Here is a 120,001-nt window from a genome sequence, read left to right as displayed (position 1 = left end):
CGAAAAGTAACGTGCGTATCAGTGTCTAGTCTTTCACGCATGCTCCGTGGCGACAAACACAAGAGATTTTGCACAGAAACCTTTGGGTACCATATTATAAAATTGGCTAATTTTAACCATTTGGGATTATTTTAACACGAACCGATTACATCACATAGGTCCGTTTTTGCTCTCAGATCCCCCTTGATGGTTACCTGGATTAACCATTAACAAGGACTTGGAAACTATCAGCATGGAGCACGACTGGACATAAGTATAAAAATTCGCATCATTGTTTTTGTTTTAAATAATGGTGGTTAAAGCATGGACGCACCGTGTTCCTCAAAGCGTTGAGAGGAATCATGTTTGTTGAGAATAATTTGGCGGACCGTACCGCCTTCATAGTTCAACAGTACCGGCTATGTCTTTCGTGTATAAGCATGCGAGAAATAGCTACTGCTCACGTGTGGATGTAACTACTTATTGTAAAATAACAGAAACAGCGCTAAAAGCAATGCTGACCACAGAGGGTAACGATAAATTAGCCATGCCATGTTTTTCGGAGAATTATATTCTAGTACTTATCGAATACCCTTTGATCTTTTCATTGTGTCTGCAGCAGCTTCCTGCCGCATGTACACCTGTGAAACAACTGGGTATTTCTCATTGTACTCTGCACTAGACGAAGCATCGAGCAGACCCACTTGGGTATGTGAGGTACTTTGTCAGAACAAAATAAGGGCTCTCTCTCTCGAACTCTGTCAACCGACAGTTTCAAGTTCTCTTACACCTGATCGCAGTAGAACGCTTTGTTGTCGTACTACCTCAAAATTCTGGGGTGAAGCGACGGGCGGGCTGCTGGCATGTATCCTGACGAACAAAAAAGAAAAGCAAGAGGACACATTCCACGTTATGTTCTTAGATCACCTGCTCTTGTCGCCCATCGCACAAAACACCTATACCTGGTACACGGTTGTTCTCAATCTGTTGTACACCTTCTCGAATTTTGTTTATATAGACAGGACCTAGCTTCGCCTATTCGTCATCATTCACTTCGTGGAGATGCGTTCCATTTTTTTTACCTCCTTCCTTTGTTTTCTCTGCGCAAAAACAGCAGCAGCGGTGTGCGTACAACAGAGAGCATAGCGTCACCATATCCTATTTCACGCACGCTGGAGAGAGTGCATGGTTAGCTCTGTGCGTATAGCTCCACGCAGCATTGCTTTCCTTTGCGGCTGACGCTGCGTGCGCATGCGTATACACCGACGCTTGCGCCGATAACATGCGGGGAGCATACGTTGGGCAGTAGGGAGGATTCTGTTTATGCGGCCCACACCCACACGCCACTAATACTGCAGGCCGTCTATAAGGCGGCGGTGAACGGTGCACGTTTTTTTACATACACGTGTCACGGCTAACTCCTTTCCCAATGCCTACTATAGCCGTGAGTTCTTAATTTTCAGGCGGCCCGCCTACAGGACGTGCGTTAGCCAAGAATTGATTAGGAGTGTAGCGCCACGATAAGATGAAGAGCTCCAATTAAAGATGTTATCAAGTTCACCCCGCTATGAAAGAAGCTACTGACAAACGATTCGTTAGCTTATGTACGCACCTTTTTGCGCGTAAAGTATACAAGGGGTGGACGACGGCGCAGTGGAAGAACTCCACTTTCAACAGCATGACAGTAATTGGTGCCGCCGGCTGTAACTATTACTGTCAATGTACTGTCAATGCATGGACCATTCAATTCAAAAATAAATATTTCTTCCAATGCCAGGATTAGCAGGGTTCGCTGCTGCCAATTTATCGTGGGTTCAAGGTGCATTTACTTGTTTCCGAAGTGAACCGACTCTAAAGGGCAAGTGCGTTACGATTTCAAACCACGTACAACGCGAATTACGAAGAATGCGCAGTGACGACGTGCCCTGCGCTTTTATTTAGGGACAGCCTACTCGCCCGAGCATGTACTTTTACCACTATTATCATGTATGCTTAAGTGAACGATTCGGACAGTCACTGAATATACAATGTGAAAACCTTGCAGCATGCAAATTCGACAAGAAGTTTAATATGAGCCTAGTCTGCGCATGCATCGAGCATTTTCATTGCGCTACTTTGTAAAGTACGCGACTAACACAACACTGCGATCTTGTACTGCGTGCGCGATAAAACCGGGCCGATATTAAACTTTTTTTCTAGAAGCTGATTCGCGAAAACTTTCGACCACATGTCTGCTGATAGTGACGCACTAGATCGTTGCGGTCTGCCCAATAAGCAAACGAAAGTTACAAATCCATGGCTCCCATGTGTAGCAACCGATAGTAGGTTTAACCTTTCATAAGAATGCAAGAATTTGCCTTGCTTACACGTGTTGCGTAAGCTTATATACACCTGTTAAATACAATGTGCACTTACCCATACTTTCGTTTTCCGTTTGTTCGCTCGTGCAATTTAGGATGTACGATTACTATCTATATGTATGTATCATATCTTTCTTTTGTATATGGAACTTTTATTTATTCATCTTTTTGGACCCGCAACTAGCCTTTGGCTATGGGTCCAACCAGTTTTGATATTTCTGTATGTTTCACGTCTGCAAATAAAGATTTGAAATTTGAAAATTTGAATTTGAACCACTAGAGCGCGAGAAACAGCGCCCGTATCCTTTTTCACTCCTAATAATGACCTATTTTCCTCGATACCAACCAGCCCCACTTATTGCCTTAACGCATAGATTGCGACATTCAGCGTCACCGTTTGCGCCGTCCGAGTGACCCTGCGCCCGTTTCCCTTGTCGCGTGTGCTGTTTACGATAGCAGGTGACGTAGTGACCCCATAAGCTTGATACACAACACTCCTGTTCCGCTCAATAGCGCGATAAGAAGACCGAACCTAGTAGTAACCGGTCAGATTCGAAGTACTTCATGGATATTCGCGTTTGACGAAGCCGCGTGCCTCAGTGAAAGTTCTGCCAGTACATTTCGCTTTTCATGTGCATTCATTTATTCAATGAAATACTGTAAATAGAGTGGCCGTCAGTGATCACTACAATGACTGAAATGAAAAAGAAGAAACAAAAGAAGGCTTTCGCCTTCGAGTCGCCTCAGGCAAATGCGTGAGGGACCCTGTGAGTTTTCCTTATTACCTGATCATTACGCATCGTTTTACCCACGATGTTGCAGGCACGCCAGGTTAGGGGTTGCCAAAGCTGGGGCTCATCACAAACGTGATCATCTATAAAGTTTTGTTTGCGATGTCAATGAAAAAGATTGAATTAGCTATCGTGTATGTCTGACACCGTGAATACATTTTCTTCGACACCAGGCAGGATGCTGGTCTTATGTACGTCCATTGTCAACAGTCCGTTTGCTGTCCCTGGTTATTTCGGGGCAGATATAAATATCAAATTGGTGGTTTATTAAAAGCCGACTATTGTATTGTAACGCTTGCTTTACAGTGCGTATTGAAACATCTTTCACGCTGAGTGATGCAGAACAGTAAATTTTTTGCACATACGAGGACATTTACTCCACGTCTCATCGCATGGATGTGTTTCTTATTTTGTAGGTTCCTACACGTTTTCGTTTCGATAGACTGGATGAGGTGTTTGTGTCATTTCTAAGGTACGTGCGAGTTTTATCGTTAATTTTCTAGTTTTTATCTCACTGTCCCTACATAGCTCATGTCCTTTGGAACACGAGCTATGTATGGATAGTCCATCAACAGTTTTCTCAGCCTCTATATCAATGATAAAAAAGCAACAAAGTGTAAGAAAATAAACCGCCGCATCTTCCCGATTGAGTAAAACATATTTGACATGACAATAAGGCAAGCCGCTGTAATTTTACGACGCGTACAAACGAAAGCACCGTTGCCGTTATCTTATCTGCGCGCTTGTCGGTCACGGACCTTTTGTCCATTCCCGCGTCTTTCATAAAAAGAAGTGTTACGTTAAGTGCTCTGTGGCCAAGGTATTTATTTCTTGCTGCTCCACTTTGACGGATAACCCGTTGGCTCCCTTCGCGGCGGCACACATTCTGTCGACGGAAGGAAGGGTAGGAGATAACGTTGGTACAGAGTCATGTCAAAGTATGCAGGATCAAAGCAAGCAGTCCACAGCGCACTTTCGACTCTATCGACAGGTAAGCAGGACGTCATTACACATCGTGAATTGACGGTCTTTTTGAATGATAATACATGTCTACGGTATGAAAAATTCATCAACACGGGGTGTGGCTGGAGCTGCACTTTCGACAAGAGGACTTGACTTCTTCAAGGCTGCCAGTGACATTCCGCGTTGTCGAATTTTTCATCCTTTCAAGCTTACATCTTGCTACGAACTTCTGCGGATACATGATTGCGTGATTCTGCTTGTTTTCTTGTGCCAAAAGTGACACCTCTGCTTAGAAGAGAGTTGGAATGTAAATGCTAATGTAAATGGTGCATTGTATGCTTCTCGGCAGAAAAAGCATATAAGCGTGCCATGCTGACCTCAGAAAAAGACGCGCAATGCGCGAAAAACAAGTTCATTTATGATGATGGATCGCACGCTGATGTCGATATCGGTTATTAGCGAAGCGTTCTTGAGCATCTCTGTACCTAAATCACTCATAGAGAAATATATTTGCATATATTATTCTTAAAATTTTCTGCATAATGTGATGCAGTCAATGTCGGCTTCTTTTCTTCTGTGGAGGAACCTTATCGACGTAATTCTCTGCTGCCAACTTGTTCAATTCTTGTCTCCTGCTCTGCTCGTGTACTTGCTAATCTAACCGGTACCATGCAACCATTCTGGTGGGTTTACTGTGGGGCATTTATATACCCGATGCATCACACCACGTGTCATTTACCTACGGAAAACAGTTGCAGAATACACAAGGCAGGCAGCAACCAGTATCCTAACTGTTTGTGGAACAGCTGCAGGAAGCATCGCATCAAAACATTTTGTACGTGCGATAATATGAAGTTTGAAACAAAACTATGAGAGAACATTATGTGCTGTTAAAAAACACGTCGACTCAGCCTCAAGGAGAATTCAACATAAAATTTGACTGCGATATAACTTGTCACATGCATTTGCATGGACACAAACGCATCATCTACAAAATACCAATTGCAAATATAGCCTAGGACCTACTTAAAATCAACTGCACTGTCGATACTGTAGAAATGAACGATAAACTCCTCACATCACGGGCGTCGACCTCACAACAGTTTGAGCATACAAAACGAACAACAGTCTACGCCACGAGTTCGTGCTGGCTCCCTTGCCCACTGCGTTTTGTGTCACTTCAAGTGATCTTTTGGGGCTCAGTGCCGCGTTTTACGGTCAGTGGGTGTTGATTTGCGGTACTAAACATTCACGAACTGTGAGCACAGTACACTAAGTATTATGGTTAAGCAATACTTACATTTCATATTGAATGTGCTTTACACACATTGTACTCGGGGACAACTTTCTGTAGCAATGAAGGGAAAGCTACGGGGGCGGAGCATCTGCACATGTACTGCTACGTGAAGTAGTCCGGTTTGGCGCGCGTCTCGTAACGCCGTGGAAAGTGATGGCTGGATGGCGTGGAAAGGCGCGACTTTTTCAAGCACGCTAAAACGCGAAGTGACAACGTATAAAGTAAAAGAAATACAAATATCTCGCTTGTGTGCGCTGTGTTCCGTCTCAAAAAGCTACATGTAGAAAATGAAGGAGTATTTTATGTATCTCACGCAGAAAATACGGACGCAATTGTGGCACTATATTTATTATCGGTAGGATACGTGCATTGTGGCTCTGTAGCTTTCCCATCATTGCCACAGAAAGTTGTCCCCAAGTAAAGTAAGCATGGTTAGGAAGCATTCCTATATCGTTAGCATGCAAAGGAAACGTTCGCATGCTTGCTACGCGTGCGTACATTTTCCCCCAATGGCCATCGGCCGCCGAAGTGAATTCAGTTTCCGCAGTATTGGACGCACAGAGTGAACCCCACAGAAAGGCAATCCAATTTTCTCACTTCATCTCGAGCATGTCTGAGTGAAGCAAAACCCGCCACACTCCCAACGTGCTGTTCACGGGCACGACATGGTGTGGTCTATAACAGCAGCCCTGGCCTTGCCTTCCTCAGTGCTCACTGAACCATAAATTGTGATCGGGAGCTAATAAAACGTTTACAAAATATTAACGGTAGCGCACTGATACAGACGAGGTCTCTAGGCAGGATAACCAGAATAAGGCGGTACATGGCTGAGTATTTCAACAGAAAAATAATGATACAAACATTTCGGTTAGGTATTCGCTTAATATCGAGGGAGTGGGGGGAGGCTCTGCGGTGGCTCGCTCCTAATCAATGTTTCCAATCTTTAAGGGAATACAGGCCACTTATCCGGCGCTTAGAATACATTGACATCTAGGGGACATAAGCCGCTTCGCGCCGCCGTGTATACGTGCAGCCGATGTGGAGCCATTTACTCGATAACAGTTGCCTTGGCCCGCCACGCTGGTCTAGTGTTTATGGTGCTCGAATGCTGACCCGCAGGTCGCGGGATCGAATCCCGGCCATGACGGCCGCATTTTCGATGAAGGCGAAAATGCTTGAGACCCATGTGCTTAGATTTGGCTGCAGGTTAAAGGGCCCCAGGTGGTCGAAATTTCCGGAGTCCTTCACTACGGCGTTTCTCATAATCATATCGCGGTTTTGGGACCATAAAGCTCAACAATAATAAAAGTTGTCTCCCCTTCGATTGGAAGGACGAAAGACATTAAGCGGTGCATGCCAAGATTGTCATCTGTCTTCAGAAAACTACGCTTTGATTGAGGCAGCGAATGAGAAATAATGGTGAAGGCTAACAACAGAGGATAAACTGTTGCGCACGCACACTGTAGAAGGAAAACCATGAAGTTCCTATGTTCCGCAGGAAAGGCCGTATTGCCGAGCCACCAGTACCACATGGCCAATAAGAGTAATTCAAATCCTGACTACAAGCCAGCACACGTTAGGGGAATAAATGAAAAGAAAGTTTGCATTCAGAAATAGGTCTGCACACGTACACGGAGCTACTAAACTGGCGGAAATTCTTAAGTGTATTTAATACGTTCCCTCACAGATGTAGAAGGAGTACTGCAAAAGTAAAGCGGCTGTATTACTCTCGCCAGAGTTATTTAACTCCGTGGGGGAGTAGTGGAGAGTTAGCCGCGGAACTTACTCTATCCTTTAAGGCAGAGTAATAGAGAACGCGAATTCTGCTGCTCAGGTCGAGTTCCCAATCCACGCAACTCCAGCGCCGACGTAGCTTCAACATGGTCGGGAACTCCCTCCAAAGCAGACGGAGTGCAAAATAGCACGAGCTTCTGGCTGATGCCGCACAGCGATATATAACTGTCTCTTAACCATAACCCTTCGAGCATAGACACCACACTCTAAAAAAAAAGGGTGTCTGTACTGACTACCTTTGGGTGGTAATCGCCTCGCTACACATATGATGACCTTTTGGGGTGTCAAACGACTCCCTTCGTTCTTCAGACCAACGACTCCCTTCTTCACAATTTGGGGTGTCAAACGACTCCCTTCGTTCTTCAGACCAACGACTCCCTTCTTCACAAGCAGAGAGAGTATGTATTACTCCCAACGCAGGAGTCTACGTGACTACCTTTTATTTCCCGCTAGTACCTCTAGGTAGTCAGGGTAACCCCTTTGCCATGGTAACGCTGACCCCCACTGGAGCGTTCCTTTGACTCCGTTGTCCTTAAGGACAGTGGTGTACATGACTCCCCTGGCAAGAGTCAGTGTGACCACTTCGTGGTACTCAATGAGACACTCTGCAACAAATAATGCGTTTATTTTTCTTCTTGGTCGATATTGATGAAACTTGCTGAGTTTAGGTTTACTTATGTGGCGATTTCAAATATGCAATTATCTGGAAGAAAACGCAGTTTTTACACATAAAAATTTCATGTGTCTTGATGAGCAAGCCTTTCCAAACTTGGAGTTACAAAGTAAATCGACATATCGCTATAGTTAGGGGATAAAAACTGTATGCAATAGTTTTAAAGGAGTTTACTGCGCTGTTCTGGCATAATGTTCATGAACCCACTAGCCCACATACGAACTCGCGTTTTAAACCCATTTGAGTTAAAAGTTACGTAATATTGAACTCTCGTGAGCGAATCACCAGCTAGACATACACTTACTGGTCAATGTTCAGCATACTATGACTATTGTTAAGTGGGTTTAGGACATGCATTCTGGTTATGTTGCATGCAGTTCCCATTCCATATTATTGTGATATGCTTACTTTGTAACTCGTGCAGGCCTAACATGGCACATGAAATGTTTGATATACTTAACACGACATATAATAGTAGAAAAATATTTGCATTTTCAAAATCAGCGTACAAATACACATAAACTAAACAAGTTTTATAGAGATTGATCAAGAATTTCAAAAGAACTTCAAATCAGAGCGAACACCATTAGGGTTTGTATCTGACAATCGACGAAAGTTGGTGCCGCTACCTCTTGTTACTCAACAAGGCACTTCCACCGGGCTTACTCAAACAGGAACACTGTGGTGGATGCATGACAGCCGCAACAAGTTTTTGTAGCAACTTTACAGTGCTGCACTCGATTCCTCTGGGGGAAATAAAATACTACTCGAAGTTTATATAGATGAGTCTCAGAACAATTTCCGCTCGCGTAAAACAACAAAAAATGTTGATTCTAGAAGAAAGTAAGCCATGCAACACGGAAACAGAAGAGATGTGGACAGCTCAAACGCTAGCGTTTGGTTTGTCTGTGTCTTCTCTTTCACGTCTGCATGCCTTCATCCTATAAACAAACTGAAATTTCTGCGATTCGTAAAATTATTCTTTGAATCGGTTTTAAACACTTCATGCCATTTCATACATGTTCACATTGTAATGACAACCTACTGTTTTATCAGTAAGCACCTAAACTATAGGCACAACGTCCTGCGAATAATGCGTAGTCCTTAGCCTCGTCACCACAATTGTTAAGCATTTTATATATATATATATATATATATATATATATATATATATATATATATATATATATATATATATGTGTGCGTGTGTGTGTGTGTGTGTGTTTGACATTTTTGAGCGCGCAAAAGAACAGGGACGAAAAACGACGCGGACACAGCGCTGACTTCCAACATATGCTTTATTTTCTACAGTGGTACATATATATATATATAGACAACAAAAAGCAACGCACGCAGGCGCATTGTACAGGAAGGCTTCATGTAAAACCACAAATAAGTATGCATGATAAGCAATCAAACAACCTGATACCGGATTTTTTTCTTCTTTAAGAGATCAAGCGGTCATTCCTGACTACCACTATCGTCTAGTCACCCTGTGGGCCTTGCTTAGAAAGTCTAGTTCTTTTTGGATAGGTCAATTGAAGGTGCACTAATGCACATGTCTCCCAAACTTGCAATCTTCGCCGCTTCAATTATCTCGCGTGTTGTTTGTGCCTGGCTCCTTCCTGTCGCAGTGCACTGCGAATACATGTGATTGCACCCACACTTCCTGCAGTGGAAAGCCACATGTCCCACACCTCCAGTTCGCACGTTATTTGCGTGCTCACGCAGCCTGTCATTGGCACACCGTCCCGTCTGCCCTATGTATTTCTTGCCACAGGACAGCAGTAACTCATAAACGATGTTGTTCTCACATTTAACAAAGCTTTCTTTGTGCTTTTTTTGGCACCTGGGTTTTTCAGAACCACTGTAGGAGGCCTTGCACAGGTTATAAAGCTTGATTGGTGCTGAAAGGACGACTCTTACGTTGGCGTTGTTTCCTATCTTTTTCAGCCTATGTGAGACATCGTGAAGGTACGGTATGACGGCGCATTTCTGCTTGACAGGCTCCGTTTCTGGTGAAGCCTGCTCCTCACCCTCGCGAGCATGTTTGACAGTCTTGAGAAGACCCTCCGCCACAGATGTGACGACATACTGAGGAAACTCCGCCTTTTTCAGGCGGTCAGCTTGCGCCTGGAAACTACACGAACACTTGTGAGGACATGAGCGGCGAAGCGCATTCATTAGGGTTAATTTTGCAATACCCCTTTTAACTAGCTTGGAGTGGGCCGAAGAAAACGGCAGAAGCGGCTTATTGGCCCTAGGCTCGTACGACCAGCAGACCTGGTCTTGCTCGAAGAACATTCGTATGTCAAGAAAACGCAAGGCGTTGTTTTGCGGCATTTCATGCGTGACTGCGAGCGGTTGCAGGAAACGCGTGAACAGATCAAGTACGTTTGAAGAATCATTGCCAAATTCGCCTGGACTTGATTCTAGAAAGACAACGTAGTCGTCTACATATCTAAACACCTTCTTTACATTTGTGCCTGTTAGCTCAGTTTCTAGTTTCTAGTAACAGGCACAAATGTAAAGAAGGTGTTTAGATATGTAGACGACTACGTTGTCTTTCTAGAATCAAGTCCAGGCGAATTTGGCAATGATTCTTCAAACGTACTTGATCTGTTCACGCGTTTCCTGCAACCGCTCGCAGTCACGCATGAAATGCCGCAAAACAACGCCTTGCGTTTTCTTGACATACGAATGTTCTTCGAGCAAGACCAGGTCTGCTGGTCGTACGAGCCTAGGGCCAATAAGCCGCTTCTGCCGTTTTCTTCGGGCCACTCCAAGCTAGTTAAAAGGGGTATTGCAAAATTAACCCTAATGAATGCGCTTCGCCGCTCATGTCCTCACAAGTGTTCGTGTAGTTTCCAGGCGCAAGCTGACCGCCTGAAAAAGGCGGGGTTTCCTCAGTATGTCGTCACATCTGTGGCGGAGGGTCTTCTCAAGACTGTCAAACATGCTCGCGAGGGTGAGGAGCAGGCTTCACCAGAAACGGAGCCTGTCAAGCAGAAATGCGCCGTCATACCGTACCTTCACGATGTCTCACATAGGCTGAAAAAGATAGGAAACAACGCCAACGTAAGAGTCGTCCTTTCAGCACCAAACAAGCTTTATAATCTGTGCAAGGCCTCCTACAGTGGTTCTGAAAAACCCAGGTGCCAAAAAAAGCACAAAGAAAGCTTTGTTAAATGTGAGAACAACATCGTTTATGAGTTACTGCTGTCCTGTGGCAAGAAATACATAGGGCAGACGGGACGGTGTGCCAATGACAGGCTGCGTGAGCACGCAAATAACGTGCGAACTGGAGGTGTGGGACATTTGGCTTTCCACTGCAGGAAGTGTGGGTGCGATCCCATGTATTCGCAGTGCACTGCGACAGGAAGGAGCCAGGCATAAACAACACGTGAGATAACTGAAGCGGCGAAGATTGCAAGTTTGGGAGACATGTGCATTAGTGCACCTTCAATTGACCTATCCAAAAAGAACTAGACTTTCTAAGCAAGGCCCACAGGGTGACTAGACGATAGTGGTAGTCAGGAATGACCGCTTGATCTCTTAAAGAAGAAAAAAATCCGGTATCAGGTTGTTTGATTGCTTATCATGCATACTTATTTGTGGTTTTACATGAAGCCTTTCTGTACAATGCGCCTGCGTGCGTTGCTTTTTGTTGTCTATATATATATATATGTACCACTGTAGAAAATAAAGCATATGTTGGAAGTCAGCGCTGTGTCCGCGTCGTTTTTCGTCCCTGTTCTTTTGCGCGCTCAAAAAGTCAAACATGAATTACCAACTTGCCCATGCCTACGCTCTCTCAATATATATATATGTGTGTGTGTGTGTGTGTGTGTGCGTGCGTGCGTGCGTGCGTGCGTGTGTGTGTGTGTGTGTGTGTGTGTGTGTGTGTGTGTGTGTGTGTGTGTGTGTGTGTGTGTGTGTGTGTGTGTGTGAGTCATTCCATGCCAAGTGTCCCAGACGTGGCGCTCGCACATCACAGAGCTGATAAAATTTGTGCCTTTTTCCTGTGCCACATGGAGTATTGTGGCAAAACACTTTTGGTCGAAAAAAATTTTGACAATCATGGCACCCCCTCGAAATTCGCTTCTATTTATTAAACTGTACCTAATAGAAAAATGTGTATAAAATCTATTTTTGTGTGTTGAGCTACGAAACCGCGCTTGCGCTATCACAGAGGTTCTGTTTAGTTGTCCCATTCATTATTTCCGATTTTTTTTGTGTTTCACTACCAGCTACGTATTTTCAAAAACTACAAAAATCTTGAAAGTTCGTGAATTTTTCTTGAGCTATTTGCAACTCACCCTAACCAATATTAATCATAGCCTGATTTCCAGGAAAGTGTATTTTAGTACAGAAATGATTAGGGGTAAAATAGACTTCAAATCTTTCCGAAAAAATTGTGATATTTGAGAAAATGTACGATTTGTCACATGTTTGACCGTATTTTTCATACTGATGCGGTCAAAGTAAAAATCCTCGTCATGTGGCGTTTGATAGAAGACTTCATCGTTAAGTAACGAAGAAAGTCTAATGAAATCATTGTTTTTGTTTTAAGGAAGAAAATAATTTTTGAATTTGGCCCTCCGATCGCGCAGTGCATTTCATTTTGCTGCCACTTCGCCGCAAAGCACGTGGTCGCCCTTACAGCTGACACTCATCACAGGCAGCGGCCAGATGCGAGATGTATGTCAGCGGCTCGTGAGTGGTCGAAAGTCTTGTCGCGCTGTCAGGGCGACGAGTAATGAATTTGCGCTACAATGAGCATTTGCTAGGCGGGCCCAATGGGAAATATGGACGCCCGAGAGCAGCATGTGGAGTCGTTGGCACAATGTCCTAGAGGGACGTCTGCACAACTAGCATACACATACTGAAAGAAATAATGCACACTGTACACACTTCTTTCTCAGGGTATACATGTTGTACAGACGGCCTCTAGCACATTGTGCCAACGACGCCATAGGCTGCTCTCGGGCGTCCATACTTCCCATTGGGCCCGCCAAGCAAGCTCACATTGTAACGCGAATTCATTACTCGTCGCCCTGACATCAACGTGACAAGACTTTCGACCACTCACGAGCCACTGACATACATCTCGCATCTGGCCGTTGCCTGTGACGAGTGTCAGCTGCAAGGGCTACCACGTGCTTTGCGGCGAAGTGGCAACAAAATGAAATGCACTGCGCGTTCGGAGGGCCAAATTCAAAAATTATTTTCTTTCTTAAAACAAAAAAATGATTTGATAAGACTTTTTTCATTACTTAACAATGAAGTCTTTTATCAAACGCCGCATGACGAGGATTTTTACTTTGAACGCATCAGTATGAAAAATATGGTCAAACATGCAACAAATCGTACATTTTTTTCTAATTTCACAATTTTTTTTCGGAAAGATCTGAAGTCTATTTTACCCCTAAACATTTCTGTACTAAAATACACTTTCCTGGAAATCAGGCTATTATTAATATTGGTTAGGGTGAGTTCCAGATAGCTCAAGAAAAATTCACGAACTTTGAAGATTTTTGTAGTTTTTGAAGCTACGTAGCTGGTAGTGAAACACAAAAATTCGGAAATAATGAATGGGACAACTAAACAGAACCTCTGCGATAGCGCAAGCGCAGTTTAGAAGCTCAACACACAAAAGTAGATTTTATACACATTTTTCTATTAGGTACAGTTTAATAAATAGAAGCGAAATTCGAGGGGGTGCCAGGACCGTCAAAAATTTTTTCGAGCAAGAATGTTTTGTTACAATACTCCATGTGGCACAGGAAAAAGGCACAAATTTTATCAGCAAAAGCTGCGATGTGCGAGCGCCACGTCTGGGACACTTGGCATGGAATGATCCTTAAATATAAGAGCTACAGAAAGATCACGAAGGTCCTGATACTGTAGGAAGGCATTTGACACACGACGTACGTTTTAGCACTATGCTAATGCTAAAACGTACGTCGTGTGTCAAGTACCTTATATATAAGGTATGATATATATAAATATATATATTTAGCGGTGGTATGGAGAGTTCTGTACAGAACTGAAATACAGAAACACCGTCCAGAAATACAGCGAGACACATTACTGTCAGAATGAGTGAGATATGAAAAGCAATAATTTCGCTAACATCGTTCATTACTGTCAAATGCGGCAATATACTAGACCTGGCCTAAACATTAGCATAGCCAGCAGTCAGTTTTTATGAATAGGAATCAATGGCCAGCCATCAAGCACTTCTTTGCGACATCCATTACATATTTTATGTGGCATACAGCGCAAAACATGCAACATGTGTAGTTCTCATGTAGTACAGGATTCTCATGTAGTCATCTGAGATACAGGACCCCAATAGGTGACACAGCTTGCGTGCATGAGCTTGGCAGTGTCGTGTTCCAAGACCATGTCAGGGTCAGGTGGCATTCTGGCGAAAAGGACAGCAGGTTGCACTGATTCGAGACCACTCACGGCCAGACCTTAAGCGTGGCTATTCCGAATTCTTGGACACGTCTTGACTACCTCGAGACGCGAAGTTTCCAGGGAGGCTTCCTGGTCAAATGCAGCTGTAGAGCTTCAATGTGCAGTCTTGAAGCAACCTGAAATAGTCAAGTGCACAAAAATAAACACATGATGACAGACAGGTCGATCACCTTTTAATCTGACAAGGGCAGCGCTCACACACCAGATTCCATGAAGTGTCATGGCAATGAACAAAACCAGGGATACTTATTAACTTTGCTGTACTTTGAGGGTCTGTTACTCCCTTAGCCAGCTGCAACTGTTTCCGCTGCATGACCTCCGTACAATTAGAAGGATGTTTTTTTAGAGAACGCATATTTCTTATCAAAATTGTATAATAGTCACGCTCAAGATGTTTTCGCGCACACACTCTATGTCAAGAAGGAAATAGTTTGCTGCAACTAAAATGGCAATGAAGAGATTAATTAACAAAAACTCATTAATTAACTTTTAATTCCTGACCTGGAGGTAGTTGTTTATATTAGAAGGTTGTATCGCGTGCCAATTTATGGCATACACATTTTTTTTAATCGCAAAAGTTACATGTAATTCGTGATATTCATCCTTGAATTTCAAGGACGAAATCGAAACTGATAGCGCCTGACGTGCAGGAAACATCGCTTCTCTGTTACGTAAGCTCGGAGCTACACGTGAAAAGAAGGTGATGATAGTTTAATGAAGGTGGGCCGAAGCAGAATGTGATCAGGAAAATCTGCAAGCATTCAGAAATACACAAGTAAACAGCTTATTATTTGGGTGCGATGTGTGGTACTTATCTGTAAACATAGTGCCACCTGGATGATGAACTGCGGCGAGCACGAGCCCGCATCGAGCAAAAGCAAACGAAGAAGTCGTTTGGGACAGCGCGCGCTCTCGCTCAGTCTTTGTTGGTTTTGGCGCGGCCATATTATTAGACCTGCGTCAGTCTTTCTGCCAGCGTGGTATTTCTTGCCCGGGGACCTCCTTTTCGCACGTGACAACTGGTGGAGGTGCTGGGTAATCCCAGCCAATGGTCCTAACGCCTCCTGGTAGCCCTGTACCTGCAGTGACAACACCTGTCCACCGGGCCAGCCGAAGAATCCGAGGATTGCCCCCCGAACGTGAACCTCTACCCGAGATGACGTCAACTGCACCACCCGAAAGCGGTATGGAAGGCACTTCAACTGCTAACTACACGCTGCAGAAGCCACGAGTACCGAGGGTGTTCCATGGCTCCGTCTTAGAGGACGTCGAGGACTGGTTGGCTCACTTTGAACGCGTCGCTGATTTCAACGGGTGGACCGACGCCAACAAGCTGAGGAACGTGTACTTCAGCCTCGAGGATGGCGCTCGTACCTGGTACGAGAACCGTGAACCCTTCTCGACGTGGAGTGTGTTTTTGCCGTCAGCTGCTGGCAAGTTACGCTAATCCCGATCGCCGTGAACGAGCGGAGCGGGCCATTCAGTCGCGCATTCAAATGCCGAACGAAAGCGTGATGATGTACGTCGAGGACATGACGAGCCTCTTCCGTCGTGCTGACCCGGCTATGGCAGAAGATAAGAAGCTGCGTCACTTAATGCGAGGAGTTAAGGAGCAGCTCTTCGCTGGACTCGTCCGAAGTCCCCCGAAGACTGTGGCGGAGTTTTTAACCGAAGCCACGACCATGGAAAAGATGCTGCAGCAGCGGTCAGCTGTGTACGACCGCCAGATCAATGTCGCTTCACCGATGGGCCAGATTGGAGCTGCCGGCAGTAACATCAATATCGAAGCTCTCTGCGACCTCATCAGATCAGTGGTACGCGACGAGCTACAAAGGATTCACTGCCCGCCTCAACCTCCTGCTGCAGGATCCATCTCCAGCCTCATAAGGAGCGAAGTTCATCAGGCTCTGCAAGTCCCGCTTTCCAGCGATGTTACCTCGCCCGAGGTTACCTCGACCCGGACGGAGTCCCGACGTCCATCGTACGCCGAGGCTGTGAGCCGGTACATTCCTACCCCACCGCGCTTTGTACACCCTACGCCGCACGATACACTTCCGTCAGTGCAACCGATCCAGCATTTCGAGAATCGGCAGCCGCTCCCTAGGAAATCGGACGTATGGCGCACACCGTACAGGCGGCCGCTGTGCTATCACTGTGGTGAAGCCGGACATGTATACCGCGAATGCCCATATCGCCGCCTTGGACTTCGGGGTTTCGCCGTCGACTCGCCAAGGCCAAGATTTGGTGAAAGACCGAGAGCGATCGAGGAATACCTGTCCCAGCAGCGCATGCCACTGCCGTTGCGGCGGCAGTCGCGATCACCGTCTCCAAGACGATCTTCTCCAGATTTCCGGAACTACCCAGTGGCGGCGCCAGCGCGTTCGCCAAGCCCTAGACGGGAAAACTAAGGCAGCGACCTTCGGGGGCGAGGCCGCTGACAATCGACGTGAGCAAGGCCTCCCATCGACGCAAGTACGGACCAGCAGCAATTCGACGGCGACAGCACCTGAACTCGAAAGCCGACTCTCCTTAGACATACCTGTCGTGCTCGACGGCCGCCACGACGCTAGTGCTTTAGTAGACACCGGGGCTGACTATTCCATCATGAGCAGAAAACTTGCGACGCATCTGAAGAAAGTTGCGACGCCGTGGTACGGACGACAAATCCGTACAGCCGGCGGACACGTAATCACCCCTCTCGGGATGTGCACGACCAGAGTCGGCATTCGTGGACGTACTTTCCTCTGCAGTTGCCTTATACTTCCTGAATGCTCCCAAGACCTCATCTTAGGCGTCGACTTTCTACGGGAATACGGTGCAATTATTGACCTTCGAGAGCGCACCGTCACATTCTCGACAGAAAGAGCAGCAGAGAAACCCGATGACCGTCATATCAGCACGTTTCGCGTTTCTGCCGACAGCATCACGTTGCCCCCGCGTTCAAGCGTCCTGGTTGATGTCGTGTGTGACGAACTACGTAACGGTGAGGCAGTCGCCGAAGGCATCTTGGCACTTTTGTTTAGCATAGGTATCTGCGCTGCCCGCAGCCTCGTCACGCTTCGCGACAGCCGTGCGACACTGCTTGTGACGAATTTTAGTAATGAGCAGCGGCACCTTTTTCCTCGCACTGCCATCGCTTTCGCCTACCCCATAGAAGGCGTCGCTGAATGTTTTACGGCTACATCAATGCAGAGTGGGCTCCAATCGACATCGACAGATGCCTCTTCAGCGCTCGGAAGGGTGGACATAAATTCGAGCCTCTCGGAGCAAGAACGAACGGCACTGCATGAATTGCTGCTTAAATTTCAAGGGTGCTTCGCTTCGTCCTCGAAGGTGCGTCAAACGCCCATTACGAAGCACAGGATTATTACGCACACCGATGCCTCGCCCATTAAACAACAGCCCTACCGAGTTTCGGCCAAAGAGCGTGACGCGATAAATGAGCAAGTCAAAGAGATGCTCCAAGATGATGTTATACAGCCATCCAATAGTCCGTGGTCATCGCCAGTCGTTCTAGTAAAGAAAAAAGACGGAACATTGCGTTTTTGCGTTGACTACAGGAAGCTAAATTGCGTGACTAAAAAAGACGTGTATCCTTTGCCGCGCATCGATGATTCATTGGACAGACTGCGACGGGCCAAGTATTTTTCTTCCATAGACCTGAAAAGCGGATACTGGCAGATTGAGGTTGACGAACGTGACCGCGAAAAAACTGCTTTTGTTACACCGGATGGCCTGTATGAATTCAAGGTGCTCCCCTTCGGCCTGTGTTCCGCGCCAGCGACATTCCAAAGAATGATGGACACTGTTCTCACCGGTCTAAAGTGGCACACTTGCCTTGTTTATCTTGATGATGTCGTCGTCTTTTCGGTCACCTTTGAACAACACCTGATGCGTCTGCAGGCTGTTCTGGAAGCGCTCCGCTCTGCAAACCTCACGCTGAAGCCAGAAAAATGCCACTTCGGTTACAAAGAACTCAAATTTCTGGGCCATGTTGTGAGCGCAGACGGCGTTCGACCTGACCCCGACAAGACCACCGCCGTTGCCTCTTTTCCTGTTCCCCGTGACAAGAAAGCAGTACGTCGCTTCCTCGGCCTCTGCGCCTACTATCGCCGCTTCATCGCAATTTTTCTAAGATTGCCGAACCTCTGACTCGCCTCACACGTGAAGATGTACCATTCACCTGGAATGAAGAACAGGACACGGCTTTCATCAATCTACGGGAACGTTTGCAGGCACCACCAGTCCTTGCTCACTTCGACGAGGATGCTGCCACAGAAGTTCATACCGACGCGAGCAATATAGGTCTTGGCGCCGTTCTTGTCCAACACCAAGAAGGCACTGAGCGAGTAATAGCTTACGCCTGCCGTACCCTCTCTCGCGCCGAGACGAACTATTCTACCTCAGAGAAGGAGTGCCTCGCAGTAGTATGGGCAACCATGAAATTCAGGCCTTACCTGTACGGTCGTCACTTCAAGGTGGTGACCGACCATCATTCATTGTGCTGGTTAGCCAATTTACGAGACCCGTCTGGGCGGTTGGCACGATGGAGCCTTCGCTTGCAAGAGTTTGACCTTACCATCGTCTATAAATCAGGCCGCAAGCACGAAGATGCTGATTCGTTGTCCCGTGCACCTACTGAAGGTTGTGATCCCGACACTGAGGACGACAGCGGCTTCCTCGGAGTTCTCACTGCAAGTGACTTGATCGCACGACAACACGAGGACGCCGAGATTCGCGCAATCATCGACAATCTAGAAGGACGCAACACTCCCGTACCACGACACCTTTCTCGCAATCTCGTGTCATTCTGTCTGCGCAGTGGTGTCTTGTACAAGAAAAACCTGAACGGCAACGGGAAAGCCTACCTGTTAGTCGTCCCTTCTGACATGCGAGACGACATTCTTCTTGCCTGCCATGACGAGCCCACATCCGGCCACTTAGGTTCTTCACGAACCCTCGCCAGAGTTAAACAGGCGTACTACTGGCCCAAACTTGCTGCATACGTGAAGCGCTACGTAAAAAGCTGCGGTGAGTGCCAACGCCGCAAATCTCCGTCACTGAAGCCTGCAGGCCTGCTGCAACCCATCACACCACCTAGGGCGCCGTTCGATCGAATAGGAATGGATTTACTGGGGCCATTTCCGCTGTCATCTGCCGGTAACAAGTGGATCGTCGTGGCGACAGTTTACCTAACGAGATACGCCGAGACAAGGGCCCTACAACGAGCTACGGCTTCGGATGTTGCCCAGTTTTTCATCGACCAGATCGTTCTTCGGCATGGCGCCCCGTCGTGCGTGATCACTGATAGAGGAACAGCTTTCACGGCCCAGCTTATTGATGACGTTTTCAAACTCAGCTACACGAACCACCGCAAGACGACGGCGTATCATCCGCAGACTAACGGCTTGACGGAACGACTGAACAAAACCATCGCCGACATGTTATCCATGTATGTGGACGTTCAGCACAAGACGTGGGATCAGGTCCTGCCGTACGTAACATTTGCGTACAACACTGCCATCCAGGAAACAACACGATTCACGCCGTTCCGTCTCGTCTACGGGCGTGAGGTACAAACCATGCTGGACGCTATGCTGCCACACGACTACGACGCTTCGCTTACACCTGAAGCTGAGCAGCTTACTCAATACGCCGAAGAAGCTCGCCAGTTGGCACGACTCCACATCACGCAACAGCAAACTGCAGATGCCTGCCGCTATAATCTTCGCCATCGACACGTCGAATACCACCCAGGAGATCAAGTTTGGGTATGGACTCCGGTTCGCCGCCAAGGGTTGTCCGAAAAGCTCCTGAGTCGCTACTTTGGACCGTACAAAGTGGTGCGTCGCATGAGTGATGTGAATTATGAGGTTGTCCCAGGTGGAACCATGTCACCCCAACGTCGAAAGCACTACCCAGAGATTGTTCACGTTCTACGACTCAAGCCGTACTTCACGCGTTAGTGCGACTGTGCCTCGGCCTTCTCATTTTTTTTTTACGAAGTGCCCACACTGTGCCCGTTTGGTCTTTTCTGCTTATGCATGTCCGCTTGCACGAGCATCGGGGCGATGCTTTTTTTTTCAGTGGGGGAATAATGCCACCTGGATGATGAACTGCGGCGAGCACGAGCCCGCATCGAGCAAAAGCAAACGAAGAAGTCGTTTGGGACAGCGCGCGCTCTCGCTCAGTCTTTGTTGGTTTTGGCGCGGCCATATTATTAGACCTGCGTCAGTCTTTCTGCCAGCGTGGTATTTCTTGCCCGGGGACCTCCTTTTCGCACGTGACAATAGAAAGAAAAGGTTGATATTACTGCCGTTTCGGATGCGCGCATCTCGAAAGAAACAAATGAGCACCAAACGCCACATGCAAAGGTAAGGCGATTCGCTGACGCAAGTTAGATGACTTGCCAGTTTTCACGAAAAGGTACGACCACGACGCGCCTTCATTCAAATTTCGTCACTCCCTTGTCGCGGGCAGCTCCGGTCTGACGTAACAGAAAAACAGCGTTTTCTGTGTGCCGGACACGATCAGTTTTGATTTAGCCCTTAAAATTTCACAATAAATATCTCGAGTTACGTAAAACTTTCATGATTTCTGAAAAATGGGTGTACCATAAAGCGGCACGCACTACAAATTTCTAATATAAACAACTGCCCTCAAGTCAATATATAAAAAATTAGTTGACGGGTTTTTGTTAATTAGTCCCGTCAACGCATTTTTTTTGCGGCAGATTATTTCCGCCTCGAACTAGAGTACTACTGGAGCGTGACTGTCATAGAGTTTTTTTATAAAAGATATGTACTGTCTGAAAAAAAATCACCCTGTATAGCATGGCAGCAGTATTTTAATAATAATAATAATTGTTGGGGTTTGACGTGCCAAAACCACGATAAGATTATGAGAGACGCCGTAGTGGAGGGCTTCGGAAGTTTCGACTACCTGGAGTTCTTTAACGTGCACCTAAATCTAAGCACACGGGTCTAAACCATTTTCGCCTCCATCGAAAATGCGGCCGCGGCGGCCAGGATTCGATCCCGCAACCTGCGGGTCAGCAGTAGAGCACCATAACCACAAGACTAGCAGTATTTTAACGAAGACCTGTAGGTCGCGGGATCGAGTCCCGGCCTCGGCGGCTGCATTTTCGTTGGAGGCGAAAATGTTTGAGGCCCATGTACTTAGATTTAGCTGCACGTTAAAGAACCCCAGGTAGTCGAAATTTCCAGAGCCCTCTACTACGGCGTCTCTCAATCATATCGTGGTTTTGGGATGTTAAACGCCAAATGTTATTATTAGTTTAACGAAGAAAATGGCAAAATGTGTATACAGCTACACGAAATATGGCGAATGTACGACAAGACTGGGCTTGCCTTCACTGCCTTCTTTCTGTCGCATCATTGTGAGCGTGCCCTTCTAGTGCCTGGCTTCAGAACAGCTGCACGAAGGTGCAGCTATTCTAAAGGCCTAATGTGCCATTTTTTCTTCAGATCTATATCAACAGGCAAAGGTCCCGTTTTTCCGTTTGTCTGGAAGGACAACCCACCAGCCAGCGTTGACCAGTATAGAGGGTTGGGAGCAAACTCGGGCAAACTGTGCAGCACAAACATCACCTCAAACCTCAAACAATCGAGGTGATGAGAAGCGGTCAAACAAAAAGGAACAGTGCTGAAGTGACTTATATACATATTAAAAACAACAGCTGATTATGGCACGAAATTGGGACAATTAAGGTGCATTGTAAAAGAATGTCAAATGAGGTACCCTGCTGTAAAAAGTGCTAAATATTCATTGCAGACTATGGCGAATAGAATTCAAATAGGATACAGCGAGTGTTTCGAGGTATAATGACGAAGCAATAATTGCTAGAGATTTATGAGCGAAAAGCACAATGCGATTAAGCGGTGCTACATAGTGGGAGATCACGGATTAATTTCAACTACCTGGAGTTCTTCAACGTGCACAAATCAGAGGGCATGGGAGTTTCTGTATCTCGCCCCCTTCTAAATGCAGCTGCCGGGGTCAGGAATAGAACCCGCGTCCTTGGGCTTCGCAGCGTAACGCTTCCAAGTCCATTTTAAAGGATTTTGTCCACTGCCCACAACATCACTGTAGACTGTATCTTTGTGTTGAAAATAATAACGAACTGAACCACGGCTGGTATAACAAAGGCATCCAATATCCACGAAACACAGCGTTTGAGCAGTATGTTTACTGCCATTATTACTAGCCGGTGTTGTGTTTACTATTAGGTACTAGCACCACACCACATTAGACAAAGCAAGTATCACAGGAGGATGAGGTTATGCTCGTATGCAGTTTGTGGACAAAAAAAAAAACTACAACTTTGAAGTGAACTCACATTTACCTTTGTTGCATGATAATTTTTAGCATCATAAGATCAAGTCACCACTGTTTCAATTAAATGAAACCGTGCTACAAAAGCTATTGCATCAAAGTTTTATAGCAGTTAACGCACGCACGCACGCACGCACGCACACACACACACACACACACACACAGACACACACACACACACACAAACAAGCAAACACGGCGAGAAGTTCGAATATGCAGCGAATAAATACGTATTAAACGTGTTTGAACGTCTGGGTAGCAAAGGAAAGAAACACTAAATTCTAGAGTTTCACGAGCCAAAATCATCTGGATATCAGGCATGTTCGGGCCGGGTGCATTAGATTGATTTTGATCAGCTGATCTTACCCTTCAAATATATATCGGTGCAACGTTGCTCTACGTGTCACCACACTCGACTTGCAACCGAGATTTCAACTCGCAATTTCATGTTTTTCTTTTTCTGGCATGTATGGAATAAGGAAACACGATATTGGCGCGCACCACTCCGTTTTACCCGCTACTGGATAGTCCAGTGCGGTTTTCGTCGTTGCCAAGCCATTGAAACACGATAGCAAAATCCGTGCAACTGGAACATCAGAAAGACAAGTGGCAAAGCTACGTGTGAAGCGAATAAAAGAGTTGTAGGCAGAAGCCGGCAGAACTCACCTGAAATCTATAACGACCGTAGGAGCGTCGTCCACAGGCTTCGTCTGTCGGTGCCACTGGGATCCGTCATGCGCTGCCATCTTGCTCAGGCAAGTTCACGACGAAACGAAGCTTACTGCAGGAACTTCTCCGTCCGGAGGCTGCTTTTCCCAAACACTGAGTGACACTGCTTCAGCCAGTCACGGCAAGCGTGAGCCGACGACACGATACTACGCCACGAATGCATAGCACGGAAGAAAAGTCACGCAAAACGATCAGCCAGACACGGCAAGAGCGAGCCGACGATACGATACTACGCCACGAATGCATAGCACGAAGAAAGTCACGCAAAACAATCACTTGCAATCACGCCTGACGACACAGATTATTCTGGCGGACTAAAGAACGACCACAACGAGACGGATCACGAACAATGCCGTCTAACCAGTCTAACGACGCCAGGCCAAAATGGCTGTCTCGTATTGATGGCTTCGGCTTTGGATTAAAGTAGCCTCCACGAACGCCTAAATGGTTTCGGTTTTGTTTTGGTGCTATAGAACATACATCCATGCATAGTTCAAGCTCTATTGAATAATATCAGGGTGGAGGAGGCGAAGCGTGCCCTGTGTGTGTCTGTAAGGGCTGTACGGTGGGAGGAGGCGCAGGTGAACGTGCATCCCCTGCTCTAGGGGCTAGGGAGAGTGCGGTGAGGCCGTGTGTGCGTGCCTAGCTGTGCTCAACGTTTGCTGAGCGATTTGGTGGCCCGCGCGGATTATCGTGAAGATATAGTTTAGCTGTGGCGGGCAGAAATGATGACCACGCGAGCTATAATTCTGGTAGTATTGTCGCTCTTTAGGAGACGCGGTAAAGCGTCGCCTTGATAACCGGTCTGCGCGGTTATCATGCCAGCTTTGCGGCAAATGTTTTTACGGCCGTCGAGTTAGATGTGTTCCCGATCGCCAGTGCGTTCAACACCATGCACGTCCATTTCACTAATAAATGTATGTTTTCTGCCATACATGCTGTCGTAGGAATCTACAAACCTCGCTTGCAAACGTGCGAAGATTCGCAAATTTGTCAGCGCTGCGATTGTTAAACGTTGTCATAACTCTCAATGTTTCGCTTGGGGGCAAGATTTTTTAAGAACCCTGTTTACTTGTAGACGTTTTCGAAGCGCCGTTTCAGCAATATCGTAACTGAAGCCATAACACAACACGTGCGTAATTCCACATTTTACGAATCCATGTTATATATTCTCAACCAAAATTTTTCAGTATACCACAAGCCAAAGCAGCGAACTGTATCTTGGTCGCAGCCAGTGAAGCTTTCTTTTTAAAAAAAGCCCACCCTGTATATGCAGAACCATCACTGACTCCCTTGGAGCAAGGGAGTCATCTATTTCATTCAGGAGCGTCGACCAGAGCATTGTGACTCCCCTTAGAGAAAAAGGTGGTCATCGGCTGCCACAAAGAGAGTCAAGCAGACGTGACTCCCTTTTGACTCTCTTTTTTTTAAGAGTGCACAGATGTCACTTTAATGTGCGAGTTAATATTTTGTGATCGTCAACCATTGGTTTCTGAAACGGTAACAGAGGCAGATTCGAAGCCTCGAACATCGGCAACTGCTAACGCATCGCCAAAACTTAGTTTACGGCACAAACTAATTGCCACAGGAATATGGTAGACACTAAAAATATTATTGCAATAAAATTATAAAAAACCGTGAATAAAATGTGAGGGTGGCAGGAGGAACCGAACCTGCCACGTTCACATTCTCGACCAAGTTCTCTGCCACTGCGCCCCGCTTTTTTTTTTCTTTCGTGGTATTTATTACACTGAGTATTAGAATGCGCAATAATAGCACAAATAAAGCAAACAAAAGTACAATCACATAGCGACAATAAGCGATCAAGCGTTACTGAGGACACACTCGATGGCTAACACAACGTGCAGTAGAACAGTGAGAGTTCTTCATATCGTGTTATGGAGGAAAGGTGGTGAGGCCGAGCACCTCACCACGAGGGGCTACCAACCACTCCGGTCTAAATTCCAGGTCGCCATAAATGTCATTTAGGTGAATAATCATTCGAATGAAGTGTATGCTTGAAGAAATGCTACTCCAACACATCACTCCTACCGTAAAAAGACAAGTCAAGACAGAGCTCACCACACAGCTTCGTCTTTACGGGTCGCATACTCTAGACGCGATCTTCTTTTCCAAATGAAATTCCCGTATTCATAAGACACAAACATCTGCTGACCGCGAATGACATTGAATAACGTGCATTTTCTCGCGCAATCGACGATACACCAGTACATCGGCCGTATCAGTGTACTGATTTACATCTCAATCGATGGGTGCAACTTTATACATAACCGATCGCCAAACACCAAATTGAACGTGCAAGAAAGTATGCCATCATGTTAGTTCAACGAGGCGTACTAAATGACAAGTCTGTGTCAGCTAAGTGCCGGCGAGTGCGCCCGGCGGTTTTCTGTGGCTGCCGGGATTCTTTTGCTGAAAGCGCGTCGCAATGATGCCTATCGCTTCTTATGCAGACACGGCACGCAAGAAAAAATGGTTCATTCAGATTAACCGATACCAAAGGTCTACTGTACATTCATTCTCACACGTCGGAATTGCGTATTTTTAAACCCAGAAGCACCGACAGCATATACACACGGTCTCGTCAGGTACGCTAGACCTACCTTCGCTGGGAGTCGTATGGGTCAAATTGAATGCGACTGATCTCGGCGCAAGTGGTTGTCGAAGGTTGAGGAATGTGCAGTTTAGCGACGAAATCTTTTCACTGTTGCATTAAAGCGCCACAGAGGTAACCAAAAGAGCGAGAATCGCCAGAGATTCGCTCGCAGTGTGTTTATGTTGACCGGCGTTGCCTTTCTGGCGTACAGTACATGAACTGGAATACATAAACGTGAATACATGAACAGGAACAAGAATACATGGACTAGAACAATACATGCCGCGCCTTCCGCCGCACCGCATGTCTGACGCCAGATCCTTTACGCCAGATCCTAACGTCGTAAGGTATTCATCAGCCAGCCTTGGTAAAACATCGTCGCAAGTGTATTTGTAAGCGCGTTGCTACAATTCTCAGACTTCAGTACGAGCGGCAGTACTGCATTGAGCCGATATAATAGTGACCTTAGCTGATATTTAGCAGTTACTCATGAAAACGGCGTTGAGTATTATGCTGTTTTATAGTAAAAGGTCGATGTGCCAGCAGTATCCCAATAGATCATTAGATACTTACTCGTTTTCCGTACATAATTGCTGTTTAAATACTGTTACGTTTGGCCTAAAAATTCATTGAGGCCGACGCTATTGAGCGTACAGCTGTCTACCGGAATGCTGTCTTTCCCCCCCCCCGTATCGGCGCTTAGACGGAGGCAGGAACGGCGATTCTTCCTGGAGGAGCTTTTGCCGGGCGAGCGGACATGTCGCCGTGGACGGATTTCCCAGAAAAAGGACGTCGGAATTCGGAGACCCCTTTTTGGCTTGTTGTTCTCTGCGTGAGATAGCACCGCGGGAGAGTTTCTCACCCAGCCACATCTGCCTTCTACCCTACCGCAGCAGGGAAAATTAACCCGTGCCGGAGGGAGCGGTCTGCGTGTTTTCCGGAATTCGACACACCCGCTTTATCGTGCGTTTTGGTCAGCGTGGGATCGCGCCGTTGAAGACGCTCCCATCAACCCAGGTGGCGCCTTCACCCGAGGCAGCTATCTTTCAACGCTTCTTCCGAGTATTACCGGCAGTGGAAGCGGAGGCCATCGACCCTCCACCCCAACTCCCCTTTGGACTGGAACTCCTCGCCGACCTTCTCACCTACGAGTCTTCGGGGCGTGGCGAGTGTATTGTGTGACTCTTTGCCTCCTTTCGGGAGGCCGGACGCAAGGACGACAGGTCACCGGATTGGCGGGAGACGCTGACACCGGTTTGCCCGTGCTTCTGCAGTGACGGTCTCGGGGCTATAAAAGCCGAAGACTTTTGACGTTATTTCGCTGCTCTCTCTTTTCACTCCAATCTCTTAACCATGTAAATAAATCTACGTTCCTTCTTGAAAAAACGCGCCTCCTCACTGGGAATCATCGGCTATGGGGACGGACGGCGGGAGCCAGCTACCGTAACGAGACCCGCCGAACCCCACTCCTTACAACTGGTTGGCAGTGGTGAGATGGACCTTGCGACATGGTGCTGCGTTTGTGGTGAGTGCTTGGTCTTTGCTATGACTTTCCAGGCTTCATTTTGCGTTTACACTTGAGTAGTGTAGAAGCTGGATTGTATTTTTGTGGGTTAGGTAGATCACCTAGTTATGCGTAACGAGTGAGTTTGAGGGATCACCTAATTATGTGTGAGCAGGACCAAAGCAAAGCGGCAGTCATGGATTTGAGGACGATGCTGAAAGATGAGCTCTTGTTTGTGTGCGAGCATCTCGGCATCAAGGTAGATAATAAAATGGCAAGGACAAATATGTGGAAGCTGATTATTAGGGAATCCAGTGAGGAGGACATTAACGGCGCGTTAATAGCTTTCAAAAGGTTTCAAGAGCGAGAAAAGAGAAGAGAGGAGAGAGAAAAACAAGAGAAAGAAAGAGAAAAACAAGAGAAAGAAAGAGATGAACGCGAGCGAGCCTTAGACGAAGAGATTGAAAGGTTGGAGCGTAAAGTTGAGGCAATGCGGCGAAGTCAGACGTCCGCAGAGGTTGCGCACGAAAGGTGCGAAGAAGTGGCGAGTGCGGTGCACTTCAAAGCCACTGAGAAAGCCGCTTTTTGTGAGGTACCACAAATGAAAGGTACGTGTCTCTACGAGTGCGACATGCGCACGGAGCCTTCTGCGGAGAAAACCGAGAGACAGGTCGCGGATAGTGAAATCGCGCCTGATAAATGTACGCGTTTCTCTGATTGTGCGAAGGCCGAGCAAATAGAAGACGAGACCGCGGCTGGTATCGAGTCTGAAAGGATTCCGAAAGGCATTCCGTGTGGGACCGAGGCTGGTTCCAGCCGCCCTAATAGGGTCATCGAGGAGTTGGAGACTTCCCTCGCACCCCAACACGTGTATGGCCTTCCGGAAGTGGAGGGAGATGAGGACAACGCTAGTCCTAAACGTAGCGGTGACGCGACGCTCCAGAAAGACAGTGCTATCGGAATGGGCCTCTCTAAAAAAGTTCCTTTTGATAGCGGAGGAAATATCCCAGAGTGTGAGAGGGTAGAGAGCCATACTGTCGAGAAGGGCCCAGCTGTAGTTTTTGCAAATGAGAGCACAGATCAATTGGCCCGACAGTGCAACAGAGCGGAGGAGTCGAATGACTTAAGCAAGAGAGAAAGCGGCGCACAAGCACCCATGAGCTGTGAAAATGCCGATGTCGCAACCCAGAGTGAAGTCCACCGTAATCGGGGAAATGTTCGCAAACGTCGCCGCAAAAGAAAAAAGCGGACTCGTGCGGCGCCGCGAAGTGTTGAGACAGGTGGCACAGGGCAGAGCGAAACACAGGACAGGCGAGCGGGCAGTTCAGGGAAACGTCCTTTGAGGCGTACAGTTGGGTGCAAGCGATCGCCGCAGCGCAGAAAGGAAGAGGACAGGTCATCGGGCAGTTCAGGGAAACGTCCTTCGGGGCGCGCAGTAAGGTGCAAGCGGCGAAAAGGGGGAAGCGGGGGAGAACAATGTGCATCTCCACGACGGAGGGTGCCTTCCACAGGTAAAAGTTTGCGGGGACAACCATGTCGAGGTATTCCTAGACACAAGGCAGGAGGAGCAGAGCGCCGAGCGAGAGCAAACAAAAGGAGAGGATTGCCACTCTTTTCCCTGCGTCTCTGGCATCCCCTTCACCTTTGTGAAGGAAACCGTCTGTATTCCCGAATGCGGCGTGACGGCAAAGTTCAGCTTAAAGCGCGCGCTCATTGTAGTCTCTGGCGATCTGAAATGCCGCCAAGACCGCGACCGCCACGAGTACGACTAAAAAGAGGAAGAAAGCTGTAAGCTTGTCGGAGAATGTGAGTTTGTCGAAAGAATTTTTTTGTAAGGTTATTCTAGTTTGATGTAGTGTTGTTTTGTTATCTCCGCGACTGGTTTGTTTAGCTAAGCAGTTTCTTACTTTTGGGTAATTTTAAGCGATGTATGTGTTTCTTTTATTGAGCCTATAAGCATTGTGCGAAATAGTTGTGGGCGCAATATTATGAGTCACTTGTGCGGAAGCAGTGACCCGCACGGAAGTGAGCTGACCGCGTAAGATCGAGTCACGGTAGTCATGTGTGAAAATTGGTACGACCGCTAATTGTGAAGCAGTGGTAGCGTTTGTCGAGCGGAACCGAATTTCACTTGTTTGTTTTTTCATGTATAGCGCGAAGTAATATTCCGTCACCCGTTTTAAGGGAGCAAATGAGCAATTTGGAGGCAGGTTTTAGAATAAAGCCAAGGCGGTTTTTGAAATGATCAGGTTTGGCGCTGAATGTGGCTGTTTTAGTGGACCACTGTCAGGATTGACAAGCATATGGGGCCGGGCATTCAGCACGAATTTAACGCAGATTACGTAAGGTGCTCCCGAGGTGTACGGCATCAAGAGTTATTTCCCTTGCGTGTTGCTTTTCGTGAACATTTAGGTTCTGTTGCGCGTTAAGAGACTTTCAGTTACTAGGGGTGTGGCGTATGGTTAATTGTGTGATTTATTGTTTCAGCGCTCTATGAATGCGATCAGTGTAGAGCTAAAGAGCACAGCAGAGCGCAGTGCGTTCTTTATCAGAGCGGCTCTCAGGGACAAGTAGCATTGACCACACGAGCCTGTTAGTACGCGAAATTTATTCCCTCTGTTTTGTTTACTTTTATTGATGACTTACTGGTCGTGTGATCACGTAAGCTGAGCGTTACGCTTTACCGAACATTAAGGTTAGGGACACATTTCAGACAGTTGTATGACGCAACTGAATCTGTTGTGAAAGTGTTTGTGAGTACGTCAGGGTGTGTCTCAAGTAGGTAATTGCGGCTACGTTTTGAGTTTGTTTTGAGTGAGTGTAGAGAATACGCACAGATATCTTCTGTAGGTTTTAGGCAGCCTTCGTGTGAAAGCTGTGTTGTTGGTTGTTTTTCGTGTAGTTAGATATGAGAAGGTAACGCTACATAGCAGTGCGGATGGTAGGAGCGGACTTGTTTTAAAATCGGTTGTTTCAGGGATCTAGAGCCAGATTATACCTACTTTTGGTGTTGTTTTGCTTGGACGGCCAAAATGATCCACCTTGTAGTCATCTCCTCATCCATGAGTGTTGTAGCTTTGGCGGCACGAAATTCTGCCAAAATTTTAGAGTAGCGGGTTTTTCATTTCTTTGTGTATCTTGAGAAGCCTGGAGAGTTTTTAGCGAGTCCAAGGCGCTTGATCACGGCATGGCATTGTGTTGTGTGGTTCACTTTGCTGCTGTCGATCATTGTGAGGTGGTTTGGGAGTTTGTTGCGAGTTCGCAGTTGCGGTTCCAAGACAGGACGTCGTCCTCGTCACCAGCCTTTCTCTTCGTGCCCAGCGGTTGTGAGCGCTGGCCAGCCGAGATTTTCCGGGCGGCGGAGGAGCTGTTACGTTTGGCCTAAAAATTCATTGAGGCCGACGCCATTGAGCGTACAGCTGTCTACCGGAATGCTGTCTCCCCCCCCCCCCCCGGTATCGGCGCTTAGACGGAGGCAGGAACGCCGATTCTTCCTGGAGGAGCTTTTGCCGGGCGAGCGGACATGTCGCCGTGGACGGATTTCCCAGAAAAAGGACGTCGGAATTCGGAGACCCCTTTTTGGCTTGTTGTTCTCTGCGTGAGATAGCACCGCGGGAGAGTTTCTCACCCAGCCACATCTGCCTTCTACCCTACCGCAGCAGGGAAAATTAACCCGTGCCGGAGGGAGCGGTCTGCGTGTTTTCCGGAATTCGACACACCCGCTTTATCGTGCGTTTTGGTCAGCGTGGGATCGCGCCGTTGAAGACGCTCCCATCAACCCAGGTGGCGCCTTCACCCGAGGCAGCTATCTTTCAACGCTTCTTCCGAGTATTACCGGCAGTGGAAGCGGAGGTCATCGACCCTCCACCCCAACTCCCCTTTGGACTGGAACTCCTCGCCGACCTTCTCACCTACGAGTCTTCGGGGCGTGGCGAGTGTATTGTGTGACTCTTTGCCTCCTTTCGGGAGGCCGGACGCAAGGACGGCAGGTCACCGGATTGGCGGGAGACGCTGACACCGGTTTGCCCGTGCTTCTGCAGTGACGGTCTCGGGGCTATAAAAGCCGAAGACTTTTGACGTTATTTCGCTGCTCTCTCTTTTCACTCCAATCTCTTAACCATGTAAATAAATCTACGTTCCTTCTTGAAAGAATGCGCCTCCTCACTGGGCTATGGGGACGGACGGCGGGAGCCAGCTACCGTAACGAGACCCGCCGAACCCCACTCCTTACAATACGCACAGCAGAGCTGTTGCCACCGGCACTGGAAGGGGGGCAAAACACAATGGATATATATACCGGTTACCGGGTGTATGGTTGTGTGCAGCGCCAGTAGTGCATGTGTTCAGTGTTGCTGTGTTGTGTATGATTGGGTGTGCGGATGTGATTTCGGTGAATGTGTGAGGTAAGCTTCAGGCGTTGCAGCAAGGGTTCACTGTTACATTGTCGAAAACGCGCGAAGCTTATTCTTTTTTCCCTTTTTTAGACGTTAGTCCTAGCAGAAAGAGTGATCGTACTCTTGGAGGGAGTTTATGCACTCTAGCCCAAATAGCATTTTAAAACTCTTTGAGGGAGTAGCGTAATTCCAGCCGAGAGTGTATGTACTCCATTTAAAAAGCGTGACTTTACTCTAGCAAGGGAGCTTGTTCCCTCTCGTTCAACCACAGTAGCAGAATTATGTCGAGAGAGTGTGCCTACTCTGTGCAGGAGAGATTTCCCAGCTCTATTGAAAAAGGAGTGAAATAGGGGACAAGCGTTTACTCTCGCAAAGAGAATTGCTAGCACTCCCTTGCCGCTGTGAGTGTTGTCATAACATAATGAATACAGTAATTAGGAAAAATAAAATTATGAATACTGTTACATGCACAAACTTATCCTAACCTACCGCACCTCCGCCAACTCCCCCGCAGGCGCACTCCACGAAATACTTGTGAACGGCTAGTGTTCATTAATAGTGACTACGTATAGCTAAATGATTGGTATTATGGCTACTGCTTAATGTCAGTTATCCGAAATTAGCCAGCATATGAAAAAGTCAGTTGTCCTTAATTGAGGCGGCAGCGCTGAAAAAATGCGAGAGTCTATTTTGTCTAATATAGGCTGACAAAATGTAAGAACAGCACTGCCTTCATTATGTCGAAATATAACGATACGCTTGAAAATACACAGCCAACTATGTATCTGTATTCTGTGTATCTGTATCTATCTAGCTGGATTTGTCTGAATTATATTATTTTCAGCTCACTCAGTGCCAACAAGTAGGTGGATTGCGCCATGATGCCGCATGGAAGGAGTCTCCGAAATGACCCCCGTTTCGGACTAGATTCCACGCGGAGCTGGATAGTGACAGCCTTCCTGAGCTTCGTCATGGCCATGATGATGGTCGGACAGCAATCAGCGGGAGTGCTCTTCTACGGCATTATCTATACCTTCGATGTCAGCAGGCAGCAGGCGTCGTGGCCAATAGTACTCACCACCACTATGACTGCATTGTCAGGTAATGCTTGACGAGACAAGGTTCTGTAAAACAGAAGCATTTGTAACATTTTTTTTTTGAACACTGGGTGTTGCATATTACGAGAACATCGCAGCAAGACAGGGTGTGTTAATTCCCGTTGTCTAACCAACTAGAATTGGCTGAATGCAGCAGAAAGCGTAAGATGACTTTTGGATCAGTTAATATCAAATAAGTTAATTTTCCTCAACAGCTTATTATCGATATGGTTCTGCAAAAAATATCTGCCGCTTCTAGTGATCGAGCCGAATTAAAACAATAAATCCGCCTGTAAGGTTGTTAAAAATTTTTCTGTTGTTCATAAACAAGGGTTCTGCACGTACAGTAAAGGTTTTCTCGTGTACACAATAAATCACCCCATATGGCTTTTCATTGTGTCGCACAGAAGCCCAGATTAAATCAGTGCTGTTAAAATATTACTGCATTGACATTGAATCCACAGCCATAAGATTCCTTGAAAGCGCTTCCCAACTATAGATGATTCTATATATATAGCAGTAATCCTTCAACAAGCCCTTCATAACTACGATTCGTTAATGTTCGCAACAATTCCAAATTCTCTACGATTGCTGGCTGTGTATATAGTGCGAAATAAAAAGCATACACTTTACACGACGCAAGGAGACAATCAAATGACCCTTCGTTTGTCTTTTTTGTGTTTTGTGTTCTTGTCTCGTCTGTAGTTTGCGATTTTTTATTTTACGCTATAATAAAAACAATACCAAGAGGTTTCCATGGCAACACATCAACCCGTCGAAAGTAACGTACCAACCACTTTGCGTAACTTCCATCTGTAACTTAGAAATACGAACTGGGTTAAAGCTAAATACTGTAAACGTGGTAGTAAACATAAAAAACTGTGCTACTGTACTGCTTCATTCATTCATTCATTAATGTTATGTGGTAACGTGAAACGTCAACCTTAGAACAAATATAGGGCTGCCATGCTGTTGTGTTATCTGTCTGCTGTTTGTACATCGTATCTGTTGCGGCTGGTACGTCACACCAGTGTTATATATATTGGTTGCTCAGCACTGAATAAAGGCTGATTCCTGGTTGTTCAAGCAGTGCCTCAGTTACATCATGTGGCGACGAGTATGTGACGGTACCCAGAAGCGGAGGCTCAGCCAAGCAGTTCAACGGCGGTAGTCACGTGCGAAATGTTGCAACTGCTCTCAGATTACGCCAGCATTCCAGCAAGCATCACGGTTCTTCAACAGACCTTAAGGAAACGCCCCTACACCGCCATTGTGCACCTGAGTAAGCCACGCTCGTCAACCGCAGACTGTTGAGTGCTTTCGCCTTTATAGAATGTCCCACTTGGGGAAGTTAAGCGAGTTTGATCCTAGAACTCAGAACTTTGAGTCATACCTTGAACGCTTTGAACTTTTCATTACTGCGAATGATGTAAAGCAGGAAAACTTTTGCCGGTGTTTTTGACTGCCATTGGTTCAGAAACGTATGAGGTGCTAAAAAGTTGGTTGTTCCGGACACTCCTGCTGACAAAACATTCGACGAGGTGAAACAGCTGCTTAACAGTAATTACAATCCATCGAGTTCAGTGATTGTTGAACGATGTAAATTCAACAGGCGTGTCCAACACAAACAAGAAAGTGTCGAAGACTTTATAGTAGGACTAAAGCGCCTAGCCAGAAAGTGCGACTTCGGCGAATTTTTGAACGATGCTTTGAGAGACAGGTTGGTGGCGGCGGTACGAAATCAGGACAGCCGGCGGGCATTATTTGCCGAGGGAAGTTTGACGTTCGGGAATGCATGCAAAATTGCTTTGGCGCGAGAGTTAGCGGCACGCGACTCCGCCCTAATGAAGCATAGTGATGGCAATATAAATGCCGTGAAAAGTCGGCAAAGAAGGAAAAGGAAAGGCTACGGGACTTCAAGTGAGGCTCGGCCGAACAGTAAATGCGAGCGATGTGGCAAGAACCACTCCTCAGAGAAATGTTGGTACAAAGAGTTCAGGTGCCGCAGATGCGATCAGATAGGACATTTGCAGAGAATGTGTCGAAATGAGCCCAGACAACACAGCCGAACTAACGTTGTAGGACTGGAGGAAGAAACGGAGCAGGAAGTGTGGCACTTCGTAAACATGGCACGGTCTTGTTACGAGGTCAGCATAGAGGTAGAAGGCCCGACCACTGCAGATGCAGATTGACACAGGCGCTGCCGTAACGATAGTGCCAGAAAGCATGTACAAGGCTACTTTCCCACACGTAAGTGCACCCCGTCCCGAGTATCGTTACGCACATACCCGGGAGAACAGCTGCAGCTTAAGGGACAGCGCGAGGTGGTGGTCAACCACAATACCTAGCGAATGACCTTGCCAGTAGCGGTAGTGAAGACGAAGGCAGGCGACTTCCTGTGTTGTTGGGTCGTGATTGGCTCGAACGTCTAAAATTAGACTGGCTCGAAATAGGAAACGTGCGTTGTGAGGATAGGGTGCTCTCGCTCAAAGAGAAATTTCACTCCGTGTTCTCTATGAACTGGGCGAATTACGGGATTTTGAAGCGAAATTTCTCTCCCGGAAGGCTGCACGCCAGTGTTTTGCCGCGCTAGACCGGTCCCTTTCGCAGTACGAGAGCCCCTAGAAAGACAGATAATGAGTATGGTACAGAAGGGTACATTAAAGCAAGTCCCTCGCAGTGATTGGGCCGCTCCCATCGTGACTATTAAGAAAAGCGATGGTACTTACCGAATTTGTGGAGACTACAAGATAACTATCAACCATCATTATCCCTTGCCGAGGCCGGAGGACTTGTACTCGAGCATTGCAAACGGCAATTTTTTTTTGCGTTCTGGATTTATCATCGGCGTATCAACAAGTACCTCTCAGACCGGAATTCAGACCACTGTTGACCATTAACACGAGCTTGGGTCTTTTGCGTTTCAACGACGGCCATACGGGGCGGCGAGCTGACTTTGAGAATTTATTGTAAATTCCAGGCCGTGCGCATCGCTATAATATTTGGCTCGCGTGTTCTCGGGAGCCTCGACTACCGATCGGCAGCGCTTTTTGAGCATGCTCGGAAAAGTGTTGCAGGGCAGCTTTAACGTTCTATGATGTAGGAAAGCTTGTTGTTTCAACGCGTCAGCGTACGGGCTCCGGGCAGTTATCTCCCACGAGACGGTGGCGGGTGAGCGGCCGATCGCATTTGCGTCGCGAACGATGACATCGGCAGAAAAGAACTGCGCTCAGGGTGAACGCGAGGCCCTTGCCTTGATTTTCGGGTTGAGGTAATTCCACCGCTACCTATGGGCTCCGTGCAGACGTAACTGCGCTGCCCGAGCGAAGGCGTCCCTAGCGGCGAGAAGCGCAGATTTGGCGGGATGCTTTCACGCGCTCGCAATATGGTGAACTTGAGGAACTATGCATTTTACGATGACTATACTTTTCGCGCTTGGCCAGTGACCAGAGCGACGGTCCGTCCGTGTTACCAACGCGATCAGTCAGCTGCAGGTGGTGGACGATAGAACAATATAGCATAAGCCATAAAGCATCGCTCCGCGATTGCACCCCTGCTCGCTCCCGCTGTGACGGCGCGAAGTATTTTACAGCGAAAGCTGTTAGGAGATCATTTCACCGGCCGTTTTTTGGTGCCGTAGTTGTCCGCCGCCGCCGGTGTCCGTAACCAGTATCGCTCGAAATAAGAAAAAAAAACTAATTAAGAAAATAATTCCAGGATGGACGAGGTTCGAACGGGCCCTCTGCGTGGGAGCCCAGTATTCAACCTCTGAGCCATGCCGGTGCTTGAAACTGCTTTGCAAAAAGGTCCTATACAGGCTTCATGTCGGAAGGAACCACATAGCATATGCAATATAGCGTGGTAGAAGAGTAAAAATAAGCACCAAGCGTCGCAGAACGCGAATTATGTAACCAGGCGTCATACAATGCGAATTGCGCAACGAGTAGGTTGTTGAATGCTTCCAACCCATTACAAAGAGCTCTGCCATAATTCTTCATCGTCATCACGCACATCATCAACGAAGTACGCATAATGCCTTACATGCGTTTAGCAGGTACCACGGCTGTCTGTAAAATGACGAAAAATGGCACAGTGCCTACTGCCCTATACTTCTCAAAAATTACAATGATTTATAGCGTATGGGTCCTCGCAAGTGCACTTCTGTTGGTTGCCAAGGAAGCCCAAGGCCCAGGCATGATCCATTTCCTCAGGGTCTCAATAAAGTCAATTCTCTCTCTCTCTCTCGCTCTACGTTTCTCCGGTAAACTGTGTATAAAGCGGGTGGGACACTTAAATAACGACCGGCGTCACACAACAGCATACGTAACTAGTGGGTCGTTTAAAGCTTCGAACCCATACAAAGGGCGCAAACCATAATTATTCATCGTCATCAACCGCTGCATCAACAAACTGCACATAATGGCTTACCTATGGTACCTCGCTTCTTCGCAGAACAACGAATAATGTCGCGCTGGGTGCTTCTAAACTTCCAAAAATACGCTTTGTGGCGTAGTGGGTACGTTGCTAAGGTACCTGTATTAGTAGCCACAGGAGAGTTTATAACGCGCTCTAGAAAAGCCGCTCTTCCAGCTTTTCGCTGTGACTGTGCTGCGCTTCCGCGCAGGCCTGGCGTTTTTTTGCGGGGTGTTCGTTTGTGTCGGTTGCGCTGTGCGTAGGAATGCTGAACTTCAGAATAATTGCTGCGTTGTTGGGTGCAATAAGATCTACAGGAATTCTCCGGGCACGCGTTTTTCCAAGTTTCCATTTAGAGAAGTCGGCGAGCAAATGCAGTGCCATGGCCGTTCGATGGAAAGCGTTTTTTTTTTTTTCATTCAGCGGGCCGCGACAGTGCAATTGCTGCTATCGCCAGTTTCAAATCTGCCTCTGAGTTCGCTGCCGCGTTAGCCCGGAGGCGATAAGCTGTGATTAGTAAGCGAGGCGGCCCGCTTTACAGGTGCGCATTTTCGCTCAACGGGCTCGTCACATCCGTTGTCTTCCCCCAGCTCATGTATTTTATGTTGCCGCGTTCGCCTAAGGATACACGAGGTCTGGCGATAAGAAGCACACGCGCTAACGCTACGTTCTCGACAGTGCTAACAATTTGACGTCTTTTGAAAGCAACGGGAAAGAAAACGCCTCAAGCGACGCACCAAAGCACGGCGCAGTGGCTTGCCGCCGCCTGCGTCGTCTGCTGCCGTGGCCGCTTCGCGCTGGAGGCAACGCGCGACTGTGGCGGCTCCTAACGTATGCACGGTGCCCGTACGGAAAGGACGTTCCCCCTGTACACAGACCACCAGCCGCTCGTCGGTATTCTGGTGCAAGATAAACCCGTGCCTAGCATCGCCGCGGCCCGCATGCAACGATGGGCGATGACGTTGGCAGCTTATAATATCAACTGAAGTATCGACGCGGGAAAAATATAGAAGCAGCGGACGCGCTGTCGAGACTTCCATGCGCAGATTCCAGCAAAAAAGAGCCAGCCGAGTGTTAGCAATCTTTGAGTGCCTTCCGTTAACAGCCGAAATGATAGCAAGAGCGTCAAAAAGAAACATAATCTTTTTTTCCCGCGTTGCCGATTTCACAATGAATAGCTGGCCAGCAACTGCGCAGTGGAACTGAAGCCTTACTAAGCCAGACGGGGTGAACTGTCACTTGAACAAGGCTGCGTCACGTGGGGCACCAGGGTCGTCATTCGAAAATCCCTGGTGATCAAGTGCTAAACCTCTTACACGAAGAACACCCGGGGCCAGCCGCATGAAAATGCTCGCCAGAAGTTGTGGGTGGCCGAGAATGGACCAGACGATTGAGCAATACGTTCACGAGGTTCGATCTGTCAGGCCGTCCAACCCGCCGCTGAACCGGCACCCTTGCACCCGTCGATGTACCGGCAAATGTTGGTCGCGAGTACACGTGGATTTTGCGGTCAAGGATGCGAGTGTGTTTTTGGTGTTAGTCGACGCTTACTCAAAATGGGTGGAAGTGTGGCCAATGGCTTCCACGTCTGAAACTAAGACAATCGAAAAACGCGGCACATTTGCCGCATACGGACTTCGGAAACGCTGATAAGCGATAATGGACCACAGTTCACGTCCGCTGAGTTCGCGGACTTCTTGTCGGCTAATGGTGTGAAACACGTTCGCATTCCTCCCTATCACGCCGCATCGAATGGGGCGGAGAACGCATGGTTCAGACTGTCAAGCGAGCCTTGCTAAAACAAGTTTTGGAAGGAACGCTTCGGGTAGTCGCTGTTCATTCCAAGAACGAGCCGACAAATTTCTGTGTGCGTATCGAAACACTCCCAGCAGTGTGACAGGGCAGTCGCCGGCCCAGTTGTTCCTAAGAAGGCAACCGCGCACAAAACTTTTCTTATTGAAACGTGATTTTGGGAAGGCTATGCGAGATAAGCAGAGGGCGTGAAAGAACACTGTGACGAGTGGCGTGGTGCGGCACGTGTGTTTCTGTGGGTGAGCGCGTTTACGTGAAAACTGCGCGCGGAGAACTTGTGTCGTGGCAGGAAAGCAGTGGTGACTCAAGAGGTCAGTGCGGTGATGTATGTGGTGAAAGTGCACAATCAGTTTCGCTTTTTCCACGCCGATCACCTGCGGTCTCTACAGGCGGCGCATACGAAAGTGGACGACGTGGAAAGACAGCAAAACCAAATCCCTCCAGCGGAGACGGCTCCTTCCAGACTTCCGATGCCCTCAGCCACGAACTTCGAGCCCACGGCACTCGCGCAACCAATTCCTGATCCGACAGCAAGGGAACCAAGTGGCCACGCCGCAGCCGAACGCGCCATGCCCCGAAGGCTTCGACACAGCCAGAAGTGACGACACCGACTTCACATTCCGCTACAGTGCTCAGTTTCGCCTCAGAGCATTGACAACCAGGCGCTGCGTCGTAGCACGAGGGTGCGGAAGCCACCGGACCGTTTCCAGCATGCAGGCATTCGCAAGTGAAGCGATACCTCCATTCAGGGAGGGACGAGATGAGGTAACGTGAAACGTCAGCCTTAGAACAGCGATAGGGCTGCCATGCTGTTATGTCTGCTGTTTGTACATCAATCTGTTGCGGCTGGTGACGTCACACCGGTCTTAATATATTGGTTGCTCAGCACCGAATAAAGGCTGATTCCTGGTTGTTCAAGCAGCGCCGTTACATCATGTTGTGAAAGCTTCCTTTATAGAAGGCGTTCCCACAAATATTATTTTGGACACGAAATGAATAATTTACCGCGCTCTAATTTTGGGTTTCTCAATTTTTACATATCTTCGTAACAGGCGGGCTATCTCTGAGATAGGATGTTAAAGCCTGGCAACTTGTAACTACAGCTTACAGCGAAATCCTTCTCAACCATAAGGCTAGTTCTCAACTGTCGTTATTACTGAACGATAAGAATGCGGCACCGAATTTTCACCAAATGAAAATCATTTGTATGATCCCTACATATAACTTTACTATTTTACAGACTTCATTTACCAATTCGCTATATTTGACCTTCCACAGTGAATTCTCCAAAGATACTTGCTTGCACTGATAATCGCTTGCACATAATTCACCTCCAAAAGACTGCATTATACGCAATGCAGTGGCTAACGGGTCGCGTAAAGTAAAGATAAAAGACGTGTAAGAGAACCAAATGAACCCTAAAAATAATGTAGCTGTCAATTCCCTAGCTTGGAATTTCTACCACACTTTCAATGTAGCATGGTCAACTGAAGCTGCAGCTTGCCTCATGACACTGTACACTGGACGTTATGATTATATGCTGGAATTTATAGATTCATTTGCAAGTCACCATCGACTTAGACCAACCTAATTTCCTATGTCGGCTAATGGTATATTTCGGGCTTGCTTGTCCAGGGCCCTGTTTGGGTACTGCTGCAGTCGATACAGCTGCCAAGCCGTTTTGTTCATCTCTACATTACTCGCTGGGACTTCGGTCGGTGCTTGTTACTTCGCCAAGGACATCATTCCATTGTCTCTTCTCTACGGTGGTACGTATGGTAAGGATTACTTCTCACAAACTTGTCTATACGACTGGGAAATGTGACGTGCATGAGTCATATTGCTGTGGTCGTTGTGCCTAAATATGTTATTTTATAGATGAGGCGTGAGTGGCACTGGGTAACACTCCCAGGGATACGCACATAGAAATAATAACGAACATAGAGGACGAGGGAACGTCCTTCGTCGTAGCTCAATTGGTAGACATCAGACGTTTAAATCGAAGGTTGTAGATTTGGGGCCCCACCGACGGCAGGGTGCATTCTCTTCCACTTTACTTCACTTTAAATTATTCTGTATTTACTATACGCAGCAAAAAATAATAATGCCCCCTATGCTTTACTGGCCTCATTTGTCTGATAGATTGATTTGGTTGTGTTCAACAAAAAGCTGCAGAGGTCCATAAGCGTATTCCTATAAGATGAGAACACGAAAGCTTTTCCTTTGGCTAGGCTCTTGCTAGGGAGGGGTACTACCGCGGCCGCTACATAAAAAAAAACAGGTGCGGCTTGCTGCGTCGCGTCGCCGTCAATGGGCGAGCGCGGGTCGGCTGAGCGGCAGCTGTTTTCGGTGAGGGCGCCACTCGTACGGTACTCAAGGCAGACGCCGGTTCGTGCTACTATGTGTCGCCTCAGGTTTATGCGTGTCCGTGTGCTTTTTCGTGTGCTCTCTCGTGTCTTTCTTTGTGTGTGACCACGCGTGAGCCGCTTGCCTCAATTTTCCTGCGCCTGAGTACGGTTTCTTGGTGCGCGCGTGTGTGGCAGACGGTTTGTTCTAGCGGTGTGATGTCCCGAAGCGTTGTGTACCGCTGTGCAACTCGAACGTGTGAAAAGACACTTCTGTGAAGTACCACGTATTCCCATGCGATCTACAGTGTCGGGAAGCGTAATATTCGTAACAGAGCACTTCTTTGTCACAAACGAGCGCTAAACAGGCGCGCGCTGCCGCATCCTGACGACAGCATCAAGCCACTGCGCCGACTGTTACCCCCAACAGGTGCGCGCAACAAAACAAAAGACAAGCATCAAAAGGCGCCCAGAGTGAGCCGCTACCCTCTCCACCAAAGACGTCGTCGTGGTCGCGACAGCCTAACACCCGCGCGATCGGGAGAATTCAAGAAATTAAAGTGGAGCCGACCGATTCCGCAGAAGAACCGACGAGACGAATCCCTTTCCACTAGCTGTCGCTGCGCGACGTGCTACGCCGAACAATCACGTGGAATGTTCGCGAAACCGGGAAGGATCCAAACGAGAGACGCTGGAGGGTAGGACGGTATGGGGAAGTCGGCGAAGAAGTTATGTTGTTCGTGTGAGTCGTGTAGTGCGTTCATTCGATCTTGGATAATCGAGTGATGACTCCGTGGGAGCACTGTTTAGAAGAGTGTCTCCGAATGACAGTGATCAGAGCTGGAGTTCGTTCGAATGTTTCCCGGAAGAGAAATGTTCCAGAAAAGTTCGAAGAATTGTGGGCTGCACACGTTTGGTGAATATCAAGGCCTTTAAGTGTTCTTGGATAGTTTCTAATCGTGAGAGTGTATTATTGTAGCACTGTTATTTTGTTCCCGATGTTTTAAACACCATCTAAGCGATATTGCGAGTTGTAATTGACACCTGCCGAGTGTGGATGCTTGCGTGATGCTTGTACTGCCTTAACTGAGAATATATTTGTTTGTGTTGTCAACTCTTGGCTCTAACGTTTGCTTTGGACCACAATCGGCATTTGTTGGCGCACTAACAGGACCTACATTTACATTTGTGTGCTTTCGTGATGCGTTTCTGTGGGCCGATAAGTGAGCCTTTGGAATCTGCCCAGCGACCGCCTGCCCATCAACGGGATCGGTAATTGAGTGACACTTTTCATTTCAGGGGAGTCAAACGGGCAGCATTCATGGAGAGTATTGAGGCCCACTCTACAAAAACTGGTACTCCTAGTGCAAACTGTTTCATATGTGGAGTAATCGCAGTTCTAATAACGACTCGATATTCACCTGTAATGTGCAACTATAAAACGCGTTATCTACGGCCTGATTGGAGTAAGTGTCGGGCGTGCAAACACGGCTTTCGAAGCGCCTCTCCGTGATCAGCTCTACCAGTGTGGTGGCGCCAAAGCGGGCGCAAGGAGAACTAGGCCCCGTACGCCGTTTCGGCGCCACGCAGGAGGCCGCACCTGTTTTTTCATGTAGCGGCCGTGGTACTACAATGTGGTGTTGCTGAGTCGTGTTATAGACTGAGAAATTCGAGGGGCCGAATTGTGTCATAGAATGTTCGGTTCGTTGAGACATCTCTTCTCTTGCCGAGTGCGGTTGTCCGGATCCTGGAGGTAACACGCGTCACACTCTGGTGATTATTTCGTGGACGTCTTTGCACGTGCCACAGTTTTACAAACCGCCAATTGACAAGTCCATCGCGCACGTCAATGTCTTGCGCAATCATGCGAGAACATCCAATGCATAACGTTAGCTTACCGAAAGGTTCGCGTGCCTGCGCCTCTCCCGCCCTTCACAAATTTGGTGACTAGGCAGAATGGCTGATTGGGCCAGTCGGTGACTCATCATAGTTGAAATACTAGCCCGTAACAATGTATGGATAGGAAAACAGGTCCCTGCATTTCTAGGTCATTGTGTTGTTAGGCGCTGGTATTTCAAGTATTCATGACTTGGGTCTAAACTATAGAGAATACACGTTTCAACGGACAGCTTGTAAAAATGTCGAAGGCGGCTTTCCTGCAAGACCTTCCTTTTTTTGAACGAAGCACTCTAGTTTCACAGACTGCTTTTCTCGCTCGTTGTCAAGGCACGCAAATACCGCAAATGTTTTTTTAACACGAAAGTGTTTTATGCCAGGTGCACGAGGGCTCCACTGAGGTATTCCCGTTACGGATATGACATTGCAAATATAAATGCTAACATGGAAAAAGATATGACTGGAAGGAAAGTTCCGTCACCGACCGAGGGGTCGAACTTAAGACCACTCGCCTTCGTAGCGCGCAGCGCGAAACGATTCGGCCCAGACGGCACGTTCTTGGCCAAGTTTGTTATGCAGGTTTAGTGTCGTGGTTTCTTTCAATTGAGGCAAGGCCCTCTGACCGGGAAAGGAGGAGCCGTTTATATAATGCACACGCAAAAAAAATAACTGTCAGTCCCGAAAAAGAAGGAAAAAAGTACAAGCAACCGTAACCAATAAAGTCAAGCCCAGCCTTCGTTAACCCTATAGCGACCGGTGCACAAACCAAAGACGGTTCCGCGGACTGTTCAAAGAAAGGATGACAGCCACTGGTTATAGCGACGCTTGAGTGGACGTGAGCGGCGGTCTCGTTGGTAGGCGCTTGCTTTGGCGACGAGGGCCCTCGTAGAGCGGACGAGGTCAAGTCGTCGCAGAGGTCGTAGAAGGCAGCACCCAGGATGCCGACGACCTCCGGGCCCACGTACGCAGCATGGAGGTTGGTGGTCGGCACTCGGGCTCGTCCCGTGGCAGGCAACCGGGAACAGGAACCCGCTCCCCCAACCGGGACGGCGAAGCTGCTCCACACGAACTGGAACCAGCTGGTCGGACAGCGGGACTGCCTCGTACCCACGAACGCCCGTTTTCCGAGGACGTCTGGAGACCCTTCGACGCTGTCGGGCCCTTCGTGTTCGGTTCCGTAAGCCGACGACACTGACCCTGACAGCAGTGTCTTCTTCTTCCGGGCTCTCAGAGTCCGACTGATCGCATTCGAGCCCGTCGTCGTCTTCCTCCGTCGCCCGGCCACCATCTCATTGGCTCTCGTCCGCTCACACGTCCATTACCCGCCGACGTCGTCCTTTTACGCGCCGCACGTGACCGTTGTGTGGTGCCTCTGTCGTGTCACACCACCGCGTTTGCAGCACTCGCGACACCACAACATAGCACCGAGTACACCGCACCGTCTTACTGGTCTTACACTCACTCATCACAATGTTAACGGCGAGCTATATATACATTTTCCGGTGGGTGCTCAGAGATCGGTGGTAAATCAGCGGTGTTTTCGTTATCACTAGCGAGATGGCGCGAAGGGCTCGAAGAGCGCACTCTTCGCCCCACGCGTTGCGTGAGCGCGCATCTCTACAGGGCGTGGTCGCTCGTGCGCGCGCTTATCTCGTGATGACGGTGGTTTGTACGTCTTGTGCTCTCACCGCAACTTTGCGCTGAGCACGAAGGTCACTTCGTTCACTGGAGCGGCAGCTTTTGCGAAAGGAGCGCGCTACTCACACAGAAAAAAGTTACAACTGTATGGACGCATGGAGCGTATGTTCGCTCCATGCGTCCTTTCTGCTTCAGCAGAGTGTTGCAAGTTTCGAGCTGATTGCTGTTATTTGCATGAAATTACAATTTGTTGCCATAGCACTCATTCCTTCGCCGTTGGGGCGAAACAATGCGCGACAAACGCTCAACTACGTCTGTGAAGACATGTTTCACTTTCGTGTTATACCAATTCCTATAAGAGGGATCAACCACGTTCTTTTCCGCAATTCCTGTGCGATCGTCTCACCTCCTTGCAGCCTCTAAACCCATGCATAGTTAAAAGGAGCATGTCGTTCGGGGGACGCACTTGCACGGAACTTGAAGCGGCAAAAATTAGAACGAGTGAAGAAAGCAGCCTGTGAACGACAGCTCTTGGTTGGAAAAAAAGTACCTTGCAGAAAAGGCGTCTTGCATATTTTTGTAAATCACCCCTTCCCGCTAATCCCCTGATACACCTCGTAGAGGGAGCGCTTCGTCGACAAGTCTCCTGCGGATGTCGACATCAGACTCGCTGTAGCTATGTATGGTGCTGGGAAGCTCCCTCCACAGAAGCAGAAAGCCAGCAGATACGGCGAACAATGCCACGCTCCCTTCCAATCAGAACTTTCCCTTCTGCTTCCGGGATCCCCATCACTTTACCAGTGACTACAGCGGTTCATCGCAGCTGCAAGTTGCTGCGGGCGCCAACGTCGATCAGTTCCGGTGGGAGAGGTCAGGTTTTTCCAGACGGAGGTTTGATGGAAGCCCGGTGCTCATGTGTTTTCGCCAACCTAGCAAGTCCAAAAGGAGCCCCTCGAAGTATTCTGTTTTGGTTCGTTTTGTTGAGACACTGATAGTTCTTATAATTTCGCTTAAACCTTCGCTGGGAATTTTGCACTTCATATTGGAACGGTTGTGCTCCACTGTTCGGAAATTGGTGATGTCGTGTCTCTCACGCTCTTGAATTAAGGGTTTGAGAGACGGGAGTATAAAATAAAGTAGGGAAAAGAACAAAACAAAGCTGATCAAATGCGTTTACGAGAGAAAGAAAGGTTTATACTATAAAGGCAGAGAAGTTATGAGCGCTGCTGGTTCTGGTCTGATATTTTGCACACGTTAACTGTGACTAGGAGAAGGAGCGATGCATAGCGATCATAGCATACGAGGTGCGTATATGAAGTCCTTCATTCTGTCACAAATCCACGTCGTTGCGTCTAGTCCTACGGCTGCAGAAATGCTACAATGGATCCCATACAACGATGCACTTTTGGTCGATAGTCAAAATCTAAGACAATCTACTCTCTAATAGCATTTTATTATGACTTTAGTTTTTCAGGTTGCAAGTATACAAAAATTAGAAAACATTCGCTCAACAGCCCGAGATGGCGGCGCCCACGTGTCTTATGCGAAATTTTTTATATCTGTATGAATATCTCTCATTACGCGCATCATTCGATGTTGCCCGCAGGGCTATTGATTTACCTTGACGCTATACTAAGAGCTCTGTATTTAGAACTATTTTCCCGAGTCATTAAAAATCTATAAGTTTTATTTTACTTATTTTCAATACTGCTAGCCTCACTTGGAGACTAAGGCAGGTGGTATACTGATAACAAACGTGAGCATGAACATAATACACACATTGCAGAGTACAATTGCGTTTCATACATAGAAATGTTGTTATCCTTATACTACATTAGTATTTACAACTCAACAATGAGACCTAATAAAATCTAATGAACATAAAAAAGTCTTGCAACAAGAAAACAACAATTTTTAACCATGAAACCTTTTTCCAAGGTTGGGGCTTATTTTCTATCGCGCAACAACAGGTTGACGGCGGTTCAATGCTTGCTATTTTTGGTCAATGAGGTTCCACTCCCTAACTGCACTAGGAAAATGAGTATTTAAATGTGTTAGAGTTGCAAAAATTCATGTAAAGTTTTATCCTGTTTATTACGTGATATCCGGGACCTAGAGAAGTTGACGTAACTTGAAGAATTCATGTTAAAGCGGTTGTGCAGAAGGTTATGCATAAATTTTAAACGAGCTTGTTTTGCTCTGACTGTCAGTTTGTCTAGACCGATGATTCCAGAAATTAAGTGGGCGATTCAGTACGTTTGTATCTGTTACAAATGAACCGTATCGTCTTTCTTTAACTTTTACAGCGAAAGCTGTTATGAGATCATTTCAACGGCCGTTTTTGGTGGCGTAGTTGTCCGCCGCCGCCGCCGCCGCCGCCGCCGGTGTCCGTAACCACTATCGCTCGAAATAAGAAAAAAAAACGAAATAAGAAAAAATTTCCAGGATGGAACGGGGTTCGAACCTGGTCCTCTGCGTGGGAGCCCAGTGTTGTACCTCAGAGCCATGCCGGTGCTTGGAACTGCCTTGCAAAACGACGCTATACAGGTCTCATGTCCAGAAACAACCACGTTAACATATGTAATTTACTGTGGTAGAAGAGTGAAATAACAACCACGCACCACGCAACGCGAATTCTGTAACCAGGCGTCACACAATGCGAATTGCGCAACGAGTGGCTGTTGGACGCTTCCAACCCACTACAAGGGGCTCTGCAATAATTCTTCATCGTCATCAGGCACAACATCAACAAAGTGCGCATGATGCCTTACATGTTTTTAGCGGGTACCACGGTCTCCGTTGAATGACGAAAAATGGCATAGTGGCTGCTGCCCTACTTCACAGAAATTATGATTTTATAGCGTAGTGGGTTCCTCGCAAGTGCACTTGCATTGGTTGCCAAGGAAGCCCATGAGCCCATCATCCATTTCCTCAGGGTCTCAACAAAGTTTTACCCACCCTCTCTCTGTCTCTCTTTCTCACGTCAATATATGTTATATTGCATGGTGGGAGAGTTAAATAGCGACCGGGCGTCACACAATGCGAATTACGTAACTGGTGAGCCGTTTAAAGCTTCCAGCCCATTACGAAGGGCTGAGCCACAGTTCTTCATCGACATCAGTGTCACGTAAACAAGGTGCACATAATGCCTTACATATGTGTAGCTGGAACCTCGCTTCTGCGCACAATGACGAATAATCGCGTTGTAGGTGCTTCCCAATTTCACAAATTGTGATTTATGGCGTAGTGAGGACCTTGCTAGTGTACTTGTATTAGTAGCCCCAAGAGAGTTTAGAACGGGCTCTAAAAATGCCGCTCTTCCTGCTTTCGCGTGACTGTGCTGCGCTTTCCGCGCAGGCCTGGCATTTTTTTTGTAGTTGTAGTTGATATGAGAGAACCAAACAGTGTTAGCATATTCTAGTACTGGCCGCAAAAAGGTTACATACTGTGGAGTTTGACATGGATGGGCAGACTTCAGGGACCTTTGAGAAAGAACAACTCACGGGTGGCTTTTGAGGAGATGTTGGCAGTGTTGTGTTCCACCTGAGGTCGGATGTAACAGTTAGTCCTAGATATTTGTGTTTATGGACTTTAGTTAATTTAGTGTTACCAAGTGAGTAAGTAATTCTGATGGGTTCTTCTTTCTTGTCACCGTCCTTGACACAGATTGCCAGTGTTAATAGACATTCGCCATTGTTCACGCCAGGTGTTTACACGTTAAGTTATCACGTTAAGGACACCTAGTGAGACTTATTTACAAATGCCTGTAGAATCTCCAGGTCCTATCCTTAACAACGAACAAGGATGCCGCGTTTCATAAGGTTTACTAGCCAATTCCTGCTTCTGGGCAACGCGCAGTCCTTTTAGCGCAAATTTCTAACTCCAGATTTCTTTTACTACTGAATGCTACTCTTGTATTCTGTACTCACAACAATTTTTACTTTTCAGGAATGTCTGTGGGCGGCGTCTTCGTCGGGGCCACTGTTCTTGTCTCCCAGTATTCGAGGCACGGCGCGCTACGGCCATTAGTCTCATCTTTACGCTCAGCGGAACCAGCATGCTTTACGTTCCATACCTGGCTGAGCTATGTCGCTCTACCTACGGCATCAACGGCACATTCTTGTTGTTGGGTGAGTAATGCTGAATGCATTCCCGCCAGTTTTCACCCTCCGCAGTCCCGAATGGCTGCGACGTGAAACCACTCCTTCCATTAGAGCACGCAACGAATTCCACGAAGCGACGCTCGCAGAAAAAGCAACAATCACGCCACCATTGACAGTGATCACCAAAATTTATCTTCTAATGGTACGGGAGAGTGTGTGGATAACAACATCGACGTGAAGCTCGCAGAAGCCCTATTTGAACGACACGTGCAGCTCCTTCAATCGCGAAAACCACTAACAGATTACCTACAAAGAAGCCACTACGAAAACAAAGTTCCCCGAGTGTGCTGAAAAAATTCGCCACTGCGAATTCGTGGTGATTGCATTATCGTTTTCAGTTGTGGCATTCGGTATGGCAACGTTTATCATGTTAGCAGTAGACCTCGCGACTGACAGGGGAGTCGAGCCTTCTAAGGCAGTGTTCCTTCTGAACGTTTTCGCTGCCGCCGATATTTGCATGAGGCCAACCAGTGGCCTTCTTGTTGACTTCAAGATATTGTCCCTGGAAGCCGTGATGTTTCTGGGCTTCCTTCTTCAATTCGTCGCCTGCGAGCTCCTTGCCATTCTCAAAGCATTTCCACTCATGCTGGCGTCTGGGGCAATATATGGCGTCAGTAACGGTGCAGGTTCACACTCCTAGCGCCGTGCCTTGTGAAGGACTTTGGAGTGGAGGCACTGCCAATTGATGGGCGTAGTGACCTTCTGCAATGGACTCGCGCTCCTCACAAGGCCCCTTCTAGTGGGTACGTGTGCGCTTTTCTTTAAAATTGTGACACTTCAAGCGATTGTAATGCGTAAGGTGCAAAAGAAATGGAACGTACAAGCACTCGTCCAACAAACATACCGAAAAAGTGACTACCAGAGGCATTTGTCGCAAGAAACACTTCTGTATATGATTCACGCTATAAAAGATTTTGTTGCTTCGTCACCCTTGATCGGGTTACCTATGATGGCAACTGTCTCGGGAAGTTCAACATCGTAACTTCGTTCTCATTAATGCTAATAAACGTAAGTGCAATGTCCGTATTGCTTAATTTTGCTTAGTTTTGCTGCAGTTCTTAAAAAATTAACAACTACTGTGTAAGCATTTCTGAAAAAAAATCTGGCACGATTGAGCGAAGACGCGTAGCAAAATTTTTTCGGAAACCTTCACAAGGAATGACGTGCGAATTCTTTTGTTCAGTAATAGAGCGTGACACTAGTCTCAGCTGAACTGCACGTGGCGTTTTAAATTCAAAGAAGCTCTATAAATCTGATTATATTTCGAACATTTGGGGCCCCAGGAAATTTGCGTTTGATTTTTTTTCCTTATTGCAATCAAATTTCACGGCATTTCTCGTGTTCTTCAGTTCTGTGTTAATCTCGCTCAACCCGAAATGTGGGCGATATTGTATGTGCTGGTATGTGTCATCGAAGTAATGGGGGACAAAATGAAGTGGTGGCGTTTGAGTCGCACCACTGGGTGCCCAAATGTGAAAGGCATGGATGTGTATCGTAATTGACCGCTCGTGTATGTGGAATACTTTGGAGCGGAAACAGAGCTATGGCTGTGAAATTGTTCAGTGGCTCAACCACAGAAGTCGTCACTTAACGATGCTCTCTACCGAAAATAGACACATAGCCGTTATGACTTGGTAGGATTGCCGACACTAATTTTTGTAAGATATTGTTATTGGCGCTACATATAATGCGTTGTTGTAATTAAAAAACGTTAACGTACCAATACTTTTATGGCACAACTATGCGTTCTTGCTATTTTCCGCTCGCAGTAATGCGATATCACTGAAAAATATAGTTTTAAATCCCGCCATAGTTCTTAATATTCTTTGCATGTTAGTTGTTTAGTTGAAGTATTAGTCTTGTATACCAGAGGGAATTGTTACTTTTTTACTGAACTTTGAACGCTGAAGCGTTTATTACAGTGTCTTCTGATGTATTTGATATCGCGAGATATGGAGGTGCGAGTTCCGTTCTGGTGAATCCAGTTTTGTCCTTTGATAGCCGCCTTCCAAAAGAAATAATTTATTGATATAATTGACACCATTAAAAATAATAGGCAAAAATCTCTTATTCAGTTTTCTTATTTCACCTAATCATAGGCTAATGTGGTTTTTCGCCAGAAATACTTTATAGGCCTAATTCAGCATCCAGGTTCCATAAGATGAATAGATATGGGACGAGTGGCAGCCTCTCAAGTGCTTGAAGTTATACGCTGCCTGCCTAACGCGAAAGTAATACGTGTTAACAAGATTCGTTTCCTTCCAGCATACTTTAGCTTTCTTCACCGTCTATGGCGGAAGGTTCATATGTAAATATGAAAGGTTTAATAGTACATAATAAAGTATACCTGAAGCAAATGATACCCATAAGAATTAACCTGTGGCAAGCTAGATTTATTTCTGCCTAAAAAAGCATTTGGATTGCAGTTAGACTTGCTCGTATGGGAGATACGAATATGAACATTTTGTCTCAGCCAATGTCGCTGCACTATGTGCGAATTTCAGATTGTGCCTAAAAAAAACAATTCCCTTTAGTTACTTTGGCGTGCAATCTATTTTGCGTATGAGCGCTTTTGCTAAAACGGCTTTTTCTTTTTGCACAAAAACCCAGACTTCCCAATTTAAATTGTCTCTAATTGAATAGCAGTATGCACAAAATTGAATATTTCAGGTGTGGTGCTCTAAATGCCGGCCCCTGAACGAATAGTGGCTCGTGTGTACTGAATCATTCACGCTTCTTGGAAGCGCCATGATCAGTGCACTTACATCCCAAGTCAGAAATGGCAGAACACTGGTATAGTCTGTTTTTCCATATGGTCCCACATGGCGTCTAAATTAAGAATTCTCTTGCCTTATCATCCATTTCGAATTCACGCTGAAATTCGGTATATCGCGAAATCACCATAACAGGTTAAACAGGTTATATTTCTCGTACTTCTATAGAGCTTCCTGCATTAAAATCGACGAGTGCCTTTTGATGCACACTTTGTTTCTGTGCTTTAAGGTAAAGCAGCATTACAATACTATTTTACAAGCGATCCATTACAATATTTTCCAGGATATTGGCGTGACACAGTGAAAACGTACGATGGCCTTCTTCACTTCATGGCCGGGATGAATGCCTTCTTCGCCGTCGCCTGGATTGTACAGATCTACGTGAAAAGACGAGAACAGCCAGCTCTACACACCTGAGCCTATATCTGTAGGAGTTGCCGGTTGGTGTCACAGAAAATCAATTGTAAATCGGGGCATGAAACTTCGTACTCTAATTTCAGCCGTGACTATTATTCTGATTCCCCGATGCCGCCTGTAATATTTATGGTGTACAGTAAAAATGGCTATGCTATGCAGTTTTGTTGTGTTTAACATATACATGAGAGACTTGAGGGATGGGGTGCTATATATAGAATCAGTAAGTGTACTCTCCCCTTAATGCTTTGAATTTTTGTAGAACTTGCGTTGCTATTTAGTTGTCTTTTTCGTGACGTTCTATACCTTAAGTTTCAAAAAAACCATACTTTCTAAAACAGTATGTGATGTTCTCTATATATTAACGTAGATTTTATGTTATTTCATAAATATTGAACAGTCCTGCATTGGCATTGGGCAGTGTGCTCGTCCGTTATGAGTGTGAAATCGAAAGGAGAGAGAAGCTGAGATAGTCTGACCTTTTCATTCACTTATTGTTAGTTTTTTGTATCTACAGAATGTTTATCTTTGAAGTGGCCGTTACTGCAGCGCGTTATTTAAGTGCATGGAGAGTGGTCGATACGAGACAGTTGAATCTGCGTGTAACTTCGTTGGCAGAATATGCGGAAAATGTAACGCACGATTGTAGCACAGCGCAAAATCGCCGACCATTTGTCACTGCTCTCGCTATAGGCACTGAAACGTAGGTAAATCAAACCAGAGCGACGGTCCGCTTGTCTTTACCGCGCGCCGGCCGTCAGCGTGAGCGACAAGGCGATATATGCAGCGTTGCCATGGCGATGCCCATATTCAACGGCGGTCACATTGTCAAATCCCAAATCACAGCTGCCGCTGTACCTCGACCTTGTGGAACGTCAGCTGCACATGGCACACCACCGTTACACTCCTTAACCTGAAAATAAAAACGGCACGCAGACTGTCGTAATTCAAGAACACATGGCGAATTTATTAATTACGGTTATATTTATTTATTCGATGATTCGTGTCAAGACTAACCCCCATTAGGCTACATTGCATCTTCCCTAACATGGCATACATACCTGCCATCATTAAATATACAAAATCACCCCTAATAAGTAAAGCAAGTTGCATTCAGGTGCTTGATAGTGGGGGGAGGGACAGCTGGGTGTTGGACCGACCATTAGAGACTTTTTGCAGATTTCTACGTTTAAGTAATGAGCATGTGTATAGCAGAACCCGCTTGCCATTTTGGTATGGTCACGGGCATGGATATGTCGCTCTGGCACGGGCAACAAAATGACATCGATTGGACGACGACGACAGCGTTTTTGTGGGGCTCAGCCAAGAGCTGCCCTGTTGACCGACCCAACTCTACGTAGAGTTTACCACACTACTAAGCCTTCGCATTACGATGGAGGCGAAACGTCAGGGACACGTGTGCATGCGCTAGTGCACGATAAAAAACCCTTTATGGTTGAATTTTGGGAGCCCTCCACTACGCCGGCCTTGTTTGGGCTCGTAAGACCCCAGAAACTTATACGCCTGTCGCTCGACAATTTAATGTCAATTTTGGCCAGCAAACACCACTTCAACCTACCGCTTTAATAACACTTAAACTCATGTTGCCCTACAATGCTGTTCATACTTCATTGTTACAGCTAACAAAGTAAAGTAATAATTTCTAGGGTTTTACGTTCCAAAACCACGAAGTCATTATAAGGACACCGTAGTTGAGGGCTCCTGCAATTTCGACCACCTGGAGGTCTTCAGTGTGAACTTATAGAGCATACACAAACCTGCAGAGTTTTGCCTTTATCTAAATGCGGCCTCCTCAGGCGGGATTTAGTCACGACTTTCGGGTTAGCAGGCGAACACCATAAGCATTTGACCACGGCTTACAAAGTTTGTACCGCAGCTTACAAAGTCATGACCATACGTGCCACCGGGACCGAAAATCTCGCGCCAAAACGTTTCTGTCGAGGAATATAGGGTAGAAGTCACGTGGCAGTCCATATTTTTCAGTCACTAACAACAAATTTACTCCTCACAAGAGCTTGCAAAAAAGTCAAACATTACTTTCAGTCACGCAAGAAAAAGCACTTTTTTGCGGAAATGATAGCTGTATTTCTCTTAAATATGGCTTTTATCACGGCGCCTCTAGCGAGTGTTTTGGCGTCGCCGAGGGAGGATTTGAACGAAGCCACTATGGTTTTTCTTTAGCTGCGACGGGGTCGATTTTTTCGCCCCCCTTCGGCGATGGCTGGAACTTGAGATTTTCCGAGGCCTGATAACAGCAGTCCTCTGTGAATTGCGCTCCGCTTCCGCAAAACCAGGGAACCACCCATCAGGGATGCTATGGAGGCTACGAAACGGCGGCTAGAGAACTGCAGGAAACCGGCCGCAGAAGCGCGAGTGCTGCGGCGGGAGCGGCGGCCGTGCTCTGGGAAATGCAGCTATAGAGATGATGAAAAGGGATGCCCAAGGAGGGCGCATTAGAATTTACCTTTCTGTGTCCCTTTCTCATTTCATTTCGATTCTCGAATATTTTGCAAAGACAAACCATACCCTTTTTATTGCGATAGCAATTACATGGATATCGTCGTTGCCGTGGACGTCATCTCTCGGGTATGTATATAAATAAAATCCAGTAACAAAATACAATAGGAGGAAGAAATTCGGAAGCGCGCCACCGATTTCGAAACTGCAACCCTCGCTACGCAGCGCAGCACGCTAGACAACGAGGCCACCCCCATCCGTTCTTTGGAGTACTAACGGCGAGCTAATTTATACAAGATTTACAGGCTCGTTGGTGCGTCAGCGTGTGCAGTATCAACAGCGAGATTGCCCGAAGGGCGCGCTTTAAAGCAACCTCCTATATTTTGCTTCAATGTGAAAACTGCCCTTGAGATGCGCACTCAAAAAGTGGCCCATTTTGTACCCACGACACTCGCAATGTGAAACGCCGGGTAAACAGTGCGTCGAACGCCACCGCGAAAGTAGGAGACGCGGAGCGATCACTGCACGCACCGCACTTTTCAAGAAAAAATAAGATGTCTAAGAGCGTTGGGGTGTAGCGCCAGCTCAAACACGAAGTAACAAATGTGACAGTTCTTTGTTCGCGCTTGTCCTGTGTATACCTGTGCGTCCTTCATACTAGCGTGATAGTTGCGCCACAATACGCATGCGCGGGAATTAGTCGAGTATCAAGTTTAGATACATATTTCTGTTCGAGCAATAAAACTTTCAGTTGTGAGTAAGGGCTTCTGGTGTTCACTTTATTGTCTTAGTCTTTTTTAGCGCGACTAATACCAGTATGAATCAGTACGAACTAGCTGCCTTTCCGTTTTGTGCGTTCTTTTCGAGCGTCCTTCCTTGTGTTGAGCAGCGCGCTGCAAGTGTAGAGCCGTGACCATTGTTAGTGTGCGTTCATCCTGTATGCGTGTTTTCCTGCGTCCTTCGCGTTTTTAGGGGCGCTGCGTGTATCGCGCTGCTAGCCGTTCTGCGTGTGACATTCTAATTTGCTGCTATCGCATTCATGCTGCGCTTTGTGCCGAAACTGCGACCGTTTTTTGCAGATAAGCTGTTGTGTGATCAAAAAAGGAAGCGATTTCGTGGCGTAGTTGTCCGCCGCCGCGGTGTCCGTAACTGCTATCACACGCAATGAGAAAAATATTCAGAATCGAGGGGTACTTGAACCCAGGCCTTCTGCGCGGCGATCGATTGTTCTACCTCATAACCAGGCCGGTGCTCGAAACTGCTTCGCAATAAGACCCTATACAGCTGCATGTCGGGCAAGGAATAGTGTTAACATATCTAATATAGCGTGACAGAAGAGTAAAATAAAGCCAGGTACTGCACAATGCGAATTTCGTAAAGAGGGGGTGTAAAGCTTCCCCCACCATTACAAAATGCTCACAAATAATTATCTATCGTCATCAGTCACAGCATCAGTGAAAATGCGCATAATGTCTGTGCGTCTTGCGCGCAAAACTACACAAGGACAGAACGGAATGGATGCTAGTCCTGTGTTCCTTGTCTGTTCTTGTATCGTTCTGTGCTACAGTACTTCCTCTTGAAGTCATGAACCAACTATTTCAAGAAAACGTCCTGCTATGTACCTAATGCCTTGTAGATGTGTAGTGGGTACCACGCTTCTCCAGTAGTAGAAGAATGGCATAGTGGGTGCTTCCCTACTTCGGAAACATTATGGTAATTCATGGGTAGAAAGTACCTTGCAACTAGGCCGCTCCTTTAGCTATCGATGCGACTAGGCTGCGTGTTTCACGAAGGCCTGGCGTCTTTTTTTTTTCTTTTTGAATTGGGCACAGTCCCTCGATCTCCCGCTTCGTAAAATCGCCAGGCCTGTGCAATGCACGTAGCAGAGTCACAGCGAAAGCTGAAAGAGCTGCCTTTCCAGAGTTCCTTGTAGACTATCTTGGGGCAAGTGATACAACTACACATGCAAGGTACCGACTAAGCCACAAACCACCGTAACTTTCGGAAAGTAGGGAAACACCCATTATGCCATCATTCGTCGTCAAGGTCCGGACGATGAAGACTCTGTAGCGTCGAGGACGGCGTCACTCCTGGAAGGTGTTTTCTCCTTTACACAATACAGATTTCTGTAAAAACGCCCTGTGACAGTTACGCTAATGTCGTTTCCGCACACGAACTCTATGTCATTTTAATAGAGTTGAGTGTTGGGCGAGTTTGTGTTTGGACCTCAATCTCATCGTAAGTAGCCCAATGGCAAGGAATGGACGAACACAGGCGCCAGTGACAACTGATTTTATTGAATACAGATCCACAGTTTATATACCCACAAGCTGCGCAGGCGCACCGTCACAACGAAAAATGGAGAGGATCAAACATGAGGTTATGAAACCAGGCGCGACAGGAATATCATTTCAACGTTGTGCAGCGCAATCGATGTGTCGCTTGTAGATTCCTTACCTCCTTCTTAATAAAACATGACTGTGATGTGTCACGAGCTGTTTTTTGCTTACTACGGCATAGGATTTCGGCGCGCCTAAGTGTGGTTCGGCATTGGAACACGCCATTCACTGTTCAACAAGATTCTTATTAGTCAGAATTCTGGCGTACTCCCGAGTCGGTCTTTAGGGCATGCCCCGTCCGGCGGATGTATAGTTCGCCGCCGGACAGTATAATCGCGTACATGGCATTGTTGGTACACCGAACACAACGTTTTTTATGGTTCTTTTTACAGCCCCCATTTCTGTCTGCACAAGTGGCGCGACGGCTGAGCTGAGCAAGCTTCTTGGGGGGCCAAAAAACCAACAGCACGTTGAAACGACACGCCACTTTTTTCAGGCTACGTGTGACCTAGTGCTTCTCTCAGTTAGAGTGTACTCGGCTCTTTTAGAGAAAAAGAGCCACATTTTATTTTTAATATACCCCATTGTTGTAACTCGAGCTTCAGTGAGCGGACATTGATGACTAATCTGTAGGGCTGTGCGAATATTCGGAAATTACGAGTCGAGTAGTGTTCCATTCAGTTCGGTACTCAAATATTATAAAAATAGTGAGTATTTTTCAAATAATAGGACCTGACGGAAAAACTTCAGAAGAACAAACGTTCGAAGAGACAGGGGTTTAATGTTTTAATCACTGAATTACCAAGATGCATGCAGCCCAAGGTTTTGCGGCACTATCGACGGTAATATCGATTACAGCAGGAGTCTCAAACATTTTTTTGTGTGTGGGGCACCCCGTGCGGAATCCAACTTTTTGAAACATAACCGCGTGAAGTAAAATCGCAATGTTTTAGAACAGGCGTCCAGATTTTAGTCGTTCTGGCGATCGGTATCGATGTCTGGATCCCGACGACAAATCCCCTTCAGAAATGGCCCATACATGGGATACGGGAAAGGCCGCGTTGCTAGCGACAACGTTAGCTGACATTTTTGTATAAACTGCAGCCTCACTGCCCTGCATTTCGATAGACGCGAAAGTGCTCGAGGCCCGTGTACTTAGATTTAGGTGCACGTTAAAGACCCCCAGGTGGTCTAAATTTCCGTAGCCCTCCACTACGGCGTCCCGCGTAATCATATCGTGGTTGTGGGATGTTTAGCGCGAACAATTGCTAAAATAGCACACACAAAAGTCACCAATCATGCAAGAAGGCTAGTCATGTAGATTTTGAGCGTTGCCAGCAATTTTGCGAAAACATCTGCCAGAATGTGCAAATAGCCAGATTTCTCGGCTTGTGTTGTTGCGTGTTGCCTTCATTCGTCCTTCCTATTCACTAGGAAGTCACGATAAATTAATTCTATTTGCCGCATGTAAGTACAGGGGTATTTAGAAGTACAATAAACTATTTGTTCCCGCTGCCTTGCTTTAAAAATTTATGTGATTACCGGTATTTACCAGAACATTACCGGAAAATGGCTTGCTAATGTACATGCAACGCACACAGAAATAATGCCTTAATAACAAATAATAGCCTTACGGTATTGGAGCGCCCCTTGGAAAATAGGAGCATAAAGCGTTAGCGTAATTTGTCTAGCAACAATTTTCGTAAGCTAGAGTGGAAGTCCTAAAGGCATTCACTCCGTAAATATAAACAAGTAATTTGAAATCAGCACAAATAATAGCATATCTGTGCTAAGAATTGTAAAATATGATGTACAAGGAGATAAACTGGTTTCAATAGCCACATCAGACCCTTAGGGCACCTTGGAAAACGTGTACCAGTGCTGTGGCGTAGTGCGAATGTGTGGTACTGCGTATGTGGAAGCGCACGTCATTTCAAAGTTGTGCTGGAATTATACTGAAGCAAAACCACAGAGACACATAGTAAGTCACTGTCAAACGAAAAAGACGCGCCTAGAAATAAGGGAACCCTGCATTAATCTCGGTTTACATTCAATGAAGCACCTGCAATGAATATTGCACTTATCAGTTGCCGTTTCTCCTCCCAACTGAGGTAGCATGCTTAAAACAGATCGGCACACGTGCGCCTATATGTGCGGATATTTTCTGTGCTTGTAGGGATTGTGACATGCTCAGAGGCGTCGCTGCTCCCTGAATGTACCGATTCACTATCCTTCTTTTATGACAACACTGTATAACTTCAGCTCTGGTAATGTCAAGCATTAGTGCTGTGCGATGCATAATTTTCTGTGCTTTATTTGCGGCCACACTAGTTGGCTTTTTCATGTCTTGTTGGCGAAAAAAAATAATTTTTTAGTTATCAGTAGTCGTGCTGTTTTCATTCGTAACATTCGAAAAAATATTCGGTGCGCTCCGCCCTTGGTTCTCATTATTCGAATTCGCTTCGAAGTTGAAAATTTCGCAATTGCACACCCCCAACACACTACATTTCTCTCACCTTAACAGCATGGCTCCGAAGTGAAGGATGCAAGTTCGCGCGCTTCTTGAAAAGAGGCCTGATGTAACTCTTTGCGGCACTGTAACGTCTGCCTTGAAAAATAGTGGCTTGTGTTCGTGCGAAACCTGCAGGAAGGAAATAACAGGCAAGAGTCATTAAAAATTAAACCATCTCCCGCTAAATGGGACCATGAGGCGATGCGAAGCCGGAGCACTTGCACGATCGCGTTCCGTTGGCTTTCGTTGGGCATGCTACCGACCTCGCGTCGTGGAACGCGAACAGGAGCCCTACGCGCGTCGTGTCTTCCCTCTAGCCTTGCCGTTAATTCTCACAGGGCAAGCGGGGAACGCGGTCGTCAGCCGCGCGAGGGGGGGGAGCGTAGGAGGAGAGAGAGGGGGAGGGGACGCGCGTGAGCTGGCGCTCATTGAGGCGTTGCGCAGGAGAGGGGCGATTCGAGAGAGGCGATGTGAAGCAGCGTTTCGGCATGTCGAGCCCGCGTTTCAGAGTGGGAGTGGAGAGGGGTAGAGAGGGAGGGGAAGTGAGAGGGGGAAGGGAGAGGAGTGGCGACTCGGGAGTGGCGTTCTCTATCATAAGTGGAGCGACTTTTTCTCGCCTCTGGCCTCAGGATACCCCGGTGTTAAGAGAACGTAAGCTTGCTCTACGGACGTGGTCGGGAAAATGCCTAGACATCATGGGATCCGTGCTCATCCAGGTTTCCTTCAAAAAATCAAAGCCCAGCTACCTTTGCTCGTGGCTGGAGGAGTGGAGCCAATTGGTTAGGAAGAAATTGGTTCGAAAAACTGGGATAGACGATGCATGAGGTCAACAATCTCACGCGAACAACCATGGAAGACACCTTAGCCAAGTTCTCGGCGGTGCTCGACGGCGATCTCACTGGACATTCAGGCCCACCTGTGTGCATCGACCTGGCTGAAGACGCGACACCCAAGATTCTTGGGTGTCGCGTCGCTTTACGCGATGTCGACTTGGGTGTCGACAACGACTTGGGTGTCGCGTCGCTTTACGCGATGTCGACAGTCGGCATCGCTTTACGCGATGGCGACTTGCGATCATGTGCGATCATGCGAGACGTGTCAAATGCACAGCCGTCTTCCTTCCGCTGTTGCGATTCCGGAATCGCCCCGTCCATATGAACCATGAAAGGTCGTTCATGTTGACTTCGCAAGGCCGGTGAACAATAAGAGCTTTTTAATAGCAGTGGATGCTTACTCCAAGTGGTTAGAAGTAAGACAAGTTCCGTCACAGTCTACTTCCGCTGCAACGGATGTGCTACGGTCACTTTTCGCCACTTTTGGCACACCGCAAATTATAGTTACCGATAACGGAACAGCATTCGTTTCGTCCGATATGCAACACTTCTTCAGACTGATTATGTTCAGTACATAACATCAGCTCCATATCATCTGGCAACAAAAGCAAGCGGAACATATGGTGGAAGAAGTGAAAATGTCTCTAAAAAAACTGACTGAGGGAAGCCTTTCCTGCCGGCTATCACGGTTTTTTATTGCAGCAGCATACGACACCGAAAAAAAAAAACACTGAATCGTCGGGACGGCACATCACAAAGTTGCCATGCGCACCGAAGCCGTAGTTGTAACGAAATTGTTTTTAAACTGCTCTGATAGCGTCCGCGCAACAGTAGTTCTTTGTGTACTCACAAATTCTCATATTTTGCGGCCTAAAGTTCACAGCGCGGTGCCAAAACGAGCTCGTAGCGAAAGCGAAACCATCAGTACGAAGATATACGTGCAGACGCTCATACATGCAGAGGCACCGTCAGTCGTCCCGAAGCCGTGCGATCGCTGTCTTGAGGCTTCTTTCTGTTATGCTCCGTTTGGTTATACAGGCAGTCTACTCTAACGAGATATTTAACATAGTTTACACACAGCGAGTGACTACCTTTCACGCAAGAGGCCGGTTCAGGGGTCTCCAATGCGGTGACCGCGTGAAGCGGGTGCTCGGTTTTCTGCAAAGAGACAGCGACTGTAAACTATCTTGTGCGTTCAGTTCGTCGGACATGATTATTTGGACAGTAAAAAACGCAGTTCCTTTCGAAAGTACTTACAGAAATGCCCTGGAGGGCTTCCGCGAGGTGTTTTTGTAGAGCGCCGATAGCAAAACCTAGGGGAGCGCACCGGCGGTATCCTACCTACCACGCAATCGAGGCGCGTCCGATAGAGGGCGACTTCGTAACTCCTCGCCGCCAATATCCCCAACCCAAACCGGCACAGTAACTGCAATGCATGCGCATCTACATGTACACCTACATTCTACAGAGATATATAATTTTGAACTACACCTAGATTACTTTATTATACAGGCCATGTCGTATGTAAGTTCATTTGCATCATTACTTTAACGCGATAGCGTTAAAGAGCTCGTTTTGCAGAAATTGCGTGTGAGCGTCGGGGTCGTTGGTTGTGAGCAATAAAATCGCCACAGATGCAAATAATAAAAAATGTACCTCAGATAGAATAGAACCGGGGCCTTTGGTGTGGCAAGCAGGTGTTCTACCACAGGGCCATGCCAGTGCTTCGAACTGCACAGAAAGTAACGTTCATTCTTCACAAACATAGGCGTCCTGTGTGTACACGCCACAGTACGAGATTTATTATCGCAGTAAACTTGGTACAAGCGTACATTGCCATCGGGCGTCACGCCGTATGAATTGAATAAAGGGTTTGTGGTTTAAAGCCGGCTACCCATTTCAAAAGGCACACACATTACGGTGCGCATTCTGTTAAGAACAGTACAGCGTGCATAGAAACGTCGAAAAGTATCACGCACGTAATTGGTAATGGTTTAAAGCATGCCACTTATCACTACGGGCACATACATAAGTGCGCGCATTCTCTACGCAAGTAGTGGGTACACTGTGGTCATAAAACTGCTGTTAAGAGGGCGGAAACCTTTACATTTACTATAGGTATGTCCTCTGTCTGTGTGTGTGTGTGTGTTTGTGTGTAGCTGGCTGGCTTGGCGATTGACCATAATGACAAGCGAAACAGAGCGCTATGAGCATCAGGCCGGACATCGTTCGCGCGTTCAACTCTTAAAGGTGACGTTGAAGCGTACCTCCAATTATTTTTTGTGAGAGTTTTGATTACTGACGTACTGATGATATGGTGTATTTATTGCAACCAGCCACTGAATGATTTATCAACACATTCCTCAAGCTTTGTGCTGGACAGAAACTTTCTTTTGAATATTTTCAAAGTGGATGGTTTAGAGTGGCGCATAATAATATACAAGTAAAGTCAGGACAAGTTGATTTTATTGAACTACGCATTGCCGAATCCGTATGGATTTCCGTGTGGCTTCGTGCTACAACGGGTGGTTGTCTATTTTCCTCTCTTGACCTTTCCGCCACCTTGCGGGATTCCGCAGAACTGACTTGCAATTGCCGAAGCACGAATGTCGATTTGTATATTAAAAAAAAATGTGTGAAAATGAAGATGCAAGGCCGCTGAAACTCGATATACCTGAATTATTGCTGCGCTTAACTTTTAGGCTGCTAGCTTTCACATTCGATGTTTACTTTATTTATTAGACAAAAGAGGACAAAATAAAGGACAGCAACAACCATGCAATGGATACTGACGTTAAGGACAGCAAGCTGCCAGGAACATTGAAAGCACACCATTATCAAACATTGTACGCCATCAGCTTGCAATACTAGTACCGGAATGCAGTCTTCCTGGTTGAAGATGCGACTTTAGTATGTGAAGCGTAAAAGTATCATGAGCTAAATTATTGAGAAGGAAGCCCAGCAAAAAAATTCTGTTATTGTGCATTGGCCGGAGTAACCTGACTGGTCACCAAACTACAATGTGTAACAAGCATTAATTCCTTTTTCAGAGACATTCACAGCCCATACAACAAACGTCGCAGCGAAGTGCTTGTAGTGCGTACGAGCCGATGGAGTCATGGCTTCTTCTATGGTCGCATTGAAGCGTGACCCATCCTTCGGGCTGGACTCGAGGCGCAGTTGGGTGACTGCGGTATTTTTAAGCGTATCATTGACCACGGTGCTCACTGGGCAGCATTCGGTGGGTGTACTCTTCTACGGCATCGTCAGTACCTACGGTGTTAGCCGGAAGGACGCATCATGGCCACTTGTGCTGAGCCAGAGCCTGTCTTTCTTGGCAGGTACCGTGCATCCATCTTTATTTTGTTTTCTAAAACATTTATTGGTGAGTGTGTTTTGAGAGAGCGGCATGGTCTGGACGGCAGTGTTATGTTCGAGGGCTTTTTCAGTAAGTAGACTATTTATCGAATGAACTGCACAGCTGGTTATATCACCCGGCCGCCACTACTGCAGGACTAGCTCTTTGCGCTTGTGAAAGCAAGGCGTTGCCCAATTGAACATTGCACAGATGACAGTGCTTTTGGAGAATGATTACTGTGTATAGTGCGTTTCCGTTCACTAAAGAGGGTAGCAGCGGAACTTCCAGTGGCCATGGTCTGGATTAAAACGCTTAACTGGGCAAGCTGGTGTGATTCCATCTTGAATAAATAAACCGCGCGAACGCCCATGGTCTCGGCAGAAACATCACTTATAACGTCATTGGTAGAGCGACACGTGGCTGTCGACTCTCGTTCTGAGTAGTGATGCCTACAAAATAGCGAGAATTGACAAGTGGCATGACGTGATTTACCGACACCCCAGTGACACGGGCCGCCAAGACTGGCGAAGTAGCCATACATTTGCAACGCCAGGCAAAAACTTTTCATTGCATTCAAATTTTGGCGGTGGTATGGCGCCGCCGGTGACGTTCCCAATCTGGTGAAGTTAATCGGCCGCATGTGACCACGATTAGAAGTTCTGCTGTTGCGCTCTCGAGTCTCGGAATCACGCTTGCTTACAGTCACCGATGCAAGCGCACATGATTCTTCTCTAACGTGGCTGCTGAGATTGACACGCAGTCGCGCTGCTAACAGCGAAGCTGGTTAAGCTTTCCGTTCGGTTGTTTAGCGTGACCAGAAACAATGCTGAGCCGAGGGCGTGCAACGCTATAACTCGGCTGGCACACTCTCTTTTCGTCCTCTTCTCCATCTGATAATTGACTATAAATATATACACTTGCTCTTGGCGACGTACTTTGGAGAAATGAGGATACTCGTAAATCTTTTTTTTTGTATTGCCTTGTTATTTGGCGGATAATAGGGCCTGCGGCCAGCACATCTATTGATGGTGACACGATGGATGTGCAACGCAGGCGTTTCTTCCATGCGTGTGTTATACACAATATTAATGAGAACTAACAGACAAAATGCCAAGGAAAGTATAGGGGATGTTTTAGGGGCGAAGCTCCTTAAGGCGGCACCCGTTCGTCCCTCGTAGTCGTAGTCGTAGTAGTCGCAGTGCGTAACCAGTCTTACGCTTTGACATCCAAGGTGGTGCCGGTGGGAGATTTTTCCTCTGCGTTGTTGAACAATCAAAAATTCGCAGCGTGCGCGTTAACTAAAAGCCGAATTCTTCTGTCTCTCATTCCCCATTAGCAGCCATTGGCATGTTCCAGTAGGAAAGGTTAGTAGAAGTAGAAGTGTAAGTGTTAGCTAAAAGCCGACTTCTTCTGTCTCTCATTCCCATTAGCAGCCATTGTTTACCTCCAAGGTAGTGCCTGGTGAGATTTCTCTGTGCGTGACTAAACAATAAAATTTTGTTCATAACGCCGTTGATTGATGAAATAAACCAACGAAAGACGCCAGATGTTTTGTAAAAGCAAAACGAAAGAACGCCAGATGTTTCTAAAGCAAAACGAAAAGACGCCAGCTGCTTAACGAAAGACGCCAGATGTTTTCTAAAGCATGTTTTTCTAAACAATGAAAATTCACAGCGTACATGTAAAATTAAAGTGAGCTGCAAGTCGTCATAACTCATCGAACCTTTAGTATAAACGCGGCCGATCTCATGTCGGTGATGATGTACTGGGTAGAATTCACGGATGCTTCACGGTTTACCGAAGAACCTCCGCAGCTTCGCCCACTCATCATCATTTACTCCGTGGATATGCCGTGATTTTTTTTAGTAATAGTAAGGTAAATGTGAAGAAAAAAGTGGACGAAAAGATAGCTTGCCGCGGGCAGGGACCGAACCTGCCACCTTCGAATAACGCGTCCGATGCTCTACCAACTGAGCTACCGCGGCGGCCATCCCCCCGTCCACTTTATAGGGTATATGTGTGCATTTAAACGTGGGAGTGTCAGTCAGCGCCGCCAGTAGCCATGACGGCGAGTGTGGAACACTCTTTTTTCTGCCTGTTGGCATCACGTAGCACGTGAACCTATTACGAGCTGGCAGCTGACCAATAGCTGGCAGCTGGCAGCTGACCGCAGGTTCGGTCCCTGCCCGCGGCAAGCTATCTTTTCGTCCACTTTTCTTTCTTCACAATTACCTTACATTTATTACTAAAAAAACATCCCCTATACTTTCCTTGGCATTATTGTCTGTTAGTTGTCATTAATATTGTGTATAACAAAGAAAAACGAGCCCTTAAAATAACACTTCTTTCTTTCATCCATAGCGAGCGTCTCGTTCTGGCAGACTTGGTGCTTTCAGGTAGTATGCGAGAGATTATTGGTCAGCTGCCAGCTCGTAATAAGTTCACGTGCTACGTGACGCCAACAGGCAGAAAAAGAGTGTTCCACACTCGCCGTCATGGCTACTGGCGGCGCTGACTGACACTCCCACGTTTAAATGCACACATATACCCTATAAGTGGGCGGGGGGATGGCCGCCGCGGTAGCTCAGTTTGGTAGAGCATCGGACGCGTTATTAGAAGGTCGCAGGTTCGGTCCCTGCCCGCGGCAAGCCATCTTTTCGTCCACTTTTCTTTCTTCACAATTACCTTACATTTATTACTAAAAAAAACATCCCCTATACTTTCCTTGGCATTATTGTCTGTTAGTTCTCATTAATATTGTGTATAACAAATAAAACGAGCCCTTGAAATTAACACTTCTTTCCTTCTTCCATGCGTGTGCCATCTTAAGAAAAGGAAACGCAAGCACAGATAAGATACGCGGCAGAGAAAGAGGAGAAAGAAACTGGGGAGAAAAAGAAAGACAGGAACAGGGAGATAGAGGACCTTCATAATTACTACAACACTAATTAAATTCACGGCAATTAACAACGCGCTAATTAAGACATTGCTTTTAAGTTCATATTGTTTATTAAGACAGTGTTAAATAATGCCATGCTAATTCGGTCCATGTTCATTAAGACCTTGCTTACAGTCTAAGTCGGCCACAAGCTGCGCTGTCAATCCAGCCTTGAATAGTGCAAGCTGCCCGCATTTTATATACGTGAGTACAACGAGTAGTGATAATTAGTCACCAATTTGCCACATATCTTGCTCATGGAAAGCTTGCTATTTAAAATATATGTGTTTTCTGTTTTCAGCAAATATTCAGTCTTTTTTTTCTATTTAAGCAAAGTTAAAATTTGGTTTATCATGAATTCCCAATTAAAAACTGCGTGGTTTGGGAAAAGAGGGATAGGGGGAAATTCCTTGAGCGTTAGTACATTTTCTTGCCTCAGCAAACCATCACATATTTCTTGCTAAATTTCTTACGGCTTCCTTCTTAGGTCCGATAATGGGATACCTCTGCAGTCGTTTTTCCTGTCGAGAGATGTTGCTTGTCTCCGTATTCACGGCAAGCGCCACAGTCTCCAGCTGCTTCTTCGCTGGCAGTATCTTCTGTTTAGATATCCTGTTTGGAATTTTTTATGGTAAGCGCATAAACTGACTTAGATACACTTTCAAAAAAGTTCGAAAACATGGGAAATTATGGAGTGGGCGGAGAAGCACTCTGGCTATGAGTAAAGAAAGAAGACGAGCCAGAATTTCTAGCTGAATGTGTGGGGAGAGTCGAGATGGCACCACAACGTAACTATGTCTAACAATCGCGCTTTATTATAGTAATAGATCAAAGTAACACTCGTCTTGTCGAAGTTCAATGACATGGGTTTGTTTCCCAGAAACCCTGGCCGCATTCCTATAAGCTGAAAATGACATCAGGCGCGTGTATACAGATTTAAAAGTGTCAGGAAACCCAGGTGGTCAAGACTATACCTGAGTGCACCACTTGATGATGCTCATAGAAATATTGTGGTATTCAACTTTAAAGCCCCAGCCGTTATGAGCATTTACATCGTTCTGAACCTCATTGTACATTCTTCTACCTGCCTTGCGAGCTTCTAGAACAATTTTTGGCGTAAAGTTCGACGGCACAGCGCGACCTCTTTTCACCACACTTCATTTTCGGAATATTATAGCATATATCAAAAGAGTCCATCCACTCCCTGTGTCACTAATCCGTTAATGGGGACGGCAATCGCCGGGCGGATTCTAAGGGCTGGCGTCACGGCCCCCCGAAAACGCACCACGAAAGCGCGGACAATTTAGAGTTGGTCCTTTGGTGCGCCAGCGGACGCCGGTTGTTGTCCAAAGACCGAGTCAGAGCCGAGAGTCGATAACACAAACGAAAACGAAATATATTCTCAGTTAAGGCAATACAAATAACACAAACACGTGCACACTCGGCTGGTACCAGTTACAACTTCACAATATAACTCAGATGGTATTTACACAACGGGAGCTAAACAAACAGATCACACGCAACAAATGCAATCACATGCATTAAACTATTCAATGACCGTTAAAGTCCTGACTAAACAATGGCGTATCCAGTCCACAATACATGGACGGTAATCGAATGCTTCTCTTCAAGGAAACACTCACGCCAGCTCCAGCGTTGATCGTCGTAGCTCAACCGTCGTCGTGACTTGTCACGGCTCACACGGCGTCGTCATCCAATTCTTCCAAATTGACGATCGGCCGACCGCACACCATCATAAACACGTCTTCTTTGGCTAACGGAGCCACACTTCGCATAACTTCACCATCACCGGGACGACTGACTGGACTGACTCGCTCGCTCCTTCGCTGACTGTCTCCCTCCTGTCTGTCGTCGATTGCACGCTTTTATCCTTCTCCCCCGGTTTCTAGAAGCGTCGGGATGTTTCTTCGGCGTGCAGTACAGGTAAGCCTGGGAAGGGCGAGAGCTTTCTCGTAGGTTCGAATCGCGGCGGCATCGCTCGCGGATGCGTCCCCCGTTCCTTCTAGAAACATCCAGGATTTACCGGGCGTTTGATCGCGTCGTCTGCGCCTGGCTCGATTGGGTGAGGAGGATGCGGCGCGCCGGCGTCTTTTGATGCTTGTTTTTTCGTCTTTTCGCGCTTCTTGGCGAGCGGTTCGCGCCGTTCTGTCTCGTAGCAGTTTGAAAGCGGCCTCGCGCGCGCTTTATAACCCGCTAATTGTGACACCCTGATTTTGTTCATCTTAGCCATAATTATGCTTCGACGGTTCAGCGTGTGAGAAGGTTGCGGAAGAGTCTTTACATGCGCGATACTCTGTTTTGTAGATATTAAATATGAAATATTTGCGCATAGAATGTAGGAAACGCAAAGAGAACAAATTTAATGATATGCCATTCATATTCTATATATTTTTTGTTTTATATTTGCATGCGTATACCTATCCTGCTAAAAATATAAAAATTGTTTCAAGTGTCAAGCATTTTCCAGTCATATGGAGGCTTTAAACAACACAGCGCTTTCGTGTATTGACAGCCTATAGAATGCAGAACGACAGGTTCTGAAGGAGGCCTTCATTTGCAACGCGGCTCGAGCTTGGAGCTGCGGCACCTTCTCGGCCCGTGGCAAGAAAGCAGTTGTGCGATGCGCAGCACAAAAGCACTGTTGGCGTTTTTGAGGAACACTCAGCTTCACCAAAGCCTGTGAAGGACTCTTCTTATGTATATATGTGTGGTTGTGACTGTATGTGCTATGTGTGTATATCGTGTATATGTGATCATTGTATATGCCATAATCACCCGACACCTGGAGTAGCAAGCCAGGCGACAAACCAGGCTAACCTCTCCGGGCATTTCATTAAAGAATCTTATCCCTCTCATGTATCTTGTTTTTTTTTTATTTTTTAGGGTCTGCGGCATGCGGCGTTCATGCCGCCGTTAACGTCCTTGTTTCCCAACACTTCGAGAAACGACGGACTGCAGCGTGCAGCATCACATGTGCGTTACTTTGCATCAACACCTTCTACTTACGGCCGCTAGCTGAGCTTCTTCGTGCTACGTGCGGGATACATGGCACTTTCCGCTTGCTCGGTGGTATGGTCCTGAATTCATTACCCCCTGTTCTCGCCATCCGAAGCCCGGAATGGGCAAAGGCAAGGACAGTGACAAAGCCCAACATGGACTCAGAGGCCACTCCAAATAGACTTCTCTTGCGTGCAAATTGCACGCAGGATTGCGACGATCCCGAGTACACTGAAAAACCGCCTGGCAAAGCACGCGAAACAGAGTTCACAGAGCTGCCCTTCGTGCAGAACGGCAGCTCCTGCCTCAACGGCCTCCATCGCTAGAATCGAACAGCACATCAGCAAACAAGAACAATGTGGGCAATACAAGCTTTGCTACAATTCTGAGAGAGTTCACCAGCATACCGTTTGCGGTTAATGCTGTATGTTTCGCGACCATTGTTCTAGGGATACCTGCATTTCTTTTGTTATCGGTGGATATTGCAATGGAAAAAGGTATTCTGCCGTCCAGTGGCGTGATTTTACTAAACGCTTTTGCAGTGACAGACATTGTGGCGAGACCGCTAGGCGGCTTTGTAATCGACTCTGGACTTTTGACACTAGAAAGCGTGATGTTCCTAGGATACCGTCTACAGTCACTGGCGCTCGAACTGATCGTGTGGTTGGACTCTTTCCCGCTCATGCTGGCTTCATCTGCCTTATTTGGTGCCAGTAACGTATGGAGAGTCACTCTGCTGGCCCCTTCAGTCACTAAAGATTTTGGAGTCGACCGAATGCCAGTAGTGCTCGGAGGAGTAGTAGCCTTCTGGAGTGGTGTAGCGGTTATCACAGCCCTGGGCATTTCTGGTCGGTAAGTGATTCTGATGATCAGAAGTCAGTATTACCAGTTATTGAAAAGAAATCGTCTGATGCATAATCGCATACGATGCAAAAATTAGGTAACCCCTGAAGACCTTCATATCTAATATTCAATGTCAGAGGCAGCTAAGAGAAAATATGCTGGAGCCCATTCTTCATTATTAAGAGAGAGAGCAGAGGAGGGCCGGAAGGTTAGCCAGACGATAGCATCCGGTATGCTACCCTGCACAGCGGTGTCAAATAAGAGATTGGAATGAAAGCAAGGACAGATAATACAAAAATAACAAGAAAAAAAGCACAATCACGCACACGCACGAGAACGTTCCAATTATAGTCGTTCAAACAGGCCATTAGATCGCAGGAAGCCTAGTAGCACATGTTCAGAATCCTTCAGCGACATGAAGTGTCGACGATGGTGTAGCATTCTTCGCTCGGACAGAGGTTGGTCGTCTAACTTGTTGAGAGCATCACAAAGCGATTGTCTCTGTGTGCTGTACTGTCTACAGTCACATAGAACATGTCGAATCATTTCTTTATCGCCGCAGCGTTCACAGGCGGCGCTGGCCATCCCTATGAGGAATGAATACGAAATAGTAAACGTGACGCCCAACCATAATCTATACAGCATGGTAGCGCAACCTCAGCGGAGTTTTGTGGAAGTCGAAGGCTTAAAGTTGGGTCAAGGAGGTGCAACCGTGCCTGCGTAAAATGCGGCTTCCAGTGATGTTGTATTAAGGGGACTGTCTACCACTCGGAAAAAATTAAGTGAGAAGATCGTTTGTCACATATGCGGCAACGAGCACGGTTTTGCCCCATAAAAAGGAATTATATTTTTAATCTGATGTTGAAAATCGTGAAAGAATGACCGCTAGCGTCACCCAACAGCGATGTGGTCAATATACTGCTAGGACAAGAAACCCTCACAGGCAGACTCATTTTGCTTAAAAACAGACATGTATAACTAGAAATTGTATTTACGCACTTGAGGCAGTTTTTAGTTGCGTGAGAGAGTAATTTTTGCTTTTTTTCTCACGCATCCAAAAAGGCGCCCGGTGGCGCTGCTTGCGGCGCCGTGTTCGATTTCGTCTCCTTCAACTCATCGGCGATGCATGCGGCCCTGCGCGCTGGTCGACTGTGCCGCTGTATTGTTTGTAGGATGTCTCACATATGCTGCGCTGCGAAGGCGTGCATTTTCCGTGTGTTTTTGATTAATCAACTTGGCTTAGATTGTGGCAGCAGTGCTAAAATCAACGCATAGACTGCGATTATAGAAAAACAAGTGTTCTGTAATCGTATAATAAGGCATCATTCAACCGCTAGCATGCTGAAAACGACTGTTACATTCCTTACATTAGTGTTCTGCGAAAATATAGTAATGCTACAGAAATCACATGTGCTGTCGGAATTATTTTTACCGGCACTACAATCGTCATCGCGTCCACCAACCAGTGTTCGGGGCATGTGTCTCCAATAGAAGCCCGAATGCATTTCGAAAAATTCCGTTTTTTAAATTTCTGCTCACATTCCAGAGAAACCGCTGCCAGGTTGGACATTACAGGCGGTATGCTTTCTAATGCGGTACAAAACAGAAAAACGAGAAAAAGACGGTAGACAGTCCCTTAAATAAGTAGCATATTGTTTTGCCTACATGCTCTATGATTCTTTGTTACTATCTGTCGCCCTTGTAGAAGGTTCTCTAGAACAGTTACAATTCGGTTCAACTGTGTATCCAGAACGTGGTCTCGAAGATGAGCAAGCCAGTGCGATGTTCAGCTGCCTACGAATGCATGAACTCTAATAGCGCTACTACAGATTATTTTCGTTACTGCTCAAATTACACATGCACGAAATTGTACGCGAAAGAATGAGCATAAAAATTGGGGTGAATTTCACACTTCATCAACCTTGTCATTCAGTCTGGCACAGAACTGGTCTGTCGTCCACCATATCTTTCTAAATAAGCAGATAGACAGAAATAAATATATATAGCCGAGAGGGCAACCAAGATGAGCGTTGTTGGCTGCCGTGAACTGCATAGGAAAGAGATAAGGGTACTGAAACATGAAAAGGATGTTAAAAGAAGCCGCTTCGATGTAGCAACTGAAGTGCGCAATTCCTGAAATTCTATTATAAGTTAACTGGCATATTAGTTCGCACATGGCTGCAAGATAATGCCTTTAAAGTAATTCTATTCGTCATAGTTTGTTTTCGTAATCCTTATTTTAATTCGCTGCCAATTCGCTAAACATATCCCTAACCAAATTTTAGAGTACAATAGTTCATGTACCTTTTCTCAATTGAAGGTATTTTTTCTTGTGCTTTCGCCAACGTTCTACAGAACCCATCTTCTCATCTCTCTTGACTTTATCCTCTGTACCAAATCAAGTTCTATTTCTTCGTGTTTGCGGCTATATCACTTTAGGGCAGCACGGTTGTCGTGGATACCCTATATCAGTAGATGTTCCTGCACTACATTTTGACGTGATGTACTGATAGCTCACCAGTGCATATTCTTGCTGCGTCATGATCTATACCCCTCTGCAATAATGATTTCCTTTTTGTAGAACCTCAATTTGTAATTGAAAGAAAAAACAAAATGAATGGTCGAGGTGACCGCAGGTAATACATTGAATGATTTTGATGTAGGCTGGCATGCCGATCATCAGAAGCTATTTGTCTTTAAAGAAGAAAGTAAGCACCTTGTTAACATGACGCTGCTCTGAACGAGAAGACATACGTGCAAGTATTTTACCGAGATCTTCTGGTGCTTGGAGAGTTAAATGCAGTGTTCTCTGGAGACCTGTCTTTTTTTCGTAGCCCGGACATTTCCAACACAATGTGTTCCCTGCAGCCAGCTTTCCGCAGTTATCAAAATATGGGTACAGCAGGAGAACTGTTTGACCGAGCGACAGAAGTGAAGCCTTAGGCGACCTTCATGAGGGAGGAGACACAATTTTCTGCTGAAGTCATTACGGAACAACTGAAAGTAGGTGTGATCTTGTTAATCCGCCGTATCCACAGGAAACATTAGAATGAGAGGTTGAACTGCTTTGTACAGACCATTTATGTCTGCATTTAAGGAGGAAGCATTAAGGACCACGCGTATTCAAGGTAGCTCGGTATTCATCGATCAAAACGCTTTCGCAACTCCAGACTCAGAACCATACAATTTTTATACCCGATAATTATCGCATTAATTTGATATTTTGCAGGTTACTGGAGGGACCACTTGGGATCATACGATGGCCTTCTTCATTTTGTGGCAGTACTAAACGCTGTTGTAGCGCTTGTATGGAGTGGCAATGCTTTATGTACAAAGACGGCACAAACCACTTAGAAGGAAATGCAATCATCAAGAATTGTTTTCATTTTCTTGTTTTATAGCAGAACTACAATCTTTCACTTCTATTGACAAGGTATAGAAGGTGAAACGTGTCGTCTTGCATTTTTTACTGAGTTTAAGATAACTTGAGCAGCCCAAAGCTACAATGCTATCACGTTGTGCGTGGCAGTTGAGGTTTAACCGGAGTGATCGTACGCATCATTGCTTAGCTAGCGTTTCACTTGACGGCTAGGTGGCAAAAACCCTGTACGCTTACTAAGCTAGCCGCATTCACCTCCGATACTGTGGTCGAAACCAAGTCAATATTAAGGCTCAAGCCTCATAAGCATGAAATTTGAGCCTTCATCGGCGGCCTCGCATCCTGTGACGTCGGGGACAAGTAGTGGCATAAAATCATCGTCACGTGATGACGTCCCATATGACGTGACCAGTACGCCACAGATCGTACAAAAATTGGTGACGCTATCATGACGTCACAAACCCTGGCCGTTGATGTCACGTGACGTAACTGCCATTGTAGCGCCCGCCCTTTGGGCGCCGAACAAAGTCGGAGAGCGCGCTATCTCAAGAGAAGAAAATAAAGGTCCGCTTCGCAATGGCATGTGAAGCCACGGCCTATGTTGCCTGCTGGCGTTGATTTTCGTTCAGACCGTCTTAGTTCCTTCGCTCCTGTCGCATAAGCCTGCACCGTCATCACATGACATCGCAGCTTGGTCAAAACTGGTATCTATAAATTAATTGGGCTGATCACAGAGGCAGTGCTAAACCAGGTGGAGATTCCTCCGATCCTGGAGGCAGTGTATAAATCACCCTAGGTACACAGGCTTTCGGAGGGTGGCGGGGCGGATAAATACATCAAGGGAAGCCTACATGGCCGGCCGTTTATGCAGGCGCCTTAATGGCTCGAGTGGAGAATAAAATGAGATAGATTTCACCTTCGAGTCGTCCTTACATGAATGTACAAGGCAACCTGTGATTTTTTTCCTTCCTTTTTGGAGAGCGCAACTAATATATTTATTATTATTATCTGAGCTCACATCCCAAGAGCACGATAGGCTCATGAGGGACGCTGTAGTGAGGGCTCCGGAATTTTCGACCACCTGGGTTCTTTAAACGTCCACCTAAATCTAAGTAGACGGGCCTCAAACATTTTCGCCTCTATAGAAAATGCAGGCCGCCGCAGCCGAGATTCGATCCCGTGACCTTCGGTCCACCACTTGAACGCCATAAACAGTACACCACCTTGGCGGGGTAACAGCGCAACTTAGTGGTGAGATAACATAAATGAAAAATGCTCAAACAAACGCAAATTGATCAGGTCGTTAAGCCGGAGGCACGCTTGCGGCACATCCGTCTGGAGATATGGTCCATCGCAGTCCAGTCACAAGTTGCCGGATGACCAGGTGCGCAACGACTTATGTGCATTTCTGCATGGCTTGAAATAGGTTTTGCCAAGACCCTACATTGAAAGATTACTGCAGACGTGTGGCTGTGATGCGATAATTACGGCTTGTCTGAAAATGAATAGTCACACTGAATTGACGGCAAGCCTCGTTGTGGTCATAGGAAATCGGCAGCAGGAGAGAAAGCAAGCTCAAGTCGGTACAGCTGGGGTCCTTCAACTCAGGCTCGTAACCCGACAGCATCGTGATCGATAATATCAGCAACATGCAGCTCTCCACCTCTCTAGATCTAGTTTGACATTTTCGAATATATTGGAAAAAAATGCAGCGTACTTAAAAAAGCTTGACGACGTTTTAGCTTCGCCTTCAAGAGCAGAACGCGATAGCGTGATCGGGCCCTCTTCGCATGATCTTCTCATTCGCTTGCCAGGCTTCCCTTCTAAGAGTAAAACTCAGCCGTGCCGTGGGCAAAGGAACGTCCGTGCGCGACACATAGAAGGTTGAAAGCTCTCCTAGAATGCACACCCTCTTAATCAAGTCCGTTTAAAGTGCTAATTATAGCGAGGGAACCGGATATATGTCGTCTGATGTCATCGATATAGCCAGCACTTAACCAGAACCTGATTACGAATGTACTGCCAGTACAGTTGAGAAGCGCCCACTCCTTCATCATACTCGGAAGCAGCCAAGTACCCACTACGCATCCGTACGGAATTGCACGCAACTGCACACTTTGTTGATGCTGTTGCTGATGATATTTATGTCTGAGTGCTTTGTAATGGACAGACCTTTAAACCATCCCATTAGTTGCGCAAATCACATAGTGTGACGCGTGGTGCAATTTTACGCTTCTGACGTGCAATATTACTTGACTACACGCGACTTCTGGCACTATATGTCGCCCGCAAAAGACGGCAATGGATGGCTAGAGAGGTCCTGACATTGTCCAGAGAGTTACAATGACTCTCGCTTCACCAGTGTACATCTAGGAATGCCGATGCCGGTCTGTGTATTATCACCGGGTTCTTTACAACAGTTCATCGCCGAACTTTCCTTTGGCGCCACCACCACTAATGCACTTACAGAGAGCCAGACCGATGTTTAGCGTGTATATATTGCGTCTGATTTTGGATATTTCTATAAGGAACGCTCGTAGGCTATCGCTGTTGGGAAGGCGCAAACGAGCGCCATACGCAGGCCCAAGAGAATGTAAAATCAGTCAGGTCAAAGCGCATTACAAGTTTTCGACATTTACAACCAGTCCGAGCATACCTTCGGAAGCAGTACAGTTCAGTTTATCTGCTACAAACGCAGGGAAACAGGACGTTTGCGTTATTTCTCAGACATCCGAAAACAGTAACTGCCTGAAAATGTGCTCCAAGCGTTCTTGTTTGCACCGTTGTTACCTCTTCTCTCTTTCGTTCGATAATGACTTATTCGTTTCTTGCAATCTTCCCTCTCCCCAGTTGAGGGTAGCTAATCAGGTACAGCGTGGTTGACGTTCCTGCTATTACTTTTTTTTTTTTGTCTCTCTCTGGTGTATGCCATCTTCCTTGCCTCTTCCACATTATTGCGGTCTTGGTTGGTCTACCTAGGCTCACGCGTAAAATTCACTTCGCTTTTTCGCGCTTACCTGCCAGTGATGAACCTAACTAGCACGTTTCTTTTAAATGCGAAACATTCTTAGCGATCTTCTGCGAGTTTTAGCGTATCTATCTATCTATCTAGCCGCCTACGACTTTGTGCTCTCCGGCCGTTTCGTTAATCGGCTGTATACCAAAATTGGTATGGAATAACATGACCGTATTGCGAACATAAATGACAGGTCATAACATGAAAAATCCTGACACGCATGTCATGAACAGCATGATTTACATTCCACGGCCTTGGGGCTCTTGCGCCCATTCCGTTAATTTCATATATACCAAAACTGGTATGACGTGAGAAGAGTTCATGGCGAACATAATGACAGCTCCTAACGTGCAAATCACGACACGCATCTCATGTGCGGCATGATTTACATGACATGGTGTCGGGGCGCTCGCGGCCGTTTAAATGATTGAATATATACGAAAACTGGTATGACGATACATTTGGACATGACGAACATAACTGACATGTGGTAACATGAAAATCATGACACGCGTGTCATGCACGTCATGATTACATGCCACGCTCATGACGCACTCGCGGCCGTTTCGCTAGGTTGATATACACCAAAATTGGTATTGCGTGATGTGACTGTATGAAGAACATGAATAACAGGTGGTAGCATGAAAACCATGAAGTGCATGTCATGTATGTCATGATTTAAGTGCCACGCTCATGGTGCATTCGCGGCCGTTTCGCGGGCTTCATATACACCGAAATTGGTATTGCACGACGTGCCTGTATGAAGAACGTAAATTAGAGGTAGTAACATGAAAACCATGACATGCATGTCGTGTATGTCATGATTTACATGTCACGCTCGTGGTGCATTCGCGGCCGTTTCGCTGGCTTGATATACACCAAAATTGGTATTGCGCGACGTGACTGTATGACGAACGTAAATTAGAGGTCATAACATGAAAATCATGACACGCGTGTCATGCACGACATAATTTACATGCCACGCTCATGACGCACTCGCGCCCGTTTCGCTAGGTTGATTACACCAAAATTCGTATTGCGCGATGTTACTATATCAAGAACATGAATAACAGGTGGTAACGTGAAAACCATGACATGCATGTCATGATTTACATGCCACGCTCATGGTGCATTCGCGGACTTTTCACTAGCTTGATATACGCCAAAATTGGTATTGCGCGAGCGCCTGTATGACGAACGTCAATGAGAGGTGGTACCATGAAAATCGTGACAGGCAAGTCATGTGCGACATGATTTACATGCCACGCTCATGATGCGCTCGCGGCCGTTTCGCTCGCTTGATATACACCAAAATTGGTATTGCGCAACGTGACTGTATGACAAACATATATGACAGGTGGCAACTTGAAAATTATGATATGCATATCATTTACGGCATGATTTACATGCCACGCTCATTGTCCGATCGCGGCCGTTTCGCTAGCTTGATATACACCAAATTGGCATTGCGTGACGCGAATGTATGACGCACATATATGACAGGTGCTAACATCAAAGCCATGACATGTGTGTCCTGTATGGCATGATTTACATGCCACGCTTATGGTGGACTCACGGCCATTTCGCTCGTTTGATATACACCAAAATTGGTATTGTGCGATGTGACTGTATGACGAACATAAATGACAGGTCCTAACATGCGAATTATGTTATGCATGTCAAATAAGGTATGATTTACATGACACTGTTATGGTGCGCTTCCGGCCGTTTAGATAACTGGATATATACCAAAATTGGTATGACATGACAGGAGAGCGTAATGAACATAAATGACCGGTCATGCAGTTTATATACCAGAATATACGTTTCATTGGCATGGTATATACCACATTGTGCATGCACGCGTGTATGGCAAACATGCGATATATGGTGAACTAGATGCCATGACACGAATGATTTCGTTTGGCTACAAAATGCAACTGTTTGCTGGCTGCTTCGCATTACATCGATTCCCACAGTGCGTGGGATCTGCCGGATTTTTTTCACTTGCATAAGACACCTATTATCTGGGCAATACGGAATAAACACCAAATACTAGAGCTTTTATAGAAATGTTCAATGCTGTAACGGTTATTTTCTCAAGGCATCTTGAAAGGCATTTTTAGGTAATGCGCAGTAACAATATATTGGCTGAATATTTTATCTCAACTATGCGAACTTTCGGCGCTAATGCGAACTGACACCTTATTTTGATGTAATATTTAGCGGTTCATGACCGTCATCTTCATCTACTGGTAAAAGCGCACGTCAGATGCGACTACGTGACCTTCATAATGGCATAATTATGGATAAAAACTGGTTACGTTAAGAAAACCTAAAACCCGAGGCATACCGGTCATTTATTTGCTCAGTGGAGCCTGGACGGGAAAAAGGGCCCACTATCTACGAATCGATCGACGCACCTGAGTCTGCTTGCCTCCTTTCATCCGCATCTAGCCCAGATAAAGTTATGTTCTTGCAGACTATATATGAGAGATGGCGTACCCTGAACGACAATACCGTAATAACGGGTTTCCCAATAAGTGTGGACTATAAGCTCTAATTAGAAAAAAAACAAAAGAAAATATTACACGACTGCTCAGACTCACTGCTGCGTTAAGAAGTTGAATATTCATAACATTTGTATTTAGTTGAATGAATATTTCGAAAACGGGTAAACAAATATGAACCGCTTTGGCGTGTAATACCCAATCAGTTCATATTCAGGCACAAGGGCACCTTACAGTTCAGGCACCTTACATCTGTAGTAACACCCTGAAACAAATTTTAGTATATTTTGTCAAATGGCGCTCGAATAGGAACCTGCTGAAGATGTGACAAATATTTAAAAATAGGTCCGCGACCTTAGCAAGGTAAAATATGGCGTCTTAAATGCCAATAATTTCTTAGCGAAAAATAGGCACATTGACCATTTCTATCTATCTATCTATCTATCTATCTATCTATCTATCTATCTATCTATCTATCTATCTATCTATCTATCTATCTATCTATCTATCTATCTATCTATCTATCTATCTATCTATCTATCTATCTATCTATCTATCTATCTATCTATCTATCTATCTAGCCGCCTACATCTGTGCTCTCTCGTTGTCGTCTCCTTAACAGGACACATACCAAAATTTACATGGGAGGGCATTAGTGTATGCCCTCCCACGCCGAACAGGTCCTTGCATGAATAGCATGAGATATTTGTCGCTCACGTCACGAAACCCTTTCCTTCAGCAACGCGCGGCACATGCCCGTATACGACGGTCCATGGAATGCGTTTATGAGCAACAGGTGATTCACAGTTTGTATCAAGCCAGGAACGCCGATAACAGACAAAAAGTTTTACGCGATCGCGTTTTGCAGCTTGTGTCGCAGAAACTCGGGGCAGGTGTCGGTAGCGTTGTCGGTAAGGGAATATCAAAGGAACGGAAAGGTTGAAAGTCACGGTTAGAGCCGCAGTCTAAGTAAGGCATTATGCACGACAGGGAAGTTTTCATCCACCGAGCTACGCCACTGCTTGAAACTGCTTATGAGAAAGACCCTATAATGGTTTCATATCCCGGCAACGTCACGTATGGTTGCAGTGGTCGCTTTCGGTGTTTGTAACAATCTAATAAACATTACATAAAACATCTTTGGCTCGCCAAGCTATGGTCAACCATTGCTCAACCCGGAGGAAGAAGGCGAAAACCGCTTCTCATGCGCATATCATTGCACCATAGTGTACAATTCAATTCGATAAAACTGACATCTGTGCTCCAATAAGATAAGTACCGTTGTCACGTCGGATCATAGGATACCCTTCGGGCGTCAGTGTAGCCGACGTGCCTGGTAGCTCACGATCAAACCTGTAGCCAGTGGGAAAAGAGATTCCCTCCCTCCCCCCTCTCATATGCTTGCTTCCTCAATTAGACACTTTCCGCAAAATAGGTCCTTTCCATAAAAAATACGTGGTTGATCTCACCGTCACAGGAATCGGTATAACGCGAAAGTGAAACGTGTCTTCCCAGTAGTACTTCAACGTTTATTATACCTTAATGTACGAGAACTTGCACAATGTCTATTGATATTTAGCAGCTACAACACCGTTTGATGCGAATGCACCTACGTGATGCCTGCTGGTACATCGAAATCCCGACGACTAACGTCCGGGAACATGGTTAAACCTTTGGGCTAGCTGTAGTAGTTAACATACACCTGGACACAGCGTATCGTGAGAGACGGAATAACTCATTATCCAGCTATGCACATATATGCACATCATCTTTTTTTTGCGAACATTCTATTGCCATTTAGCCAGTGGTACAATTTTGCCACTGTGCGCTTCACCCGCCTGTGTCTATAAGAAATTTTCAGAGTGTTGTTAGAATTGTAAAATCAAATACAAGGGGTGTTCAAATGAAATGTACAAAATGTCGTAACGACATGACCGCTTACATTGGAGTCTGTGCAGTATATTGGCGCCTGCGGGGGCACCCGCATGCGCAGTAGAGAACGGCGCTCTTATAAAGAGCGCCGTTCAATTGACGCTTCAGTGCGTGTGAGGACAGGATGGTGTTCACATTGCAATTTTCGAGGGTTGAGGAGTACCGGGGCTTCAAACGATTTCTGACAGCGGAAGGTGTTAAACCGGCCATTATCCATCGCCTTGGATTTCAACGTGTTTGCTCCCTTGAAAAAACACCTGAAAGGGAAGCGCTTCAACTAGGATGACGAACTCAAAGACGCTGTGGTGGACTGGGTCTCGTCACGGCGACAGGAATTCTGGGAACAAGGAATCCTTCGGCTCGTTCATCAATAGGATCGTTCGGATCAGGAGCACTGCGTATACTTTGAATAAATTCTTCATTTATACTCACGGTGTCGTTTCGCACTTTTTCATTTGAACAACCCTTGTGCTTATCTCATCTGATCGCTCGAGCGATGGGAACAGTGCTGTGGGATCTATAACGTGTTGTATGCTTACTAGGGGTGTGCGAATATTCGAAAGTTTCGAATATTCGTCGAATATTACATTTGAAATATTCGTATTCGATTCGAAAATCGTGTATTCGAAAAATTTCGAATATTCGATAACTTCGAATATTCGAAAAATTCGAATATGCGATTCGATTATCATGCATAAAATAACACGTCTTCCACATTTCTGCTGCGTTCGTATCGCTAAAAACGTTGCTGAGAGGAGCGATAAACATCCTAAGTACACGGAGGCATGATATCTGCCTGCGACGAGCGCCCCAATACGTATGATTTATTGCTGGTGCATCTCCGACGTGCAGCGCTGTTGGCGATCATGTAACCGTACATTTTGAATATTATGCGGCCGTAACGTGCCGCACTACCACTCGTTCACTATGCTGGACCACTTCTGAAGAAAGACAGCGACCCACGTGACTGGTGGCGGACTGTAGGCACCTTCAGATACCCCAGTCTGGCAAAGCTTTGCCCCATGTAACTATACCAGCCACTTCTGTTCCAAGCGAGCATGCCTTTTCAGTGGCAGGGGGGGGGGGGTGTCTCTCTTACACGGGAGCGCCTGCTGCCTGATCATGTGGAGCAACTCATATTTCTTCATGATAACATGTAATCATTAGTTTCATTGTGCCGTGATATTTGCTTGTGTTGTGATGTGTATTGTGCTAACCTGGACATTGTGTTCTGGAGATAGCAGGGTATGTTGTGTTGCCAGTCAGGCTGTTAATGTTTCTTTTTTTCAAATAGCTACATGTTACATAAAATATTGTTACTGTGGAGGCATTTTTCCTTTGCTATTCGATATTCGATTCGATATTCGAAGGTGGATATTCGTATTCGATTCGTATTCGAAAAATTTGATATTCGCACACCCCTAATGCTTACATTTGGAAATAAACAAAATGAATAGATTGATTTGTAGTTTAGGTCCTGCTACGGGCGCCAACTTACCGCAAATTCATGGAAATATACGTATTTACCGCTCTGGTATGAAGTTGCAATACTCTATAAGCAAGCTCGACAAACCGCGAATATATATGCAGCAAATCGCGAACATACATGCCACCTACAACAGCCGAAGCGTTCCACTACACATCTTGCTTCCTTTGGAACAACGTCGGGTCCCTTTGTATTCGGAAGAGTACCATAGCGGTAGTGCTCCATGTGTGAGATTCCACAGGTGTGCTGGCATGCATAGTTGTTGAGAGTGTGTCTCTTTTCTTTGTCCAAAATATTTGCTTTGTCTTATGGCAGTTGTGTGTTTTTGACTTTTAACCGCATTCATCAGGCAGAGGATATTGCTAATTAAAAAGATTAGACACATTGGACATAAGTGTGCGACACTTGAAGATTGCCTGTTTACGAAGTGGTGTGCTGTTCTACGTGACGATTCCCGCTACATTTCCTCAACGAAACAAATTTGGCCTCGCGTTTATAAACACTTTCACTTGTTGCTACTTCTGTTTGTCCACGTAGGAGCCATTTTCGTTTCACCGTTTAGCAGACGAATTATCTAGGACATCCTCTGTATGCAATTTCTGACGCGGTGAGCGCACTACTTAGGCTCAAATAAAAGACTTTCTCAACACCCCCCCCCCTTTTTTTATGGCCCTTCAAAAATTTTGCGAACTCTTCTCGACCAGCTTAACAGAGCATGTATTCATCGACATGCGTTTGTTAGATCAGAGACAAGCAAGGTTACTACATCAAACTGTTGGTGTAAATAGTTAACATGTCGTCGAGTTTCTGGTAAAATGTGGAAACATTCAGAAAACGGGAACATTGTTTTCAGGAGGGCAAGCAGAACTCTGTCTGTCCGCTCTGAAAGTATCGACGATTAAAAGCACTACGAATGAAAAAAAAAATAAAGGTGGGCAAGCGAAAACAGATATCCGTCTTCTCTGACAAAAGGGCGCACGAGGTACAAATGCAGTTCATCAACATGCAAAGTGGGCCCATATCTTTGACACGTGGGGGAAACCATGTCGAGTGTCACTTCTGTAGAATCCATTCTCGGCGATATCGCAAACAGTCAAGTGAGGTATTATCGCGCGCCGTGAGGGGAGAAAAATGTCGCGCGAGGCCACAGCCTACTAGTGATGATTAGTTGTTTGGGAAACAAAGCGAACCTACACAATGACGGAAGAAAAAAAAAATATTAGGGCAGTTTCGCACATGTGGTGCAAAGCCTGAAGGAAGTGCGGAGCTGGGCAGCCTTCTTTATTTCTCTTTGATTCTATCTTTCTTTCTTCCTCTCATTCATATTTTCTCTTGACTCAATTTTTTTATATCTTTTTTTTGCGTGCGCTTACTTCTCGTTCTTTCTTTCTCTTTCTGGCTCTTTCTATCTTCCTTTCTCTTTATTGTCTTTCTTTTTCTCTCTCTTTCTATTTTTCGCTTTCCTTTTCTTTCTCTCTCATTCTTTTCTTTCGCTTTCTCTCTTCATTCCCTTTGTGTCTTCCTTCCCTTCTTTCTCTCTATTTTCTTTCTATGCTGTGCTTTTCTCTCTCACATTCTCCTCTCCCTGCTCCTTACCCTGACTTCCCTCTTCCACCCCCTTGCTATACTCTACTATTGAAGGCTATGCTATTGTCACGTGGTCGTGACGTCGACGAAGACAACAGTCAGCACGTCCGAGATGAAACTGTTATTTGGCCGAACCTGTGGCCGAGAAACTGAGAACTAGAACTACAGCAATACACGCTGTACAGTGATAGCGGCGAACAGGGCGTCGTCCGTCGATCAACTGACAAGCGATCAAGCGCGTCGGCTTTATCTACAGGCGCTATCCAACTTTCCAGTGATATCGCTGGTGGCGGCGTTATCTCTAGACAAAACTGAACATTCGCGTGCGGAGCGCAATCTTAACAAACCGATCAACTACAATCGCGACGCTTCTAGAAAACTACTTCGCGGACAGCGTCGAGCGTTGATAACCGTCCCTGCCGGTCAAACCCGAATACATCAAAACAAGACAAGAAGCCGGCGTGGCATTGCCCCCCTCTGAAAAAGCATCGTCCCGATGCTTATGAAAGAACATAGAAGAGAGAAAAACAAAACAAAACAAAACACGTGCATACACAAATAAATTACAATAACGAAGGAAAAAATAGAGTCCCCAGGCTCGCTAACGCGCGAAAAACGGCTTAAGGCGCCACGACATGGACGACTTCAGGTCGCGCCCGGCGCCGCTGAGAGTTCGTAATGCCGTCAGGGGCAACCTCATAGTCGAGTGCGCCGAGGCGTCGAAGTACCCTGTACGGTCCGAAGTATCGTCGAAGAAGCTTCTCACTAAGTCCTCGTCGGCGTATTGGCGTCCATACCCATACACGGTCACCGGGTTGGTATTCCATGTGGCGTCGTCGAAGGTTGTAGCGGCGGCTGTCAGTCGTCTGCTGGTCTTGATCCGTAGGCGGGCGAGCTATCGTGCTTCTTCGGCGCGCTGTAGGTAGGTGGTCACGTCGATGTTTTCCTCGTCGGTCATGTTTGGTAGCATGGCGTCGAGCGTCGTTGCCGGGCTCCGTCCGTAGACCAACTGTATGGCGTCATCTGCGTCGTTTCCTGTACGGCCGTGTTGTACGCGAAGGTCACGTACGGAAGGATGGCGTCCCACGTCTTGTGTTCGACATCGACGTACATGGCCAGCATGTCGGCGATGGTCTTATTTAGACGCTTGGTGAGGCCGTTGGTCTGTGGGTGGTACGCGGTGGTGCGGCGATGGCTTGGGTGGCTGTATTCCAAGATCGCCTGAGTTAGGTCAGCCGTGAACGCCGTACCTCTGTCGGTGATGAGAAACTTTGGGGCGCCGTGTCGAAGGACGATGCTCTCAACGAAGAACTTGGCTACCTCAGCGGCACTGCCTTTGGGCAAGGCTTTTGTTTCGGCCGTAGCGGGTGAGGTAGTCGGTAGCCACGACGATTCCATTTATTTCCGCAAGTCGACGTTGGGAACGGCCCCAGGAGGTCCATCCCGATCTGCTGGAATGGTCGCCGAGGAGGCTCGATCGGCTGAAGGAAGCCTGCTGGTCTTGTGGGCGGTGTCTTCCGTCGCTGACAGTCTCGGCACGTCCTTACGTAGCGAGTGACGTCGGCGCCGAGGCGCGGCCAGTAGTACTTTTCGTGTACTCGTGCGAGCGTTCGGGAAAGGCCGAGGTGTCCAGCCGTCGGGTCGTCGTGCAGGGCATGCAAAATTTCTGGTCGCAGTCCCGAAGGTACAACGATAAGGTAGCTGGCTCGGGCCGGAGAGAAGTTCTTCTTTACGAGGACGTTGTTTTTCAAAGCAAATGATGCCAATCCTCGCCTGAATACTTTTGGGACAACGATGGTACTGCCCTCCAGGTATTTCACTAGACCCTTCAGTTCAGGGTCGGCTCGCTGTCGTTCGGCGAAGTCTTCGGTACTTATGGCTCCCAAGAAGCTGTCATCATCCTGGTCGTCGGGCGTTGGTGGGTCGACGGGGGCACGAGACAAGCAGTCGGCGTCGGAGTGTTTCCTTCCGGACTTGTACACGACAGTAATGTCAAATTCTTGAAGTCTCAGGCTCCACCGTGCGAGGCGACCTGAAGGGTCCTTCAAGTTAGCTAGCCAACACAAGGCGTGATGGTCACTCACAACTTTGAAGGGCCTGCCGTAGAGATAGGGGCGAAACTTTGACGTAGCCCAGATGATGGCGAGGCACTCCTTTTCTGTTGTGGAATAGTCGACCTCTGCTTTAGATAGCGACCGGCTAGCGTAACTGATAACCCTTTCCAGTCCGCCCGCGCGCTGCACAAGGACGGCGCCGTGTCCTATGCTTCTTGCATCGGTGTGAATCTCCGTATCGGCGTATTCGTCGAAATGCGCAAGTATCGGAGGTGTCTGCAGGCGTCGTTTCAGTTCATGAAATGCTTCGACTTGCGCTGTTTGCCACCTGAATTCGACGTCGGTCTTCGTGAGCTGCGTTAGTGGCTCGGCGATCCGTGAAAGTCTTTGACAAAGCGTCTGTAATAGGCGCACAAGCTGAGAAATCGGCGCACGGCCTTCTTGTCGGTGGGTGGCGGGAAAGCGGCGATGGAAGCTGTTTTCTGCGGGTCTGGGAGCACTCCAGTCTTGCTGATCACGTGACCCAGAAACAAGAGCTCCTCGTACGCGAACCGGCACTTTTCTGGCTTCAGGGTGAGCCCGGAGTTCTTGATTGCTTGAAGTACGGATGGAAGTCGCTGGAGGTGTTCGTCGAAGTTCGAGGAATACACAACGACGTCGTCCAAGTAAACAAGGCAAGTCTGCCACTTCAAGCCAGCTAATACAGTATCCATGACTCGTTGGAAAGTCGCAGGTGCCGAGCAAAGACCGAAGGGCATGACCTTGAACTCGAACAGGCCGTCCGGCGTTTAAAGGCGGTCTTTTCTCGGTCTCTCTCGTCGACTTCAATTTGCCAGTAGCCGGTCTTGAGGTCCATCGACGAAAAGTAATTCGCGTTGTGGAGTCGATCCAGGGTGTCGTCTATCCGTGGAGAGGGTATACGTCCTTCTTTGTGATTTTGTTCAGGCGACGATAATCGACGCAGAAACGTAGGGTCCCATCCTTCTTCTTCACTAGCACCACGGGAGACGCCCACAGGCTGTTGGACGGCTGGATGATGTCGTCGCGTAGCATTTCATCGACTTGTTTCTTAACGGCCTCCCGTTCCCGCGTCGAAACCCGGTAGGGACTCTGACGGAGTGGTCGAGCATTTTCTTCTGTTATGATGCGGTGCTTAGCAAGGGGCGTTTGTCGGACCCGCGACGACGACGAGAAACAGTCCCTGTATTCCTGCAGAAGGCGTCGAAGCTGTTGCTGTTGGCGAGCGGGAAGACTTGGGCTTACGTCGAAGGATGGCTCAGGGATCGTCGTCGTAGCTTCGTCAGAATCTGAAAAGGCAAACGCATCGCTGACGGCCAAGATTTCTTCGATGTATGCAATCGTCGTGCCCCTGCTCAGGTGTCTGTATTCCTGGCTGAAATTCGTTAGCATCACGCTTCCTTTCCCTTCATACAGCCGAGCAATGCCTCTTGCGACGCAAATGTCACGGTCTAGCAGCAAACCCTGATCGCTCTCGATGACACCTTCGATGCATTCAGCCGTTTCGGTGCCGACGGGAATTATGATGCTGGATCTGGGAGGAATGGTGACTTGATCCTCGAGCACGTTCAGGGCATGTTGACACATGTTGACATGGGTTCGTATCCGGTGGTGTCGCTTTCTCCGACGATAGGGTTATCGACTTGGTTCTTAAGTCGATGACGGCGCCGTGGTCACTTAGGAAGTCCATTCCAAGTATCACATCCCTGGAGCAGTTTTGTAGGATTACAAAGCTCGCAGGATAAGTCCGGTTGTTGATAGTGACTCTCGCCGTGCAGACACCAATCGGCGTTATAATGGCCTCCAGCGGTACGGATCTCGGGGCCTTCCCAAGCAGTCCTAACTTTCTTCAACTTTGCTGCGAACGGCCCACTGATGACGGAATAGTCGGCTCCAGTATCGACGAGAGCGGTGACGTTGTGGCCGTCGATCAGAACGTCGAGGTTGCTAGTCCGCCGTCCTGCGTTGCGGTTACGTCGTGGCGTCGGGTCACGGCACGTCGGTTTGCACCGCTGCTTCCGCGTTGCGTCGTCAGGTCTGCTTCCGGTCGCAAAGTTTCGTTCGGGACGTCGACGTCGTTCGCGTGCGGCGGGGCTCGGAACTTCGTCGCGGTGTCGTCGTCGACGGCGGAGGATCTTCAGCATTTCGTCGTTCAGCAACCGCACCTCCATCGGTTGCTGCCCTTAGTTTTCCGGATACGGGCTAGGCGACCGGCCCGGTTTGGGCCAGTGTACTGCCGGCGGTGCGGTGACATGTAGCGGCCGGGCGACGGTGAGCGGGAAGGTCGTCGTTCTTGCCACTGTGTGCCTGTGAGGTAGTCGTCGATGTCGCGAGGCCGTTCGCCTGGCTGCGGGCGCGGCGCGTTGACGGGGAATCCGCGTAGCCCCATCTGACGGTACTGGCAGCGGCGGTACGTGTGGCCGGCCTCCCCGCAGTGGTAGCAGAGCGGGCGGTTGTCAGGGGCACGCCAGACATCGGTCTTCCTCGGGGTGTAGCGCTGGCCGACAGGTGGGCGGTAGGGCGTCGGTGGCGGCGGCGGCGTCTGGCCGACAGGTGGACGGTAGGGCGTCGCTGGCGGCGTCTGGCGACGGTACTGCGGCGGTGTGTCGTCTTGGCGTGGGCGTGGAGGAGGAGCATGACGGCGGGCTGCAGCAGCATAGCTCATAGCTTGCGGCTGCGGCTCTGCTAGCTGAGGCGCACCGAGTGAATGCTGGATCTCCTGGCGCACGACGTCGGCGATGGAATCACTTGAGGTTGCGACGAGGTAGAATTTTTCGCAACTCCTCTTGCACGATTGCTCGAATCGTCTCACGCAGGTCGGCGGTCCTAGGGCTTGAACGTCGGCGTAGCTTGTAGCCAAGAAGCTGCGGTTGTATTGCCGCGTTCGCATCTCAAGCGTTTTCTCGATCGTGGAAGCCTCAGATGCAAATTCAGCGACCGTCTTCGGCGGGTTCCTTATCAATCCAGCGAAGAGTTCCTGTTTGACACCCCGCATGAGAAACCTCACTTTCTTCTCTTCGGGCATACTTGGGTCGGCGTGTCGAAACAGGCGATTCATCTCTTCCGTGTAGATGGCAATATTTTCGTTGGGTAGCTGCACACGGGTCTCCAGCATAGCCGCGGCCCGTTCCTTGCGGCCCACGCTCGTGAACGTGCTTAGGAACGTCGTCCGAAAGAGATCCCATGTTTGTAGGGCGGATTCTCGGTTCTCGAACCACGTCCTCGCGGCGTCTTCTAGGTAGAAGTATACGTGGCGCAGCTTGTCCTCGCAGTTCCAATTATTAAATGTTGAGACCCTTTCGAAGGTCTCGAGCCAAGTCTCGGGGTCTTCACCTGGCGAACCACGGAACGTCGGCGGCTCCCTGGGTGGCTGCATCACGATCGCCATAGGGGGAACTGCGTCAGTCATCGTCTCAGCGGTCGATGTGACGGTCTTCGGCTGCCTGGCGTTTTCGGGAAGGAGCCCGTACTCTGGTTGTAGTCCCTTCTGCCGGCGGCTGGTTCGAGGATCCGGTTTGTCCTTAGAGTCGTCTTCTTCGCGGCTTGGGCTTGGGTCAGCGCTCCGCGGTGGCGTCCGGATCATGAAGCAGCACCTCCACCAGATGTCACGTGGTCGTGACGTCGACGAAGCAACAGTCAGCACGTCCGAGATGAAACTGTTTATTTGGCCGAACTTGTGGCCGAGAAACTGAGAACTAGAACTACAGCAATACACGCTGTACAGTGATAGCGGCGAACAGGGCGTCGTCCGTCGATCAACTGACAAGCGATCAAGCGCGTCGGCTTTTATACAGGCGCTATCGAACTTTCCAGTGATATCGCTGGTGGCGGCGTTATCTCTAGACAAAACTGGAACATTCGCGTGCGGAGCGCAATTTTAACAAACCGATCTACTACAATCGCGACGCTTCTAGAACACTACTTCGCGGACAGCGTCGAGCGTTGATAACCGTCCCTGCCGGTCAAACCCGAATACATCAAAACAAGACAAGAAGTGGGCGTGGCACTATTCTCTGGTCGCGTGCCTGGATAGCCGAGTTATTACGATGCTCGCCTTCGAAACTCGAGTACGCGGGTTCAAATCCCGCCTCTCCAAGAAATGTTTTTGTGAAGAATTTCACTCTTTCGCTTTCTTTATATTTATTTCTATCTACTATCTCTTTGTACTCGGTCTCTCGCACATCAAAGTTATTGCATCCCACGTGGAACGAATCGGCACATTTGTTCTGCGAGCGAAGAGGAAGAAGAGACGAAGAGGTAGAGGCGTACAAAGTGAGCGCGGTGCCGGTTCAACATCATGATAGCTTTCTGTTCGCTCTGCACGGACTAATGGTCAGCTTAGACAGCTAGCTCTGCTATTGAAGGGACACTGAAGTCAAACAGTGAATGAGTTTAGATTGATAAATTGTATCTTTTAAATCTCTATTGTTGGTAATTTCCCAACCATAAGCTCATTAACAGAAGAGAAAATCAAGGTCAAAGTATCATTTTTAAATTTAGCGCCGAAATCGTCACACGTGACGTCATAGATTTCAGAATGTTTAATTCGTGTTTCGGGCACACTGGCTCAATGAAATATTACTAAAGTTCGTACGCTAAGTTTCTAGAACCCCCAAAGGACAATGTACTTTATATTACCAATTGGGAACTACGTATGCCCTAGTAAACGAAGTCAAAATGTATGACGTCATGACAATTGGGCGGGAACTGCAAGGTGGCATCGCCACCCGCATTTTCTTTTTGCGTGTTCTCTTACTTAAAAAGCGTCTTCTCGGGCAAGCGTGTTGTTTCGGTAATATGAAATAGTAACCTAATAATGCCAGGAAAATCGCTTTTCTCTTTAGTGCCCCTTTAAAAACGGCGTTCACTTTTGGCATTGCATTTCTGGAATTTTCATAAAATTACGCCATCTTCAACCAGCGCTTATTGGTGGATACGTGCAACTAAATGTCCTAAACTTCTTTCGATGTTTCTCCTGTAGCGAAGAGGAATGCCCAGCACTGCAGCCACATCGTCAGCTCTGCTGGAGGCACGAGCTGGAGCTGCCCAGCCTGTGTTTGCTGCAACGCTGCCTGCGCCGTACAGCTCTTGCTGTCCCTGTTCGGAGGCTTCCGGCCCAGTGTTTTTATTATACTCCATTATGGGATGAAGAAGTGCACTTGTCACTTCTGGTTTCTAGAACGTTCAACCGAATGCCCAACCGAGGGATGAAATTATTAGGGAGACTAGGCAAAGAAAAAAGGACGTGAGAGACAGACCACTACAGTATACACTGGTAACGCGGTAGCATTTATATAAATGTGGTTCTAGTTTAAAGTCCACAATCATGCAGTCATAATAAAACATTTTCTTAGGTTAAGGGTCCTCTTATGATGATGTTTCGTTATACCGTTTTTGCCACCTTTATAGGTGACATGCGGTTACTTCTATTGTCAGCGCTGTATGAACCCTTAAAATGTGACACGTTAGCCTTGGACGCTGTGTCGTGCTTGTCAAGAAGACCTGCACCATTTGGAACGGCGCCATTGTGCGCTTTCAGAGATCCGCATCATACATTTTGCCTTATTGCCCAGTTCCTTTATTCGAACACACGTCAAATCGACGAAAGCATGTGATATTCCCTTCGGTGTTATGTCAAAGGAACGTGTTTTGTCGGCCGTCACTACGATTGTTAATGGTATAACTCGCAAAAGTATTCGTCATTACTACAGTCATTCATGTAGGTTGTTCATAAAAAAAGGAATAGCGAATAGCCAGGCTAACATCTCCAGTTTATTAAAACATGTCTCTCTCTCTGGAATAACGCCCCGTATTACTTTCCTACTGCGGCTAATAATAAGCCCGCTTCTTAAGACGACTCGACATTATTCCATCAGTGCGAATGATCATCGCATGTCGGTAAATATGTCCAATTTGCCCAACTTTACCCCAAAGCACCTTATATTCTGTTGCAAAAAAAAAAGGAACGTGGAATTATGTCCAATTTTTTATAGTCAGTAGATAATGCTAAGTATTGATAACTAAAGATGTATTTGTCGTGAAGTTATACAGGTTATAGTTTGTTGAAAATAAAACTGTCAGGGTCGAAATACGTGGACAATTTGTTATAGGGTATATGCATTCCGAGCAAACAAACATAATTTTTGTGGCTCCAGTAACAGGGCACACCGACGGCTCGTCGAACATCGCACTTTCTTCAGCAAGGCAGCCTTTGCAGCAAGGCGCGGCCAAATGAAGATAAAAGAGCACTGCTTGTTACTCGGGAAGCGTGCACAATGTCCACACCGCGTTCCAAGCCAGTTTTAGTACATGTGGTGGTGGCAACCCTCTACAGTTGATTTGTGCACCTTAACACACCGTCGTGAAGGGTTGCAATATAGCTCTGCTCAGTGCACGAGCTTAATACTGCTCTGCTCGTAAAACTCGAGCATTAGTGAAAACACCATACTCCGAAGCAAAAATGTAGTGATATTTTGCAATGGCCGAAAATTACAAGGAACTTCAGTGTTTTATCCGTGCCACTAAAAGCGTGCATTTCGTTTGATAAATTTGTAAGCAAGGTAGATTTTCTTTCTTCAGCGACGCCACCGGAGAAGGCAACTATCCTCGTAAAAACGGGAATAATGGAGGGGAGAAAAGGGCGCAGACATTTTTAGCTCGTTTGATTTATGCCAGGAACGTAACATCTTTTAAAAATAATGCAGTTGATGTCCTCTTAACGTTCACTACATTTTCAGTTCGTGTGTTTTCTTGTTCTTCGCGAACTCTTGGCGAAAACTTGAATATAATGGCGTGTCCCTGTGGGACACGTTTGGGTGAAACTTCCGACGAGCGTGCTGACTGTCGTACACCGAACAATGATTTATCATGTGCCCGTTATGAAGAGTATCTTGCGAGGAGGAGCTAAGCCACTTGTTAGTGAACACTAATAATAATAATGATAATAGTATGAAAAAAAGAGAATGGGGGAAGAAAAGAAGGAACAGAAAACGAATGGGACGAAACGAGTAATCCGGTAATGGGTGTGTCCAGATAAGATCGAACACGAGGTCCCGGTCACCATTCCCGATTCTGATGAAATTTACTGTAGGTCTAGGCATTATACCCAGAACAATGGTTTCGCAGTTAGTTTTGCGAAAAAAAATTTTGTTCGAAGAAAAAAATATACAAATTTTGGCCGCAAAAAACGCTTTTCCGCCAATTTCGCGATTTCTGAATTTTGAGCGCACCTAGGGAAAGAACGGTGCACTTCTTCGTCACAATATTTTTCCCCTTAAAGAACAAGGATACAATCTTATGAGTCTATTATTTTCCTTGCTTGTCGAAGCACTTTGAAGAAAAAAATCACAAACTTGGCAAATCGCACAAAATACCTGTATTTCAGGAATTTATTGCTGCAAGCAAGTTAAAGTGAGGATAATAAAAATCGGTACATATTAATTTCATACCTTCGCTCTCTTTTAAAATAATTTGCGTGGTTTGTCGCGCTCCGTTTACTTCATAATTGGGCTGAAACGTACGTGATTCACCAAAAACGCGAAACTTTGAAAATGATTTTCTCAAAAATGCCATTTTTATTTTTTTTTAAATCCCTCTGATTGAAGTCAAGGACGTCATCTACCATTGTGCAGAAAAAAACGTTGCATTATTTGGTTGCTAACAAGTTATAGTGCGTCAAATGTGACCATGCCAGCCTAGCGGCCGCGTCGTTCGTTATGGGCTAAACTCGGATATAAGTTGCTAAAACTACTTGTACGTGACATAATCACAAATCAGCAGCTCCACACCAACAAATGCGCAGCCCGGTGTCATGGTTCAGCGAGCTTTGTCTGGGATCAGCCGCTTGACAAACCCACAGCAGCGTCCGCTCGATGCTGCGGGCACTCACATTACATGAGTGCCGCTTCGACTGCGGATGAGCCCCGCTTGCGCGCCAAACTACGCTAAGAGGACAAACGACAGAAGGAATGCATCACTGTGAAAGTTAAAGGCCGTTAAGTGTCAACAAATGTCATAGTATGCAACGAAAACTCTACCGGCAATTTCCCAGTGAGCGCCTTCAATACAGCACGAGGATATTTTTTTCCCTGCTGTTATGCCCGAAGCCGCATAATATCGTGATAAACACTCGACTTGCACTGAAATTCTTTCTGCGGACGCACAACAATACAGTATTCTAAAAGCGGTTCTTTAATGAAGAAAGGGACTTGGGACACACTTATTTTCACAGCCGACTGACACAAGTGTTCTGGCACGAGATGAACAACTGCAGTTTGAGTGGCTCGACCATCGGAAGCACGTATGACAGCTTCTTTAGATGTCAATGGCTTTCTTTGTGTCACATGTTGCTCATAGAATGAACCTAATTATCCTTAGGGCTTCAGAAGAGAGAAAGCACCACATGAGCGCACTACTGGAGGTGCTCACTGGGAAATTGCCGCAGAGTTTTTGTTGCATACTATGACATTGTTGGCACTTAACGGCCTTTAACTTTCACAGTGATGCATTCCTTCTCTCGTTTGTCCTCGGAGCGTACTTTGGCGCGCAAGCGGCGCTCATCCGCAGCGAAGCGGCACTCATGTAATGTCAGCGCCCGCAGCATCGAGCGGACGCTGCTGCGGGTTTGTCAAGGGCTGATCCCAAGACAAAGCAGCTGAACCATGACACCGGGCTGCGCACTTGTGGTGTGGAGCTGCTGATTTGTGATTATGTCACGTACAAGTATTTTTAGCAACTTATATCCGAGTTTCAGCCCAAACGAACGACGCGGCCGCTAGGCTGGCATGATCACATTGACGCACTATAACTTGTTAGCAACCAAAATAATTCAACGTTTTTTTCTGCACAATGGTAGATGACGTCCTTGACTTCAATCAGAGGGATTTTAAAAAAATTAAAATGACCTTTTTGAGAAAATAATTTTCAAGTTCGGCGTTTTTTGTAAACACGTACGTTTCAGCCCAATTATGAAGTAAAACGGAGCGCGACAAAACCACGCAAATTATTTTAAAAGAGAGCGAAAGTATGAAAGTTAATATGTACCGATTTTTATTATCCTCACTTTAACTTGCTTGCAGCAATAAATTCCTGAATACAGGTATTTGTGCGATTTGCCAAGTTGTGATTTTTTTCTTCAAAAGTGCTTCGACAAGCAAGGAAAATAATAGACTCATAAGATTGTATTTCACTTGTTCTTTAAGGGGAATAATATTGTGACGAAGAAGTGCACCGTTCTTTCCTAGGTGCGCTCAAAATTCAGAAATCGCGAAATTGGCGGAAAAGCGTTTTTTGCGGCCAAAATTTGTATATTTTTTTTCAGGCGAACAAAAATTTTTTTTCGCAAAACTAACTGCGAAGCCATTGTTCTGGGTATAATGCCTAGACCTACAGTAAATTTCATCAGAATCGGGAATGGTGACCGGGACTCATGTTCGATCTTATCTGGACACACCCTAATATTCTTAACGAATCTCGTAACCTACAAATATCGTACTTCCAGTAGACGCGGCCAAATAATATCCTTCTATAAATCCTCCATACCAAATCAACGTTGTTCTGGTAGTGCCAGGTAAATGAGAATACTTTGTGAAGATTCGCATATCTCTCTGGAAGCTGAATACGTGGAATATTTTTTAATTTAACATCTGTATCACTATGCGCATTTCAAGATATGACTACATCGTAGGTGTTACAACTGCCACAATTTTTTGGTAGATGTGTATGCATCTTTTTGGTCAAGGCGAAAATCGCAATGCTATAGGGTGTCACGGACTGCGATTTTGCGACCGGCGTCACGGCGAATTAACGGGCGCCGCTCTTCCCCCTGACCTGCGGGAGCCCGTACTCTTGAAAAGAGCCGGGAAGTGCTGAATGGGGGTGTCCTTCTTCGAACGTCGCCGCTGACGATTGATCCTTTGTACCTACGGCGGCGGCGGCAGGATCTTGCAAAGGCCGCGAGGTACTCCGAACAAGCTTTTGACTTCAAGACGCTCCGGCTGAGAGCCAAGCAAACTGACCGTTCCCACGGGAAAAACTTCTGGTGGACAAGCCGTATGGCAGCACCCCAACAGATTGTCACCCTCGCTCAGTTGAGGACCCTCTCCTAAAAAAGGAGGTGTGGTCAGTGTAATTTTAGGGCGGAGTTTCGAACGATGAAACGCGCATGATTGGACCCAGGTAGAGGTCCCTTGTTCCCCCAGGAAAAGGATGAGGGGACACGAGGATGATTTAAGCGCAGGATTTGGCCCTGTTAAGCAGTCTAGTCGCTTACCAACATGGTGTAGAAGCAGATCAACAAGTATCCCTTCTGGAAGTTTTTAGCGTGGCTCTGTATCGGCTGGCCACCTAAACTTAGCCGTTCGTTTAGTTGTGACGAGAAATTAACGTCCGCATCGTAGACATCGGAGCTTCCTCTCGGGTTAGCTCAACCTGCCCGAGATCGCCTTCAAGCACTAGCCTCCCGGAAACACCAGCGTTGCAACACCACCGACATCGCAGTCGTGCCAGAACTCCGACGACTTCTCGCATCCGATCGTCGTGGACTCAACGCTGCCGGTCATCACACGTATGCCTTCACCTGTTTATCCCTTCGGACTTTCTCATCAATAGTTTTAGTGTTTGTTAGTTCTTGTGTAGTTAGTAATCCTTCTCTCTTGTAAGCTGATTTATTGATTTCATATGTATTTTGTTAATCGTATGTATTAGTGTTGATGTATTTTGTTAGTTGTAATAAGTGCTGTATTAGAGTTCTTGTGCCGCAATATCTTTAGAGTAAAGTTGTTTGTTTTGTTTTCCCACGTCTTATCTCTTCACTGTCTCTGCTTACGTACGGAACGAACTAACCTGCTGTCATCCCGTCGCCGACTTCGCGCTGGCGTCGCTGGTGGCAGCTTGTAACATAGGGTCATTCCACGCCAACTGTCCCAGCCGGGGCGCTGGACAAAAATCAATTTCTCTAAAAAAATCTGAGAAAATTGCACACATAGAGACATTAGTAATATAGTATTTTCCCAAAATAATTGGAGTGGCAAAAGACTTTTGGGCAGAGCGCCATTTGAACTTCACGAAATGTTGGAAAACCAGATACTAAAAAAATTCGCTATAAATCGACCGTTCCAGGCATTCTTTGAACATTTGCTTTTTTGCGTTTTTCGAGCATCGTGATTTCATTATAGGGCAATTCCTTATAGGAGCTTTATATTTTTTACTCCTTAGCGTGTAGGTAAATTTGAGTAAATTGTCTTGTTTCAGGAATTTTTTTACAAAAACAACTATCGTTCAAATGTAGAAATTATTTCTATAAAAGTGTTCATAAAACGTGCTATCTGCTACATTTTTTTCTTTGCCTGTGTACGGCCCAAGGCTCTGAAATTAAATCCTGAACTTGGCAAAAAGGCTACATTGGCCTATGTTGAGACGTCTGTAGCACCCTAAGGTGGTCCAAGAAAAAATAAGCGGAAAAGCGCATACGATTGAGAATCATGACTTTGTCCACAGAAAGTTTTATCAAAGTAGTTTTTGTTTTAGTTGAGAAAAAAAATTTTTGAAGTACAATCCCACCAATGCCTGCTGTGTTTTGCTGTGTGGACAATACAAACTGAATTTGCTGCATAAGAAAAAGATGTATAGTTTTTGTTTTAGTCGAGAAAAAAATTTTGAAGTACAATCCCACCAATGCCTGCTGTGTTTTGCTGTGTGGACAATACAAACTGAATTTACTGCATAAGAAAAAGGCGTAGAGTGCATTCGTTTTACATGATTTTCAGTTTCTTTTGTTAATACGTTATATTGTTTATTACATATGAAAGTGATAATAAACAGAGGTAAGAATATAAAAATCCCATCGGCTTATCTGCCACAATTCCCCCAATAATGAATCGCGTTACTTATTCCATGGGGTTCTTAGAATCAACAGGCGTCAAAGTAAGTCTCAACGTTGATGTAAACCGGAGAAAGGAGGCGTGAGCGTAGACTTTTGTAGCGCGTCCATACGAAGTTCATCTATGTATTCTGCAAGGGACGGCGCATGATGTGACGCCGCGCGTGTATTCACGCTTTCCGTACGTCGTCGGCGACCATATACCGACGGAATGTACCAAGCTATTTTGACGTCCTAATTTGGGTGGTTGCGGGTGGCAGATTTTTGGTTTAAGTAGGATTTGTCAGTCTGGTAACATGCAGTTTTACAGCTGTTATGATATCGTAATAACGATGATTTTTGTGGCGTAGTTTTACCCGCCGCCGCCGGCTCCGGTGTGCGTCAGCAATGCAACTGTGGCATATCTAAGCTAATGGCTTGTTATATTTTCACTTGTATTTATTATCCTTGATATGTAATAAACAATATAGCGTACAAACAAAAGAAACTGAAAATCATGTGCTAAGAAGACACTATACCTCTTTATGGAGCAAATTCAGTTGGTTTGTATTTTCCCCACAGCGAAACAATGCAGTGGTAGGACTCACCTTCAAAAAACTTTTTCTCAACAAAAACTACTTTGATGAAACCTTCTCTGGACAAAGTCTTTATGATTTTCAATCGTATGCGCTTTTCCGCTTATTTTTTTCTTGGACCACCTTAGGGTGCTACAGACGTCTCAACATAGGCCAATGTAGCGACTTTTGGCGATTTCAGGATTTTATTTTAGAGCCTATGGGCCGTAAACAGGCAAAACAAAAAATTAGAAGATAGTACGTTTTATGGACAGTTTTATAAAAATAACTCCGGCATTTGTTCGATCATTGTCTTTTGTAAGAATATTCACGAAAACACGACAATTTACTCAAATTTACCTATGCGCTGAGGTGTAAAAAATATAAAGCTCGTATAAGGAACTGCCCTATAATGAAATCACGATACTCTAAAAACGCAAAAAACCTAGCGTCGAAAGAACGCCTGAAACGGTCGATTTATAGCGATTTTTTTTCGTGCCTTGTTTTCCAACATTTCCTGAATTTCAAATGGCACTCACCTGCCCAAAAATTTTTTGCTCGTCAAATTATTTTGGTAAAGTACTGTATTACTAATGTCTATATGTGTGTGATTTTCCCAGATCTTTTTAGAGAAATTTATTTTTGTCGAGCGCCCCGACTGGCACAGTTGGCGTGGAATGACCCTATATGAAAAGTATCGTCAGGTCACCCCTTGCCGCTCTTGTACCCGCTCAGCCATAAAAGATAAGATAAACGCGCGAAACACTTGCCGGTTTGTCGTAGCTGAAAGCACTGTGCAGCAAGGTCTTTTCGTGTTCCTTCGTTATCCAACCCCGAGGGAGCTTTTTCATTCCGTCTGACAAGTGAGTGCCCTCTCAGTCTCTCGGTCATTGTTCAGTAGCTTCTTTGCGTGGCTCTGCGTAATATTTTGGCTCTGCATGAAGTTATGCTCTGCATATTTTCTAGATTGCAGGAAATATTTTCTTGATTACAGGAAATATTGCAGGAAATGTTCTCTATTTGTAGAATGCATCCATGAAAATCCGAGCCAAATATGCCGCTGCATGCAGCTCAGAGCCCGAAGCACCCAATAATAATGCGCTTGGATCCTCCTGCGGCGTTCGAGGCGTGTCTTCCGTCATTGTCACTGATGCCATAGTCAGCCGGAAAGCACGCAGGCAAAGACGTTTGCTGCGTTTTCTATAACGTTCTGTTGCTACCAAGCGGTGAGTTTCCTTGCGTTGTTTTGTTACGATTTGTGATTTCTATTACGCTATTTTTGTAAACATCCTTTGGTACTGTTCCTCCATTCGTTCTTCATTTGCAGTTCAATTTTCCAGTGTCATTTTCTGTCACCCACGTTCCTAAAAGCTAGAAAACAAAAAACGGCTCGAACAACAGGACGAAACACACACGGACAGCTCTTAGGCCCTCTCTGTCTGGTCCTCTTGTTCTCCCTCTTTTCCCTTTCTGTGGACATGTACCCAGCGTGTCGAATACGCGCTCTTGGAAAGAACGGTAGGTAGGCCCTCTATCTTTTTTTTATTCACCGAACAATTGCAGCCTGTTTGATCTTATTTTGTTTGGCCTGTGAATTTGTCGTCTAAATCTCCAAACTAATTCATCATAGCGATTGTGACATCTTTCGATTTCATCTCGATCGTGTTATCAAGGTAGGTGAGACATGTTGCTTTATCTTTGTAACCTTTCACCGAGAATATTGGATTCTTACATGTCGACGAGGTGGTCTATTCGTTGCAACCAGCCAGTGACGAATCTAACACAGGCGTCAAATTTTACGCTGGATGGAATGCTTCCTTCCAAGTATTTTCAGAAATCAGCGTTTAGATTTTCGTGTCGCATTATATAACTACTTTAAAGAAATTTTTATTTTCTAATAAACTGCATATTGCGGAAGCATGCATGTCAAGTTGCGCATTGCTTAAGTGAAAATGGAGTGGCAAAGCTATGCACGTGTGCAGGCTTTTCCATAAAAGGGAGCCAAGCTTTCCCGCAGCGCTGCCCTACCCCTTCGCTCCGTTAATGGAGTCCAAAGGAAAACAAGTTCCTCAATGCATGCAAGGGATGAAAGTGCAGCGATAGCGTGCTTCTCATGACGGCCAGTCATTTGTTCTCGGTTTTCCGGGGGTAACGATGGAAAGTAAACAGTTCTTTGAAATGAACTTCCGGTGTCCTTCTTCATCATTAGCGCCAAAGAGATGCGTAGTCATAGCCCTGCGCAATAAAAAAATGACGTGAAATGTCCGACTGACTAAATGTATCAGGCAGAATTGGCGTCCCCCAATGGGTGACTAGGGGGAACAACCCACAGAAGCAACGCCTATGTACAAAGCCACCCAACGTCGACATAGAAGCAACACTGGTTTGTTGCTAAACCGCAAGCTGTGCCGTGGGGTATTTACTTGATTTATCAGGTTCCTCCTGCTAGGTTTCTAACGATATGATGAAAAAAGGGGACAATAAACAACAACAGCAATATTGCCACAACTAACGACGTAAAAGGGAGCGGGCTGCCAACAACAATCAAAACACGCCCGTTTCACATGATGTATGCCATCGGGCCCGATATGAAGATGGTGATCCGGCATAGCTGAAAGGCGATGCAGGTCTTTCTATGCGAAGCGTAGGAGTAGTTCGGTTTAAATATTTCTACAAAACAATTTAAAGCGCAGCAGGCTTCTCCTATGTCCATTGGTAGTATTAACCAAACTGGTGAACAAACCACGTTGCCTGACTAATCATTCAATCTTTTTTCAGAGGAATTCGCTTCTTTACAACGAACATCGCAGCCAGGTACAGGCAGTGCCTACGAGCCATGGCGCTGTCTATGATAGGTTTGAAGAATGACCCGTCCTTTGGGCTGGACTCTAGACGCAGTTGGGTGACTGCGACATTTCTATGCCTGTCATTGAAAACGATGCTGATTGGGCAACATTCGGTTGGCGTACTCTTCTACGGGATCGTTCGCATGTACGGTATCAGCAGAAGGACGCATCATGGCCACTCGTACTGAGCCAGAGTCTGTCTCTCTTGGGAGGTACTTTGAATCTATATCTCTTTATTTATGCCAGACATTAATTTGTTCGTGTATTTCGGGAGAATAACATGGTCCAGACAGAATGCTAGGTTTGCGAATTCCTTCAGCAAGTAGAGCACTCAAGGGGCGAAATGCGACAGCAAGGTAGATCGCCTGGGCGCCAACACTAGCGGGACCGCCCGTAACGCTTGTGGAAGCAAGGCGTCGACTGCCTCATACTGCCCATGTGACAGCGCTTTTTGAGCATTGATAAAGTTTATAGTTACCGATGAAGGCCTACGTCTTTCACTGCTGACCCCCTTCATAGAAGAAGCAGTAGCAGTAACCTTACTATTATAATACCACGAATACCACGCTGTCGCGTCTCAACGCGTGAGTATAACGCATATTTAGAAAAGTGTACGGAGGAGGAGGAGGAGGAAATGAATGAAAGGCAGGGAGGTTATATGAATATTCAAAGAGATGTTGCACCTTGAAAGGTGCCTGCTTTCCATATCTGCAGTCTTTATTTTCCAGCTAGTATGTCTAACCTTCTTGAGTTTCAAAACAAAGGTACTTAGTTTGTTATTCCTCTTATTTGCCGACAACACAGTTTGGGTGAAAGAATAAAAGGGGGATTTTTGTGAGCATTACCAAATTTTATACCTCATAGAATTGTAAAAAAATGATACTTTATAAATTTTTCGAACGTTCTTTTTTAGGTCCGGTGGCGGGATCTCTGCACCCGTTTTCTTGTCGAGTGGTGTGCTCGCTTACGTTCGCAGGAGGCGCTGCCGTCTCCGCCTGCTTCTTCGCTGACAGCATCCTCTACTTAAATATCCTGTTTGGAATTGTGTATGGTGAGCGTAAATTAATCCGAATAATATTTAAACGACTTCAAAATGAAAATTTATGAAAAAGTGAACGGAGAAGCACTGTGGTGTCAGTAAAAAAACCTAAGGCACTATCAATACTCCCTTTATAGACAGTCAAGAATAGGTAATATTCCTACATTGAACGCTGGCACAAGGAAGTAAACCAGAGTAACGCAGCACATATATTCGCCGTAGTTTGTTGTTTCAAATTTTCGTGGGTCAAATAAGGTGAACATTTTCAAGAATTGCGTTATATGTAAATGCTTGGGCACCTTACGGAAACAATACAACACCAACGTAATTCTGCCGTGATTATACTTGTAAATCTGTGCGCTTAACAATGTTTGGATGATAATCTCAAGACTTTGGCAGGAGGGTACAACAGCATGCAATAGCGCACGTCCTGTATGCTCCTTCTTGTGTCGTGAAGCGCACACAACGTTTTGAAGCGCACACATTACAAGTATGAATCGCTACCGACTCACTGAAGCTTCCATTCTTATGTACGCGCTTACCTCAACTACACGAGTGTGCCTACGCTAAAATCTGCTCAAACTTACTTCGATTATGTGTGATGGTACGCTGTCTCATCCGTGTAACTTGCACTTTATTTCTCTCCATAGGGTCAGCGACCTGTGGCGTCCACGTGGCCGTTAGCGTTCTCGTCTCTCAGCACTTTGAGAAGCGTCGAGCTACAGCGTGCAGCCTCATGACACGCTAACGTGTGTCAACAGCTTGTACTTGCCACCGCTGGCTGAGCTCCTTCGTGTTACTTACGGGATCCACGGCACTTTACTGTTGCTCGGTGGCATGATCATGAAGGCATTGCCTCCGGTTCTTGCCGTCCGAAGCCCAGAGTGGGTGAGGCCACGCAGACAGTCTCGAGGCAATACGGTGAACACTCAAAAAATGGCTGTGGGATCATGCCAAATAGCATTCTTCATCCGCAAGTGGCAACACATGATTGCAAAAATCCTGGTCAAACCGAATTATCGCACGAAAAGACGATCGAAACAGAGGTCACGCAAGTACCACTTGTCCAGAATGGCAGCTCCTGTCTCAGCGCCCTCCGATTACGCGTGTCCCACAGCACATTAACAGGGAAGGACAATGTAGGCAATACAATTCACCACGACTGTGAGAGAGTTCGCCAGCATGTCAGTCGCGGTTAATGCCATATCTTTCTCTCTAGTTGCTTTTGGGATGTCTACGTTTCTTCTGTTGTCGGTGGATATTGCCGTAGACAAAGGAATTATGCCATCCAGTGGCGTCTTTTTACTAAACGCTTTCGCAGTGGCTGACATTGCGACGAGACCGCTAAGTGGTGTTGTCATTGACTCTGGTCTTTTAACGCTAGAAAGCGTTATGCTGCTGGGATACGTTCTTCAGCTTCTCGCGCTCGAACTATTCGTATGGTTGGACGCTTTCCCGCTGCTTCTGGCTTCCTCTGTTATATTTGGTGTCAGTAATGGGTCAAGAATCACCCTGCTCCCGCCTTTTTTGGCTAAAGAATTCGGAGTCGACCGTATGCCCGGGTTGCTCGGCGGAGTGTCCTTCTGGAGCGGCGTGGTGCTTATCAGCGGGCCATTTTTGGTTGGTAAGTGAATTTGATGATCTCAGGCATGTACAGCCAGTTATGCAAACGAAGTTGTCCTGTGCTTGATAGCGCATGATGCAACAGTCTTACTACTGAGAAACATAATATGGCGTTCAATTTCAGAGAGTACATAAGGTAAAGGCACCGGAACTCATTCTTCGTTATTATTAAATTAGTGCAACTTTTGGTGACGATTATAAATAAGGTTAAGAATAATATTCCTACATCCTTGAAGCTCCACTGCTTACATATGCCTCACTTACAGAAGATAAGTAAACATCCCATTCAAGTGCAAAATAAGAGCACGGTCTCCAAGAACACTAATCGGTAGCATTACTAATGAGACTAAGAATACATGAGCTCTGTTCGCCTCGCGTACAGAATATTTGCGTCGCAGCTCAAATTACACCTCTATCAAAGTATATGCACCGGATTGAGTGTAAAAATCGGCTGCATGTCACATCTCGTCGACCTTGCTACTTAATGTGACAGTGAACTGATCTAATGTTCCCGTTTTCTTTCTAATTAAATAAAGTCAGAAATCATAAAAAATTGGCAGATCCCACGTACCGTGGAAATCGATGTTATGCGAAGCATGCGCGGGATGGTGACTGTGGCGTAATGTTTCACATCGAGCGAAACGTTACGGAATGACGCTAGAGAAGTATGGAAGTGGTATACGCACACTCATATGTTGAAGAGTCGCATATTTATTGTATAACCAGTTGTTTACATTTGCGTAGCGATGGCAACACAAACATGGGTGTTACCAACACCAGACGCGGTAAGCTGATATGCAGTGCTTATATTCATCAGTACTTCGATAGCGCGAATCCGAACAGGACAAAGAAACACAGACCCACAGGACAGGCGTAAGTCGCAACTAAGCTTCATTCAGGAAAGTTTCCTTAGATATATACACAGCCGAATGACACGCGCAGGCGCATTGCACGCACTTTACGGTCACAGTTACAGTTGTAATGCTTATACTTGTCCGCTATGAAGGAGAACGCACGCACGTTTCACGAACCCGTGTGTATGTGTAGAAGGGGTTCTTAGTTCTCGAACGAGGTCATCATCACCGTGATCAGAGAGCACCAGCAGCTGGACCGGACTTGTTAATCGGATCCGTTCGGGATCGCGGTTACGAGGGGTCTAAGTGTAGTGAAGTGCGAGGTATAGCACAGCTGGTGGAAATCCTGAATACCTCTTACGATGAAATGATCTTTGATGCCTCCTATCGTGGACGTGGCAGCGAGGTCTTTTGATTCCCTCGGCACACCCAATCCGTCTTTCACGCAATATAAGCACCAAGCATTTTTGGGTCTTGATAAATCAATGTTCAAGACACCGGTAATGATGAGAGGCCTGGGTCTCTCAGCAGATTTATTGTAGGAAGCATTGACGCCGGTTTTTGCGTAATCCACGTGGTCCACGTTGCGGACCATGTGGACGAGTGGAGGGTACTTGAGCGTCTTCCAGGGGTTTCTGTCTTCAGCTTCCTCACTTTCTTTGCGTTCGCCGCGGTGGTGTAGCGGTTAAGGTGCTCGGCGGCTGACCCGAAGGTCGCGGGTTCAATGCCGGCCGCGGCAGTCGCATTTGGATAGAGGCAAAATGCTAGATGCCCGTTTTCTGTGCGATCTCGGTACACGTTAAAGAATACCCAATGGCCAAATTTCCGGAGCCATTCGCTACGGCGTCTCTCATACCATATCGTGGTTTTCGGACATAAAACCCCAACAATTATTATTATTATTATCACTTTCCTTGCATGTCAATGTGTGTTCGCTGTTACGTTGTTGGTTGAGACTCTGTGTCACCTGTGGCACATACCCGCATAACATTAACTCTGGTTTACGGGTATGTGCCAAACGTGACTGAGAGAAAGGGTTTCATGACGTACGCAACAGGTATTTTGCGTTATTCATGTCATGACCAGTGAATCGTGTTCGTCATATACTGATCTTCTGCTAGGCCAATTTTGGTATACTACTATTTATGGAGACGACCAGGAGAGCGCCCAGACGTAGGCGGCTAGCTAGCTAGATAGATAGATAGATAGATAGATAGATAGATATAGATAGATAGATAGATAGATAGATAGATAGATAGATAGATAGATAGATAGATAGATAGATAGAAACGGCCAAAGTGCCTGAGGTTCGCTCCGACATGCTTCGCATTTAAAATGCCGGTAGGGCAAGCCAGCTAAGCTCTGGTGCCTTTTTTGCGCATGTCAACCGCGCAAAAATGGCACCAGAGCTTAGCTTGCTTGATTACGATAGCTTTGCGCATGTCAAAGCTATCGTAATCATGGTGGGGCTGAAAAATAACAAAACAGTAGGTGCCCCAACCCGAACGTAGGGAAACAGAAATATGAAGGGGATAATAAACCACGCCTGCCTGATAGGGCAACTGTAAAGAACTGATTATATGATACATATGCGACTCTTCAGCAAATTGGTGTGGTTATACCGCTTACACATTTCTTTAGCGTCATTCCGTAACGTTTCGCCTAATACGAAAAATTACGCCACAGTGACCATCCCGCGCATGCTTCGCATATCATCGATTCCCACGGCACGTGGGATCTGCCGAATATTTTTTTTAAATTCCCGGAATTCTATCCGAAATTAGCTCGCCGGATAGTTCGGATAGTTCGTACATGGCTGGAAGATACTGCATTTAAAGTGATTAATTTCATAATGGTTTCTTTATGTATTCGTTGTTTGAACACGAAAGTGTTTTATGCCGGGGTCCACCAAGACTACAGTGACGTATTTCCGTCACGGAAATGACGTCGAAAAAATATACAGATCAGATGGCAAAAAAAAGTTCCATCAACGGGCATCGAACCCACGACCGCTCGGTCCGCAACAGCAGATGTCGGGCACGCTATCCACTGCGCCACGGTCACAACCTTTAGAGGCTTTACAAACGCGCCTTTTATATCTACCACTCTCCCGGTCGGCGGGGTGGTGTTGCCCTCTGGGAGAGGTATAGAGTAAAGTAATTCGTCATTACTGCGGCCTCCGCGATTAGCACCTGCAACGCGTTACACGTCCCTCCCATTCGGCGCGTTTTCAATAGAAGTTCAATTTTGTCAATGCCTTAACCACCGCGATGTGGAGACCTTAGCCAAGCGTCGTAAAAGCGTTGGCCTCGCTCATAGCTCTGCGACGCGCGCCTGCCTCCCCTGGCTGTTACACCCGTCCCCCGCTCACGTGCTCACCCGAGAAAAATTGCGGCCGGGCTACTGGGGCGGCACGACGCGCTTTGCGTTTCCCTCTAGTCCGGCCGTGGTGTTCAATCACAATTCAACTAGCCGCGGGATGACGACCAAGTTCTGCGTCCATATGCAACGCTCTTCTGGCTATCACACCTAGTTCTCTGATTATGCTTTCACCGTTAACTACTACACCACAAGGGTTTGTTTAATCATTTAGCAGGGATGTTAGTAGTCGGAATGGAGATGTATACCACCAACCATCGAAGTGGGCGCATCCACGTTAAACGGTGCTGTAGCTGCCAGACATCAATATACATTTTGCAAACTCTCTTATATCAATGTACAGTCAACATTCAGTTACTTCTGTAAGGGCACGCTTTACTTTCGTGTTATTCCGATTCCTATGACGGATGGATCAACCATGTTTTTTATCATGCTGGCAATTCCCTAAACACATCAATGGCGAATTCTTTGAAGTGCAATAGTTCATCTCTCTACACTTCCGGCTTGACACCTCCTTACCAAGAGAAGTTCAGTTTCTTCGTGTTTGCTGCTGTATCACATTAGGGTAACGCGGTTGTCCTGGATACTATAGCCCAGTCAAAATTGCTTGGCTGCATTTCTACCTGATTTGCTGATTACTCAGCGGCGCTTGTTTTTCTTGATGAATGATTTCGTACCGCTATTCAATATTCATATCTCACCATGGGAAAAACCGTTGATCTTTTTGGCGAGGGTTAACTTGCCACATCGGTAACTCTCTTTAAAGATGTACCTTAACTCTTCTTTCGGAATAAAGTTTGTTCTGAGAGTATTGGGAGGCAGGAATCTCCAAAAGATGTTAACAAGTGTCTTTAAAAAAATATGTATGGGCAAAGTCGACACTTACAAAAACGAGCCACAGGTAATATTTACCTTTGGGAGTTCTCTTCTACAGCGTCATTTCTGGACTGGAAAAAAAGTATATTTCTGGTCATGGTATATACAGGCGAGATAACAAATATAGTGGTTGTGATAGGCTGATTCAAACATCATCAATTAGCTTATTGTGGAAGAAGCGCGAGAAATGTAGACGTAAAAGAGGAGAACGGCACAAGACGGGCGCTACACTTCAACTGGTTTTTAATCACAGAAGTTACACGCAAGAAAACTAACTAACACACTAACTAACTAACTCGTATCGTTCTCCTCTTTTCCGTCTACGTTTCTTGCGCTTCGCCCACAGTGAATCCTGACCATCTAGCCCAATCTGCAGTACTGTTAGGTTATTGTCTTTGAAGACACGAGCGTAAGCATTTCTATGCCTAAAAGCTTGGGCATTTGTATACTGATTCAGCGAGAAAAGTACGTCCTTTGTAACGCAGACAATTATCTTACAAAATTATGGTAGCTTCGCACTAGTCGTGTGAAGCCTGAATGAAGAGAGCGGAACTCGCTGGCTTTACTTGTTTCACTTTATTTTCAACACGAAAGTGTTTTATGCCGGGGTCCATCAAGGCGTCGCTGACGTATTTACGTCACGGACATGGAGTTGGTAAAACACACCAGAAACGAATGATTACAGAAAAAAAAATCTCGGCAGATCCCACGTACCCTGGGAATCAACGTTATGCGAAGCATGCGCGGGATGGTGACTGTGGCGTAATTTTTCACATTGAGCGAAACGTTACGGAGTGGCCCTAGAGAAATATGGAAATGGTATACGCACATTGATATGTTGAAGAGTCGCATATCTATGATATAACCATTTGTTTACAGTTACGTAACGATAGCAACAGCAACATGGGTGTTACCAACACCACACGCGATAAGCTGACATGCGGTGCTTGTATTCTGCAATACTGGATAGCGCAAATCCGAACAGGACAAAGAAGTTACACAGATGTACAGGACAGGCGTTACTCGCTACTAAGCTTTATTCAAGAAAGTTCCCCTAGATATATACACAGCCGAGTGGCACGCGAAGGCGCACTGTACGTACGTTACAGTCACAGTTACAGTTGTTTTGCTTATATTTATCCGTTATGACGGACAACGCACGCACGTTTCACGAACCCGTGTGTATGAGTAGTAGGGGTTCTTGACAGTTCTTGAACAAGGTCATCATCACCGTGATCAGTGAGCACCAGCAGCTGGATCGGACTTGTTTCAGATCCGTTCGTGATCGCGGCTATGAGAAGTCAAGTGTAGTGAAGCGCGAGGTATAGTGCAGATGGTGGAAATCCTGGATGCCTCTTACGACGAAATGATCTATGATGCCTCCTGTCGTGGGCATGGCAGCGAGCTCTTTTGATGCCCTCTGCACAAATAAGCCGTATTCACGCAGTATAAGGACCAGGCGTTGTTGGCTCTCTATACAACAATGTTGAAGTCACCGATAATGATGAGAAGCCTGGTTCTCTCAGCGGATTTATTGTAGTAAGCACTGACGCCGGTTTTTGCGTAATCCACGTGATCAACGTTGCGGACCACGTGGACAAGTGAATGGTAGTTGAGCGTCTTCCAGGGGCTCTGTCTTCAGTTTCCTCACTTTCCTTGCGTCGGTCGCAGTGGTGTAGCGGTTCAGGTGCTCGGCTGCTGACCCGAATGTCGCGGTTTCGATCCCAGTATTTGAATGGAGGCAAAATGTTAGATGCCCGTGTTCGCTGCGATCTGGGTATACGTTAAAGAATACACGATGGTCATAATTCCCGGAGCCCTTCGCTACGGCGTCTCTCATATCATATTGCGGTTTTCGGACATAAAACCCGAAGAATTATTATTATTATCACTTTTCGTACGTGTCAGTGTGTTCGCGGTTACTGTGTTGGCTGAGACTCTGCATCACCTGTGGCACATGCCCACATAACATTAACTCTGGTTTACGGGTATGTGCCACATGACTGAGAGAAAGATTTTCATGACGTACGCGACAGGTATTTTGCGTTATTAATGTGATGACCAGTGAATCGTGTTAGTCATACACTGATCCCTTGCTATGCAATTTCGGTATATTACAATTATGGTGATGACCAGGAGAGCGCCCAGACGTAAGCGGCAAGACAGGTAGATAGATAGATACGTAGATAGAAACGGCCAAAGTGCCTGAGGTTCGCTAAGAAATGCTTCGCCTTAAAAAATACAAGATAAATCCATCCAGCACGTACCTCTATGTTTTTAGAGTCTTCCGTTCGATTGGCGCTTAGACTAGGCGTCTCTAGCGCGAACGTAATGGTTGGCTCGTCGACAACATGCTCGTCCTCGAGCCAGCTGTCGTTTTGTCTAGCGGTTTCTTCATCGGGAGAATTAGAAATTTTGGCCATCTTGAAAGCCCAACTTCTAAACACTGGCCCTACACACTATTTAACAATCCACTGCGCCTCACCTTCACCCCAACCTGGAGCGTTTCTCCAAGTTTCACCACACGACATCCTCCATTTTCGCCTCTCGCAGCACGCCCTCGACATCTTCCGCCGTTGCCCTCTCCTCTCGAAGCACACGCAGAACTCCCCTTCCTGCGAAGCTTCACTCTCGCCACATTACGAGGCCACGTGATCACCGCTACCACGACCCCGGAAATGAAAGCCTCGACTAAGAACAGCTTCGCTGTTAAAAGTTCCGTCACCGGGAATCGAACCCGTGATCTCTCGGTCCGCGACGATTAATGCTGGCGTTTAATCACTTGCGCCATCGAAGAACACGTAGGAAGCTTGACGAACGCGCCTTACATCTCTTTCGCACGGCACTCTTCGCTTACAAGCCGTTGTGGCCGCCTGCGAAAGGTGAAATCAAGTATTGCGCTATGACACTGACAATCACCGACGATAGGGAGCGATTCGGCGACGACGCAGTTAAAGCGTCTCAATGCCAGCGAGGAAGCTGGATGGCTTGCGTCAAGGAGTCGCCCTAGATGCACTTGCCTTCTTTGTATTTTGCTTCGTGTTAGAGCGTGACGGCTCCTTGTTTGAATAGAGCAGATTCCACATGCACCAACAACGTTTCTCCGCCGCGTACTGATTCGAATGCGATAGCACTGCCATATAGAAGAGCTGCAATAAGCGCTGCATAAAGAGAACGGTGTCGACGGGCGCATGCAATGCCTTGGTGGAGCGAGACAGAGGCCCGCGGGACGTGGAAAGCCATCGTGCGTTCACAGCTCAAGCTACGAACCTCTGCTCCAGTGTTGCTTAAGCGCAATTTGTTAGTGTATGCACGAGCACAGGCTTAGGTTACGCTACTACTCTGGGAGCGTGCGCCTTGCCGTTGCTCTCCCCAGTTGACGACGTTTTTGAGGAGTGCATATCAAGTAGGAGTGCTCATTGTGTGTTTCTTGATGCCATCTTTGCGAGGGATTCACGATGGATTGTGTCCTGTATATGTTAACATGTTTAGGTACCACAACGGTTGAATGATGATCATGGGCGTTAGTCGTCGGGATGGAGATGTGCCACTAGGCGTCAGCGGGAGTGCGTCCACTTCAAATGGTGCTATAACTGCCAAAAACCATATACACAGTAGAAGCTCTCATATCAATGCACACTAAACAATCAATTACCTCTGTCAAGACAGTAGTAGTGGATTGCTTATTCTTTTGTGTTATACCAATTTCTACGATGGAGGGATCAGTATAACAGAAATTTTATTGAAAAAGTGACACAAACCACATCTTTTTACTTTAAAACCCGATGTTTCGGGTCCAACTCGGGCCCTTCTTCAGGGGTGACTGTGGGGCCCCAGAGAGCAACAGAGTTTATAAAGACTTCATCTCTTCAAGTCGGGGGGTGACGCTTGGTTTGATTGACGTGCCGTAGTTCATTGAAATAGACGCTCGGCAGCGCACCTACAGACCGGTTCACGTTGTCCGGTGTTGCCTGACTTCGTCAGGAATCCACAAAAGTCACTTGTGGTAATTGACCTAGATGTCGTGGTCGTTCACCTCGCTATGCTCAGCTAGTGCACTCCTTTGTCAGTCGAACTTGCGGACGTCGTTCCTGTGTTGCCGCAGCCTCTCTGGGAAGTTCTTTGTTTGCCGCGCGTATGAAGCGCCACAATGCGCACAAGGAATACAATAAATCACTCCTTGCGTTTCCTACTACGGAGGGATGAGCCGATTCCTACGACGGAGGGATCAGCCATGTTTTTTTCTTTATTCTTTTTGTCTCCCTATTTCTTATATCTGCTTCTATTTTTCTTTCTCTCTCTATTTATTGCTCTTTTTCGCGCTTTCCATCTTTAGTTTTCTTTCTCAGTCTTTCTCTCTCTCCCCTCTGCTTCTTGCTCTCTCTTTCTTTGTTTTCTTTCTTTCTATTTCCGTCTTGCTCTCTTTTCTTGCCCTCTTTATTTCACGCTTGTTTCTTTTTGTTTCTCCTTTTCTATCTTTTTACGTGTTTATTCCCTTTATTTCTCTTTATTTATCTTTTTCGCTGTCTTTCCATCATTCATTTGTCCTTCTTGCTCTTCGTCTGTCTTTCTCTCTTCCTATTGTCTTTTTGTTCCTCTCTCTGTTTTTCACGAGTTTCACGTGCTCTACTTCACCGAGCAGAGCTTTCGTTAGACGATCGCACGTGCTCTACAAGCCATTTACCGTGGAACATACCCACCTCTGGTTTTCTGCGAGTACCAAAGATTTTAAGGCTGGTCTAAACATGCCCGTTGTTGAAACAATATAAGATTATTTGGCAGGGCTGGGAAACCGGGTCCTCACGATCCGAAGGGAACTTTTTTAATAACAGGGCTACACACCTACCCTTCAGAAATGGGAGCATATGAGCCTGTCATTGGGTCGTTCCGAAGCTAACCAGCTCTAGAAAGAAGATGAAAGACGTGCCACCAGTGGCGCCCGAAAACAGTGCTTGGGAGAGCATACAAATAATAAAGCTTTACACTTAGACATCACTAAGATAACTACCAAAAGTGATCCTGCGTGGGGTCAACAGAGAAGAGAATACATAAAAGGAAGTATGTTTTGGATACATATTGTAGCTCGAAAAGCGAGAAGCGATTCTGCTGTGGAGATAAGGTGTTTCTTTGTATTCCTGGCACTCTAACAAAATATGTTCCATGGCTCCTAAAGGTCCACAGCTAGGCTGAACTGATGTATGCCTCTTTAAACCGACGTGTATGAGACATATTTATGAAACACTTTTTATATGGCCCGAGAATTGATCAATTTGCCTTTATCACGATTGCAGACCCACAAGAGTACCATTTTAAGACACGGCCCTTATTATATATTTGATTTTACAGGTTACTGGAGGGACAACCTTGGATCCTACGATGGTATTCTTCATTTTGTGGCTGCACTAAACGCTGCTGTTGCGGTTATTTGGGTTGCAAAGCTTTATGTACAAAGGGGCGCAAGTCCCTTGTATAGTAGAATAAATGTAAATACGAAGAAATGGTTGTAAGTTTCCTTGTTGCAAGACCACATTCTTTATCAGGATTTTTTATCGACAAGGTATAACATTTGAAGCTTGGCTATATGCACCTTTTCACTGAGATTAGGATATTAATTATAGGTTTTCTCATGTCGTGCGTGGCTGTTGAATTTCGACGGAGTGACAGTAAGTATTTAAATGCATAACTAAGCCTTTTACTGGAGTTGCTACGTGGAAAAAAAAAGTGTAAGCACTTGAGTCCATCCGGCATGGACATCCGATGCTATGGTCGAAACCAAAATCAGTATTGCTTTAGTTTTGACAGCAGCGACTAAGTGAACCTATGATAAACACCAAATGAAGCAAAATTTTGCAAACGCATCTGGTCCTTTTGTGGGAAGCACTTACTGAATATGTCCGTCAAGAGGTGCAGTCCGTCGCTGCCCAGAGCATCCAGTCTCGCTTCCCGACGAACGATGGCGTTCGTCACAACTTATGCGCATATGTCCACACATTGAAGAAAAACACACTGGTTCCGTTATGCGTCTGCCTAAGACGACTTAAGCTGAACGCTTTATTACAATCATCATCATCACTGTCAGCATTGGAGCTTGAGAGATCATGCTTTTTTCTGCACCATACTCCGCGCATTAATTGACTGTCTTTTTTGATGCTGTGGTTGATGATGATGGTGGTGAATTATAACTCATTTTTCTGGTGCCTCTCAATTACCCACTCGTTATGGAATTTACATGGTGCAATTCTAGGATTAGGCCACGAAATTATATCTGGACGCGTGACTCCTTGCCCGACTTGTAAGGGTCTTTTACCAAGGCGGCTTCAAGTAGTGGCGTGGTTTGTGGCAGGTAACTTGAATGCCGCGCAGGATAACTGTGATCGATCCGGCTGAAACTCTGGGCCCGTAGCAATGAAACATCGTAGGCTAAGATGTTCCGTAAAAGAATACTTCATCAAATCATGATGTGGAACATATGGTTAGTGAAGCCGGTCGATCAATGGAAAAAGTCACTTGCGAAAAAGCAAAGTTTCGTGAATTCGGCATCCGATTTTTATCCTATCTTCTCTAACGGCATGTATGATAATGCAAGTCTGATTAAACCCTGCGCCTGATGAGGAAATTGAGGTTTTGGCATTAGCAAGTTGTGACGCGAACCCTACTTATAAAGAGGCAGAGGGCCAGACATTAGAAGGCGCTCGCGTGTATGACGACGAGAAGATAGGGGGTCACAAAGCTGCACTGCCTTTTGGCAAGCTTCCACAAAATGAATAGCCACAACAAAGGACGAAAAACATCACGGTAATCACTGGAATCAGCAGCATCAACGAGAACAAGCTCACGCCAGTACAGTTAAGCTTCATGAGCTCAGGCTCGGAACCCCACAGCAGGAATGTCGACAGCATCTTCAACCTGCTTCTCTGCTCCCTCCTGGGTCCAGTTGTCTAGTTTGAAATCTCGACCGTGTTGAAAGAAAGAATAAATAGGACTGAATTAGTAGACAAGTTCGGTGGTTGTGTGAAGTTCATTTCGTTAAAACTTGCTCATAACTAGACGAGGGACAATAAGAGGGGTGCATAGGGCATGCTCTGATCTCACAACTGAAGTTTATTTGTAGAATACCTATGAATAAATGAATGATAGCTTCGCGTACCAGGTTACACAGAGTATGTAAATGACGAACAGTGTCAGCAGCGACAATCCTAATGAGGCCTTGTTAGGCTATCTCTTTATCATACAGTACCAGTAGGGTTGACTCACCCAGTCCTTATCTTTCCGCACAAAATGGGAGGCTCCCCACCTCGTGTACTGCCCGATTCTTGTGTGTAAATAAACATCGGGGTCAGAAAAGCTTACATAGCAACCACGTTCGCGCCAATGCTTTGTCAAGTATGAGTGTGCATCACTCCCTATTTTGATCCTGTGCTCACGAAGGTAATTTTTCACACGTCGCCTTGTTTCGCCTATGTAAGAGGAACAACACCTTAAAGAATGCGATACGCCACCCCTGCAATGCAAGGGACATATTTAACAGTGTCTACCTCTCGCGTCAAACTTGCCCTGTACGACTGTGCAAAGGCTTCTGAGGTTGTTCGGACGGTCAAACCAGCCGTGAAGCTCAGTTGTAAGTTAAGCGCACGTCATGCCACCACTTACGTACCTCACCTATAGTAGGGAGCTGTTTTAATGAAATTAAGAAAAAAAAAGAATGATGCGTATTGGTGCAGAGATCACGGGTCAGATATACAGGCAACTAACGTCCACATAATATGACATTGACGCTCCCTTTGCCATTGGAGGTTTAATACCGTTACCAGTCTAGATCGTCACCCCGTTTGTTTAGATTTTTTTTCACTGCAGTACACCGCAGACCTATATTGGCGACAGCCACAACCATTAATGCAGTTATACGGAGCCAGGCCAAGATTTTGCTCTATGTAGAGATTCTGCTATTGATTATTTCCATACGGAACACGTCCAGCATGTTGCTAGTAAGAGGTCGCTAATAAGCGCCGTACTCAATCTCAACAGAATGTAAACTGAATCTGCACAAAGGTTGCTGCAACTTTTCACGCTTTCGAACCAGTACACTTTAGTTGTTCTATGAAAGCCCAGGGGAACGTGACTTTTGCGACGTTTGCCAGACAGCTGAACTCATCAAACGCCTGCGAATGCGCTCAAAGTGCCGTTTGCACGCTTCTGACAAAACTGTTCAATTCATATAAAGTTGTCGCGGTTTCTACAACCGGGAAAATGACCAAACTTTGCGATAATTTTGTGCCATGGTGAAAGAAGCTGAAAACGAGGGTTTAAAGTTTCCATTTGAAATTTATACTTAATAGGCGCATTTAAATGTACAAGCATATTCGCTATAATAAGAGTTACATTTTTTATCCGAGAGGAATAGACACCTTTAGTAGTCAACGTTTTTGTGTTTTTTTTCTCTGGAAAGTAGCAAAAACGAACATGCAACGTTTCGTCAAGTCGCCTCTCGGCGCACTTTTTTCTGCTCAGCTTTCAACAATAAGATAATTGGAAAAATGAAACAAAACTGTGAGCTTCGTAATACGTGAGCTCTCTAAGCAGTAAGCTGTTATCCTATCTTTTATTATCCATCTCCATGCGAGCTATTTTGGTTTTTGCACTCCGTGTAGCGCGTTAGAGTCCCTTCTCTCCTGGCCATTGCTCAGTGGCTTGCGCGCTTTCTCTGTACGTTATTTCTAATTCATGCTCTGCATCTTTTACAGGGCCGCTGCGAAACTTAACGAAGACTGCAACAAATGTTCGTTATTTGCACAGAATGCAGCAGTGAACGTCCGAGCCAATTATTATCCCGCTGTATGCAGTTCATAAAGCCAGAGCATCGCATAACCGAGCGTTTGGTTTATGCTACAGTGTCAGAGGTGCCCTGTCCCGACACCAGTAATGATGCTGTAGTGAGCAGGAAGGCACATATACATTCATATTTCTAGACTTCTTATAACGTTGTTGGTCTTCAAATCATATAATTGCAGTGATTGCTAACGCATGCGTACTCTTCAGACTTTTGGAAAAATTCGGGAATGTTGTTTTTTGCAGCATTCTTTAGTTATTCATGGCATATTTTCATACCCCTGATAGGCTATCACATGTGCACCGGGACAATAAAAAATGAAACATGACGTAACACTTCGTTATATTTGACTCTCTGCGTAACGCGATTACGTTGAGTTAGCAGGTATGGCATAGTGCGTGGAGTTGCTGAGAGAGCGCAGGCTTGCGTTCGCTTTATTGTGCGTTTCGCCTTGATCTAAACAGCGAAAGATATCCGTTAAAGGAAGGCGCGGGGTAGAGTAATTACCAGCGAGAGAGGATAAACATTTCTATGTACAAGGTACCTCAGAAGTGCGGTCCTTAGTTCACGATACTCTCAGCTTGGGCAGCGTCCTTGGCCAGCGCTACCAGCCATAGCAGATCACCGAGCTTCGAGCTGGCCAAGGCTTTGTCCCAAAGCTCGTGGTAATGGTAACGGTTGGGGGGCTTTAGTGGCGATATTAGGCAGCCTCCTGCTACATTTTGGAGGGACCCTGGTTCTCCACAGAAGCGGCCTTGCGGAAAAAATTGAGTAGGAGCTATACGGCGATTTCTGGTTGGGTGTCAGAATGTGGTGACCTGCAGAGCCCGAAGTAATCTCTCCTGCTGTTTGTGTAGTGATTTGTGTGCGGGAGGGTACGTTCTCCAGGTTAGGGTATAATGCTGTGTTATGTATGGTACATGACTAAAGGATGCATGTGCTCGGTCTCGACTTCCTCGGCGTCGTCTCAGTGGGTCAAATTGTGAGCCAAGGGGTTGGCGATCTGCTTGCCAGCATATGACGCGCATATTTTGCATGTATAGGTCCACCTGCAGTCAACAATATTCCCTCAATCCTCTCTTCTTCCTTGAACTAAATGCCGGAAACGCAAAGCCACACCATTGATTAGAAGTGACCCTTCCGAATATGCTACCAGCTGCAAGTAAAGTTATGATATGCGGCTGTGCATGTGCTCTGGCGAGGACACATACGGTTTGTCTGTTCCCTTCTCGTGAGTCACCGCATTTTAAGAATATTTCCAAAGCTAATGACGAGTCTCCTAAACTAATGTAGACTCACACCAACGAACACTTGCGAATGGTCAGTGCTAACCTAATAGGCAGCAAACTGTCATCGACATTCGAAGTACACCCATGAAAATACAGAGTAACGGCAAGCGTGGGACATAATATATATAATGGGTAGCTGGAAGACGACTTCATGTCTCGATGGTGCTACGTTCCAGTTGAAAGACAACCTAACAATGTTCACGCGGAGCACAAAAATAACAAGATTTATGGTATTAAAATCATACGGCATGACACAAATGACAAGACCTGAGTGACATGACTGGTGTTCAAACGGCTGAGTGTAACACTACATTATTTTTTTACAGAGACGTTCACATTCACAAGAAGGGACATCGCAGCCAGGTACTGGTAGGGCTTACCGGTCTCATGGCGTCGTCTATGATCTCGTTGAAGAATGACCCATCCTTTGGGCTGGACTCGAGGCGCAGTTGGATGACTGTTATTTCTAAGCGTATCCTTGACCGTGGTGCTTATCGGCCATAACGGGGTGGGTGTCCTCTTCTACGGCATCGTTCACACGTACGGCGTCAGCGGGCAAGACGCATCGTGGCCACTTGCTGACCCAAAGCCTGTCTTTTGGCAGGTACTTTGAATCGATCTCTCTTGACTTATGTCAGACAGCACATTGCTGAATGTATTCCGAGAGGCCGATGTAGTCCGGCCAGAGTGTTACGTTTGCGTATCCTTTTAGCAAGTAGAGCACTCAGGAACAACGCATCCTGTAATTGCATGATAGATAGCCATCTCGCTCTCCATTTGTTGTCGTTCTGCCATGGAATTGTGTACGAAGTTTTGACATGCTCTGATACTGCCTCGCGTGGCGCTCCTATGCGTCAGGATGGGCCGTTAGAGAGCGAGAACATATCGCGCTTTAAACTTAAATATGTGCGGTAGCCGCTCGCATATTGCCGCCTGATGCTTCTCAACATGAGTGCCAAGCAAATCGTAAAAAAAAGGAACAAGCAGCAGCACGGCACGGAGCTCAAAGAAGGGCAATCGATCTGTTTGAAAACTCGTAGG

The 120,001-nt window shown here is 46.4% G+C and overlaps 1 protein-coding gene across 1 annotated transcript; it reads left to right on the top strand.

The window, feature by feature from the left end:
- Positions 1 to 60,672: 60,672 nt before the first annotated feature.
- LOC119377430 (uncharacterized) lies at positions 60,673 to 114,288 on the top strand (the record flags this gene model as incomplete). Its single annotated transcript, XM_037646901.2, has 5 exons — positions 60,673 to 60,864; positions 63,892 to 63,997; positions 103,050 to 103,124; positions 104,284 to 104,736; positions 114,191 to 114,288. Coding segments are annotated over exons 1-5 (924 nt in total), but the record flags the coding sequence as incomplete, so codon positions are not given.
- Between the last annotated feature and the right edge of the window lie 5,713 nt (positions 114,289 to 120,001).

The sequence above is a fragment of the Rhipicephalus sanguineus genome, unplaced genomic scaffold (genome assembly GCF_013339695.2).
Source record: "Rhipicephalus sanguineus isolate Rsan-2018 unplaced genomic scaffold, BIME_Rsan_1.4 Seq461, whole genome shotgun sequence".
NCBI lineage: Eukaryota > Metazoa > Arthropoda > Arachnida > Ixodida > Ixodidae > Rhipicephalus > Rhipicephalus sanguineus.
This window is presented reverse-complemented; position numbering and strand designations above follow the sequence as displayed.